A 139712-nucleotide genomic window follows, 5' to 3' on the forward strand; every position below is an offset into this window, starting at 1 on the left:
TAATCAGTGTAGACAAATTGGCATTGCAAGAAAACTACTCATCTCATCCCAGAGGAGAACAACTCTGAGTAGGTTCATCTAGTCTGTTTTAGATCTTGCTACAGAGATGAGTAGAGCAGCACCTTGTTCTCTTTGTTGATTACAAAGAGAGACTAGACAACAAACTAGGACAAAAGCCGTTGCACTGTGGAAGTCTACACGGAGCAATGAACCCCACTGCATTGTAACAGTTGTGATTGTGCTGGATGCCCAGTTCTGCTGTTCTGTCACCCTAAAGACAACCTGAGAATTGGGAACCTGTGTTAGCTCTTTCTGAACATCTCCACAATTATCCTCCATCATCTTACAAAGAAAAATCTCTTGCTATTTAGAGACACAAGAAGTACCGAGCTACAGTAGGAGTTTGTTTCTTCTACAAGTTCATACAGCATTGCATGCCTATGGATCTAACAGAAACTACAAGTCTGCCTTCCACCGTCAAGTTAAAAAAAATAATAGTAATGATCATATCCTTTCTGTGTGTGTCTTACAAAGATGAATTTCCTTCTGTGTCTGTTTGACCTATGGGTTGCACAGAAGTACAGGCTGTAGTGCTGTGGTCCTAAGCATGAAACTAGGGATAACACTTCTACATGCGGGACAATAAAATCCCTGTACAGATGTTTTTCTGTTGGCCTCATTTCTCTCATAAATATTTCCCAGAGACAACTGCTTAAAAATAAGGGCTCTTGCATGTGAAAGTGCAACTTTAAACAGAATTCTAGGTTTCAAAACCTGTCTAGACATGGTACCATGCAGGTTAAGAAGAAGCTTCTAAGAATTTCTCGAAGAAGAAATGAGATAAATTAAACGAATGTTTTTTTTGTTTGTTTTGTTTTGTTTTGTGGTTTTTTTTTTCATCAAAAATCCTATCCTAGAAAAAGCAACCAATAAAACAAACAGACCCCCCCCACTAAAGTACAATTTACATTGGGAATAAACTCACATTTTCAATAAAAAAAAAAAAAAGCATTATTTTCTGGCCCTGGTAACCTCACTTCATAAGCCTATAAGTTATGAGTGTGAGTCCCTCCATAAAGCCAGAACATGAGTTCACCAGTGTGATTAGCATAGATTTCCATAGGGTATAACAAAGTAAACACTTGATCATAACAATAAACACTTGGCTGTGTAGTTGGCAGTATTCAGAACTCCTTTAATGACATGGGTAGGGAGAGGTACCAGCAGCTCTAAAAGAGTGACAGTTCCCCTGAATCAACATTTTTCTGTACCTGATCCCTTCTGGAAAGGGGAAAAGAAAAATCAAATTCAGTACGTGGTATGAGAATTCTCTGCATCTCTAAATACAGAGATCTTTCTAATACATGACTACCAAATTAGCATTCATCTCCTCTAAGCTAACAGAGCAAAAATGTTGGCAATATGTTTAAAGGCCACTGCTCATTGCTTTTATTTTATAAGTTAACTGATACCCTCTAAAGACAAATATTAAGAAGAACTGCCTCAAAATCTACCCACTTTTAAGAACCTACAGACATGCTGCCACATTATAACTGTAATTATTATTTTACTTTTATGCCATTTTCTATAAAGAGTTTCCAGCTCTAATAATAAAGTTTCTTTTAAAGAGAAATTGCAAGACAACATTCATGCAGGAAGCCCAGTATGTTTATTGGTTACTGGTGTTTCATGCTGGCTCTTGCAAAGTTGGTTGTGAGCTGACTGTTGGAACCAGCATGCACTGCTTTGGTGAGGACAGCAGGGTCATTTTCATTTGCTTTTATCTACAGAGAAGAAAAACACAATATGATATAATCTTTCAAAAGAAAATCTCTGCTTTGCAATTTGTCACTCAGAGAGGTAATAATAGAGAAAGAGTGCTAGGAGCTAGAAAGAATGATTATTTCTCCCTCACTCTATTGCAGCTTTAGCCTTTAGTCCTCTCTATTACAAAAGCTTTCTCCCTTATGACATAGGAAAACAAATAGCACGCTGCACTCTGTTGCTGCTACTGATGCTCTAGATGAATTTCCCTGTGAGGGTGCTTTAAAATAATAATACAATGAAATGTGGAAAAGCTAATTTCACCCTCCCAGCACTGCAGATTTGTTCCTGTCCTCATTAATTAAGAACAAACCAAGAACAGACCCATTTTATGTGAGGTGTGAACTGGGGCTTTACATCCATCTATTGGGAATTTATTTCTCAAGCTAGCTGATCTCACTGTTGGTATTTATATACACACAAAAATTCAGCCTGGATTTTGTCATGCTTACTGCCTCTCATCATACCCCCAACCCATATAATCAACCCCCCTACTGTAGCAGAAAAATATTTCAGCTGCAGTTGGCATACAGCAGCATCATGCCCCAGTTGTGCTTTCTGAAGGTCATACCTAGCTCTTTTATTTTTTCCTGAAGCATTTCTGCAGCTTGTAAACAGTTAAAGAGTGAGATTAGAAAACTAACCCAGAAAAAGGAAGCTAATTGTTTTCTGTTGGGTTGTCAAGTAAATCAACTCAGAGAAGGATGTACCAAGCACCAGGGCTTACACATTTGAGGGAATGTCAATAACCAGGCTGTGCACTGTGGACACTGGTGAAGAGGGAGGGGATGATGCTAGGTGTTACTGCACTGTTAGCAGCTCTGAGCCTTATAGCAGCTCAGCCATCCATCAGATCACGGCTGGCTTTGACTGCAGCACCTCTACTGCATGAAGACAGATGTTGTCCTTGCAATACCGATCTCTCAGCTTAACCCAAACAGCTCAATTGTTGGAGATTTATTGTCTGTGAGAAAGGAACACTAGAGAATATAATTTTTTTACATCAAACTGTTTCTGGCTTTTCTGTAAAATTGCAAGCCTAAGGCTTGTACTTTTACTCCTGCTGCTTCAAAAGGGATGGCCTAACTGAGCTCAGCTTTTCTGTGGGCCTTCATACCCATTTCTCAGTTTCACAGTTAAAATTCATTTGTGCTCTCAGTGGAAATTTTTATATGGGGTTCCAATTGGAAAGAGGCTTTCCATACCCGAGCTGCCACTCATTTTTGTGAGAGGGCTCATTTCAGACAAGCGTGTCACATGTCAGAAGGCCTGCTGCACTTTTCTTGAAATTTCAGAGAAGCATTAAGTAAAGTAGTTTTCACTAATCAAAATAGACAGTTACCTGCAAGAACCAAACCTTGGGAATGCAGCTATTATTTTGGTGCGATGGGTGTAATTGAGACCAGACCTGTATATGGTGCTCTCTTAACAGGAACCGGCTGACAGACCTGCAATGAAGCATTTCAAACCTTTCAGTATTATTTTGTCTTCTTGTAATTGCTAATTCTACACAATGAGAATAGCAGTCCTGATATAACCCAGCTTTTAATGTTATGCTACCCAATGATTCCATCAAAATTTTCTTTTGAAAATGTTCCTTACACTCAAACTAAAATGTTCAGTTCTCAGCTTTCATCAGGAGGCAGGTGGTTCATCACTGTAGTCTGTTCATCACTGTAACAAAATAACACTAAAACCATTTTTCTAACAAGCAACAGACCATGTTTCACTTTATTTTGTTGATGCTTCTGCCTCCATTCATTCAAACACTTCGTGGAGTGGCAAAATCACAGAGATTATGCCACATAAATAAATTAAAAAACAAAACAAAACAAAAAACACCACTTATCTGCAGTATTTGCTTGTTTCCATGTATATGTATATATATATTCATTCAGCTACTCATTAGGATATCCCAGGGGGAGAGGTACAGAGCAAATAGACCTAAGCAGCTCTTCAGAATAGCTGACTCACTGCCCGTTCACACTGTAAGCCTGTTCTTCATTAAGGTAATCACATTTCCCAGTGATGCTCTTAGTACAGATAAGAGAGTTAAATGAACATCAATGAAACAAAGCCACTCCTGTCTTATGTGGGTATCTTCCATCCACCATCCCAGATGCTGACTACAGGAGGTTGAGTTGGTTGAAAAATCACTTCCGAAAACATTTTGCATTTGATCTTTTGGTTATGGAAAAATTCTCCCTAGCTTTGATCAGAAATAGAAATGACAACATTCACTGAAGTCTTTTAGAATTCTATGATTGCCAAATTTATCTTAAATTTTAGTTTAGTTTTGGTACTAATCTTCTTCTCGCATGGGATATGATGCCTCAGCAGACATGCCAGGGTCTGGAGTCACTACAACTTAGTTATGCTTAGGGAAGTACCTAATTATTGTTTAATAACTGCATCATGTTCTCTTACATGAAAAGGAATGTCCTAACTTTTTGCTGATGTAATGCCAGTACAAATCTGGTTTCAATAGCTAGCTTCTGTTACCATTACATGGCATTTATTTTGCATTTAAAGTTAAAGGGACCAACATTGCACAACAAAGAAAGTGCAATAATAATAAGCAGCCCTCATTAACAAAGTACCAAACATTTTCAATGTCTGGTGGATTAAACAGATTCACAGTCACATTGAACTTTGTGTATGACATATCCCACTGAAGACAGACCCAAAAGATGAGAGGAATACAGCAACAAGAATCTATCCAGATTAAAAATGCAGAATAATTCTACTGTAGATGAGGAGTTCTCACTGTTTAGCTTGTGACAATCTTATCCTGCAACTGGCCGTGGAACTGCATGGCCTTTGGAGCAATTGTTTCAATTCAACTAAATGTTCCATGGAAAGGGAAGATCTTTTCTCCAGAAAAATTCACAGTTTGGGGTACTGGTTCACTCATGCAGTAGGCCTGGAAAGTCCAGGAATATAATTTTTTCTTTCATTTCTCCCACAAACATGAACCTTCATTCACACTGAAAAGGTGTGACAGATTTAAACGAGAAATTTGGTTTCAAAATAAAAGACAAAGTATAATCAATATAGTTAGATGCTGACAAAATGCAAGTGAAAATGCCTCCAATTTATCTAACTTACACTGATTGGTACTGGTACAAAAATGTGTTCTTTTACGCTTGGAAAGCCCAAATATGCAATCATCTGCTTTCTGTTCTAAGTTCCCAGGGAAAAACTGCATGCTCATGAACGGACTTCCCTGCCTATCCACTGAAGTGTATTATGCCTATCAACTTGCAGACAGCCCCCACCAGCTCCTGGGAAAATGCTGTCTTTGGAGGAAAGCCTCAGCCATTTTGACGTGCCTTTTGTAGTCCAACAAGACAACAGAGGGATGTAATGCACAGTATAATCTTGGAAGTATTTTAAAGAGCCAGCTCTCGCATGAATGCTTGTCTAATTCAACTTTTAGATCCTGCAGTGAATTCTACTGATTCAAGTTGTGACTTTCAGATATTGTCTGGGTGCTTTTGAAAATCCTACCCATAATAAGCAACATTAAGGCCTCAAAAATATTCTTCACATGTGCTAGCATGGCAAATAGGCACTGAAAATTCAATCTGCATGTCTTTTGCAAAATTTCTCTTCAACAAAAGATTGAACAAGAGCTTGAACAGCAAACTTGGTCCAGCACTTTGCACATGTTCAGCTTTTAACACATTGTTGCTGGAATACAGTCAAATGTTCAGCATTCTACAGGGCTTAGCTCTAAATATCTGATCCATGGAAGAGTTAGGAAACTATTGATCTCTTCCTCCAGTGTAAGTTTTATCCCTGAGCATGATGCTGAGCCTCTGTGATTTGCAGTAAAATCAGTGATTAAATCTAGCAGGTAGTCAGATTACCCATGAGCAAAATATTTTGTCCAATGTAATTGCAAGTGGGACTTATTTTTAAAAGTACCCAGACTTTTTCTACAAGCTGTACCAGCTACCCTGAGAGCAGGAACTAGTCTATGATATTTCTCTGTAATATGAAGAGCAATAAAAATTGAGTCCCCTTAGTTTCATTTCCTCCCACCTTGGCAGATTTTGATTAGTAAGGGAAATTACCATTGAAACCCCAAACCTCTGTTCCCAAGAGCTAGTTATCCTCATGTTCTAGAAAGCATTACGGAGATTTATTAGTTTAATTAACCTTCTCCCGCTGCCTGACTCGTTTGTAGACATATGGAGGGAATGGTGGACGGGAGACGTATTTGCCTTCTCCTGCTGTGACATTGAAAACTCCGCCTTCATAAACCACTTTCCCTCTTGAAACTGTTGCAACACAGACTCCATGGCAGACCATTCCTTCAAATATATTGAAGTCATTGGCCTGGTGATGCGTCTTTGCAGATATTGTCCTGTGTTTACAAAACAAACAAACAAAAAACCACGGAAATTACTACAAACTTTGCATTGTACTTCATTATGAAATTTTAAGAAATTGATAGAGGAAGAAAATTTAGCAGCATTATTAAACTATGACATCGCAGAGCACATCATGGAACAGCTGTAAAAATAGAATAGAGCATTAACATTTCATTGAACAGTAATTGCATTCCAAAAGAATGAAGAGAGAGTCAAAAGGACAGAACTTTGTAGCCTTGAAATACAAAATTTTCCACTAGAAAAAGATTAGTAAAAAAAAAAAATCAGGTTATAATATTTATTTGAATAAAATGATTGTATTCTGCCTTGTCAAACAAATATCTGTGTACAATAAGGCCAGAAAAAGCTCTAACCCTTTAGCTAGAGTTACCTGCAATTTCAAGTTTGAAAAGTATGGTTGCAATGTTTCAAAGATTGTAATTCATAAATAAGACAAAGACTATTTCACTGGAAAGTCGGTAGATTGTAATGAATTTTGGTAACTTTTAAAGTGAATTGGACTGATCCAGTGACTGACAGCCCAAATATCTTTATGCTGTTTAATAATAATGACATCACACTCCTACATATTTTTCTTCCAAGCGTACTAGGGAAATTATAGTTTTAGACCTCAACAGTATTAATTTGAGCTATGGTATCATTGCTTTGTTTATGCATAGACCTCATTCTTTATGTTCACCATTTTTCTGTCAAATTTCTCCAACCCTAACTGGCTACATTAAAGGCAATTAATACTAGAGCTGACATTAGCATTTGGAAGTGCAGACTGCATATACTTCCTTTACTATCTATTTTCCCTACTGAGCTACTTACTATCTACTGTATCTAAAATGTGTCACAAGATTTTGAAATTTAATTAATTTTATTAGCTTCCTATTTCCAATCTTTCTTTTTTTTTTTTTTTTTTTTTTAATTTGTAAAGTTTATATTTCTATTACCATTTGTAATTTCTGAAAGGAAGGATGTTTTTTGGTGAGCAGTCAGAATTTTCCAGAATGGGAATATGTGCACATGGTAAAGAAACTATCACGAATGTATAACACTAACATTATTCCAATGATTACGTCTGTAGAAAAAGAATTTTCAAAATAAAAACTAATATGAAATACTAATAGATCAAAATATCAATCTATTTGGATAAGAATTATTAAAAACGTTAATTAACATATTTATTAAAATGAGAAAACCACAGCAAAATCTTTATCTTTCTAGAAGTACACCATTTTCAAATGTAATCAAGTATCAAATATTTCAAGTGATTAGTTATAATTATTGGGAAGATACATATTTTGCCTTTCATATCATTATGTTGAACTAAGGTAAATTTAAATTTAAGTTAAGTACATAACTAACTTTTCAAATGCTGTATATCTAAAAATGTTCTCTATGGCCAATCTGCCCATAGGAATAAAAACTTTTCCTTATTCAGAGCAGCTTGGACAGAAAACTTATGCCTGCCTGCTCTCCAGGATCAGCATCACCTTGTAGAGTCACAGTGGAAAGAGCAAGCAATGGAAGTCAGACCTCTTGTATTCACTAGTCCTATGAATACTGTTGAACAAGTTTATCCATGGGTGTTATAATAGCTCTGCAAAGAGCTCGTGAACATATTTCTCCAGCTTATTGCATTACACTTATGGGTCCAATTGCTAGAACAGTAAGTAAGAACAACTGTAATATAATTATCTTGAGCATTCTCTGGGTATACATCATATCTATTTGCACACAAGCACTGGGATGCAAAAAGGAAAATGGAAAAAGTACTTTGAGCAAATGAACAGAAAAATAAGCAAGATCCCTCAGCTCAACATGTGAGCTGTTTAAATGTGCTAGAGCAGGATCACTGGTGGTAAACGTGCCTCAGAGGTAAGTATGTCCTTCATAAAAAGATACAAAACTAACGGAAGTTAATGCATTTAAAAGAGACATCCATTTGTACAGGTAAACCCTGCAATATGACAAAACAGATTTCCCATAGCTTGTCTCAACAACCAACTTGTATAGAAATCATTTATAACTCTTCTGTTGAACCAAGATTTAGATCTTGCTACTCTTTCTGAAGGTGAAGTGCAGTCTCCCTGGTGGAGCTCACCAAAACTCACCTGCATTTAGGTTTTTAGCAATTTTATTTGACATTACCAATGGCAGGGAAAGTTTCAAGTAGGAAGTGAGCAATGAATTAAGACGAAGACAGTATGCTTGGATCTGGAGCTCACAACTCAACAACCTTATGCCACACACTGTTTACTGCTGTATCAGCCATTTCAGTAACAGGCAGCTTGTTGGGAAACTTAGTGAAATTCCAGTGTTTGCTCTGAAAGTTTGAATACTATTGACCCTCAACTAATGACAAGTACACTAGCAACTATTTATAATCTGAGAAAGTAAGACTGACACCATAGTGAAGTAAAACATAACAGTTGCCTCTAACATCCTAAGCAATGTCTGACATAATGGGTTACTTAACATAGAATCATAGAATATCCCGAGTTGGAAGGGACCCATAAGGATCATCAAGTCCAACTCCTGGCACCGCACAGGTCTGCCCAAAAGTTTAGACCATGTGACTAAGTGCACAGTGCAATCGCTTCTTAAATTCAGACAGGCTTGGTGCAGTGACTACCTCACTGGGGAGCCTGTTCCAGTGTGCGACCACCCTCTCAGTGAAGAACCTCTTCCTGATGTCCAGGCTAAACTTCCCCTGCCTCAGCTTCACACCGTTCCCATGGGTCCTGTCACTGGTGATAACAGAGAATAGGTCACCTGCCTCTCCACTCCCTCTCACGAGGAAGTTGTATACTGCGATGAGGTCCCCCCTCAGCCTCCTCTTCTCCAGGCTGAACAGGCCCGGTGACCTCAACTGCTCCTCATATGTCTTACCCTCTAGGCCCTTCACCATCTTCATCACCCTCCTCTGGACACTCTCCAACAGTTTAATGTCCTAATGGGAAAGCAGATTCTGACTCCAGGTTTCAAAAACCCAAATGACAATTTTTTGATATATTTCCTAGAATTCTCTAATTCTCATGATAAACTACAGAGACTCCTGTTCCAAACAACCCTTCCTCAAATGGAAACAGATCAGAATGATAACTTGAATATTTGGAAGAAAACTCTATATGAGGAGGATATTGCAGAGACATCAGGCTCTATTTTGTTCCTACTTATCTCAGTGTTTTCATTTAATTCACTTCAGCTGCTTTTGATACACCTGTCTTGCAAAGAGATTTCAGGCTATCAATAAAGAAATTGATATTCCCCTAGTACAAAAGAAGACATGCTTCTGAGATTGTCCTTTTTTTTCCTTTTTTTTTTTCAATCCAGTGCTTCTGTCCAACTATTTGCAGTCAAGAAGCAATTATTTTATAGTCAAAGATCAATTATCAAATTTTCTCTGTGTGCTTGACAATTCAGTGACTGGTAATCTTGTATTTATTTATTCTGTATGTGATAAAAGACTTTACAGCCAATCCTAGGATATTATATCTAAATAAACTACAAACTGACATTTGAAATTTAGAAGAGAGCATCATATTAGACTAATGCAGAAAGCTGTAGGGTGAAATTCAAGGCAGTACAAGTGGTCAGCTCAAAATATTGGCCCTTGGTAAGCCCTGAATCTTTGTAAAGAGTCAGGGGTATTAGATTACATTTCAAGTCAAACACAACCTAAGAGCATCACAAACATGTCTATGCCTCAGTCAGAGCCTGAAAAACTATACAGTAAGTTATAGTCAGTCAAGAGTGGCAACTGGATGAAGGGAAGCGATCTTGATATTACAAGATATCTTCTACCCCTCATAATGCATAGGAAATGAAGCTGCATCAGCCCAGTGAAGGTGGATCTGTCGGACTAGAGTGAGCTCCAGGACCTAAACTTTGACTGCTGTGAGGACTGGATCACTGTAGTTTTCAAGAGGGGCATATGAAAATGAAGAACTTAATTACTTTTATTGGGAACTGGATGCATACTTCACACAGTTTTCTTTAAAAATTCCAGGCACAGGAATATGAAGGGATTCTGTAGTCAACAGCCCTTAGGCAAGAATAGCTGCTGAACACCTCAGTAGACGGAGGACACAGATTTTATAATTACTTAAGTGAAAACATAGGAATAAAGGCAGCTAAAATGACTCGAGTCCATTGCTGAAGAGAAAACAACTGCTTTGCAGACAGTTGCTATAGAAAACCAACTTATGTAAGAGTGAGTATTTCAGATGTAAGCAACTTCTCCCAGTGCTTACAATGCAGTATCTCTAAGCTTTTCAGAGCTGGGGGCAGGTGAGAAATGCCAGTTTGCTGAGGTTAATATCAGCCTTTGCGAGCTGCCCCTTCACATTACTTTCATCTGCCTTTGCATTCTCCATATTGTTAACCTGCTTTTCTAAACTCTAGACAAAAATAAATCTCTGGTTCACCTTCCTGTGCTGTCCTGAGACACCACTCATTTATAAAGATAATTAAGTTGGACTTTGTTAAAGAGACAGAAGTATTAAAAAGAAGAGGGAAGGAGAGGAATAAAGAGAAGAAAAAGAAGAAAAAGAAAACCTTAAAATCTACGTGCAAACTGCTTGTTAAAAGCCTATGATGTGGATTAAAAAGCCCACGGCCTACTTTATAATTAATGAATTGTTATAACTGCACGTACCAACTTATGTAGGCAACTATTAGTAAAGTTGTATCCCTAACCTCTTGGAAATATGCCTAAATAAGCATTGTCTTTGAGTAGCTGTCTGAAGTGAGGGGATTTGTGGACAAAATAACAGTTACAAGCAGAGGCAGGATGTTAATGTTTAGGAGCTCCTTGTCAGAGAGACATATCTGAGGGATGGGATCTTTATTTAATGCATTCATATCTCCTAAGATACATCATGTTAAGATGGGCAGAGAATGACAACAGAATGATTTTTCTGATTATGGTAAGCAACTCATGTATCAACAATACCATCAGTTTGTTCCTATCAATCACTACAAGTTGATATGGGATGGAAGTGGAAACTGTCAAACTATATAATGGGCAGGAAGGAAAACAGTAATGAGAAATTAAGCTTGCAGGAAAGGATAGAGAGGAAAATACAAATGAGTATTCAATGACTAAAGAAGATCTGGAAGTGATCACAGGGGAGAAAAAGGTAAGCTTATATAAGGAGAAAATAAGAAAGAATCTTCTTTTCTTCTTGGTAACATTGCTAAGATTCAGTTCTCTAAAGAGAGCAGCTGACATTTTGTGAGGCAGCAAGTTACTAAGGAAACGTACATCATGCTCTCTGATAGAGACTTATTTTGTTACAGTTCACAGAACCACAGAGGCATTGAAATTGGAAAGCATCTCTGGAGATCGTCTATTCCAACCTCGTGCTCTGGCCAGGGTCTGGCACAACAGGGGTGTGCCCAGGCAGGTTCTGAATACTTCCAAGGATGGAGACTCCACCGTCTATTGGCAACTTTTTCCAGTGTCTGATCATGCTCATAGAAAAAAAAAAGTTCCTTCTTATATTTAAACGGATTTTCCTATATTTTAGTTTGTGCCTAGTGTTTCCTTCTCCATGTTCCCTTGGTCTGAGATAACAGGATTTGACAGGAACTCCATGATTTTAGTGAAATAGCATACATTCATGCATACACAGGCTTGTACTTGTGCAAAAGAAAAGCTACTGAAAATGCCAGAACTTACCTGTCCTATGCACACATATTTGTATGCAACATTATTTCATTTTCCCCAATTGAGTCTAGATGCAGTTATCCATATACTCAGTATTCAATATCATGCTCATTCATCAAAAGAGTAAGACAGTCACAGCATTATTCATTCTAATCATCTGCTAACAACTTGTGTTTTTTTTTTTTTCTCTTGCATTGTATGAAAAATTACAGGCAGTTGCTTGGCATAGAGTCTTTAAATGTTGTAACTTGTCCCCACTTAAGCTTCTGAGGCTGAAGACCTGACTGCAAATGAGACGAGGGCCCAGGAGGGCCACCCCAGAGGAGCCAAAAGAGGAAGAGGTGAGAGACTGCTACCTGCATAGGCAACTCTGCCTTGACATTCAAAGGTAGCCTAACTTTTAGGCTATATTTGGTAAATGGAAAATAAATGGTGAGTAGGGCTTCTCAGACAGCATATTGTTATAAACTGGCTTGATAATTTAACTGGACTTAGACAGTTAAATCCCATTTGAGATTATTTTTTTTTTATGCCTGTGGATGTTTTAAAATTTTGTTCTGATCCTGCCTTCAGGGCTTTATCCATAGCTTATTTGCAAGGCTCTGAACAGGCTACAGTGAGTCTATTGAGTCCTAATAACAGCCAGGAGCTGAAAGTCTCTTCTGAGATGTTTACTGCCTTCTGTCCCTACTTTACAAGGGATGTTTAGCTCTTGCCACAGTCTGAATTGGGTACCACAGCATTTAGATTCCTTGCCGAGCATTTCTGAAACAAACCCTAGAGATTTTGTATTCTTACTTGATTTCAAATAACCAAAAGTATCAGCTTTAGAGGACACTGACTTGCTGATTTTTTTTTCCAAGGAGTTCTCACAAAACAGTCCTGTGTGCACAGGCTCTACTAGGGATGCTGCGAGTGTTGAGGTCCACAAGATGATGTTTAGTAACACATGGCTGCAAAATAACAACTGGTCTCTTCAGAATTTGTGTGTTCTTAAATAAATATGCAATGACTATAAGGAAGCTGAGAAATAGACCTAACCTGTCAGAACTCACAACCCATCTTTTATAATGCAATTTCTAACGAATTTATACATTTAAAGTGCTTCTTTCCAACACTGATTGCTTTCATGTGGACATCCTAAAACCATATTTGGAAGCCCTGAAATACACTAGTAATTTTTCGTACAATTGTTCATACATTATTTTCTGCAAAAATTACCAGCAAAGCCTACAGAAATAGGCCAGTCAGTGAAGATAAGCTATATAAATAAAATCTCAGCAACAGCAGCAGAATGCTGGAAGTGGAACCTTGAATAGCAACTGCTCCCAGATTGCAGGGCTGAATTCACTAGGCTTTTGCCACATTGAAAGGGAACACCCTGAATGCCCAGACAGTAGCCATCATGTTGCTATTGTGCAATGATGTCGAAGGAGAAGGGCAACTGATTTTGCAGTGATTTACGTTTTTGCATTTTGAAGAGCTTCACTAGCTTACAGAAGGACTTTAGAATCTTCCCTATAGGCTTCCTCTGCCAGACGGTGGTAATACCAGTTCTTCACAACAATACTTCAGCAATTGCCTAATTCTTTAAGCTAATATCAGCCAGCATTTTAAGACTGCAGCAACACAGCATTAAGCCAGAACTAGAAAACTACGTTCTCCTCTCTTAGAAGATTTAGACTTACAAACAAGAAAAATAGTCATGCTCAAAACAGAAATGAGTTTGCAAGACAGAGGAACAAGCCTATCCTGATATCGAAAATTACTACCCAGATGCAATAACAGCATATGAGGTTGCACCTTGTGTAATATATTAAATGGTTGAAGTCTGTTAGCTAGATCTGTTTTTTCTGCTGGACTGTTTGTGCCCTCTTCAGGATTTATAGTGAAATGAATAGACAAGGACTAGATTTATTTATACTTACTCATATAGTTCACACAATTGTACCTGCACAGTGGCTTGTTCCCAGCAAAGCCAAAGGGATAAACAATGGGAACAGCACCAGATCAGGAGGAGGAAAAAAAGTATCAGTTCAACTTAAAATCAGCTTGCTCAGTAAGAAAATACAGTTTATTCTGAAAAAATATTTAAAGAAAAACTGCATCTTCGCAGCTGCAGTGGGCAAAAGGCCATGATAGTACTCAGGAGAGAGTGAAGGGAGGCAGAAGGAATGCCTGGGAGGGAAAAGGATAAAGAATTTTAAGAGCTGACAAAGCACCTTGAGAATAATGTCAGAACTCTGCTATCCTACTAGTTTCATTTGTCCTCAGGCAGAGCAGAAGTGAGTTCAGAAAAGAATCCTTTTTTTTTTTTTTTTTTTTTTTTTAAATCAGAGTTCGTAGCTCCACTGTCCTGAAATAGCTCATTGCTAGTACCTCAAAATATGCTTGCTCAACGTGCCAGAAGGCATAATGCACATGAACCATTCCATACCCAGCAGCAAAATCTCTCTGACCCAGCACTGGGCAGGCCTCTGTGTTGATTGGGTTTGACAATCCTGAAACTTCTTTTGCTGGTATTGCTAGCTTTTTTTTGTGGGACTTCTGCAAAGCAACCTCCATGTCCTCAAGCTTTGCCGCTTAAAACACAGAATGTTTTTTCCTGTCACTTTACATGCTTTTGCTACTCATGAGCATGCTGAAATGAGTGAAAATTTTGAAATTTTGTTATCAAAAATTCAAGATCTAGCAGATTGGTGAGGAAAATTTCATTTGTGTAAGGTAAATCTAGGATAGGGGCTTTTTATCTCCATTTGGTTTCTGAGCCTCCAATTTTCCCAGTTATGTTTCCAAACTTTCCTCTACCATCAGAGGAGTCTTCAATCCTCTTTTAAAATCAAAGGCTGAAAATCTAGTGCCATCTATGAGTTACAACAGCTCAAGTTTTAGGAACACCAAACACTGTGATACCTCGATGAAAGCTGGCTATGCTGTCATCATGCTCAGCACCCCACAAAGTGTTGAGCTTTGGGATTTGTGATTGCTTTCTTATATGGGTTTAACCCACTGTTTAGATGACACCAGTGAAGGAATTTCAACTGGCAGAGTCAGTGTGTGCCTTCAGAGCAGTCGTATGCTCATGCTGCTTGTTAGAACTAAGCCTGAGACCAAAGCAACAGCCTGGCACACCTCCTGACCTGCTGCTGGCATGTGTGGGGCTGAATGTGGTCAGTCAGAGGTAGGACACAGCTGTTTAACGCTCACAGATTTAAGGTGATCTACTTGGAGGTCAAACAGTGGAGATGTACATGCGCAGCCCATGGGCATCTCAGCTGATAAAAGCACCTCCCCCAGTGATCTGTCTCTGTGACAGCCTGCTCTCAAACCATTTCCATGCAGTTTAGACAAGACCAGGATAGCTATAAGAGCCAGAGAAATACCCAAGAGAGATTCTTGAGATATTTATAGTGGCCTGATTATGGATCTGGCTGATGGTGTGAATATACCTGAAGACAGGAATTGGCTGTAGTGCACAGTGTGCTGTATGAGTTGAGGCTCACAAAAAGACAGTGCATGTCCTTTGTAGCATAAATATACCATGGCATCAGGTCACATAGGGTGAGAGATCAGCATAACTTTTGTGCACATGTTGTTGGTGTGACAAGCTCTACTCTAGCCTGTGCACAAGTCCAGAAAACTCCTTAAACAAAAGTGTAAGCAAGTACAGTTTCAGACCTAAGCTCACTCATGGCTCACTCTACCACTATATTTGCTCAATCAGCTAGGAAGAAGCATTAGAAGGTCAGGACCCCACACTTTCACCAACCATACTGACTACCTTTGAATATGTTTGAAGTAGCTCTAAGCTCAAAACACAAGATTGTAATGGGTCACTCTTCAGGAACACAGGCTCCTCTCCCTGCTTTTTGCAGTGGAAGGAAGCTGAACATACTCAAACACTTAGCAGAGTTACTCTTAAGATCCTGAAGTGGCTATTTTTACTGTTAGGATACCAAGTACTGGTAGTATAATGTATGGATCTTGCTATTTTTGCACTTAGCAATTCAGGTGATTTATTATTTTTTTTAATTCCATCTAGAGATCAAGGATCTCTACTTACATACACTATTGTAGGAGACAAATAAATAACCTGTAAATAAGTCACATCAAATGCTGTTGAAAAACACCATAAACTCTCACCTAAAGGCTTATTGCTATACAAATGCTTTGAGATATTGTTTCCTACAGAGAGGTTGGATGGAAGGAAACAACTACGCATACATACCTGGTAGCTTTGGGATCCCAAATTACAATGTCAGCATCAGAACCCACAGCAATTCTCCCCTTCTTTGGGTAAAGGTTAAAGATTTTTGCTGCATTTGTGCTGGTAACAGCTACAAATCTGTTTTCATCCATTTTTCCGCTGTGCTGAAGAAGAGTACACAAAAGTAAACCCATTACTTTTTAAAATAAGGGATGAAAAAATGCTTTTATTGTTGAAAGGGCCGGGATGAGTGACAGCTTTCTGCCAAAATCACAACATCACATCGATTTACTGAAGAGATTAAAAGAAAAATATCTATTTGTCTCTGATGCACCTTCTGCAATGTATTTTCACTGAATACTAACTTTATAATAGTTTACCTCATAACAAAAGGGGGAAAAAAAGACAACTTTAAAGCTGTGAATATAGTTAAAAGTCAATTTGAATTGGATTTATTTAGCTGGCTTTTACTCTGTGGTCCTGTTCAGCAGTTTCCTCAGGAGACAACATTTCACAAGTATCATGGTTTTGGAAAATGGTGATACAGTATTAAAGAAATGCGGACATCAGACTGACTAATACTGTGGATGTATTACTATGTATGTAAAATGTATATTTAATACTCAGGAGGGAGAAGCAAGGCATGCTACATAACATAGAAAAGGAGATTTGCAAATCCTCTGCAGCAATAATGCAGAGGGTAGTACTCTTCAGTAAATATTTGAGATCGAGAAGTATAACAGACAGATTTGTGAGTGAGACACATCATCAAAATGGCAAACAAGAATGGATACACGTGTTTCAAGACTGGTCACTGCTACTTAACTACATTATCTGTGACTGTTTTTTGCTTAGAAAGCCAGCTACATTGGCAGTAATGGTGTGCATAGGCCAGTATAGGAATTTGAATGTCATAAAACCATGTTTGCATGGTTGTCTGTGAGCAGTCATTGGAGAAGAAAAGCATAAAGAAGCTGGTGAACACTGTTATTCTAAATAACAGTGAGTGGGAAGGGAGGGAATCTTTCCAGACAAATTCTCACAGCTGTATACTATTTTGCAAATAAGAAAATGGAGGATATTACTGACTGAAGAATCCTTTGAAAAATTACCTTACCCAACAGGACAAGCTGTTTAAAAGTAGCATTGATGTACCTATTTAAGTCTTATGTTCACACTAACCACAGATCAGATTATATTACAGTTTACACCACAAAAAAATCTCACTAGAGATATGCCAAAGGTGAAGACAGACAGATGTCATCTTCGTACACACAAATGGGAGCTGAATTCCAAATAGAGATAAATAAGAGAGATTCTAAAACACATCCTTACCAACTGTGCAAGATAGATAACTTTACTATGACAAATAAATATACTTTGTAGTGCATAACCAGAATCTTTCCCTGCTGTGAGAGAACTTAATAAAAAAACAGTTTAACAAGTCTCCAGAACTTGAGAGTATTGTATCAGCCAGAGCAATCATAACACCCAGTACATGGCAGATCCCTCTTCAGATTAGCCCACATCCTCCCCCACCAGACTACTTCATATCCAAAAATCCTGGCCACTAGCCTTCATATTTGTATTTGTTTAGAGGCTAAAGGACATTGTCCTGAGAAGCACTGAACATTCTCAAGATGGCACTGAATATCTGAAGTCAATGGGACTTGAAGGTACTCATCTCATCACACCACATGACTGAGACATAAATAAGAGAAGCATTTCATATCTCTAGCTTGTTTCCTCTGCTTGAAAACACAAAATAGAAGTTGCCAGGCAGACACCCACTGTGGAAGCTTCTCCAACCGCTGTGCCCTAACACTGAAACAACAGCAGTCCTTTGCTGATAAACAATGGAAATGATTCTCACGTGCTATTTTTTAAGCAGGGAGAATCCTTTTCCATCTCCCAGGACCACAAAGTGTGAGTTAGTGAGGACCCTGTTATGGTCTCTGATCAAGGAGTTATCCTGTAATAAATACATTTGATAAAACTAAGGAGCTGATTCTGCTGAAAGGTTATATTTTGTTGGAGATAATAATTACCTCCTTGTTCAGATATCTTGATATACTTACAACGCCTTTTTCCCATACGACTGACATCCTATCTTCCACACCATTCACTCCATTAGGGATTTTGGTGAAATCATCCTTTCCCAGAGCTTTCTGGCATATGTCGAAAGTGCAATTGTCAGTCGCTGTCACAGACAGGTCAGCACTACAGAGAAACAAAGTACATTATGAACTGGATCATGTACCAGACAGTGCCACACAAGAAAATCTGTTGGGTAGATCCAGCCATCCTTTCTGCAAGGAAAAACTGTTAATACTCTGTAAGCCAGTCTTCTGTTCCAACCTCTAAGAGTAGTTTAACAGTGACAGCCAATTTCTCTTCAGAAAGCCTGCGGAAGACACTAAGCACCAAAACCACACTTAATTTGGATGTGTCAAAGGTGTCCCACAAATGCAGGACTGTCCCACTTTGCCCAGAGCAAAAGACTCAATGTCATCCTCGCTTAGAGCAATTTTGGATTGTGTCACTCCCTGTGAAGTTAACCCAGATTTGTACTACCACCAGTCAGACTGTGTTCAGGCATACATTCAAAGACTCTTAGGTCAAATTCAGCTCTTCTGTGGAGTTAGGGTTTATTGGTAAGTGATATACCAGCAAAACACATTTCATTAACTGCAGATATCTGAAGGATACTACTGTTCATAATTCCTTCTGAAGCAGATAGTATGAAGTGGACAAGACATATCTGCCTTCAGAAGAGAGAGGGCTTAGTTTTTATGTAGCATCCAAATTTCAAGTGAAAAAACGAGTTGACAACAAAAGCCAGAACCTCTAGCTGTGACCACTTTTTACAAATTTCCCACCAACATACAGGCTTACTATCCCCCTGATTATGTTTCATTTTTTGCTGCAGAACTAGCAAAGCAAGGCTTCTTGATTAAAATCAAGTGGGGAAAGAAGGCCACAAGAGTTCAGTGAAACAAAATCTGAACAGTTTCTAACTTCTGTAACAAAAATATTTTTTATCTATGGTTTCACCTTCCATTTCTCCTTCCTGATAATATTTTGCATTCTGTACTTAGAAAATCTCCAGGGCATCAACCTGCTATTATACACTCAGAAAAAATTTGCTGAGTATTTGGGCATCAGCTGTCACTGTTTGTTCATCTGCTTACTTGGCCAGTAAGTTCATGAGGAAGTCAGGAGTAGAAGGATCTGGTCTCAGAGGAGGTCCCATGACATGTGCTGCAGCATGAGCCCAGTCTTTATTCCAGTAGTTGGTACCATCAGTGCCAAGACAAGCAGCAATAGTCTCCCCATAAACCACCTTTCCTGAAAAATGCAAAGGAATAGTATCATCATCAAGTAACATAAAAATGCATATCTTGTATTTTTCCTGTTTCAGATCTTTTTGGTTGTAATGGATTTGAATTTGAATGAATGTTTCAAATTAAACACCAACATATGGAGGGACATAATAAACTAAGCTATAACACAGCATTTCTGTTCTGAATATTCTGCTGGTGATTTCCCAATATATTTTCTCATAAGAGCATTGCTTTGGCAAGATTTTTAATTAAATTGTTGACAGATATATTATAATGGGTTTTACACATTGTTTACTAGGTGTGTGATTGAAATTTCAAAAGGAACACAGTCCTCAGTTGTATTAATTATATTCAAGATCCATATATTTCTTGGTAGCACCTGTTTGGTGTTCTGAAATTATTGATGATGTAACAATGTGAGTCAATATATACAGCAAACAGACCTTTATAACTGTCAAGCTATAATTGCAGGCATGCTAACCAGGAGAAAAATGTGGCACCAGACATAAATCTAAAGAGTGTAAAAACATTTCCAAAATAAAAAAAAAAATATAAATACTTCAATTTTAAAAGTTATTTCCCCAAACTTTAATTCCATGTGGCACAGTACTCTAGATTTGTCAGAAGAGGACCCCAGTCAAAACCAGCTGTTAGCTTTTGGATAGAGCTAATATATTTTAACTTTTTTTTTTTTTTTTCTCATAGGAAACATGGGCTTGAAACTCATCAGAACAAGACAGGAGATTAAACAAAATATTTCATTCCCTGAAGAGGTGGTCCAGCCACTTTGTTCTGTATGTGAGAGAAGATAGTGCCAACTGACCATGATGGTCTCTGAAGAACCAGAGCAAGCCAGGACCTCACACACCCACTCATAGGCTGCTTGGTGCTTAGTAAAGGCAGCCTCTGCTGGATTCTAGCAAGAGCTTTCTCCTGCCCCTGCTCTCTGCAAACAGTGTGCATCTTATGATGGATCTCAGATTTCACTCTAGTGACCACAGACAATTTTTATTAAAACTATCATTACATTACCCCAGCTGGTCATTGCTTGGTGCTACTAGACAGCATTTTTTTTTCTGTCTGAGTGTAAGTCAGGTATTCACCTGTATTGTTGGAAAACAACAAAGCAAACCGTTGCAGATTTCTTGCTGTGCATTAGGTTCTGGTATTTCTGTGAGCTGCTACACTTGCATAGGTAGCTTCTGAGGAGCTCAGTTCTTGTAAAAATATTTCCCACTGTGGTAGCATCATTTCTTAAATTTTCTGTGCTAGACTTGCAAGAAGGCCTTGTACCATTTCTGAGGACACATTAAAATCTGAAGTTCTACAGTTATTTCTCCAAGGTTTCAAGACCTGCTCTGACATTACCATACATTGCATTTACTCCAAGTACTACATAGTACAACTTCTACCACAACCTAGAGAATCCCTATTAGCATAATTAATTTGCTCTAACACTCTCAGCATGCTCTGACATGCTGAACTGATGTACCTGTCCTAATGCCTTGGCTTGGAGCATTCTAAGCTTCTAGCACCACTTATCCACCTAAATTACAGATTTACACTTGGACTGAGAGGGAGACCACAATCATTTTTTTGGACTCAAAATCATGACTTAAGCAATTATTCGCCTCTTTTTTTTTTTTTCTTTCTCTCTTTTTCTTTTCATTTTATTTTCAAAACCTAAAACACTGAATACTAGAATACAAGGCTATCCCTTTAAGTGATACGGACACTTAGTGAATAAGGAGGTTTGAGTCAGATTAGTATTTTCCTAATCCAAAGCTGCGGCAGAAGGGGGACCTTGGCCAACTCCAAATACAGTGTTTGAAGAAAGGCTGCCATAAGCCTAGTTAGATAGAGAAAAAGTTCTGCATACATACACAGTATCTCCTCTATTTTCCTGTTAGGCTTTTGACAGATTTTAATGAGCAAAGTCAGTGGAAAGGAGGGTATGTCTGTGTGTGCCGTCTTTCCTAAATGCATCCGAACAAGCTAAAGAAACTTCCATACAAGCAAACCTGAACTATATATCATTAGGGCATAGCTATAAATGTCAAAAGTTATAATGGTAGGAAGAGAATAAATGTTTAGTTTCCATAAATAATTTCTTACATCAGTTTCATGACATAAAAAATAAAAGATAGTCTTCAAACTCACAGCTGTATATGCTGAACTGATTCTAACTCAGGTTCTGCAGGTGATGACAGTATTTCTGCAGTCAGAATTTGACCTGAACAGCCCCCCTTGTTCCCATGAGTGGGAAAGAGTACAAGCCGTTTCCGCAAGTGACTTTGAGTATGAACACTGCAGCTTCAACGGACTATATCTGGACATTCTGCTGACTGTGCAATTTCTTGCATTTCATTTGGGCCATGACTAGTCAGACTGAAGGGCGCAATAATAAGGGTGTTCTTCTGTTTAGTCTTTCTGACATCTCTGAGCTTCTGGGAGATAACTGTAGATTTGGTGACTTCTTCATTACACATGAAACTGACTGGCAAGAGCTATATTCATATAAATTGTTTTATAACAAAGAAGAACACAAAATTGTAATTTATTTTACTACCTATCAGAACTCAGAAAGTGTTATAATCTTGAGAAAAAATAAATAAAATGTACAGGCTTGAAAAACTGGTCCCTGTTTGTTTATTCTAGTGAAATTTTCAGAAGGACATAGGATAAAGTCGTATGGGGCAAAGGTATTCAGTAACCAGCTAAGATCTGAAAGAAGCGGGACTGCAAGGCAGGCTTTATTGGCTCAGGCACATCATTGCATCACTTAGACTTTCTACAGTCTGGACCTGAGCTGTTCTGCATGAGCCAACTAAAAGGTCTGGATTTTCAGTTGCATTCCTGCGCTCAGAATCAGCTTGAGAGTCTGTACACCCCCCAGGCCTAATCTGTGACTGGTGGTATGAAGTATGGACTTTTAAAACTGACTACATATATATTTTTGTATATATATATATATATATATATATATATATTTAAAGGGAGAAACCTTTTACAAGAAATCACTTTTTAGTAAGATTCTGCTCTCCTGTTCTGGTCTGCCCTAGAAAGTCCTATTTCCTTAGCTGTATCAGTGTATTTAAATGGGCAAATGGACATGAATGATCCCTAGCCTTTAGCATATCTAGAATGAAAGCATATATAAGTAGAAAGCAGTATAAGTCACATATCTACATCACATTTTACTAGCCTTGCTGTCCTGTTGGCATTACTAGCAGAGGAAATGGGTGACAGGGCCACATTAGTTCTCCCTGGTAAATTCGCATCAGGCAGCCCTAACAAGGAGAGGGAACTGCACTGCCCAGCACCAGCTTGCTACAGCCTTGCCTTCTCATTGTAGGGAAGACTTTACAGTAAATAACAGAAAGAGGATCCTCTTTGTCTTCCCACACAAGAAAATAAGACTGTCATCCCACACAAGAGAATGAGACTGGCATGCACACAGAGATATTGGTCGGCCCTTCTGCAGAAACAAACAGTTCCTCTGCCTGTTTTAGCAAAATTCAAGGTCACATTCTGCAGAGGGATGAAGAAGCAGCTCACAGAAACAAGCGAGCATAGTTCTCACAGAGAGGTGCTGCCTTCGACCCTCTCAAATGGAGAGCTGGTGAACAATTGCTTTTGGCAAATAGGCTGGTAGGGCCCCAAAAAGAACAGGATGGGGGCTTGAGTTAACCTCTACCTCTCCAACACAGTCACAACATGTGGAAATCTTGGACTTTCTCCTGAATTCAGCAGCACTGTAGCTGTTGCTGATGTACCTGAAAAACATGCTGCTGCAGTCTGGAGATTTCCCTTGTTGACTGGTGCAGCTGGACATCAGAGCAGACATAGGGGACTTTGGCATGGGGGGAAGGAGAGAGAAAGAAGGCAACTCAAGGGATTCCGCTGAAGTTTCCTTAATCCTGTATAAGAACTAATATTCCTGTACAGTCTGTATGACTGGTTTTTAGCCTTTAAGGTCTGAGACAGAGCCCACTGAAGTAACAGAATTATGCTTTCTGTCTTCAGAAAACTGGAACAGACCTTCAGACTCTAACTCTAATAATCATAGGATCATAGACTGGTTTGGGTTGGAAGGGACCTTAAAGCCCAACCCCCCTGTTCCACCCGCCCTGCCATGGGCAGGGACACCTCCCACCAGACCAGGCTGCCCAAATCCCCATCCAGCCTGGCCTTGAGCACCTCCAGGGATGGGGCATCCACAGCTTCTCTGGACAATCTGCTCGACTGCCACTCTCATAAGAATTTCTTCCTAATATCTAATCTAAATCTACACTCTTTTAGTTTAATACTGTTACTCATCTTTCCTGTAGGCCCCCTTTAAGAATTGAAAGGCCACTTTAAGGTCCACTCCCAATAAAGCAGGGCTCATCATGAGTAATGGTTTCTTGGGAAGAAAAATGCCATCACTTCAAATGACATTTGCCCCCCTCCCCTCCCCCCCCCCCCCCCCCTCCATTTTCTTTACCCCAGCTTTATTTTATTTATTTATTTATTTATTTATTTATTTTTTATACAGAGCCCCAGGATGTCTGAGGCTGGCCGGGACCTCTGGAGGCCACCTGTTCCCACCCCTGCTCAAGCAGAGACATCCAGAGCAGGGTGCCCAGGACCATGTCCAGACAGCTTTTGAAGATCTTCCAGGAGGGAGTCTCTACAGCCTCTCTGGGCAACCTCTGCCAGTGCTCTGTCACCTGCACAGTAAAGAAGTGCTTCTGGTGTTCAGAGCAAGCCTCCTGTTTCTGTTTGTGCCCACAGCCTCTTGTCCTGGCACTGGACACCACTGAAAGTAGCCTGGACCTGTCCCCTTTGCACCCTCCCTTTGGATATTTATAGTCATTGATAAAATACCCCTGAGCATTCTCTTCTCCAGGCTGAACAGCCCCAGCTCTCTCAGCCTCTCCTCTTAGGAGAGGTGCTCTGGTTCTTTGATTATCTTGGTAGCCCTCCACTGGACTCTTTCCTGTATGTCTGTTTCTCTCTTATAGTGGGGGGCCCAGAACTTGACACAGTACTCCAGGTGTGCCCTCATCTGTGCTGAGTAGAAGGGAAGGATCACCTCTCTCCATCTGCTGGCAATACTTTGCCAGTTTTATTTATAGAATTTATACAGTACCTCGAGAATTTACCTTTTTTTTTTTTTTTTTTTTTTTTTTTTTTGTCTGGAACTCTTCATTTCGAAATACCACTTTTAACTGAATAATGGAAAATATTTTTTTCTGAAATTTACAACAATAGTGGACAACAAACACAGATCAGTCTCACTAAAACCTATAACTGTTTTTACCTATCTTTGTTGTACATTAACTCTCTCTTCAAATTTCTTAATCAATCCTAGACTTCTATTTCCTAAGATATATACTCCCATGAGAATAGAAATTAATTATGGTAAGATGTTATATGTTGTGATGCATAAATGCAAGCATTTGACAATTTTGACTGTATGAACCCAGGAAGCTATTAAATGCAATTTGCAGAACAATAAGCGTAAGTTGTTTCAATTTCTTTTTAAACACTGAAGAAGCATACTGATATAAAGTCATTTATCATACTGGCACTGCAGACTATTCCTATGCCTAACAATATTTTACAGTATTTACTATCAGCATAGAATTTTTTACTTGATTACTGTGTTATAAACCACCACCTCCTGTCTTAGGTATTTTATGTTCACAGCCAGTGTTTTGTCTTTAATCTGAGTATTTTAAGTGTTGTTACAGCTTCTTGTAGTTAACGTCACCACACCTATGGATGTACAAAGAACAGTAAATGTATGGATACAATCCACATTACCAGCAGCACTGTCATCTAGTGGAGAAATCTAACATAGCACAGTACCAAAAAATGTGCATCTAAACAATATGCTGGTGATTATTTTATAAACTTGAATTACAGAAAAATCTTAGTATGAAAGTCATGATCAACACATATTCCACATAAATGTATCCATCTATTTTAGCACAATAATGTCAGGCTGGTGTTGATTGCACTTTTGTCCAAGATCTCAGACTCTGCATTTTAGTATTAATAATCTATGCTGCTAGCAAAAGTATTATCTAAAGTCAAGAAATGAGGAAACTGAGATCTGTATGCATTTCATATAAGGTCAGATGAAAAGATAACAGGGACAGATAACCCGTAAGGACTCCAGCCCCCTAAATCACGGCCTCTGTCCTACTCATTCCGCTCACATAATGTCCCTTCATAGTGCTGTTGTTCCACAGGCAGCTCTGGGTGAACTTACAGATAGATGAGCATGTAGAAAAACCTGAATCCCTACAGCCTACAGACTGCTTTTAGCCTGCCCAACAGCTGGCCAAGAGGGTCAGGCTCCCCTGGCTGGCAGAACTATTTATGAACCCTGTAGCATATGACCAGAGAAACCCTTCCCTGGAGGGAATTAATACTTTTGGACATTGTCAACATCACCATGATTTCTAAGTGCCTAGTGAATAGGAGTCCTGGTTATATAATGGCACTGTCTGTAAAAACTTGGAGTGGTTGGTGGTGCAGAACTTCTCACCTAAATGGCTGGTAAAGGCTTGAAGACTATAACTCAAGGCAGAGGAATAGCAATGCATATATTGTCTTGGACTGGTCATATAATTTTTAATGCAATGCCGTCCTGTCCATCACTTCAACTGTGGAGATATAGCATGAAGGACAAAAAGGTTGTTCTGGGGAGAAGGAAAGGCTCAATCCCATTTGCTGTTCTGCCATACTGCTTAGCTCCCCTTGGGCCCCAAAACGTACACAGTTTAGACATCCCGTTCCAAGTACACCGATATTTTGAGCGTTAAGGCACCCATGCTAAGTAGGACATTAATGCCCCTTCCTCTAATGCCATGGTCAAAGTACAAACGAATTAGGACTTTTACCTTCTCTTCGTGCATTGGCTAGCACCCTTGCTGCAGATTTACTCATTACATGGACAACAAAAAGGGGACAGTTTACAGCGTTTGCTATGGTCATTGCTCTCTGCGTAGCTTCAGCTTCGACTTCCTCTGGACGTGAGAGAATATGCCCTTCAGGACCAGTTATTCCCATTGACAGTAACTTCTTAGAATTCTGGACATAAAAAACATTTAAGAGTCAGTTAAAGTGCAACCATGGTGTCATGAACATGTAGCCAGCCAAATGGATCCTAGACCAGACACTATAGTTAGTTTGAGAAAGAACAAGTCAGTTAGGATATTTTCCATTTCAGAGGAGTTATTGTTGTGTTACCTGAAATCCACTATATCCTTCAATAAACACAGATTTCAGAATGACTAAGACTTGAGAGAACATGCTCCACTAGCTTTCAAAGGTAAATCACTGCTTTTGAAAATCCTAATTCTGTATCAGTTTTTGTATCAAAAATGATCATAGCCAGTAACTGAGATGACAATACTAACCCCTCTTTAGAAAAAAATTGAAAGGTCCTTACTAAGCACAAAGATACACATCAAGAGCCTCTTGAATGAGGCTCTGAGGTTTAAAGAGGCATAAGATTTTGTTCCTATATTGTTACAGGAGTTTATGCTTGGCTGATTTGGGGATTACTTTGCAATAAATTCATTTCTGTTATGGGACATGGTCAGAGTCAAAGCACTTTTGACTAGAATAGTTGAAGAAACTCAAAGATATCAGACTGTACGTGTACTCCAAGTGCCTCTACTTATCACTGAGATACTAGCATCAAGTACGAAGTGAGGCTGTCCATGCACAAGGGGGCCTTGAACTTTTGTGCCCAGAGAAGCTTCCTCTGTACTTCTGGATTTGGTCCTGACTATGTTTGGAGAGATCAGGTATCATACACCTGACATGTAAATGCTTGTCCAAGTGTTCCCCCTTCAACCTGGCCCATGGTCAGTCTCTGATTGATGCTTTCTTCATCAGCCAAATATATATATTATATTGCAAGTATGTATGTTATTCTGCAAGTATAACTCTCATTAGAACAGGTCCATTTGCTTCCTGTCTGGTCTGAACCCAGTACTCCAGCTTACAATTTCTTGGCCCACCACAAGCATCATTTGAGATTTTGGCCAAGATGTTTGTCTTTAGTTCCCTGGAAGTTAAATAGGGGAAAAAGCCTTTCCCTATGTTACAATGATCTATTGAAGTGCTTAGATAACAGCACTAGTTATATTCCTGAATTTGATGGATAAAATGACAAATGCTTACCTGTGCAATTAGGTCGCCATTCTCTGCATGGACTTGAGCAACTGCTCCAAGTTCCCTACAGTAGGAAAAGGCTGCATATAATTCCTCATCATTGAGCATGTATACATCTTTATAGGCCATAAACATCTTGAAGGAGTTGACACCTTTGTTCTCAGCAAGACTTTTCATTTCTTCCTTCACCTGAAAGACAGTCAGCAATTCTCACAAAACAGCAATATAAAATTTTACCTGTTAACTTTCTACAAAGAAATTAAAAGTATGAAGCAACAACAAGCCTTTACAGAATCACAGAATTGTAGGGGTTGGAAGGGACCTCCAGAGATCATTGGGTCCAACCCCCTGCCAAAGCAGGTTCCCTAGAGCAGGTTGCCCAGGTAGGCGTCCAGACGGGCCTTGAATATCTCCAGAGAAGGAGACTCCAAAATCTCCCTGGGCAGCCTGTTCCAGTGCTCCGTCACCCTTACCGTGAAGAAGTTCTTTTGCATGTTGGTGCAGAACTTCCTGTGATCCATTTTGTGGCCATTGCCCCTTGTCCTGTCTCCACAAACCACTGAAAAGAGAGTTGACCATATCCCTTTGTTTCCCACACTTTAGGTATTTATAAACATTGATAAGATCCCCTCTCAGTCTTCTTTTCTCAAGGTTGAACAGACCCAGGTCTCTCAGCCTTTCCTCATAGGGAAGGTGCTCCAGGCCCCGTATCATCTTTGTGGCCCTCTGCTGGACTCTTTTCAGGAGATCCCTGTCTTTTTTGTACTGGGGAGCCCAGAACTGGACACAGTACTCCAGGTGAGGCCTGACCAGGGCAGAGTAGAGGGGGAGGATCACCTCCCTTGACCTGCTGGCCATGCTCCTTTTAATGCACGCCAGGATCCCATTGGCCTTCTTGGCCACCAGGGCACACTGCTGACTCATGGTCAACCTGATGTCCACCAGGACCCCCAGGTCCTTCCCGGAAGAGCTCCTCTCCAGCAGGTCATCCCCCAGCCTGTACTGATACATGTGGTTGTTCCTTCCCAGGTGCAGGATTCTTACACTTGCTCTTGCTAAACCTCATTTGGTTTCTTCCTGCCCAGCTCTCCAGCGTGTCCAGGTCTCACTGAATGGCAGCACAGCCTTCTGGCATGTTGGCCACTCCTCCCAGCTTTTTATTATCAGCGTACTTGCTGTGGGTGGGCACTATTCCCTCTTCAAGGTCATCGATGAAGATGTTGAACAAGACTGGACCCAGCACTGACCTCTGGGGAACACAGCTAGTCACAGGTCTCCAGATGGACTCTGCACCGCTGATCACCACCCTCTGAGCTCGGCCAGCAAGCCAGTTCTCAACCCACCTTACTGACCACTCATCTATCCCACACTTTCTCAGCTTGCTTAGAAGGATGTCGTGGGAGACAGTATCAAAAGCCGTGCTAAAGTCAAGGTAGATGACATCCACTGCTCTCCCCCCATCTACCCAGCTGGTGATGCCATCATAGAAGTCAACGAGGTTGGTCAAGCATGATTTCTCCTTGGTGAATCCATGCTGACTACTCCTCATAACCTTCTTCTCTTCCAATTGCTTGGAGATGGCATCCAGAACAAGCTGTTCCATCACCTTTCCAGGGACAGAGGTGAGACTGACTGGCCTGTAGTTTCCTGGATCCTCCTTCTTGCCCTTCTTGAAGATGACATTGGCTATCCTCCAGTCTCCAGGCACCTCTCCTTTACACACCCATCAAACATATATTCAGTCCTAACAGTCCAAGTCGCACATTTAAAGGCTGATTTATACTATTCCTCTTGCATCAAATTGCTTCTCAAAGTATACAAACCAGCCCAACTATAGTGCAGATATTGGAGGTACAAAGTGATTGGAAGGGAATGCTTTTTTAAAAAGACAGTGAAGTATAATTTTATTCCAATGAAAACCTCCTGATATTGAAAACACTCTGTCCAATATCAACAACTATTATCCAACCTATAACACAGAGCATAGAGATATGTAAAAATTTGCTTTTCAAAATTGAATCCTAACAGTCTCCTGACAAATGACAGTGACAGAAAAGTTCTTATCTTCTAGAGCTGTGTTCTAATGCTAAATGACACACACACAGCCTTTTGAAATATTTTGTCCCTAAATTAAACAGCTCCAAAACTCTATATGCAAGCCTGCTTTCTTTCTTATGTGCACTTCTTGACAAGATTCCCTGCTTCTGCTTGAGTTTGTGAAACACAATTGTATATCCCATGGAAGAAAGAACGATGTAGATTTTAGCCCAAAGGTTTCTTGGGCAGTTAGTTAGGTAGAACTATCTATTAACTAACTTTGGCTCTTCCTTCCCATCAAAATGATGGTGACAGTACCTGGTGTGCATCTATGATGCTCTTACAGTTTCCATGTGTTTCTTTTGAAAAAGTAAAACGTTGTATTTCATCTTTTCTCTAATAATATGTTTGGATCTGCCCAAGAAAGGTGAGACATTAATTAAAAAAAAAATAAAAAAATAAAAAAAATTGGGGATTCACCTGGGAGAGGGGTGGGAGCATTAGCTTTAGTGGAAATTATCAAAAAAAATACTGGACATAAGACCTTACTCTGGCATAAAGGTGGAAGCAAAAAGCATTTCTTTTTCACTTATTTTCTTAATCACAAATTACTAATACTAAAGGAAGGCATTCTAAAGAATGTATGATTATAACCAAGACTTCAAATCCTGAGGATTTGATAGCAAATGAGAAGGGTATGATATACCAAACTCCTCAACTACTTTATCCAGGTCTTTTATGGCTACAAAACATCAGAACTTTTTATTTTTTCAGTCTTGGCCTTTAAAAGCAGAAGTTAAACTTCTTAACGCAAAACAGAGCATTTCACTGATTTATACTTCCCTCGTTTGACTAGAATTTTCAGTGTAATTCCACTTTTCTCTACTAAGGCTATTTCAAATGCTTATTCTCCTCAAACTTCATTGGAGAATTTATTGCATGTCTTTGCTTTAAGCTAGAACTTGGAGTCAGTCTGTTTAGTGCACAGAATACCAAAGATGGAGAGTTTGCAGAGTGAAGGCTTTGGTTTACGTATTTTAAAAATAAAAAAATAGAGGAAGTACTCATACTTCATACTTAAAAATGGAATTTACTAAGTATATTTATGACCGATGCAAATTCTCTAAGTGGTCTTGTATAACATCGGTCAAGTACATGAAAAGTTCATTTCCTCAGTAAAGCTTTCAGGCAATCAGCAAACATTCACACGAGGGTGATTCTCCCATACTTAAGTTCCAAAAAGATTTTCTGGATAATCTCACATTTAAGAAATTCTTGCCTCTGATTCTGTTTTACTTTAAGGAAGTATTACTGCAGTCACTCAGGAATAAAATTCTTCCTTTGCAAATAAAATTAATTGCCATATTTTTCATATATACCCTTATTAATACATCATCCCTACCCCAATCCTGAGACTTAACATGAATGTAGATTATTGAATATTCAGGTAAAAAACAAAAACAAAAACAAACAAACAAACATACTCTTGTCCTTTTTGGTCTGGCTGGTCTTGACTTTGCACAACCTGCTTCCTTTTCCTTTAACCTCATGCAATATTATCCAAGGATGTAGGTTATCTGCAGACTTTTCTTTTCAAACACACATACTTTTTATAAAGTGTGGACTATTCCAAATGTAGTTTGCACATACAAAAATACACTAACTATAACACTGTAGGCAACTACATTACCACCTGAGGACTTATTCAAGGCAGACATGGTATGAATTCAGGGAACTGAAGATCAGCGTTTGTGTCTACCTTGTTGCTCCACCATGTAACTGCCACATGCAATGCATAATCACAGCAGACTTTTGGGTCTGCCCAGCTTTTCCACAAATCAAAAGCTTCAATAAGAGAGGAGCCTTTCTGAGGAATGGCAAAGTCGATGATCATAGTGGTGCCTCCTGCTACAGCAGCCTGAAAGAAAAAAGTTAATATTTAGCAATCAGCAAGAAAAATGCATAGTTCCTCCCACCCACTCTGATTCCCTGTCTAACAGTTACATACTGATACACTGAAAAGCCAAAAGTCAATGCAGTGTTCTTGAGTGAAGTCTGAACTTGCAAAATGATTGTTGACATTAATTTTGGTTCCTTTGAGAAGGATGTTCCTTTGAGAAGGAAGTTTTTGCACTTATAATCCTATCGAAGATTTGGAAATGAGTCAGCAGGATGCATCAGTGAGTATTCTTAAGCAGATGGGATCACAGAGAAAGAGCACCAAAAGACCACAAACAACCTGAGATATGCTTACTCAGAGTCTACTTAGTTGAAAAAAACAAGCCTGTGTAACAGAAAAGCATTAAGGGACAGATACACAAAGGAAAAAAAAAAGAAGTTTAAAAATCCAGTATGAGAATCCCCAAACTCCTGTCTAACACCAGAAGGATTTAAAAAGTGTTTTGAAATTATTTTTGTTACTGACAGGGTACTATTTTGGAAAACCGCACAGCAAATTTCCAAAAAGGCCAAGATATTTACAGCCTCCAAATAGATATCTGCAAGTACATAAAATCTTATTTCATATTAGTTATGAGGATTAAAATTGCTTTTTAATGAGGAACTTTCACTGTCCTTTACAGACAATTGAATACAACTTTTTATTCCTTTGAAGGAACTTTGGTAGTCACTGTCAGAAACCAGATCCTGGACTAGAGGAAATGAATACAGTAAGGCAATTTCTTCATTGCAATTGTTGCTCTCTTAAAAATTAGTCAGAGAAATTGTCTTATTGCTCTGAACAACATCCCTTTGCAAAACAGGTACAATCTATTCAGATCAAAATACACACAGTTTAAATTCATGCTACTTTATTCTATTTCTAAACCAACCAGTTTCTTCCTTCTTTCTCTAAAATATATTTGTTTGACTCTGTCTCATTAAAGCTCATAAATCCTTCTTTATAAAGTCCTAATATTTCTTTCAATTACGAAAAAATATTTGGCTTGCCCCCATGCAAGTGAAGACGTTTTTTTTTTTTGGTAACAAATGATTGTGTTCTGTACATTTCAAATAATTGTCTTGACTTAGCAATCAGAAGCAAAATTGCAAATATGTCAGTATATTTGGAAAAAAAAAAAAAGGAAGTTTGGAGAATGACGTAAACATTTGTGATTCTGTGATGAATTCAACAATACACTGCCTCCAAGAAAAGATCTTCAAACTGTCATTCTTTTTTTATTTTCAATAAAACATCTTGGCTTCTTAATTGTTAAGCAGGATTTAAACTTAAAGCGAATTTGTAAGCTTGCAGGAAAAAAAAAGTCACAGGTTCAACAATTCCTACCAAAGTCTCTTTTTTCCTATAACATTTGTGAATAGAAGTATTCTGTGCCTTTATTTATTCAACTGAATGGATAAATCTTAGCTTATCACTGAGATCATTTCTGTGATAGTTGGAACACCACTTTGTCTCTATGAGTCTCCTGCCAAGATATTTGTTAGATAACAACCTTGGGTAAACAACTCGGAACACTTTCCACACTTTGACCTGGGTCAAGAATCTAATCCAATATCTAACTTTGTGACATCTGATCACTAGATTGGATCTAGAATCTTCTGTTAGTCACCCAAGTGACTAAGGACATACTGTTTTGTGTATGCAGTCTGTGTTTTAGAGCTTCTGTGCCAAATGCCTTCAATGCAAATAATTATTCAAAAAACCCCACATGCTAATTCAAATTATTACTTTCTTTTTGCAAGTTAGCAAGGAATTCATCTCTCCTAATTTGGGATTTCATAGCATAGGCACCTAAATTTGAGTTAGTCTGAATCTTTGATTCTCTTTAATGTCAATGGAGGCACTTTAAAGAATGGTCTTCAAAGAGAAATAAAGGCTTGTTCCACAAAATGAAAAAAAAGAAGGAAAAAAAGAAAGGTATATATGTCTGTACTGTAAATCATGTAAAGTAAGTATTCCAAAAATCTAATTCTGCATTGTATTCAGCCAGGAAACTTAAATTGTGATGTCTGTAGACAAGCAGAACAAACATTGTGGACCTGGGGTTTCTTTCTATCCATTTATCACAAAAAGCAGTGTGAAGACCAAAAACTGCTTGTGGAAGCCATTTCAATAACTAAAATGTGTTGTGAGGCCCGTATAATAACAGATTCCCTCATTTCTACCAGATAGCTAAGGAAGATACTGAGTGTGGGGAAAAAAACTACAACGATCAATTTTAAAATCCTTTTCCAGCTATCAGTTCTGGAGGTGGAGATTCAGTAGTGTATTTTTCCTTTTTCTATCTCATTTTATGTCTGACTTGGAGAGACATGATATGTTTGGCAGAGAAGCCATTTACCTATGGTAGAAAAGATCTACTGTGATGGACAAAATAATTTTTGTCAAAGATTTGCTGAATAATTACACCCTATTTTAATGACCTACCATAACTTCCCTGTGCATTCAGAAGAATAATTCTAGTTCTTAAAGCTATGCAGTGTAAAATATTTCTGTTCCAAATAACAGCAGTAACAGCAGCAAATCTATCTTGAGTTGGATTAAATACTGTTATTGAAAGAAACATGACAGCAACTTAAGGACAACATACAGGTCATTTGTAGTTCTCCCTCCAGTACTCTGGGTGACACACAAAAAAAAATCAAAATCCTTGTTAGAGTATGAAAATATACAATTAAGCCACTTAGACAATCCAGCTCAAACCCTCATAACATGGTGGGGCAGGAAAGAAATAATATTTCCTGTTGAAGAATAGGGTCAGTCTAAGCAGGACTGCAAAGTTTAAAGGCTTGTAAGACTTTTGTGGTTTCCACATCACAGCATTTAATAAAATGAGTTGAATTTAACTTATTTCAACTATAAAAATTTAACTTATTTCAAGTAGGCAAATAAGTATTTTGCACAACAGAAAAAAAATCAGTGAAAACTATTTAGTTAGAAGGGACAATTTTTTTCTCATTCTTAGCAAACCTCAGTTCTGCCATGAGAGGGGAAGGTTATAATTGGCTCTCTGAGGATGCTGGCTAACAGACAAGCCATTTCACAGGGCAATGTGATCCCTTCTGTGGGCAAAGGATTTCAGCCTGTACAGCAAAGCACTTAACAAAAATAGCTTACAAATTTCAGGGAGCTCTGTATGAGTATCTTTACTGTATAGAGATGATGCACTGTTAATACTATTAGGTAATATACTGCTAATGCAGGTAATATAATGAGATCAGCTAAAAATTTGAAAAAAAAGAACTCCAAAGAACTTAAGTGGGAGAAATGAGTTACTTTTAGAAAGCATATTTGAATTGGGTGTCACTGAGACACTAAGTAGAGAAGTGAATGAGAGATGAAAAACTTACATTCCCTCAAGCTAACAGAGGAGAAAGATCAGATTACCACAGGAGTGCTCCCAACACACCGGGGGAGTTAAACTGTTGCTTTAGGTTAACCTTTGATCAGAAAAGTATGAAGCTCATATGAAGGCAAGTTGCATTTGGCATGTTGACAGCCAAGTTAAATGACTGTTCTTTACACTTGCTACCTGCAGATAGCAAGGTCTCTGAAGGAACCCAAATAACATGCTGGTGGAAGGTGGACCTCTGGGTACCCTGAGTGCTTATTACAACAGCCCAACCAAGGGACAGCAACAATTGCCTGTGCTTGATGGATACTCTTTTCTCTCTGTTAGCGTTAATATACATAATCAGCAGACACATCTCCAAGGAAGCCCAGATGCACACATAGACATGCATATGTGCACTGACATAGTTGCACACACCCACCTTTGTGCCTGTATAGAAGTCATCTTTTGACTTGCTACCCATAAAAGGGAACTGCATGTGCGTATGAGTATCGATGCCTCCAGGTATCACCAGCTTGTCAGTTGCATCCAGCACGGTGAGTCCAGTGCGGGGCTCGGGGTTTAGGTTTGGTCCCACTTGCTGCACAATCCCGTCCTCCACATACACATCAGCCTCCACAGATTGGTCATCATTCACAACTTTTCCCCCTTTGATGAGAAGTCTCTGCTTTGGCATGGGAGCCTAGAAGGCGATGATAAGACTCAGCTCAGAAAATTGCTCTTGCTGGAGAGTATCTCACTGCCCACCCTTCTCGCAGAGCCGTGTGCTATCTGAAAGTGGCCCTAAGCACACAACACACAGGGTTATTTAAACAGAAATCAGAGGAATTGCCCTCTTGGCCTTTGGCAGCTCCACCTACCTACTGCCTTTGGGGAGGCACCAGTGATCAAGGGTGTGCAGTGAGCTGAAGCAGACAGCCTGCTTCTGGCCATTTCTGCTGTAGTTCTCTTTACCTAGGAAAGGGGAAGGCAGGCTTTCAGGAGAGTCCAGCTGGATTCTCATGGCACTTGCTTGCAGCCCTGCCCTGTGCACATGTTTGAAACATGATGGGCCATTTGGGAAATCTGGCTGTTCACGGACTTGTGATGCCCAAAGGTGACCGCAGCTCTATGCAGTGGTGTTTGAGCACCCAAGGCTGACCTGAGCTCTCTGGCTGGGGAGCCCAAGGGTGACTTGAGCTCTCCATGGAGGTGGCTGAGGAGTCTGTGGGACCAAGCAGAGGGGCCTTGAGAGCCCAGGGCAGCAGGGACCAAGCTTCACTTTAGTCACCACAGCCCAATGTGCTGGGGGCCACCTGAGTCCCCTCCAGAGGGCATAGGCCATCAGCAGCTGTTACCAAGTCATGTTTTAGAAGATACTTTAGGGGACAGGCCCGCAACCCTGGGGACCCAAGCACAGCTATCCACCCCCAAATGCCAGTACTCAGAGAAACACAATGGCCATTGGCAGGGGGAAGATGGCAGCCCCTGGGGGGGTTCTGGGCACCACTGAGGCCTCTCCTCACCTTGTCCTCAATCGCCGGGGGCACATGGCCACCATCAAAGGACCACATGAAAACCATCTTCCGGTAGCTGTTGCCTTGCGCCATCGTCCCTGCTTCCCCCGTTGCCCCTGCTGTCCCCACCGGCTGTGCTCAGGGAGGCTGCTCCTTGCTCTCCGCCCACCCTCCCCGCATTGTTGCCCGCACAACCACCGGCAGGCCCCGCCCAGCCATGGCCCATGGCCCCATCCTGCTGGGCCCTGTAACTGGACCTCGGCTGGGGCACAGGGGTGGTGGTGGCCTCTTGGGCCAGGAGGGCCACGGGAGGAGGGAAAGGGAGGCTTTGGCAGAGGGCTTTTGGGAAAGGGGCTGTCATGAGCCCAGCTGGAAAGGGCAGCTTACGCCTTGGCCCAGAGGGAGAGGCGGGAAAGTAAAAGTAAAGTGGGGAGAAAATGATCTGAAAACTTGGACAAAGAAAAGGAAAGAACCACACTGTACCTATTTAAAAATACTCTTACTGCCTTACAATCGGTTTGCATCTCACGTTTTTGTTTTTAATTTCCTTTTCCCCATGGACACAACACTGCCTCCTCCGTACCGCTCTGGATGCAGTGCCCTACCCGCAACTTAGCTTTCTCTGCCCCTCGTTTTCAGCTTGCATCCTTCCTTCTGCCCTCAGCACAGGATAAATATGAATGTACACCATGGGAGAGGCACAGTCCTGGAGACAGCCTCCCTTTGGAAGAGGGCAGGAGCTTGTCTCTAGCATAGTCTGTCTTGCACCATCCCAGGGACACCTGCTGTATGGGCCTTCCCACTTCTCCAGTAACACAGGGTGGCTTACTTAGCAGCGACACTGTTTCACTATGTCCCTGAGCTTGCTGAACACGAGCATCTTCATCCCCTCAACCTCCTTCAGGCCAATGATGATGCCTTCAAAAGACAGAATATTGTCTATGAGGGCCATGCACATATATGCTACCAAAAAGACGTTTAGACAAATGAAACTCGACGTGGCACACTATAAAGCGGCTGAGGGAGCTGGGATTGTTCAGCCTGGAGGAGGCTCAGGGGTGACCTTATCGCTCTCTGTAGGCACATTAAAGGAGGCTGTAGCGAGGTGGGGATTGGTCTATTCTCCCACGTGCCTGGTGACAGGATGAGGGGGAATGGGCTAAAGTTGCACCAGGGGAGGTTTAGGTTGGATATTAGGAAAAACTTCTTTACCGAAAGGGTTGTTAGGCATTGGAACGGGCTGCACAGAGAAGTGGTTGAGTCACCATCCCTGGAGGTCTTTAAAAGACGTTTAGATGTTGAGCTTAGTGATATGGTTTAGTGAAGGACTTGTTAGTGTTAGGTTCAGAGGTTGGACTCTGTGATCTTGGAAGTCTCTTCCAACCTAGACGATTCTGTGATTCTGTGAAAGTGCTCACCTTCCCATCAGCATGCCTCCTTCCTTCTCCCAAGTGGGTAGGAGAGCAGTACCAGAAGTTTGCTTTTGTATCTGTTTGTCCCAAAATGTCTCCTCTTGTGCCTCACCTTTGTGCTTTCAGGACAGAGACCCATGGGGGTTCACTGCATCACACAGCAATAGTAAAGGCTAAAACTCATTCGGAAAAGAAGAGCAGAGAATAAGAACAACAGAAAGTGAAATTCCCCAAGACTCCTGGGGCTACCCGCAGAACACTGAATGGGCAGGAAAGGGTAACCTGCACCAACCACGCCATCTGTATTTAAAGCTTGTAAAATGGCAGTGATGAGAATTCAGACAGCAACACTGGCTCAATAATTATAATGATATCGATGAGCCAGGAACATTTGAGTTTCTGCTATATGATTAGTCAGATGAAGACCAAGGGAAGAAAGGCCCAGGAAGAAGTCAAGTTATGGTCCTCTAAGGCAGGAGCTGTGACTACTAGAGAGTAAGGAAAGAAAATATGTCCAGGTGGGCACTGAAGTGGGATAACGGGTATAATTTGAATCTCTGCTACTGCTGAGACAGCAAACCCATTTCTCCCACTGTGCAGATGGGCACCTGAATAATTGGGCTGCAGGGGATCTGAGATGGATGCCTCTCAGATACAAAAGTTTCACTGTATGTAAATGCAGTGACATTTGTTAACCAAGGACAGAGGTTCATTCCTTGGGTGCCCATGGGGTGCAGCAGTCAAGCTCACATGCCTGCCCCACTGAATAGTTAATGATTTTGAGTTGAACAGTGTCAACAAGTTAAGCATTTATTGGCATAGACTTCATGCAGAATGTCCCCACTCAGTGCCCAAACAATCAATTGAAAATGGTCAATTTTCTTAGTATTTCTCCCTGGCCAATGGATATTTAGTTATTTCTACAAACTGAATTTCTACATGACAGATCCGGTTCATCACCCCCAAGTCTGCTTGTGGGGTAGTGGTGAGCTGTTCCTGCTTGAATCCTTCTTCCAGACAGAGCAGAGGGAAATTTGAAGACAGGCCCACCACATCACAGCACGTTGTGGTAAGCTTTCAGGATATTCGACTCCCTTTTTTTTGTGTGTTGTGCAGGAAAGAGCTGAGGACACCTAAAGGCATGAAGAATAGCATGGCTCAAAATCCTACTCATCTCTAGAGGTTCTGAAAGGCATTGGGCTTGAGCTCCACTTCCTCTCCTGAGTTTTCCTCCTAGCTAATTTCAGTTTTGTGGATCCTGCTCTTAAGTGTATAAACCTTCCTACCTGTAACTCCCAAGACCAGCTCAGAGCTGCTGATCCCACAAACTGGCAAGGAAATTGAGAGTCAAGACCCTATACTGTTGTGCATAAGAAAACTGAATCTATCCCATAGGTGGTTTTGAACACATTAAATAGATAATGACATTCTGTCTAAGCAGTCCTTTTATTTTGTCCATTTGGACAAACAAGATAATCTTGCTTCATCTGCATTTATGTAAATTTGGTAAATATTTTATATTTCAGAGCTCATCTGTCCCTGGACAGAACGGCATGAAATATCACTTGTGGGACAGAAATAATTCCTGTAATACTGTGAGAAGACAACTAGCTGTGTATTCTTAGTTATCATTGAGTACTTGCTGCTGCAACAGGGACTTTGGCCCCTGATTGGCATTGCAACCTTCACTCACCCACAAAACATTTTACTCTTTCTGCCCTTCACTTTGCACAGTTCAATACAAATCTCTGTTTTGTAGTCAGTGCCTAACTCTGCACTACGCAGAGGAGTTTCCTGTTAAGTAATGTTTACTCATCCTAAAATATCACATAGTAGTTCAGTCATTTGAGAAACATTGCAGAAAGCCATCCATTGCAACCTTGAACTTGCATCTTAGGCTAATGTTTTTGTGGTCTGCAGCAAAGCAAATAATCCTGTAGATCTCTACAGGGGGATGTCTTGATTAGAGTGGCTATTGTAGAAGTATGATCAAAGAGACTTCTAAGTAACCTAATAATTTAATTGATTTAAGATAAAGAACCTTGAAGAAAATCCAGTCCTTGTCTATTATTTACCAAATAATTCAGCAAATTAAAGAATAGGTTTGCAAGAAACAGACAACTGAGGTTGGGAACTTCCAGAAGACTTACAGGACGTCACCTACAAGTCATTATAATAAAGACACAATCTATTCTAAATCTTCTGAGACATACACTCACCCTTCTTCCCATGGAGACTTTAATTTCTACCTCCCACCATTACTTATTCATTTCTATCTTCTGGTGTAATTATCCCATCTTACTTTTATCCTCTCTCTGTTTCTGTTTTCACATCCTTCCTATGATACCCTATGTCTGAGAAGCTCTCTTATCCTCATGCACTCTTTATCTCTTTCTTAACCCAAAAGTTTTTACTGGCATTGAGCTTCAAATAAAAGATGGCAAAGCAGAGATGTATCTCAAAATACATGAGATACAAATAGAATTTGGGACAAACAGTGAAGGTGCTTTGTTAAGGGAACTAGAGATTGATGTTGAGCACTGGAGAAGCACCGCTAATGAAGATGTATTGTTAACTGTATTTTCCATTTTTGGCAACTTCCCTCCATTGAGAGCAGACTGCATCATGAACCAGATTTTCAGTGCAAGAAAATTAACAGAAGGGATACCACTTTCAGCAAACTTTACCAGCTGTTCTTACTGAATCTTCTACACCTTAAGAAACACCAAAAAATTATTTCTGCATTTATGTTGACAGACTTTCAGAAACACAACTATTTTGTCACAAAAGCATGAATTCTGTTAATTGTTCTGCCATACCTCTGTAACATCACAAGTCAACAATGCTGTGACAAAATCTGAGATTGCTCCTCTGAACTCAGACACCCGTCCCTGCTGGGTAACATCTACAAACATATCCTTATTTTGTGGATCTTTTTCTTACTCTTTTAAACTAGCTTCTTCATTTATCCTTTACATTTCGCATAAGAAAACATTATTTGCTAGGAGGGCCCCTCTGAACCAGAACACTTATTCTGCTTTATTTTGGGCTGGTCTGTGTCTCTTCTACCATTGCTCATCTCCAAATACAAACACATTGCATAATGTTACAGATTATAATTATTCCTTTAGACCTTCCGGTCATTCAAAATCAAAATACAGTGACTTACCTCTTTATATTTATTTTTTGCCTCCTGTCTTCCACCCCTTTACCGTTTACTTATAGAAGTAGCATATAAGATAACTATAATGTACAATAATCTTTCAAACAAGGCAAGTGAAGAAAAGTTCTTTCAGACTGTATTTTTCCTGTTGACTTCAACAATTTCATGCAATGTGGTCACAAGGAGGACCTAATGCTGAGAGCTAAGTTCTTCTGCAAGATTTCACAGGGGAAGATATTAGAAACTGAATAATCTGTGCCAGGGTATTCACAAAGTTTAGCTATGTTCTGTAAATGTCGGTTTTCCCCAAATGCCCTTTCTTGAAGTGAGATCAGGAATCACTAACTTAAATTGCTTCTATGATACTGCTTGTCATTAACCCCGTCAGTTGTGGAGGAAGTCTTGTGTATCTGCCTTGTTATATACAACTTCGATTTAGTTAATACTACGTTCTCTTCCCCAGGCTACTATTCATCACATACACAACAGTGTGGTACTGGATGTGAATGGAAGCCTAAACTGGATGAATATATTGACAAGAATGTTGTGCTATAAAATGTCTCTGTATGAAGTTTCAATATGCAGACAAGCCTTATATTTAAAATGTTAGAACTCAGTTTACTTGGATAAGGGATAGGTAACAACAGTAGTTATACAAATATCAAAACAGGAAAAGGGAAAAAAAAGAAAAGAAGAACAGTTTTAAGAACTGATCTGCTTACCTACTCAAACTTTTAGTGACTTAGCAAGGGGACAGACTTAATTCTCATGCTTTCAGAACATACCCCACTTTGGGCAATTAAATTGTAGGCGATATCATGGTGAAATTTAGTTACCAACTACTTAGTTTCAGAAACTTACATGAGAGGAAGAGAGAGACAGCCAAAACAAAACAAATAACAGCCACCCCCCCCACTCATCACAGCTGCAGAAAGATTAAAGCTGTTGACTTAAAACAAGTTTTATGGAAAACGTGCAGTACTTCCAGAAGATGACTGCAGCAGTTGAAAAGTACCAGGGGAATCAAACAGGACAGTAAACATCCACATTTCACAAATGAAGCAAAAATTCATCTTAACAGGAAAACCTGTTATTAACTTTGACCTACAGCAAGAATGTAACATGAAGACTCACTGAAAAAGTCTGTGTTCCAAATCTGAACTGGGATTTACCTAGGCTGAAACCAAACTCTGCCACAAGTTCCTGCTTTGGCATTTGGACAGGAATCAGAACAACGGATAATATAACTAATCCCAGTGTTATCTCCTGGGAATCATTTTGAAAGAAGATTTATCAGCAATACTTGCTGAACTGTACTGAAAATGGACTTGATTTTGGAAACAAAACAAGCTCTTGTAGCATCAGAGGCTCAGTCAGCCCCCTTAATACTTCAGTGCAAATCAAATGACCAAAAGAAGTGTGATAAGTGAAAAGGAACAATGACAAACTCCTTCAGTATCTAGAAAGCTTTACATGAGGAGAAAAAACTACCTCACAATAACCTACATTCTTTACAGCTTTCAGATGAAAGTGATTTATTACAGAAAATAATTCCACAGTGAATCATCAACTTTTCTTCAAAATGTTACTAGCTCTGATGCAGAGCCAAACCAAGAATCATTTAAACAAAATGTTAGTTAAGCAGCTCCAAAATAAAATGAAAGGAAGTAATAGGACTTAAACAACTCTGTTAAAAAAAAAAAAAAAGGTAAAACCAATCAGTACTGTATTAATCAGAGGAGATTTGATCACTCCCTTTAAAATCACTACGAAAAAAATCACTGCGACAAATAAGCCTCATACAAATATGGATTTTATTTACAATTTTTGAAATTCTCAATCAAATCCAACTTCTCAGTTTAATGTGTAGCATTTATCCTTTAAAACAAATCAAACATTGTATTCTTTTTACATCTGCAATATGGAGTCCATAGGTACATGCTATTTGGGGTATCTAATGGAACCACTTTAGATCACTTTACATACGTATGTAAGGTATTCTGTGAAGACTTCTTCTTCAAAATGCATCTGCCTCAGTGACAAACATTTCCATAACCACTTTCTAATGATAATTCGTTAGGAAGATTTAAAAACCCAGTATTTTATACCAGGACATACTGTTCACATGTATTTCAGGGTGTGTTACCATGTTCATACTGCAAAATCGCCTGCTCCATAAGCAATGCCACTGAAATCAGACTAAAGATTACCCACAGATTTAGATATTATTCAATGTGAATAAAAATGGCCATTGATGACTTTTACTTGGGTATGTGGAATTATGGGCCAATCTGTACCTGAACTGGTACCAGCGTGATGTGATCTGTTCTGAAAATTGAAACCGCATGGGTTATTAATAAAATCTTTTACAACTGTATTGCACATAAGCTCCTCAAAAGCACAAATCTACATAACTGTGTCCTGAACTCAAATTTTACCTACTAACTCTTGTGAATTAAATCAACCAGATGGTAAAATTACTTATTTTTCTCATCCCAGTGTCTGTGAATGAAGAGAAGAGGGAGAAGATATATACACTTTGGAATCCATTCGGTTATTTGTTTTTTTTCCGCATGTGATTTGTACTTCAGAGATGAGGATTTTTAAAAAGTAAAATAAAAAGCCAGACAGACCTTGGATTTATCTTTAAAAGTACCTCAAAAACATAACAAAAATTCAATTTAATTTTGATACGTATTAAAACATTTTAGTCAGTTGTGCCTGACAGCATAACACGACAGAAATGCACAAGACTTTAAACATGCTTTAAAATGACATTCAACAAAGTATTTAAAATTTAATAAATAGCATACAATCACACACAAATACATTTCATACTGGATCTTTAAGCCTACTAAAAACAGACTGGCAAAGAATAAATAAAACAGTAGTTGACATTTTTGTTTTTAAAAGGTGTAGATTCTTGTTGTCAAGCCAGTAGCCACGTATTAACCTGCTTATCACAAAATTGGAAGTTATGAGCTTTTTCCATTGATCTGTTTTGCTCCAACATGTAGTATCATAAAAAAATACATTGAAAGGGATTCTTTTTTAGAAAAACAACCAGTCTGCAACCAAGTAAACCAGTTTTTAAATACAATGAATAAATAGGGAATTAGTAAAGCAAATTCGATTGCAACAAAAATGCAACACCCCAAGAAAAGAGCCATGGGAAATATATAGCCATTGCAATATTAGACAATAATAGTACTTAAAGTGATAGTGCTTGTGCACTAAGCTCATTTAGAGACCTTAATATGATTTTAGTGCAAATCCCTTGAGTCCAAACAAGCTTTATACCCTACAGTATTAGGGAAAGATCTATTACCAGTTGGAACTTACTCTGTAGTGTATTTGTACATATCGGATATTTAAGGAACTAACACATATTGTAATATCTTCGGCCCTTTTTTACTTCAAATTGGAAAGACTAACAACTGGGGATTTTACATACTAATTGGCTGTACCATATTAGATTGCAGTTTAGGGAAGTCAGTGCTATAAAAGCTTTTGCCATCAGTTTATCTATTGTATCTAAGTTTCACAAATCATTGCATTTTGTACTTCTGAAAAAAAAATGCTCCTGGAGAAAGTTTCTCCTCCCTTTAAATAAGTTCACATTATAATGAAATTCAAGAATATTTAGACAAAATGTATAAACTCAAAGAAAAGTACATATTTTACATCAACAATCCTTACCAGCATTTAGTATATTAAGTTACAAGTATGTTGGCAATAATACAACAGAGTCAATTCCTAAAGGAAAATAATTCTGTACAAATTCACCTGTTAATACGGGGTTAAACAGGCAGCCAAATAAGTCTTGAGCGGCCATGTTTCTGTTTTGAACTACAGTACCAGGATAAACTAAATTTGAAACTAACTGGGATAACTTCAGTTTAAAGAGTAATCAGATTATACTGGATACACATACCGCGTATTCAGAGCCATTAAATGTTCACTCTAATAGTTCCATAAAGTCATCCAGTATAAGAAATGTTTAATCAACCACACAGTTGCTAAAATAGTTTTAACATAACGTTGTCCTGGATTTTTTTAAACTAAAAACTAGTTTTAACTGTGAAGTACAAAACAATGACAGATATTGCTCCAACTTGTACACAATCTTTCCTAAACAATCCGTACCTAGCAGAGTAATAATGCCTCATCGTCACTAGTTTCATTTTTCACTGTTGCTTCTAAGCAAGTGTCAGGTATCTGGGCAGTGTGTACGATGCCACAGCTCTCACAGGGGCCATCTCGACTGCATGACCTTACACCGTGATGTGTTGCACTGTAAGGCTGTCTAAGCCCTGGTCCTTGATCTGAGCTGAGATCAAGTAGAGGTCTTGAACAGTCATTCATGTCAAAGTCTGATGCTACATCAGAGACTGGAATTAACATTTCAACATCATCATCCTCTTCTCTTCCACTTACCCCATTATCAAGCTGTCTCAAAGGACTTTGGTTCTGATTCACTGAGCTCGATCTCCCTAACGTAAAGCGTACCCAGCGTAAGCCTTGAGTCATACGACTTAGCGCGCTAGTGAGCTGGTGACGTGCAGGACTTGTGCTTGGGGGCTCTACGCTTGCCGCTTCTCTTCCACTATCCGTGTTACCACTACTGCCACTCTGAGCAGAGGAGCTCCCACATGCTCCTACTGTTGCTTCTATTGCTGTTGCAGGCGGGACTTTCTGAGGCAAGGTGGCAGCAACACCACCGACTGCTCCTGCTGTGTCTCTTCTTTCATTTTCTGTATCTGTATCATCAGATTCAACTGAAAACAGGCTTCTGTGAGTATTATTTCTTTCAGTTTCTCTACTAGTACTTTGACTGGCAACATCATCTCCATCTGCTGAGACCAGTGCCAGTGATCCAGAATGACGTGACCTTGCAAAATTAAAAATTCGATTCCAAATGTTACTTGATCTGCCAGCAATAGGAAGTCTGATGGAGGTAAATCCAAGTTGAGATCGCACTGCCAGTCTCAGGTTTTCCAGAACCGAAGCCTAAATGAGAAGACAAACAACAATGAAATGTTGACAATATGCTGGCACTGTTCACACAGAAGAAGAATGACAACTATTGTGCCCAACGGCATATAATCACAAAGCTTAAATGTAGAGTCTTAAATATTAAAAAAACAGTCTTTAATATTAAAGATCTGGTATATGTAGCAATAGGTTATTTGAAACATAAAGCAGGTTTGACAGAAGCCTGGATTCTCTTGAGAAGAAAACATTATGACCAGGGAAATGAAGAGGAAATATGTGTAGAAGAAAAAGGGGAATAAAAAAGCAATGAAGTATATAAGGTACATTTTTGTCCAAATCAATGACCTCTAAAGAAAGGCAAAGTGAAAAAAGATGCACTATAACCTGGATATGGAACACTGATTACAGAACAGTAGAGCCACAAATCCAGTGCAGAAAGTATGGTACAGCAGGTATGCAAAATCTTTTACATACAGTCTTATCAAGAAGATAAAGTAGTCTCTGTGGACTTCAGAGAACGGTACATATTAACATGCCTCAAAACGTTTGGGATTTAAAGAAGAAATCCTCCAGAAACTCCTCAAGATATAACAGATGTGTCCATTTGTTGCCAACTACCATGGGGCTGCTTAGAGTAGAGATTAAATTAAATATCCTCTCCAGCAGAGATGCTTGTAGTTTTTTTCCCCCATTCTTGCATAATCATTTAATTCCAGTTTCAAGATGCTTTCATGCTTCTGTTTAATTAAAATTATATGTTCTAAATCATACGTTTCTCAACTTTGGTATAAATTTTCTAGTCAGTTACGGAACAATACGTGCCTGAATTTTTCTGCTTAAAATCTTGTGCAACTTCTAAGTTGTAAGGTAACATGATCATACTAACACCTTTGGCTTGGGGTTCCCTTATTCAAAATTAGAGAAAATAATGCCTCAGCCAAGTAGCTCAGTTCTCAGAAACATTAGGGTAGAAAATCTGCCAGATGTCCACGACTCTGGAAGTATTCATTGCTGCACTGAATTACAGGATAAAATCCATATTCACATCCTTTTGTGTAAATTGTTTATTGTAAAACTTTTTTACAAAATATTGTGAATTATTGTAAAAACAAAATAGAATATTCTTTGGAACAGCCTTTTTTTTTAAAAAAAGATTAACGTAACATATATGTATACATTTCACTTTGTTTACAATGAACTTCAGTGATCTGACATCATCTTCAACTCCCTTCCATAGTCCTTCAGATGCCACAGGGCATACAACAGTATCCAAATAACACTTTCATGTACTTTCACCTACCTCTTCCCTTCCAGTAATTCATCGAATTACATTTGAATTCAAGTATATAAATACATATGTTCAGTAGCCTTACTTTCAAAAGGTACTGGAGTGACTGCTCCCTACCCTCAAAAATCCAGTACTGAAGGCACACATCAGTTTTATACACAAAGCATTATATACAAATCAAAACAACCAAGGAACTTTAATTGTTCAAAACTATTGTACATGCATCAATATTTGCATCAGTATTTTTAAGGAGTATGAAATCACAGTTACATTGAAAGACTAAGAAGCATCTACATGTTATGTGTTACTATGGAAGATGGCCACGAATTCCATTATATTCGAATTAAAATAAAACAAACCAAAACTATACCCAAAACAATGACAACTAGCTAATTCAATTTAACTCGACTGATAAATGAATTTCTGTAATTGCATAGCTTTTTAAAAGCTTCAGTAACAACCCCTGACTTATAGCCACTCCATACCTGTATTTTTCAGACAATTGTCCTTGCTATCAAGAGATTTGATTTTTAGTAAAAACCAAGATCTTTAGGCAATCGTTGTGGGGTTTCATGATGAAAAACAGGACTGAGCAAACTAAGTTCACCTGAAAGTCTTGATTATTCCTAAATATGTTCACATGCACCAAATCTGAAAAACCTATACAGGGTAGGCATGTGTAGGAAACATTGTTTTGTTCCAAGTTGCCTGTACCAGAGGAATTACGTATCTGGGCGTAGCAATTGCACCCTCTTAACAGACTTCCTTGACCTAGCCCTACTTTAGGAGACTTGTGAGAATAGCTGCATCACAGACTGGTGAAGTTTAATTTCTTTTGAAAAAAATTCTTTGGAAAGTTGCTCTCCATTTTTTATTTTTAAAGTCACCTTTAAGTACTGAAAGGCCGCAAGAAGTCTGCCTAGAGCCTTCTCTTCTCCAGGCTGAACATGCCCAACTCTCTCAGCCTTCTCCATAGGAGAGGTTCTCCAGCCCTCTGAGGATCTTCCTCACCTTCCTCTGGACCCACTCTAACATCCACAACTTTCATGTGCTGGGGGCCCCAGACCTGGATGCAGTTCTCCAGGTGGGGCCTCACAAGGGCAGAGCAGAGGAGGACAATCACCTCCCTCAACCTGCTGGCCATGCCTCTGGTGATGCAGCCCAGGATGCAGTTGGCCTTCTGGGCTGCAAGCGCACACTGCTGGCTTGCGTCAAGTTTTCCATCCACCAACACCGCCAAATCCTTCTCTGCAGGGCTGCCCTCAATGAGTTCTTCTCCCAGTCTGTACTGATGTCTGGGACCGCCCTGACCCAGGTGCAGCACCTTGCACTTGGCCCTGTTGAACCTCATTAGGTTCACATTGGCCCACTTCTCAAGCTTGCCCAGGTCCCTTTGGATGGCATCCCTTCCTTCTGGTGTGCCAAATGCATCATTCAGCTTCGTGTCATCTGCAAACTTGCTGAGCGTGCACTTGATCCCACTGTCTATGACATTGATAAAGATATAAAACAGCACTGGTCCCAAAACAGACAGCTGAGGGACACCCTTAATTTCAGAAAAAGAATACAGCAAGCCAAACCCATAGGGGTACAGAATTGTTTTCAAGCTTAAACATGATAACCCATCCAGTAAGAATCAGTGATTCTATAGCATGCATTATTAGCATTCTTTACGAAGCTCATGTGCTTACAAAAATATTTGTTAGCCCTAGAAAGAAGAGCTTGTTTTCCATTCAAATGACCTTTCTATTGCCAATTTATCTACTAATAAATTTCACAATGTATAGTTTTGGGTCTGCTTTCGAAGTCTGTCATACCAACTGCAATTTTTTTCTTCCTTTACTGTATAAAATCATTTGTGATGGATCACAATCCCCAGTTTGTACCATTTACCTAAGCAGCAGAGTAATAGCAAATGTGCTATAGGGTAATGCAATCTACTTTTGAAGAAATTTTTAATTAAAACGTTAAGATCATATAGATGGAGTAGGAAGAGAATGTAGGCATGAAATGAAGATAACAGTAGAAGAGATAAAAGAATAGCATGTATCTTCATCAGTGGGGAATCAGTACAATCACTTACAGCTTCTCTAGACACCTACTTCATAAAAAGAACAGACTACAACAATAACCGCAACACAAGACAAAGAAGTCAGTCAGTCAAGTGAGAAAAAACAGAGGTGGGACAGAGTAAGGAAGCAAAAGACTACGGTCACCCACATAACAAAGCTGACAGAAGGCACACAGAACAGCACATGGTCACCGATCAGAAAGAACACAGGACATGTGATGAGGACACAGTTAACTGGTGTTAGCTCTGTATCATCATAAGTAATCCTTGCAAGACTACTTGGTTTCAAACATCCTGCTTCTTGTGAACATGCATGCATGAAATAATAAGTGAAATCTATGGCAGAGTAAGTGTAATGAAATCAGTTCCACTTAAAATAGAGAAACTCTCCCCTTATGGTGTTGTAATGATTTTTCTTACCTGCCCACCAACACTAGCTAACAGTAAACTTTGCTGTATTAAATGCAACACATAACACAGCTTAATACCAATACTAGCACAGCACTACAGCAAGATTCCTAGACTTTTCTTCTATTTCACACAATAGAATATTTAACCAAATGCCAATTTATTTTTAATGGAAAAGGCTGTTTTGATAGATATTTTCCTTAGCCAAATAAAATTGTGCTAATGCTACATATGAGTATCAGATGGCCAGATGAGATTAACTCCTATATACTCACTTTCACTCTGTTACTTTGCCATTAATTTATATTATAGCCTTGCCTTTACCATCATTTTTTCCAATGCATAGTAGGCTGGATCATACCTAAACACATACGCACAGTGGATGTGTGTATAATGGTTTTGCATACTCTAATCTTTCCCAAATTTTCAAGTGCTAGCTTGCAATCTTAACTTCCACAACGTAATACAGAACATACAGTTGGGTCTATCACTCTACACTAACTTTTTCCGGCAAGAATGATTCTATACTGTGCATTACTGGCCTTCAACAATAAAAAAATTCTGCAAATTAAACTGTGTGGTGCTACCATTATTATGATTTGTCCAACAGCTAATCTTTAGTATAATACTAATCGGCATGAAAGGAAGAAAAGGAAATGCTATAAAACAAACAAAAAAGGACAAGGAATGCAAAATAGATTTTAGTATCTTTAAATTTTGACTAGTCTGCCTGATTTTTGGAGTCTTACCTGGTTTGGTGAACAAACAGGAAAATCTTCAACTGGTGGAATTAAACCCTGGGCAATTAACTGTCCATAAGACGGAGGAGCTTCTCTTCTTAACAGTTCAGCCCTCAACCCTTGACAAGTGAGTTTCAAATGATCTTTCAAAGAGAAAAAAAATCATAATACATAAAACTATGATAAAGATTTAAATCTGAGAGTAAACTGTACCAGACTATTCTAAAATAACAGCTTTCAGCGGATTAAATTTTATTATTTTAATTGAATTTAATTGTCAAAATGTCAATTTAATTTATTCAAAATACAGTAAGTCCTTGAAAACACCACCCCTGCAACAATAAATTCCTAAGAAAATGCATTGGCTAAATATAAAAGACACCACTATAGATGCTAAAAATATTTTTAAAAAGTGAAGAGTGAGTATCATGGCATGACAGAGTCTACAATAGAAGAAAAATTGTTAGACAGAATTGAAATATTAACTGCAAAAATGAAGCATTTCTACGTTTTCTTTTGGGTAATAACGTAAAAACAGTTAAATGATCAGAATACTTCTATCCCCTTTCAACTAACCTCTTACTGTCAAAGAGAAACAAACCTTTAGAAAACACATGAAAAATAATTGTATGCGAATAAGTGTTTCAAGTGATGTTTCAACAAAAGATATGAAAGCATTTTAAAAATTAAGTAACCGAGTCCATCTGTTCTACTTACCTTCGCTCAAACATCCTGAGTGAGTACAATTTAACAAGTACATCCCAGTGCAATGACAGCAGCAGGTCCGCAAATAAGACTCCCAATGACAGCTGCAGTTATTACTCTAGTGGGCACAATGACCGGGCAATTCTCTTCATCACTGCCATCACCACAGTCATCTTGAGAATCACAAACCCAGCTCTCAAACACACAGCGGTTATTTTTACAATGGAAATTTCCTGGCTGACAGAAGAGAAACAATTTTTTCATCTGAACCATTAGGGCAAATGATTCTGGTAGTTGCAGCGATCTGAACGGGGGTAGCAAACACCATTTCGAGACCAGGGAAAACTCATCTCTTTGGCACATGGTGCAGTTGGTTTCATCCCTTCCATTTGGACAGTGCCAGTAGCCATCACAGCGTTGCTGCTCCGTGTAGCAACCCCAGTTTCCACCACATGGAATTTCCCAGGGCAAACAGAAGCCATCCACTTGATAGGTGGCATTGAATCCTCTTGCAGCATTCACTTTGTCAGCACAAAAATGCACTCTTATCTGTCCTGAGGATGAAACAACTGTGAGGGGAGCATGAGAGTCAAACGCTGTTAGCACACGCAACAGCCCTCCGTGGATTCTCTTCTAATCCATCATATATTTTGACATAGTCTCCATAGCCTGTACCATCAAGTTTAAAATCCGTGAATCGCAAAATTACTTTGCGATGATCACCAGTGTCTATCAGCCAGGTGCAGTTGCTTCCAGGTGGATAGAAGTCAGGATAGTTGGGAGAACTGAAAGTACCATAAAAGTATTTTAACCACTGTCCACATGTTGGCACATCACAGTCTATTTCATCTCCTAGGTCAAGACAATCGATGTTACCATCACATTTTAAAGATTCTGGAAGGCAAGTGTAAAGCTTGGTGAAGCGAGGAAAGACACTGGAACTGATTGTTAGCACAAGGTTGAAAGGAAGAAACTGTTGGAGGATTAGCTTTGGCACAGATTTCTGTCGTCAGAGTTGTCTCCACACTCATCCATATTATTACACTTCCAAGCTTCTGGAATACACTTCCCATTAGCACAATGAAACTGGTCACAATCACAATTTGGTTCATCAGACTTTCCTGGGGAAGAAGGGAAAAAGAGTTATAAACCACTAAATTCTAAAGAAAGAGAATGATTTATGGTTTGTGTTGCATATTTATTTGCTGCACCAAGTAGATCACAATGGCAAAACAACTATTTAAAATCTCTGTAAATCATCACAGCTTTCAACGTTTCAAGATAAAGCAGCTTTTGAAGTCTACGTTCTGTGAGCACATCAGCATGAGCGTCATTCTTAGCTATGTTCAGTTAAATAACTTTAACCTATGCAAGAAAACAATGCTCTGTCATGGTGATCGAAAAACCCAGCTTCTAAGGTGCAAAAAATACGTCAGGAAAAGACTGTTTCTCTTCTCGTACATGCTAACTATAGAAACATTTTGTCCTGTAGTCACCTCCTCAAATTCCTTCTCCTAAAAGCAGTTTGTCCTCTCTTCCATTTTCACAGGTTCCTACCTTATACCTTGTACATAGGGATCTATAGCAGGAGAGAAGCTGACAGTTGAAGGTCACTTATACCCCCCAACCTAAGACAGAAATTTCTCTCCTTATCTCTTCCCACTGTCTCCTCTTGGCTGTCCTCCAGCAATCAAGACAGAAGATTGCACTGAAAAGCACAAACATACACTTGGCTAAGCATACAATTATGCCTTAAACATTAAGGATGCAAGTATTGGTCCAGAAAGTACAGATTTTTTTTTTTTTTAATCCTGAAAAAAAGTTAAGACACACCTTTATTTATAAAAATGTGGTCTGGTGGCTACTACCACACTTGTAACCAACATTTTTTTTTTTTTTTTTGCCAGGATTCATTTATTAAGGTTCCATCCATGTTGAACAATGAAGAATGCCTCAGAAACAATTTATTAATCTCTGTTAACAACTTAGCTGAGTCAAATACCCCGTATCATTCAAAATCACTAAACTTCTGAAGATGATGGTACAGACTGTAAAACGGGCTATAAGACAAACTGCCACGGTCAATCCTCAAAAAAAAACATTAAAAAAAAATCTGCAATGCAAATGGTCCTACACAGCAGTAATTCAAGAAATAATTTAGACAGATACATACTAAATCTAAATAACACTGTACTTATGGTTTTTAAAAAAGAAACAGGACAGGGGCAACGATGATGAACTTACTGAAATGCAGACTTTCCCAAGAGAAGCGGGGGTTCTATCTTGCTTTACAACATAAAAATCAGATTGGAAGGGATCTCTGGACATCACCTAATCAAATAATCTGCTCATAACAAGACTAAGTGAAGTTTGGTTGGGTTGTCCAGGGCCTTATCCAATCAAGTATTTTCAAGGTTCCAGTGCTGAACCCTCAAACTGATAAGGACTCCTCATACCTAAGTCTGCTTCCATTGCTGCAAACTGATCTGCTGTGATAGGTCAAGTCACATCACATCTGTGTTTTTTTTTTCCACTATTTCAGTACTGCTTGGAAAGCATTAAAAAGAAATATGCTACCTTAAAAGAATCAACTTTAAAAAAAAAAGATGCAATAACAATATCAGCATTTGAAACATCTCACAAATGCTAAGGCTTTTAAAAAATGAGTACAGGAAAATGTGGAACCAACAAGGGTGATAATGTTAAGATCAATGCTCAAGAGTATTTAAGTCAACAAATTCACTGGTGATTAAGTTTTAGAAAATTCTTATTTCATAAAAAACAACAAAACCACACAAGAACAGATCTAGTATAAATGATATGATCTGCTTGTTCTGATACACACACAGCATACGTAATATTAGCATGGCAAATACTTAGGATGATCCTGGACTTTGAATGTGAAACTTGTACACATGAACTCACTCCTAGACTGATCATGACAGTCCTATCACTGTGGGCCATAGGTAGAGGGCAATACAGTATCATATGCATAAGAGTTGGTGAACTTGTTCAAGTACTGATTATAGTCTAGCTCACCGTTTCTACTTTGCAGAACTTTGAAAAATGTTGAGTAGAAAAATATAACACAGAGCTGTAAACATTCATGGCAATATTGTAGTAATGAAACAAGATACAATTTCAACTTAAACACTTCTTCTGTAGGCTTTTAAACTTCCCAGAAAAGAGCAGCCTACTTGACCCTGAGTTAGCATTTTTAATCAATGATCCTTGAGTCATTACATCAGGAAATCTTATAAATCAAACATTAAGTGATAAAATAATTAGGAATATGCACAAAATAAAACTATCCTTGCAAGTTATACCTCAAAAGACATTGGGATAGGACAAGATAATCAGCAAAAACTCAAGTGCAGTTGTAGCGAAAGGACTAATGCAATTCTTCCATGTATAAGGGAACGTAAACTTCTTTACCTTTATTAACGCTATTTTTCACTAAACATCAATGACTATTAGTAATCTCTGACCCATTAGGATACACATAACGGAGACAGAGGGAAGACAAAGTGATCACAAAATTTTACCTTATGGTCAAGTATGTTTCCTACATGGAATTTTTTGTTGTTTTTGTTTAAAATGAAATATGGATATTTTCCTTAAAGACATTATCTACTTCCACATCAGATTTTAAATGCAGGGCTCCCTAATGGTCCTTTTTAGAACTGTGATCTCTATTGCTTCTATCATTTCAGTACAAGTAAACCTAAATAGCATCTGTGCACAAGTAATACTTTTTTACCCCCTTTTTCTTCAATCAAATGCCACCTTTAAGAAGTGCCTTAGAAACATTGAAATAGATAGTCTGGTGAGATGCTAAACTGAGCACTACTGCATAACAATAGCGAGGAGAAATCAAAAACCACAATGGCACAACCGAACGTATAGCAAAAACATAGCTGGTATTTCAGGAGTCTCCTTTTCACACTGCAAAGCAGAGGCAATTAAAAGATTACTCAAGCAGATTTTTCAACTGTTGTCTCACACACAGGACACTTCACCATTTCAGAGGACCACCCTGATCTCTGAAACACAATACTACCATCTCAAATATAAATACTTACCAAGTATCATATCTAGTATACGGACCAATATCAAGCCAACTTCAGTAGGATCATTTTTAAAAATATACATTTAAACTATTAAAAATACATTCAGAAACAGAGGATTAAATTATCTGTTGAGGTGTTAAGCTGAGTACTATTGCATGATGCTAGCAAGAAGAAATCAAGTAACATAAGAAAAAAATGCTTGTTGAAATGTTATAGCTTCTTCCAAAAGGGGGTTACATAGTGAAATTGTTTCAAGATTAGAGGAAAAGACTGAAAAGGATTTTCAAAAAACTCTATACGCCTGTGGCTTGCCCCCCCGCCAATCCACACCCCTATCCAAAATGTTCTTCTTGCTCATAACCCCCCAGGCAGGAACTCTACCTTTCCTCTGAGCCACTGAGATAAGTGGGGCAGAAGCCAATGCCCAGCACAGGGTGTCTGTGGGCAGTTAGCAGAAACAGTAGTGAAGGATTACTGATTAGGCAGTAACTTTTTCTTCCGGTCATGGTTTTTGATGAGACATTAAGCAAAAAATCCTGGTGGAATATTGACCTGAAAGCTGAGTCTGCATCAAAAGCATGGCTGCATTACTTCGCTCCAGCCTTGCTAAACTGCAAGGAGATGAAGCATAGAGGGAACTTTTTCATAGGCTTCAAAATGTGTGATAGAGGGGTAAGCCCTCCTGGGAACTTTAGGTTTGAAAAAAGAGCTCTGACAGGGTGAAGGAAGCCATTAGAAAGAGTGCAGAATACAGAACGGGCAAACCTGGGTCAGAGTACAAAAGATTGGTACTTTTACCAAGGCTTGGTGAAGTAGTTTTGTACATGGGTGGCTGTGGATAGGTGTAAGAGAATATGAGTTGTTTCACATAGGAGAGGAATTGAATGCAGGTGTGCAGAGATCTGGAGCATGTCAGAGTATGGAGTATGAGCAAGAAAATACAAATATTAATACAAAAACATTACAAAAGCAAAGAAGAATCTAATCCAGTATTTCTTATGACGAAGACTCAGAACACCACGATCATGCTGTTATATAAAATCCTACAACCTCATAATGCCAGAAAACAGTTTTGAACTAGCCCTTATTAATGACTGGCTTCCTCCTCTCTCTCTGGGCAACAGCTACTAGAGCAAAAATTGCACACAAAACAGTCTCAAAGTATTACTGTTGGTAACTAGCTTATATTGCATGCTTGAATTATTCAAGAAAAAGTCACTTGTACAAAACCATGTCTGTACTTGGCTAAAGTACATTATCATAAGTGTATGATTTATTGTTATATTTAAAGAGATTATATATACCAGAAATAGGAAAAAAAGATACGACTTCTGTGAGAAGTGTAAATAAACAAACCAAACAAAAAAAATACATAACCAACCACACTATCTCTTCCTTCTCTTGCCATACTTACGCAACTCAGAAGTCTACCCAACTATTTAACAAACTGATTTTATTCTGATGGAAAAAAAATCAAATCTTAGGCTATGTGGAAAAAAACAAAGAACATATTCCATTTACCTAGTATTAACTGATTTTTTTTCCCCCAAATCATTCAGTTTATTAATTCTGAGTATTATTGTAAATGTTATAATTCCAGCTTTGAACACTCCAATTGTGATGGGATTAAAATACTTCACATGACGTGTATTTTCCCTGATTTCAATAAGGCCTGAACTGACTACCGGAAATGCATATACTGCACCCTACTACAAAGAAATAGATCTTAAACCAGAAAAGAAAACCCATGAAACTGTAAAGTTGTACTAGGTATAACTTGAAACATACCAGCAAAGTAGGCTAATCTGAAGCCTTTTCTGGAGATGCTGTCATCTGAATGAAATCTGATCCAAACATGATCCTGTGAAGAGATGTATGGTGAAGGAATGGAGGAGCCACATGCTCTATAGCCTTCAATATTCTTGTAGCTTCCAATTGTCAACCAATCTGAGCTGCATCGGCGTGATCCCTGAACATCAAAATCTTGAAAGCTGAAAGAGAAGAGAGGTCAAAATTGCTACTGACCTGGCTATTAACCCAACCAAGCTGATGAAGTACTATACATAAAAATGGAAATTAGCTGAAAGTACTCTTCTGGTCTGAAATAAAAATAATGGCTTTTCTATGCAGGTAAGAATACAATTCAACCTTGTGGTGTTAATACTCTTATGTTATAAGGGCTGCAAGAATCCATTCTGTCAACCACAATATTGCATTTACTACTTTAAAAGCTCAGTTTTGCTTAAATAAATAAATAAATAATCTTTCACTTTAATGAAAAATTTTAAATAATTCTATGCATGAAATTGCATTTTGAACCTCATTTAATGATTTTCATATGCTACTAAGTGATTTTATTTAAACTAAATTTCAGCAGAACTTTAGCTAATGCTACACTTTGCCAATGACATGACTTGACATTGCAAGTCCAGCTAAATTGTTCAAAACTACTATTTAAGATAAGAGTTGCCCTCAATTGCACTGCTCAGTTACCCAATGGATATGTCATGGAAGATATTACCCAAACTTTGACTACAGCTATATAAAGGCATGCTGCCATGGTAATGAAGTGCAAAGGGGAGATAGTCTTGGCAAAGCAGGTCAGCACAGACAACAGAGCTGTAAACCTGAAATGAAACGTGAAATGTATGCTAGGAAGATGAGTGAAAGAAAACAATGTGAGAGAAAAAAGAAGTTTTATTAAAAATAAATTGTATGACGGATTTTAGAAAGCATTCTAATAGATGTGCACTTCTACCTACTCTACATTGTGTTAATGACAGTTTAACATTTAGTAGAAAGATTGTTTAAATTCAAAAAAAATTAAAGGAGTAACTGATGTCAAAGCAGATACTTCCTAATGAAGAGTTTCTTCTTACTCAGCAGGTCTGTATTAGAAAGGGTTTCATAATCAGTAGTGTGAGCTGCCTATGAAACAGTACCAATTTGTATCCTGATGCTAGAACAAACCTAGATTTCCGGTGTGGCATTCATAGAGAATGAACTGATGAGAACTTGTGCAACTTTTTATATTACTTCTTTCCAAATGTTACAAGGTATCTGAAACTGTGGAGTCAGCACTTCCAAAACCACAATTTTATCTACTGATTTACTATTTATTCCCTGTTACTTTTAAGCACACCACGAGATTTTGTAGTAATGAAGCATTAGAGAATTGCCCATACACATTTTTGAATAAAAGATTCTTATATTTCAGAGAAATTAAAGAGTTCAAATAAATGAGCATACAGAACATACTTATTCTGGTTTTCAACTCTGCAGTTTTGAAAATATACTTGGGATGGGGAGGAATGGGCATGACAACACCCAGCTTAGCAAGAAAATGATCAACTTTAGCTTTATAACATACCTTTTAATACTGACAGTTACAATATGTCACAATAATTATAAAATATATATGAGCATTTAGATTATAGTCTTTTAAAATTAAGAAAAAAAAGCTAGTCACTCTCTCATTAACTTATGTAAATTTAGAACCATATTTATAGAAGCACTCATATTTGTCCCAGCTTTACCATTCTTCAGAAAGAGTTAGCTCTTGCTTCCATACTACTGGATGGAAATGGATGCTATTTCAATCATCTAATAGCTCTAACTTCTTTCAACAGAAGTTGTGAGTTGTCATAATTTGAAAAAAAAATAATATTTATCCCTATACATAGGAGCATAGAAGGTTCAGAAAACAAATGCTACATGGCTGTGTTAAGAGTAACTCAAAGGTTAAAAAAAAGGGACAAAATGGAAATCCTACATTTACAAGGAGGATAGAGGAAATTATTGCATACAACAAACCAGTTAAAAATACTTAGTCAGTACTTCTTCAGTCCATGCAGTTAATACAGGAACCACCATTACCTGATAGTAATGATCTCCCCTGGGTTTGCATGGATGTACCAGCTACAGTTGATTCGGGCAGGATACTCAGACGGCCACCCTGGACTTGTGATTGTCCCACTTGGTGATCGAATTTGTTCTGGAATATCTCCACAAGCTAAAAATATGCATATAGAAAGCACACAAAAAGCAATTTGATTAATTTTTAAACGGCAGTAGGACAAAATCAATCATCAGCACTTACCAGGGAAAATATCACACCGAGTTAGATGAGGTAGCAGTAAAAACAAATGTCTAAAGTAGCTGCTAATGGACAAAGGCCATAATAAGTCAGTTGGAAGATGTCTTCCAACTTTTCCAGTGCAGAAGCTTGTACTATTATCAGTTAGCATACCACAGATTATTACATTTAAAAAATATAATATACACTGACTTTGACATCTTTATTCAGTGAAATATTTAGTATTTCTTAACCTTTTTTTAGCCCTCACAAAAATTTGATTCAATGTAACTATGCATTTACACCTTATACTGACAAATGCCTTGGAAAGTGAGAAATAAATTAAAGCAAAATAATCCAGTAGCTGAAATTTCCTGTCTTACAAAGACACAGTGCCCAGCCATAATTTAAATATGGCCTTCCAGACCTTGGCATGGCAGTGATCTTCTCCCACAAGATTCCCAGCTCTTGGATGGCAAACAGCACTTACTGCAACATACTTTGTTTACAAATATTAAGTTAGGTTTACAAGAATTTATTTTGAAGAGGGACTTGCATAACTACATTTCTGGTAATGGACTGGGAAGCTTTATTTATAGGACCAATTCTATGCAACCAGAGTAACTGAACCATTTGTATTTGTACTTTATTATAGGAGTATCTTTCTGCAATGGCCTTAACTCAGCTGCTTCTTCTTTCACTGGAGTGTTCTTAGTGTTGCTAATTTTATTTGAAGTAATGTTCTTATTAATTTTTTTTTCCTCCTTAATAGCCTTATATCCAACAGTTGTATAAAATATTCACAACATTCACATAGATAGGAAGGCCAGAATGCTCTCACTACAGTGCTTGAAATTAGGACCCTGTTAAGTTTCAGAGGCCAGAAAACATATTCAAAATAATTGCCCACCTTTCTTTTATTTTAAACTTTCATCACTGCTCATCCAAAACTTGTGGACTCTGTAAGTTTACTGGTAAAGCTAACAGTTATGCAAAGAAGTAGTTTAAAGAAAAGAACTGTGACAAATTGGAAGGCATTTTCATCATTGTCTGTTGAACAAGAACTTTAGAATGTTTAAAATTTTCAATATATGTTTGATTAAAATGACAAATCAGAACTGGCACAGTGAATAATATGTGTAAGAATAAACTGCACTTGTAAAAATATAATTACTAAAATTACGTTGCAATAATGTAAACAGGTTATTCCTTTTGTTTTCATATCTTTAATCCACAATCAAGTTTTTAGATAATTTTTCAAGAGTACAGAGATCTGAAATTATTGAACAACTCTAATACAATGTAATACAAAGTTACATTCCTATACGATTATTATTACTTACAAATATTTTAATGTAGTATAACTGATGTATTTCTAAAATAGGTTTAAAAGGATTAAAAGACAAAAATGCTGTCATATGCCAACATTTGCTGCATTAGCTTGAATACATGAAGTTAGAAACACAAATAAAACTTGGTAAATTTACTGTTTTCAACTGGTGTTTTAGAACAACATTGCTTTAAGAAGTTTTTCAAATGTTTCTTGTTAGAACATAATTCATGCTGCACAGTGAAGTACCTTGGAAAAAAAAGTCTCGAAATACAGAAAGATAGAATTTTATTTGAATAGTTAATTAACTATTCACTCTAAGCTTTCTTGTTTTAATTTCCAGAAGGCCCTATAGGTGGTGCTCGAACACCACGGTATTTTGGAACACTACCCTTGCATGAGCAACCTGGATACATTTTGCATCTGTTCAGACAATAAATGGAAGGACTGGAAAGAAAAACTTCACAATTGAATGTTGCAATAAAAAATAATTTTTGACTGGTATGAAACTAAAACACATGCAAAAAAAAAGTTAAAGCATGTGTAAAATGTTTGTACCAAGCTTACAGATGTTGGCAAGCAATTCCACACACTATTTGGTTGATACTGATATAGAGCTCAGCTTAAAAGAAACCGCCTTCAGGTGAAATTTATATTATTAGAGCATTCATCTGGTTTTGGATGTTTACGCACTAACATGTTAGATTTTGCTATCAAAAACCTCTCAGGAAGCTTTTAAATTTGCCTGACAACACGAGAGACGATAACCTCATCCTAGAGCATCAAAATAATCCACTCAACATATGTTCATTCAATTTTACAAAGTTCACCTCTGAAGACTTCAGCACGCTATAAATATACGTATAGCATGTGTTTGCTGAATAGAAACCTCCAAACACAGCTATCAACTGTAAATTACTATGCAATTAGTTTTGCAACTTGCTATGCTGGCACAGCGCTGACAGCTACCATTTCTCAGTCCAGTCCCTACAGTAGTACAAGCAGAAACTTTTACTTGTTACACAAGCTTGGAAGAAATTCCACAGAGAAAGCCTGTATAACCAAGCTGGTGTTTTCAAAGCACCCTGAAAAGTTCTAGTTTTACTAATATTCAAGCTTCTTTGTCCCCCTGTACCCACCTTTTTTTTTTTTTTTCCTTCAGTACCAGCTGCCTCCCTACACTTTCTGTATTTTCACTTCAGATGGCTTCCCCTCTCTTTCCATCGAAGCTACCACTAAAGAGCTGAGGGCAAAACGTGACCATTTTCAGCCTTGTCTAATATAGGAAGAGAAGCAGAACAAGGATGGCATGAGGAAGCAAGGATGAACACAGGCACTAAAACACAGGGTGAAATGAACAATATGCTGAGATAGAAAAGTCGAACTGAAGAGTGTGCCTACGACAAAGTGGGGGTTCAAGAAATAAAAGAAAATGGACTTGAAAAGGGAATTGCAACTACCTGAACTGAAGGTTCAGGTAAGCTCAATGTACCTCCATACCTGATATACATTCATGCACTAAAATCTCTTTCCTACAACTAAGGAGACAACAGAAATCTCTTACGTGCTTGAAAACTTTATAGAAGTCATATATATGTGTGTCTGTGTGTGTGTGTGCATATATATATGTTAAGGTAGAAGCTGCACTTCAGAAGTGCTGTCATCTTGAGAGTAATTTCTCAGGAAGATTTTTAAAATCAAGTACAACCTTCTGAAATAAAACAGTTGTAAAGGGCATCTACTTTATAAAGATAATATCAAACCTTTTAAATCAACTCCTAAGCCTTTTAAATCAATTCCTAAGCCTCTGCTTAACTAGGATGTTTCTTCTAAAGCTTTCGACAAAAATATAATTTAACATATATTTTATTAATCTGTTTGTAGCCACGAATAATGTGAGCAACATTGAGAAGGCCAGGGACTCAAAAAACAATTCAGGTGATAGCGCATAAAGCTAAACATTTTCCCCTGAACTGGAGATTTTGCATTTTTAATTTCCATTGCTAGCAGCCTTGAGTATTTAAAAATTACTGAAAAACAGACCAGCTTTTAAAGCATTTAAAATACGTAAGAAAACAACAATATGAACACATATATGTATGATAGTATATAACACTATATATATACGAGTTATACATATAACAATATGAGTCAGGAAAAAGATGAAATTCTAACCAAGACAGAAGCACAAAACAAACAGAGAAGGCTCAGAGGATGTACAGCAATTTAAGCCCAGGATATTTTCAAATCTCCCCATGCTGGTGGCTACAAGGCTTTGGGTGAGACTGACTCCCTTCTGTACAACACGTTTCTACATGGGTGTTGTCTCTGCCTACGTTCGTCTCAATTCCCCCGACACCACTGCATTCTTTGGTATAACTCTGCTACTCCAGCTCCTACCTGTTTTAAGTTCTTTCCTTTGCCAGCCTTTATTTTATTAACAAAATATTTGTGATTTTGTTTGTCCTACCTCTGTTCAGTAGATTGCAATAATTTACTTCGGACTGAAGACGCTTCACAAACTAGAGTGCAAAATAATGGTCAAGAACACTGCTGAGAGGATAAGCTCTACACATGGTTTTCTGGTGTATGTGGATTTTCTTGTAGACTTTTTTAAAAACGTGTTTTACAAAAGGTTTCCTTATTCCTTTCTTCCTGAAACGTGTTCACCACCCCAGCTTACAGAACATACCTATAAACCACCTACGGGATGTTGACTGGTAAATAAAAGAGAGCCAATGAAAACTTTACGCTACAGAACTCAAATTTCAAGTTATAACAAGAAAATAATTAAGAAAGTTATCCAAAAATTCTGTAGCAAGAGAGGTAAAGTACCTGTAGCAACAGTGAACAACATGTCAAAGAAAAAAGTCACTTCAGAAAAGCAGGGAGAGGGAGATTAGGGATTTATCTTCACAGTAATGCCAGGAGATTAGTTGAAAAGATAAAAGAATTAGCTTTCAATGTGAACCACAAGTGATAAGGCATGCATTATATTGGACATGGTAAGGACATGAATGCAGCTGGATAAATGATCTGAAGGTGTTTAAAACAGCTTAGAGTAAAAAGAGAATAATGTTATGATAAAGTCTAAACCATGAATAGGGAGGATAATTATTGCATTTGTAACTCTCAGGAGCCACTGAAAGTCTTATTTGGAGAACTACAGGGGAAGCAGGCATAGGAATCCTTGCCTCCAGGTCACACTGAAAAACCTCTAATTTAAAATGCCCTTTGCTCCACAATACAGGGACACAATAGATAAAAAGGAATCATTATGAATTTATTTTATTACTGTCGTGAACAAATTTTTTCTCCAGTACAGAAAGTCTTTCAAACGGAGGTGGGGGAATATAATTTTGCACTTGTGAAAATTATGGTGCCACATACCACAAAGACAGACCTGAAAATATTTCTCAAATTTTCAGATTTTAAAGGCATTAACACTTGTTCAGTAGTGACAGCTTATACACAAGAGACAACACATTACTGCTGTTGGTAGAAAAAAGTGTGCTCATATATTAGAGGTTTACCTGCAACTTGGCAGATATATATACAGCAGAAGCATAAATACCAAAGACCACAGAAGTCTCTGCTATTAAAACATAATTTAGTGAGGTAGGTCACGTAGCTTTACAGCAGCAGCACAACAGGAAATCTACCACCAAGACGATCATTTCATTTAAAATTCCTTCCCAGCAGCAACTGTCCAAGAAAATCTCCTGCCTGGTTTCAAAACCAAGTTATAGTTGGAATTAGAAAGATCAAAGGCCAGCTGTCTTTGGTTCTATTTTACAGAAACTCTTTGTTTAAAATTGTTTTGCTAAATGTAAAGCTGCCCAGGTATGCTTGATGAAAATAAAATCTCCAAGTCCAAACACATTTGGGAAACCCAAACTGTTTCAAAGGAACCCAACAATCATGCAAGTACAGCCTCACCTTTTATACCTGGACTAAGCACTTACATTTTAAGATGTATATACTTGTGACCTTAAGGGAAATGCCACTGTGTCTGCCTGCATGCTTTCTTCATACGTTCACTAACAGAATTCCCCAGCTATCTCAAAATTCTCCAGTGAAATTTTTTCACTTTACTCTTAAAATTTCTATCTTAACATATATATATATATATCCCTAGCCACAAAGCTGTTTTTTAAAAACACAGTACTGTTCAAACTATTTTTTTTTTTAATATATGTTTATTTTAAATGGAAGCCCTCGCTGGATCTTTCTTCCAAGGATCTAAAGGTCTCTCTAGCAGCTGTTGTTATCTTGCATAGAAAGTACGTTGTGTTCTCTCTTCTTGGCACAGCCTGTTTGTGCCTGCTGGCCAAAGGACTGAAAGCAGAGTCAAAAATTCCATTCACCTCTTGCCCAGCAGATGCTTTTCTGCCTGTATTGTGACTAGTGACAGGTCTGTTGCAGTAAATCAAAGTGTGAAACGTTAAAACCTATGCAGCTTTCAGTATATCTCATACAATCAATTTCAGCAACAATTGTTCCAAGAGCAGCAAGTACCCCTGCTGTTATTTGTGTGCCATAAACATGCTATATGTGATTCTTGGTGCATTATTAGTGTTGAAAAACAACAACATCCTTGATGATGCAGCACAAGAATGGATAGCAAAGATCCTCTATAATTAGCCTCTTAGTGTTTGTGTAGCAAGCAATGGAAGGGGAAAGAAGGTTGTACGCTCTAACAGAGACCATCCACTGAGTTACATTAATCTAAAAATTTAACCGTGTACACAAAAACCAACAGCAAGATATGCAACGTGTTGTCATAAAATGAGTTTGCATTCTGACTTATTTTAGGAGAAGGGTGTCAAAATCACTTTGATTTACAAAGATTAGTGGCAGCTTCCCTATGCAAAGAATCAGGCTTATACTCTTCTACCCATTGAAGGAAGGTGGTCATCTCCTTAGTTGCACATATTCTGAATATCTGCATCACTTAAGTGTAAAACACGACCAACTGGTCAGCTGACACCGGGGAACAAAGAATATACACTGGTATCATCTAATGCTTTAACTGACATACAGTCACATCACTAATACAGGTCCCAGTTGTAGCTGCTGCCCAGAAGAGGCCCCAAACTGACTTACAGGAAAAGAATGAAGCACCCTTTGAGCAACGTTTGCTGCTATTATGCCCTGTACTCTCCTGGTATCTCATCAGTTTCTCAGTTTCATGAGTTCTAAATTTTTTTTCTTCTATTAAAGAAAATGTGCAGTCAAGTGTACAGCAGTTTCAGTTATTGCTTCAATCTAATCAGGTGAAACGCATAACTCCTGGATTTATATTTGATAGTAGCAGTGTCCAAAATTACATTTCAATAAATTTCATTTCACAAAAACTTTACTGTGGAAAGAAAATATCAATTCAACTTAAACCAACTTTTCTCTTAGTTCAATGTTTGTATGGAAAATAATTAAGCAGTCCACTTAGAAAGGCATAATCTGTTCATGAGCATGCAGGTATCAATTTTATCTTATGAGAATTTTTCCATGTTCCAGTTGCTTCATTCCTTATTACATGCTGCAAAAGGCAGTAATAATTTTTATAGCCAAATATCTCTTCATAAGATACCAGGTGGCTTTCAATATTTACTATTTAAGTCATGCATGAAATTTAAACATTACAAAAAATGACTTACCCGTTGACACTCCTGAAATATGCACATTTTCAGAATGTTCTGCAAGAGCACCATTTCCTAAAATTAAACATGAATAAGCTAATTTCCAAGATAAAATTTGTAAAAATTCTTCAGATACCCTTTTACAGAACAGAAAGAACAAAACTGAAGTTATTTTAATTAATATTAAACATTACAGGGCCTAGGTTCATTTTATGGTAAAAGTTAAGAGGAAAAAATGGAGGAAAGTTATTATACAACAAAAATAAAAACAAGCATCATTAACGTATTAGGAACAATTACACATATTAGAAAGTTACGAAAGGAAAGAAATTATAGGAGCAGAGTTTTGAGAAACTTCAGACATTTTAAATGGCAGATTATGTGCTATTTTTCCACCATTTTCAAGAAAGGTTTATTCCAATGCACCTTCCCCACCTCTTCCTGGAGAGAAGTAAATGCTATGCAAATAAAGACAGCCGTAGGAAGACATGCATCCAATTCATACTGCCTGCGGCCCATACCCTTTCACAGAAAGATGTTTCAGATACAGCCAAGAACTAAGTACGTCAGTGTTCCTTAAAACTAAGTGTACTTGCAAAGGTGACCAACAGCAAAACCCATGTGCTCATCAGGAGTTAAAGACAACATTTGTTCCTCCAAATCCCATGCTACTTCACCCTTCTGCAAAGAATCTGCTAAAGCACATACTTTTGCTGACAGGTGGTAGCCAGATTACACGATATGACAGATCAAGTTGTATTTGTGCATCTTTTTTTCCCTCTCAACAGCTCTCATTCTCCTCTTTTATTCTGCATCTTTTCTTTTAACCTTTATTTTTTTTTTTAATCTTCCAGGTATTTCAGGAGAAGAGCAGCTTTCATACATAGGCTGTTTTGAACACAGCCTGTGAATCTAAAATTTTAAATACATCAACGAAGCAACTTTTAACACCATGCCACAGTCTCAAAGTTTTGTTCTATTGTAGATGTTTTATGTCTATTGTAGATGTTTTATGTCATACTTGTTTTCAAACATGTGAAATCAGCTGTTCTACCAGCAATGAAATGTATGTGTGGTAACTTGGGGGTAAACAAGAACCATAAACACACGAAGAAAACTCAAAGCCCTCTTACACCAAGCTTAAAGACTGTTACAGTTGACTTCGAACATACGGATCTATGTAAGCATCTCAAAGCTCCTCACCTGCAGTTGTTACAAATAAAATGCTCCTGAAATTACTCCTGGGGTTGACAGCAAACGCACAAAGACACAATTTTTCACTTCCCAAAGACACAACACATTAGAAGACTGATGATCAAACTTTGTAGAAAAATACCAAGTCTCCTTTTTTTCTTTTACAACCTAAAATCCTTGTGCTCTTCAAAGTGATTTTTTTCCTTTTCCCTGTATTTTTACATACTAATTTCACTACAGATATTTACATACCAAGTTTTTTTTTCTGTCTCAATTAAAAAAAGTCAACATTGTAAAATTCCCCTCTAAGTTCCAAAGGAAGAAGTACTTTAGAACAAAAAAACCCTTTAAATACTGTATTAGCGAGCAACTATTTTCCAATAAAATTTTTTTCAAAACTAAAATATACCTATAAGTTTTAGAAAGCTATTCTCCAAATACTTTCTCCCTTTTGTATATAAATTAACGTGCCAAGAAATGTTTCTCACTCTGACTTCATGTCTTCAGTAACACTTAGCTCTAAACTTACAAAATAAACATCATCTTTGGTATAAAGTAATTTTACTTGTAACTGATTCCACGGAAGCATACTTCTGATCATTTTTTTCCTATTATTTCAATTAACATAAGAGAAATATTGCCCTTATCTCAAGACGTTTAGTTTTAAGTTAAAAACCTCTTATATTTCAAATTACAGCAATTATTTACCAGTTCTGTATTTTCAAAAAGGACTTACTAATACATACAAAATGGATATACAAAGGATCCTGAGAAAAACAAACTATACATCAGTAATAACCAGAAGCATATTACAATGGGAACTCATACCCAAATCCCGTACACAATCACTTAGAATTCGAAGAATAAGAAAAGCAACTTATGTCAATATGCAAAATGGAGTACTTCGGTATTTTCCTTCAAAATATACTTTATGATAAAAGAGTAACTTGACAGTGATGTCACATTTATTTTCAAGCTAGCTTCAGTGAGTAGTCAGAAGCAATAATGTGTGATGATAAATTCAACTCCGACCCAAGCACTGTAATAGTAAAAGTTCTTCTTTCATTCCCAATAACCTTTCATTAAATGAAAGGTGAACCTTAGAAACTTCCCGAAGTATTACTTCCTTTCTTTTATGGAAACTGTCACTGACGTACTGTGTGGAGATGCCCTTACTAACTGCTGGCACCTCTGTAACATTTTTAGGCAACGACCCTTCTAAGACCTCAACAATTATGTCCCAGTTCCATATAGACTGAGGGCACTAGAATATCGATATATCAGATAATAGAGCAGTAATTTTCATTAAGATACGGTAACATAATTATCTTTGAAAATCCTTTTAGTCTATTTAACACATCAGAGTTTGAGTATATAAAAGTCTTCTTAGGTCACCAATAAACTTCCATGTTTCTTGATGTTTTAAAGAAATATTCAGTCCCTCTTCATTCCCATTTGAACCTGAAGATTGAAATTGAAGCAGCTGCCATTAACGAAACTTGATAAAAGTTTGTCCACACCAGCTACAAGAGCTGGTAGAAGATGTGCAACAGGCTCAGTGCTGGAAGAAAGACACAAAGAAGCTCAGGCACTAATTCAGCCTGCCTGCAAGAAATCAAGTTGCTTTCCAAAATCTGACATTTTCATCACTTTTTTGGCTGTTGTTGATTCCTTAAAAAAAAAAAATCACTTGTGTAATCAGGACTATATAGTGTTTTTTTGTTTTTTTTTTTTAATACATATGACAAATGGACAAGAGCTTTTTAATGTCATTGCAGTGCTGTTAAACAAATGCAAGAGAAATTTAGTCCTGCACATTAAGATATGGGCAGCAACCACATTTAAGTTAAAAAAATCAAATTAACAAGGCTCAAGATTAAACAGAAGCACCCCGTATGGTTTTTTATTTTCCTTTGTGTGCTTGTTTTTAAATCAAAATAGAATCTTTGTAGGGTATAAGATGTGCTAAACGACAAGTAAGAGGCTGAACAAACGCGCAGAAAGTACTTCCAAAGGCTTTTTAGACAAGTGCACACGTGCCTGTTGTTATCACTCCTGATGATAGCTCTAAAGATCCCTTGACTGCAATTAAAAATCAGCCAGCTAGTTATTAAATGAGTTAGACTGTTTACAGGGTATGTTTACAGAACAGAAAAGCTTCCTATTCCAGAGGTACCTTTCTGTCTCAACTAACTTTGAAAATCCCTTATGTGTCCAACGTATGGTTATGGCCTAAGTATGGACCAACTACTGATTCTCATGGACTCCTCCTGAAAATCCTATTTCATTTTCAAAGCACAAAACCCCATCCCTGTGCCCTCAGTTTCTCTCTATCCCACTCAAATGCTCTGAGCTGAGATGCTGCCCTGTCTTCCCAGCAGGCAGAAACAGACAACAAGTAGCTCCAACAACATGTGAATTAATTCCTTCTGATTTCTCTCACACTTCACTGGCCACAGCAGCAGGCAAGACAACACTAGGTTTACCTGCACGTTTTTCAGCACTTGGAGCATCTCTCCCCTATTGGTCTATATGAAACCATGCTACATGCATCCTCTCCACCACCCACACCCCCAAAAAATCAACCCAATACCCTTACAACGTCACTTCCTAAAAAACTGGTCAAAGAACCACAACCCCTTTACTGATATGGAGGTCTGGAGAGGAAAGCAAAACTAGATGGAAGATAACAGCCAGCCTTGGAAGGTATTTGATTCATTAATATCATGTGAATTTCATCAGAGGCAGGAAAGTAAATATAGGCTGGAGGGTGGGGCTGGGAACTTATCCGACCAAACTGCAGAGGACAACAAAGGGGAAAAACTTTGAAAAAAGCAGTGCTTTAACACCTGAAAAGCATGCTATGGTTGGAAAAAAAAAATAGCTACAGGGTTCCATCTATTTGATAGCCACAGTAGATGCGATGCTCAGATTACAGGGAGCCTATCCATAATGCAGCAGCCTTCATTTTGCAAGGTCAGACCCCTACGAGCCTCCTGCCTGATGGCATGCTTGCTACATCTCTCTCAAAACGGAAATATCAGGCTCAAATGGTTGACTGCAGATAATTTCACAGCATAAAACGAAGCCTGCAGTACTGAAATGAACTTCCCAAAGTTTTACTCAAACGCCTGCAGTTTTCAAGGAGAGACAAACAGCCCCAGCCCCCAGTAACAACGTCCCTCTTAGTCAAAACTTTCAGATTAAACAAGACAAGCTTCTGCATTTTAGATATATGAACTCAGAGGCTTCAGACAAAGAGTATCGAGTTTATTTTTTATTTTTTTACCAAGTTACTGCCCTATTTGAGATAGAAAATAATCACTCTTAATTTAAAACCTTGTCTTAATTTGACTAAAACTACTAATAGGAATGCACACTTAACTGATGAGTGTTGTAGAAGTGCACCCTAAAAATCTGCTGCGTGTGAATTTGTCCACCGTGGTTGTAAAATTTAATTCTAAAAACTCAGTTTGGAACAGGAACATGTACCTTGGGACTGAATTAAATCCCAACTGCGTTCTAGAGAAAAATTAACTTCACTGTTGAAATGAAAAATGGAAAAAAAATCCAGTGGAAACAACCACACTGGAGTTACCTTTGCTGTTTCTGTTAAACCAAGTAGTTGTCCACAAAAAAGTCATGCAATCATACCTGCCTTGACACTAAATTCTACTATGTCAAGATTAAGCCACTTCCATTTGCTTTTACAGCCCACTTACAACCCCTATAACTAGAATTGTATAAAATGAGGAACTGCTGTAACCACATGGTTATGAAAAGAGAGCTTTTTCTAAACCACCTGAAGTTAAAGCACCACGTGGTGCATAATGAGTCCTACACAAGCAGGCTGGACCAAGTTATTTCTCTTGCAGTACAATTATCAGGGACAACAACATATCATATCCACTTCCTGCAGGTCAGGTGCTTCCAAATACCTTTCATTATGGTACGTGTTCAACTTAGACAATACACGATCGAACTTCCTTTCTTCATCCTACTTCCAAAATTGCTGTCCCGTCCTGTATCTTAAAAAGCATACACTCGGCTTGTTTATGCTGACTCTCCAGATTAAGTTACCTTGCACCAACCTTCACCAAATTTTACATCTAACTGGCAAAGCATGGACAATGCCAACAAAATATGAAACTTACAATACACTTCCATAAACAAATTGTTGGTGCCTTACATACCACCCCACTAAAAAGCCCTGTAGCAAGGGTCCCGTAACTCCCTGGTCCAAAAATGGCGATATCCTTCCAGATCTAGTTATGGGAGCTGGAAACAGCCACGATAGCTCTGTAGTATTCCAGCATGCTTCTTCAGTGTGAGCACTTTCTGCAAGCACCCTGTGTGTAATCACAGGCAGCTGCCATCCCACTTCCGTACCTAAGCAGGTTTTGCAGAACTGAGCTCCGGCAGAAAATGCTGACAGCGGGCTGAACAAGAGCAGTACTGCTCTCTGAGCCTGCAGGAGAGCGGTGCAAAGGCTACCTGCCCGGCCTCACACAACCACGACCACAGCTATGGTTAAGGGGGATGAAGTGAAGATGTTGTGTCTCACAGCAGAGCCTGGGAGACCAGCAGAAAAGCCAGTACTACCTCCCTCCTTCAGATAAAACATTTGTTCAGTACGTCACCAAACCCACTACATTCATTTTTATATATCCATATATGTCACATGCAGTTAATAAACAGAAGAAATTAGGCAGGATCCTCCTCAGCCTTTTGGCTCACCTTTTACAATCCCTTACCTAGTGAGCACTCTGCGCTTATTATTTCTTAAACTACTGTACATTTAGAATTAATGCACGAGGTGCAGAGATTTAATCCCGTAACAACAGCAAAGAGCTCCATATCCACAGGTATATGGCCGTACTGCTGTCAAACTCTCCTATGATTCTGGAGGAGTAGCACACACTGAACTGAGATTATGCAATTGAGAAAACATTTTCTGTAATCTAAAATGAATGTGAGGATATAAAAGGGATTCAAGATGTTATTTCACCCTTTAAAATCTATAATTGTCTCAGAATATTCTGATATCTCGTTCTTTTTCTTCTGTCTGTGCAAAACATGTTCTCTTACCACTGTAAAACTGTGTGAGAGCAATTCAGAATTTGTCGGCCGAAGACGACAGGAGCAGAGCTACATTTGAAACTTCAGCATCATAAGGAACTGAAAGCTGAGCAAATAGAGAGAGGAAAAAAGTACAGTCTAAGCACTCGAAACTTACCCTCCCAGAACACTTCATGAAATAAACAGTATTATTGCTACAGGGAATGCTTCAAATTAAGGTGCGGCTGAGCTCAGAGTACACAGTCCACTGAGGCCCGGCAGCATTCGTTATGTCCCTACGTTCATAACAAGACGAAGCAGCAGTGTCATTCCCACATTCCTACAAAAACCAGTCACCGCCTGTACAGGTGACACCACTGCACTATTTCCTGCCTTCTGATGACCGTGTTTGCAACCACAGCATCCTTCTCATTAGAGGTGGAATGAAGATGCTGGTGCACCGATATGTATTTGGATTAACTACTCAAGGTCAGATTAGTGATCCCCAGTCACTTCCTATCCCCGTGTCTTTGTTACTGCTCTTTACATAGTGCTTTGCATCTTTGAAGTTTTTGTCATGTGCCCAGCTGCAGCTTACTTCCTTGAAAAAAGGGCATTTCTGCACAAGTTTATATATTTAATGACAAAAGCAACTAAAAAAGCATCATGAGAAATGACAAGACCTACTTTTAGGCATTAACTGATTAATAATCTCCAGTTTATCTGAATAATTTTTGCAAGAGTTATTTATTATTTTTTTAATGAACAGTTTGGTGTTAATTAGTCATGTGCAGTTCTTTAACATACTTCCTTAGGGTTAAGTACTGGATTCATAGGAATTCCAGCTGGTCGTTTGTAAAATACCATTAAACGGTGCAGTAAGATGTTAATTAGCCTTCCAGGTAAGGGAAGGATTAAATAACCTTTTGTTTTAATATGAATTACACGTAATGTGACAGAAGCATTAAGACAAAGCCTTAGTGCTGCACAGACATCAGCTGAAATCTTCTACTAAAAGCAAGCTGAGCAGGGTGACAAGATTTATTCCGTATGCCTGTAACAGAAGAACATCTGCTACAAAGAAGATACAGTAAATATATCTAAAATTTCAAACAGTGCAAGTGAATGTTCTTCTGAAATGAGAAAGTGTTGTATACTCCGATACTCCAATAGCATAATTAATTTCTTTAATTAAGGAAAGAATAAAAACGACTAGCAGATGAAACTATATTGAAATAGTGGCTTATTTAAATGTATTTATGACACAAAAGCACAAAATAAGCACATAAAAATTTCACTGTAAAAACAAAAGATAAAGCACAGCAATTGTTTACAATAATGCTGCTATTTTATGATGTACCATTTTTATTTTAGACTACGATCCTGCTTATTTAGAAAACTAAGACAAGAACTGGATAATCAATTCTGCAATGGAGCTGTTGTATGTAGGATTTCGATTTTATGTTTTACTTTTTACAGCATCTAGTATCTGTATTCCTTTTAGAGAACACTAACCTGGAAGACACACTGCTACTGGTTATGGGTCCCTGGGCCACACTTTCCAAAGAAAGCCCTACAGAAATGTGTACGATGTGTACATCAAATCTTCAGTATAGCTTGCTTTGCTCCACAAATCTGGTCCTGTGAGGCCATAGGACTTGTGAATGCAGTCACCCTTCAAAGTACCCAGCTTCAGCTCTGTCAGTGAGGCTCCATCTCAAAGCCACGCACCATCTTCAGATTGTCCATGGTCTTTCAGTATGAACAACACAAGTTCTTTTTTGGACTCATTAAACAAGCATACGCTCTTGACGAATATTACACCAACTGTAAATGCTGTCGCAAGTCACAAAAAGTATTTACAGAATTCCATATAAACCATAATGAGATGTAGAGACCTGTAATCCTTTACCACTATTGCCCTTTTACACCAGTTGTTGCCAGCCAGATGATGCTGGAGCATCCAAATACAGCCCCCAGCACCACCGGGCTACAACAAGGAAACATTTGGAAGATGCTGCAGTCTACAAAGAGAGCTCACGCACTCCTACTCTAAAGGTAAGGCCTCTCTGCCACTTTCTGCTCTTCTTTCTTTCTTCCATTGGAAGCCACAGCTCTCTGCTGCTGCCAGTCAAAGATACAAAGCAAGCAGCAGTTCTGCACTTGGCTGTTTTAATGCAGCACAAGCCTAATCTCTGGGTGTACCAGCAAGAGAGACTTGCACAAGAGGCAGAACAGGAAACACTTTTGAAAGAGATCTTTGCACACCAAATTACCAAGATAACCTGAGGTTCCTTTATACTAGGCCCCAAAAGAGAAGCTAGAGTAGTAACTATAGCAACTCCAATTTAATGCTGCAGGTGGAAAAAAATTTGGTACTTTTTACATAATATTATGTACAAAAGCACCTGTGAATTCCACAATACATTTTTTTAATTGAGCACACACAATTAAAAACACACCACTTTAAGTCAAGTTGTTTTAGTTATTAACTTAGGAGGACATTTGTATTAAAGTTTCAGCAAAAAAAACCCACAAAACTCATCAGCTCTAGTTAGAAAAGGTAGGGACAGAAGAGAGGCTGATTTTTTATTTTTATTTAATTCTCATTCAAAAATGCCACAAACTATTTATAGTGGGTTCTAATATACTTGGCAGCAAGTAGTGGAAATTGGAAATCTAGCAGAGACACTGGCTCAGCTTCAGCAAGATTCCTGATTTTAAGCACATAAGTAGTTCTATTCACGTCAAACCCCATGCTTCTGCTCAGCCAGGTACGAAGTCAGATACTTGACTGACACCACAGCGTGCGAGTTTTACTTGCCCTCGGGTGGTAATCTAGGGCAGCAGTTTGGATTAGCCAAATGGGGAGTTGGAAAAAAAACGGAATTCTAAAAACAATTAAACACTTCAAACAGTGAATTTACAGCTAAATCTGAAGTAATTAAAAAAAAAAGGTAAGGAAATCAGAAGAGAAGGGAGTAAAACAGAAACTAGGGGGAAAAAAAGAGACCATACTGCCTACCCATCCTTAACTAAATTATCTCCTTGATAAGGTTTTAGAACAGGCTTCAGCACCTACTCTTAACTGATTAGGCCCTATTATGAATGCAAATTAGCAATTTACCCTCTTATTCAAAAACATGCCACTGTCTTATTACTTACAAACCTTGAAAAAGCCAGAGTCTCTCTGCTATTTTAAAAAGCTATGCTTAAAAATAATAAAGCTCAATTATTTTAACAAAGGGCTGTTCAGAGCCTTTGTACATGTTCAATTGCAGCAACTATTCTTTCCTTCTGAAATCCCATTTCAGAAACTAAAAGTATTTCTCATTTGAGAAGTGCTAGACTAGGGGAAAAATTTGATGTGTGGGCTGCATAGTGCTTATACAGTAGGGGGAAAAAGCATTTCAGATTTGATTCATACTCTCCACATGCTTCATACTTTTATCTACTACAGTTTCTTTATATTGTTGCAGCAGTAAAATACCTGGTTTTGCTTTTGCTCCATGCAGGTTTAGATTGATTTCGCTTCTTAATTCCTTGCAACAATAGGAACTCATGGTAGTAGGCAACTGTCTATACATACAGCTGGCATATTATATATAAAAATAAATCTAAAAACCATCTACAGTCAACCAGAAGATTTCAGAGCTCTGTCAGACATTAGATGTTAAAAGCAGAGCTTCGGGTCATATATTCTTAAGATATAATACAGCTGGATACCCTGTCCTCTTTCAATGTCTTGATTCTGTTCTGTCTTGAAAAAGTACTAACAGAAGAAATGAAATCATTATTCATAAACTAATACAGCAACCATCATAAATCTAATGTAAGCTTGCAGAAATGAAAACATTATCTGCCATTACCCCAAGAATCCCTACCAGGAACCCTCAAAACATCTAAGCTTCTGGTTACAGATGACAGCATGACTCAGATTTACAACTGATTTTTTCCAAAAAAGACTTAAGTAGTGTAGGAGTACTTTCTACTGGGGGAAGGAGGGGGGCGAAGAGAATCACGAGGATTATTAGAGAAAAGGAAAACACTACTTCACTGCTTTTTCTTTATTAGGGGCCTACATCACATGTGACCAATAGCTCAAAACAAAAGAGAAAAAGGAAAATACTGGAAACTAGTCATGTTCACTAAAAACAAACAAAAAAAAAACAATTAATGGCCTCAAAATCCAGAAAGCATTAAACTTGTTGGTTTCATACAATAAAGCCAATTGAAATAATTATTTTTAAGCCTTTACACAACAGATGGGCTAAGATATTACAATTCAGGCAGAAATCAAGGAGGAAATTTCATACATTTGGCAGGCACAAAAGCAGAGGATTGATAAACCTAACTTCTGAATTAGCTGGGTTCCTAGTGAACAAACTTCAGCCTGAGCAAACATGGGAATGCCAGAGTTAGAGTAGATTTCCACTCAGATTCAACTCTGCCTTCAGGAAGGTAACAACACTAAATACAAATTAGAAAAACAACCCACCTGCATTCACCATAGTGACATAACTGAACTGAATGCAAGCTCTTTATTGGAAAGGACAGTGAAACAACATTGTATTCACATGCACAAACATCCAATATAAAAATCATAGAAGTACAGCAGTTCATTGTGTCTACGAAAAACACTCATTTGAAAGATAAAACTGTTTTTTTCCCTTCCTGCTACTTATTACTAGAAATAAACCTTTGACTTGGACAACCCTTTGTACTCCTTCATGTGTTTGATTTTCTTTCTGATAGAATTAAAAAGCACTGCAAAGTTCCCAAGATTGTTTTCTTTAATTTACAAAAAAAGTTCACAGAAACCACAGACCTTGCAAATACTTGTGCAGACTTGTTTATGTAAAGTCTGCCAGTCTTTAGACCCCTAGCACCTATTCAGACTGAAACTGAGCTTGCACAAAATGTCACGCAGTCTGCCCAGCTATCTTCCAATACACAGTACAGAACCTCTGTCCCTTATTAATGCTTCACTGAAGCTATTGGAGTGTAGAAGTAACCCTGCATAGCTGTTCACATGAACTGCAAGAACTTGGTAAAAAGCACAGGCAAAGCAGGGAAAAACCCCGCAGAGAACACACTTCTTGCCTGTGCCTCCAACCCCTGTAGAACAAGGCTTTTTGTTAATTTTGTGCAAACACCCACATGCAAAATTCATGCCATTATATATTATGAATAATTTGATCTGCTCTAGTTATAGCAGATAGAAATGGAGATGTCACTGAGTTTCGAGGGAACTACAACACGTAGACATTTCTATTCTCACTAATAAAAAGACATTCAATCCATGTAGTTGCTTCTCTACAGTTGTCAGCCTCAAAATCTCAATCACTATGACAGAAAAGGCTATTATTTAGTTACAATAACTTTCTAGACTTGCCTAAACTATGCTGTTTATTAAATATCCTCAGGAGTTAGGAAGAGCCGAATTTGCTGCAGGTTGCCAGTCATAACACGCTGCATTCCTCAAAACGCACCGTGATTTGCTTCTATTCAAAAAGAAGACAGACATTAGTTAGATTGTTTAGTTAGACAGATTGCCTACAATACGTGAAATTCATTTTCTTATCATCTTTAATAGCCAAGGCACATTCCTGGTACAAACACATGCGCACACACTTGCATGAGTATGTGCAACACCCATAGAAGAAATCTGTATGTGGCAGCCTTGCTACTTTTTCATTCTTTTTGTTGAAAGCACATTAGTTTCATAAAAACAAATAATAGGGGAAATATCCAGTAAAATTTATAATCCAGCAAAACTTATTTTCTCTCCAATGTTTTAAGCAAGACCCACGTATACTTCTACTAAAAATCTGTTACAGCACAAGTCATTGATCCTAAAATAGTAAATTTGAGGAGCTCAATGAATATTTTCAAAAGACTAGAATTAGCCTACATGTATTTATCTACTTAAAGAATAATAGAGAACAGGTATAAAACTTCAAGACTCAAACCTGTATTTATTTCCCTCTCTTTGGAATGGGGATTTCTTTTCCTTTCCTTCCATGTTATCTGCTGTTAAAATTGTGATTCTTGTCCTGCAAGAAAGATGCTCGTGTTGTACTTTGCATGTTACGAGACAAACTTTTAACACTTCTGACTTCAGACACTGTGTGTCTGAAATGACACCTGCAAAAATGAATTTGCAAAAAGTTTAGATTCTCCCCTACTTAGCTCATAGTATCTGTAAAACACAATGATATACTATTTTTTTTTCCTAAAAGCACAAGTAAGCATTTATCATCATTATAGCTTTATTGTGTCAGGAGCAAGACACACACAAAAAGCAACTATTGCTCCATAGAGCTCACTGCTTTGTGAGAACGGTGTATGTTACACATTACCAGCTAAAGGAACAGACAGTAAGAGAGAACAATATATAAAGCGATTGGAAATCCCAGCCCACGAGGTGCCAAAATATAATCAGACAGCAGTGCTTTATAGGAACCACAGGAGTGGCCAGAAGGTTTGAGGAAAGCAAATACGACAGCTTTGTTCACCCCATGTAGACATCTACCCAGGTGGTGGGAAGCACAAAAGGAAAAATGGACAAACCTGAGCAGTGTTAATAAGCGAGAAAGCTATCAGTAAAGACCAACAGGACAGTAAAACCAAGTGAAGCAGAACTTTAAGAGCTACTCGGTGCTTAGATTCCTCATTCTCCCTCGCCTTCCCTCTTTCTCCCAAATAACCCCAGTCAAAGTTCAAACTTCTGCACACCATATGTAAAGGTCTGCCCCTTGGAAACTTTGGGAAGCATTTAGGAAAGCCTGAACTATTTTGTGTTGGAGGTAGCTATAGAGACAGGAGGGGGTGTTATGTGAAAACAGTTGTAAAATAGTAGTTGCAATATAAAGAGATGGTTAACACTGCCACCTCTATATGCTATGAAAAGAAATGCATGCGACAGCCAGAGTATTTCTTTTCTCATCGGAAAGAACTGCAGGGTCCTGGAGCCCCTCACCACGGGGATTCACAGTAATTAAAAAAGATAATCTTCTAATATCAGGACCTAGAAACAAGAGACTGTTGGATAGCACTATGGCTCCACAATTGCAAAACAAAGCAAAGAAATCCTTTCTGTAGGTTTGAATAAGCACTTGACTTGACAGCCAGTGTAGGCAGCTGCAATTCAGAGTACAGCAAGATTTCAAGACAGCCACAGAATACGTAGCTTCACCAAAAAGGGCAGACCTAAGTTTGTTTCTAAACACTCATGTAAAATTCCCCTGCTGTGAAACTGCATTCCCAAGACACAGAAATCACCACTGGAAAACTTTTTTTTTTTTTTTTTTTTGAAAGACTATTACTTCTTACAGAAATTAAGTGATCACAATGACTTGTAGATGCCAAAGTATACAATGAAGGTTGTTTGTAAGCCCCTAAATTCACTTTCTGTGCTTATTCTCAATAGAGGCAGTAAGAAAAGCCTTACATCGTATGGGTCACAAAATCCCATGTTTTATTATAGTACATTAACTCTAAGCATGCAAAAGAAGTCCCTCCCACATCCTTCAGCTTTACATTGCTATGTCCGTAATGCAGAATTCAAACGACATCCTTCTTTCCTTCTCGTCATTCAAACACGTACAGATGCACCTCTGCCAAGCATGTAAGTGTACCTCAGTGCAGCACAATCATGATTTGAATCTGAGCATTTTGCAAGAAATTGGAAATGCCTAGAAAATTTATGACGTGTTTATTTGTTTATCTCTGTCAAATAAAGCCAATTTTGGTGTCTCACGGCACACTGAACCTTCATGTCTTAAATGTAAGTTCACGGTGATTCGAAAGAGCAAACAGATTTGAGGAAGTTAGGGACGACCTTGAAATAGACAGGCACATTTACAGAGCTGTGAACTGGACCATTCACTTCCACCTAACGTTACCGTCTTAACGAAAAAGCTCTATGGAGATGGATGGCCAAGAAGTAAGCCGCCTCCTTTAACTGAAGCAGATCTCATAATCGTGGCCACACCTGAGGCTACACCATCCCTCTCAGCTCCAGCACTGCGTGAGGCTGCTGAATTGCCATGTTCCTGTTCTCAGGCTGATGCGCAGAAGGGCAGAAGTATAAATGAGGGCTCACGCACTCACGGTGCTCCCCGTCCCCTCCAGACCCTGAGATGTTCACGAAGACAGCACAGCAAGCCTCACACCACAGTACACTGGAGAACCTTACCAAAGGCCCAGCTCCCCTGGAGAAGTAAAGGCAGAGCAACAGGAGCGAACATACCCCAACACACACACTCTAGGAGAGACTTCCTATGACAAAAGCCCAAGTAGGCTTGAATATAATCAGAGGAATGAATGCCTCCGAGAGGAGAATGTGCTCTAACAGGTATTTCCAAAATCCTTATCACCATTTACTCTGACATTCATACTCATAATTACTTTCCAGCACGTTATCCCTACACCTAGTAGGTCATATCTCCATTTTTGCCTCAACACAAGCTCTTTCAGCTCTTATTTCTCCTGTCTTGACCAAAAAATGTTCTCACACATTTACGTAAGACATTAACTTCCTTTCTGCTAAGAGCTTTAACAACTTACTTTTTTTTTTCTGTAGTCCATTTACAACATCTTTAAAAAAATCATAGAATCAGAGAATATCCGAGTTGGGAGGGACCCAAAAAGATCATCAAGTCCAACTCTTGGGTCCCCAATGCACCACCACCAAAAAAAATCTTATTAAAGATATGGGATACTATATCAAAATGTTTCTACGCTACCTCTGAGAAAATTCCTGCCAGAACCATTCAGAGGAACACTAGATGGCTGAAGGTCAAGTAATGTAATTACTGCCCAACCCGCCATCCACCCAGTTCACAACCCGATACTCCCAAAGCCACCTGAGTTGTTCAGTTTGCTCATCCTCACTCTTATCTGGCTGTGTATCAACTTGAGACTAGTTTCCAAGGGATCACGTAGTATAAGAGCAACTGTGTGCATCTGTATACTCATTTCTCAATATTTTGGACTATTTCTACCACATTTGGCAGAAGGGTAACAGTCCCCAAAATCAGGTTTTAGTTTCATTAAAATGTATATTCCTCCTTGTGTTCCAACACAAATGCTTCACTGCAAAACTACCTGCTACTAAATGGGTAACACACAAGAAACTCCACGCAGAATACTGTAATTCTTGAGAAGAAACGTTTTTACTTTCCTGCTTCCAGTAAAATGGCTCGTCTGAAGGAGGTCTCTAACCAGCAGCAGATCATCACTAAACTGCATCCGTCCACTTAACAAAGAGTAGCTTAAATATACAGTGGGCTGTAGCAGAAGAGGACTGGCATTTTGGGGATGAGAGGAATCAGTTGGTACTTACAGTTTTAAAAACAGACAGGGATAGGAGATGGAGTTTTAAATACAGCGGTAAAAGACACACCGCTCTCAAAGCGGCCTCCTTCCAGTTCCACAAAAAATCAGCAACTGCATCCTTCCCAAAAGGGTGCCATTTACATTTAAATGCTTTAGGACCACTCTTCACCCTTTATCTTCCCTCCTCTGAGTGGGCAATTTTCCAGGTGCGAAGCCAACCTCCAAGATACATGCACTTAGCACACTTCAGAACTTGCACGCTACTGAGCTTCAGGCATTTAAGTAATCAGACTTGTCTGCCTACATTGAGAAGTGAGAAGAAGAGACTTCTCTGAAGACAGGTTCAGATCAGTAAGTCACATTCCTGTTGCCTCTCATCCCTTTAATAAGCTTGCCTTTTCCCACACTGACTCAGCCTTAAGCTAAGCCAAACCGATGCTCCCCACTGTACGCACAAAATCAGAACTGACAAGAAATGGGAAGTAGCAGACTATTCACAAACAATTATGGAGCAGCTTTTTATATTCTGTGCTTCAGCTTCTACCCTGTAAACAAGAATACTTCACAGGAACACTATTAGTGTGAGGGGTTATTAGTCCATCTTAATGCTTAATCCGTAGATAATAAAGAACTTTTAGGCAACTGCACAAGAAATATTCTAAAATAAAAATATTCTTTGAAGATTTCTTTCCAAGCAGTTCACATCAGTAAAGCACAGTAAATTTAAGTGTCAGTTAGGTTGATAGTATCCTTCCAGTGTAAGCCTATTTTTAAGGAAGCTTAGCACCAGGAAGTCACTGCTTGATACACAAGTGCTCTCTTACAAAGAGATGCTACATATGAAGTAACAGTCAACTAGGGAAAAAACCTCAAACAGCAGCTATTTGTTGGGACACTCAAATTCAACCAGTGTCCGAGTGAAACAAACCGACTTGTGAAGGATGTGATGAAGAACGCTTTGGAAAACAGCCATGTACAAAGACATTAGTATTTTATGTTAATACCATTAACCAAATTTGAGAGGCAGTTGTCTTCTTTCAGATGTAGCTTCTTTTCAATTTGCATGAAAAGCATTGTTACACTTGTGCATTGATGAAAGCAGATTACATCCCTTACAATTCCTACTGGCAACTCTGCCCAATGAATAATAATAAGCCACAATTTAAGGACATCGGTTTCGCTGTGTGTTCACTATTCATGGAAAAAAAAAAAAAAAAAGGAAGAGGGCATCACCACACGAGGTACGGTTCTGGAGAAAAAGTATAAAGGAAGCATGGAATATTTCATGGTATGAGTTTGCCATTCTTCATCTTGTATTTGTAGTACATACACACATTACTTTCTAAAATTAGGAAGTACTTTGAAGTTGAAGAGTACGACTTATTTGTGGTAAGTGCCTACTGTGAAGACAGAATACTTGCAAATTCTTGCTCTGTTTATACTCCACCACTGATTGTTATCCACTTGACTACTTACTTGATTTTTCCTTTCAGGATCACCTACAGACATACACAGAGGCTAAACACTGACTTTTACATGGTTTCTGTTATTACCAGTGCTGGTACACACTAAGACAATGTGGTTTCTCAAGAGGTCTGTATATTCTCTCTTAGAAGTATTTTATCCAGATCAGTACCCAGAAAGACAACTGTTAGGTTTGCTGCAGCTAAAAGTGAATGTACAAGTCATTCATGTTAGCCTTCATCCTCTCAAAGCAAAAACAAACAAACAAACAAAAAAAACCTGTATAGCTTTCTAAAGTGGATCACCTAAACCAGAGAGGAATAGCCTACAATAACCCTGGTGGGGTAAAATTTACAAATGCAGCTTTTTATAAAGATAATTTTGAATTAATAAACATGCCAGTGAAAATTCCTAAGGTCTAAAGTCAATTTCCTTGCTTATAGTTATGAAACTGCAGCTAACAATTTTACTTCATTTTTAAAAGCAGTTCAATTTGATTTGACTTAGGTCTTACTGATGCCAGCAGTAAAATTTACACTGATCACAACAAAGCACAGCAAAGTCAAGGCTGAGCTTGGATTAAAAGTCCGCACCCTTCCCCCTCCAATAGGTATATACATAATCAAAACAGCCAGAAAACTTATTAGCACTTAAACGAAGTTATATGCACATCAGAAAACCAGAGGTTTACCTCGATTTTGTCAACTTCCATTAGCAGAATTACAGATGAAGTCAATAACTAACTTCACTAAGAAAAGGCTAAGGCAGTGGTTCACTATTTGGTAATACTAATAAATAAATAAATCATGACCATGCTTCACTCTGTATTTCCACAGAGCAGTTCTAAGGCTTGGATTTCCTTTCTGAGGAATATAGCTTGAAAAGGAAAATGGGTATATTAGGCTTCAAAGCACTAATTCTGCTGTAAAATAAACGGTTAAAAATTACATATACAGGCAGACATTTCACTCTATTAAAAGCCAATCTGCTAACAAAATTCAGCACTTGCTCCTACACCCTTTTGAAAGAAAAGCACAGAATTTTAAAATAGCAAGAAATATGACACAGCATGGTGACAAGTAGAAGATCGATGTCAGACATAATGCCTACATGTTCAAATTTCTATTTATCCACTTTTATGTAATAACAAAGCATATATCTCAGTTAAGTACACATCCCTTCTCTTCAATAGCAGATTTCCAGATATAGGGAGAAGAGTAGGCCCAGAACAATGGAACCTCATGAACTGCCAAACACAAACCCCAATTACATGTCTAAGTAAAATAAAATATCTTCAGACACTTCAAAAATATATCAAAGTATACAGCATTTCAGTGCAGGCATGAAGGAGTTGCTTGATAAGGATCTGATGCCATAATCCTTACACGTATAGCAATAATTTATAAATTGTGTGCAACAACTCTCAACTTTAAAGCTATTTCAGCTCTCCTTCCCATCAGAATATGTCATCCTCCCTTGGAAAAAAAGCTACTGTTTGATGTGATCGTTTTACTTAAGTAACATGCATGCATGAGAAAGTGCGGATGTTTATTTCAAATTAAGTGCTTTGAGCAATTTATTGGCTCCCAAATGTACACTACGGTCAGCAAGCAGGGTCTCAGATTAAAAATTTAAATTCAGATTTACTTTGGTTATTAATAATTTCTAAAAGCTACTGCATTTTATGGCTATCTCCTTCATGTGCAAAGCCCGAAACAGCTACCCAGAGTTCAGGTCCACCTCCTCTGCAAAACCAGAAACTAGGGTGAGTTCTAGAAAACTGGTAAGAGCGATTCAAACATACTCACTTGGTCCCCGCGTACATATTCCTGGCCTCTGTGCTTTTAATGGACATTTCAAGACAGATGTACTGCTGAATCTTTCATGATACTGATTCTAGAAAAGTCAGTATTGAGCACTACTCAACTTTTTGTTAGTTGGGAGTGCAGAGGGGGGTCTCACTCCCCATCCATGGCCCTAACCTGACACTCCGGGCAGCCTGACTTCAAAGGGGCTCATCCCTGGAGACACCATTACAGCATACAGTTCGCAGCACTGCTGCTCCTTCTAACCTGCACCTCTGGAATACCGGATCTCCTGTTCCAGGAAAACTCCTCATGGACCCAAAGGCACCACAGACAAGCTGTGTGGCTCCAACAGACGGCAGGGAAAGCTGACTGTGCTCCTCACTACAGCAAGAAGACAAAGGTATACTTCTTTTGCCAAGTCTTATACATTTACAGCATTAAGGCGAAAGGGCTCTACAGGCCCCAGGTATTGTTCACAGATTTCCACTGCTGAAGAAGAGGAAGAGAAACAGAAATTTAGTATCGTGGACTTCACAAGAGAGTGGTAACATTATCACTCAGCCTTGGTATGCTGGGTTACTCTTTACTTTAGAACTGTGGTAGCACTGAAGCTTTGCTGCAGCATGCTCAGACAACACACACAAGAGGCGACTTCACATCAGGGATGGGAGTGAGACAGCCAGACAACATCAGGCACTGCAAAGCACTGCAGCTGGATCAGCAGCGACAGGGAGGTCAGCAGTAACTACACTCGAGGAGCATGCGGCGCCGAGACGCAGCCAGCAGTGAAGCACAAAGCCCAAACGCCCTGTCAGCAAGAAGAGGAACACACGCCAGGGTCACAAAAAAGAATGTTTCAAAATGCTGACAAAAGCCATATGCTGTGCTACAAAAATCCTCTAGTATCTCTGCTCGTTCACTTATCTCTTCTAAAGCACAGGTAAGAAGCAGGAATCTCAAGTTTCTGTGACATCCCGCTGCCTGAGCATACCCCTGAGACTTGAGAGATGGACCACGTGGAGAGATGGACTCACATGCAAGACCAGCTGGACTCCAATCCTTTTTCTCGACTGCTGATAATTCCTAAGAGTAACAACTTAGCCTGATTAGATGCTCACACAGTCACCGTAACACCCCTTAAAAGACCGTTCCCCTTACTGCCATTTTCACAGCCTCTTAAGTAACAGCTGTTCTCCCTGAGAGCTTGCACTTTCCCTTCCGTATTAAAGAATGGTTCTGCCACTGTTAGCCACGAATGTGTCTTCTCAGGACTTTCCAGTCTTTCCTTCTTTGCTGTCCCAACTTTCCACTCCTCATGAGTATCTCTAGCCACGGAACTGGTCATTCTATTCGAACCTTAGGGTAGGAAACATATAAGCAACAGAAAGGCACACAAATGGGAGCTCAATTTCTGCTAGTTACCCAACTACCCAAATCACACCCGAGCAGTACATCCGGCTGCACGTCAGTATGATCAAGACATTGGTGTCTGACAATTTTACCGTTTATCTTCCTGACTTGCCAACAGAGATCTCCTTGGGAATATTTAAACTGGTGTTTGCATCATGGAAAGGAGAAATGTTGCATCTCCGTACTTTTTATAATTATAAATTGGAAAAAAAAAAAAATAGGAACTCTCCCAAGTCCAGTTACAAATATTTCCATATGGTTTAGACATGCATTTGGAGTTAAATCCCTGTGCACTGTCTCTGAGCACTTCTTTAGAAGAGAGCAAATGGAAAAGTGTAATTGCTTAGCAGTATGAAGAACAGACTGCAGTAAATACATGAATGCAACGAATAAGACAGCATGTTAATTAGGGCTCTAGAATCATTCTCTTTGAAAAGGGCTTCCTTAAGCAGGAAAACAAGGGGGGTGCTAAGGCTTCCACTTAAAGCTATGCATTTTTATATATAAGGATTTGTTTACTGCATGAGGTGACCCTATTCATTAGCATTCTCAGTCCGAGTTACTACAATATCCCTAACTGAGGCTTTTACTTTCTTCTATTTGAAATACTCAAAATGCAATTCCATGCAAGTAAAATACCCTATGAGGGTATACTAACTCATTCTTGGATTCTAGTATGCTTTGTAAGGGATAGAAAAATGTGCTAACAAAACTCTAATGACAATTCAAATACAGGTAAAACCTAGGAGCCAGAACACATGAACACAAGCACATGCTTTCCCCTCTCCGAGACGCATCAACGAGACTTCCAATTTCTGTTCTCAATTTGCTCACTTCTGAAAACTTTCAGAATGACGAAGTTATTCTGAAAGGAACAATTCCTTAAATGAATAAGCTCATCAAATTTTTAAGAGGCGTTGAATAGAACAAACTTATTACTAGTAAGATAGTATAGATCTATAGATTAGAGGAAAAGTAATCTTTTACAGGAGAGACCTGTTCCCACAACCTGTAGTTTCAGAAGGACCTGTCTCCCAGTGGGTTCATACAAAGCTGGAATAATAAAACCAAGTTACAGGAACCTCTACCAGAGTGGTTTTTTCCTAAATTTTAAACACCACAGTCTTCCACCACATACGAGAGTGTGCTCACACTCCTTGTTAGAGGATCACTTTCTTGTTTTCTGTCTGCAACTGACTTAAACACTGCCCTGAACTGCTACACAAAGTCAGTCCTGGGGACTTCCACTTGGCAGAAGAAACATCTCGGTTAAGGGAAGGGTGGTCACGAATTACAGACACACAATCGGGTGCGTGCAAACATGCAAATCACAGCCTAAAAACATAGCTCAAGCTTACTTTCACCTTACGCAGAAATGCAAATAGTGCACTTTCGTTGCTTTGCAGAAAGTTTGTAATTCTCAGTAAGTTATGTTCATATTTCTTGCATGTCAGGCAAATTTCCCCACAACCTAGTAAAAAGTACCTATAAATCACAAGATGCTTACGTGGAGAGAACATCTTATGACAACAGCAGCTACTAAGCCAAATGTTTCTGCATGACCATCCCCCCCCCCAGAAAAAAAATATGCACTCCACTTAAAGGCTTTTTTTATTTTTATCATTGCTTTCTAATTTTTGATCCAGTAACAAGTTAGGGCAAAAAGAGATTTTTAACACTTTTTCCTGACTACTTCCAGAAAGTTGTTCCTCAAGAAACTGCTGAGCAACTTATCACCAATGCCCTCATTCAGACTGTCAGATTAGAGGGGGAAAAAATCAAATGGATCACTACTAAATGTATTTGCCTGGCTAAAAAGCCTTTCTTTCATCAACAGGTTAACAGTGTAGGAAAGTTGTAGTGTATCCAAGTTTAAAGCATCTGGTCAGAGCACCAAGTCAGAACCGAAGTCCAGAAGAGTGCTTTTGGAAGTATTTGCGCTGACCTGTCTGTCACATTCATTGCAGTAGTTTAAGCCTAAATATTCATGAGAATCAATACTATGTATTTCAATGCAATTGTAAACTTTAATGTAATGAGATATTATTAAAGGAACAACTATGTCGAAAAGTCAAGGGTAGAAAATGCCACCAAATGTAGTCAGGAGAACACGACTTTTCAGAGCACAGTATCACAGAGCCTGCTATATAAACCACTGGGAGCACTGCTTGCTACTGACAGGATAAACACAGGAACTTGGATCTACAGCCACCTCCCATGCTATTAAACACATTGCTACCCAATGTTTTCTTAAAGCCACGTCAACTAAGCAGGCTGAATCTTACTGACCACCTGACACCTCAGTATAACTGGCACAACAAAATGTTAGAGCTAGCAATTCTGCACTGAATACAAGCGCGATTATGTGAACTGTGAGACAGCAAAAATAAAAATAAAAAATCCAAACTTGTTAACAAATCACACTCTCAATTAGTGCCTTGCTAGATATCTTAGCTGTTCCAGTGCTCAGCATCACTATTAACTATCTGCGACAATATAAATGGAACACTACCCCTGGAAAATGCAGAGCCATCTCAAAAAACAAAAACAGACTATGTATGCAGTACAAGCAGTACTCATGAATAAAAAAAATAAGGGAATGAATCTCATACTTAACAAGTATGAGAAAACTGCCTTCCGCAGCTTGGAAGGCTAGGGCACAAAAAAGCTATGGTAAAAGGTAAGTGTGTGCAGGGGTACTTATGTAACTACCGTATCAAAATATTAACTTTAAGAATTTGCGATCTGTTAATGAACCATAAGACTGATCATAATTGCAAGCCTTAGTCAGGAGAAATATAAAAACAATATACATTGTACTCAGTTGAAAATAACACAGATGTGGTACTCATCTATTTGGTATTGAAATAGGATCCGGCAAAACAAAGGAGTCAAACAGATTCACCCGTAGGGCCCTTCCAACCCAGCAGTGCTCTTCTTCTCCTAGCAATGTCAGAAAAAAGCTGGAAAAGCCAAGCTAATTATACATTTTGCTCTGATGACAGTAATGGAGTCAGGTGGCTCCTGTCCTGATTCCAGCTACAAGTACCTCTCTGCTCACCCTCTGGCTGAAGGTGTTCTCATTTAGTGCGTATTTACAATCACCCCAATTACCTTAGATTAAATTTTCAAACTCTTTTTTGCTATGAGGTTGTCTAGGATGTGCTTTTTTCTTCTCCTCTCAGACAAACACTCTAAGTATTATCCACGTGACCTCACAGGTACTTTGACTACTGTGGCTCTGAACAGCCAGTTGAGTATGTACTTACATAACTTGACAGATGATAAACTTCTTAGACAATAGAAATTGCGATGCCATTAAAATTAGGCCATTTTCTCTTTAAGGACTACAAAACCTTTCTAATATGTTAAACACAGCAGTTTTGCCAATAATATGATTTACTTCCTAGCAAAATATATTTGTTCAATGTATCCCAGAAGTATCACTAAAAAGTGACATTTAAGAGTTTAAGGTACAATGGTCTATTAAGCCAAGCCATTCCTTTATGACAGTGTGTTCTGGCTTTATAGCACAACTTCTTTAGAAAATGGAATAAATTGGCTGGCAGACTTTACTTGCTTACAGGATTCAAGCTATTCTTTCAAACAAAATGAATGAAGAAAAATTTACTTTCCCTCATGCCATTGTCAGTAAACTGACACAAAACTGAAATTTGGGTCCAGACCAGTGAACTTTTGTAACAATTTGACCTGCCTGATCTTAAAACCATGAAAAAAACAAATAAACGACAGATTATATGTGCGATCTCATTGTAATCTCAATCAACATTTGTACCACAGAAACCCGGGATGGTACTAATACAGAACTAAGCGTTTTAAAGCCTGTATGTCTCTTCTTTTCATGGGCCAGAATAACGTCAATAGCATTGCAGTCTCAGAGGTAACATGCAACATTGCTTCAATTATGATTTCTGGGAATAACCATTTTCTGACCTCTTCTAATGATTCTCATTCATCAGCACTTAAGTAAAGCCCCGACTCCATCCTGTAGATACGGAGAAGTAAGACTGATCTCTATCATGCCACCAACTTCTTCCCTCGAGCTGTTCCGGTCACACAGTCCTACTTCTGTAAATGCTTTTCTTTTATACTCATTACATCTGGTGAAGGCAGAAGTAGGGTAATTTGCCAACTGTACCTCGGCATTGATCACTACCAACTCTACAACACGCAATAAGATCTGCTGTAGTTTTCTGTTGAGTGGGACAGAAATTCTTACTATACAGCGGGATGACAGGTACAGTTAAGATAATAAAAAGTTGGACTCTGCAGCTATCTGAAGAAGGTGAGTATCCACACCTCCACACCACATCCCAAACAAAAGCATGCCTTAGTTTTTGCACTGTGCCACTCCAGAGACTTTTCTTAAACTTAAACTCTGCTCACCAATCTCTCCCTACCTGGTCCTGAAAACCCTGCATTACAGCACCTGTAAGATACAAACCATCATCATGCCAAGGGTTAAATAAAAATCTTACGTAACAGGAATTCAGTTCTCAAATCCAAGCTGATGTTTTAACAAGAAAACAAAATTCATTTGATTTCCAGCTAATCAATCATCAAACTCTGTTTTGAAAAATCCTGCCCTCAAGGGAATACGACCAATTTCTCAAATGATGTTTTTCCCCTACAGAAATCACTTAATGCAACACACAGCTTTGTTTTGAAAACAGGCAACTGTTAGGACCTTTGAGATATGCGGAAATGTCTTCATGCTTATCCTGGTAAAAGCCATGCCAGAATTGTATAGAGAGATGTATAATAAAGTATATCTTGGATAGAAAATTTCCAAGTCAACAGGAAGGCCAGTTATATTAAAAAGTGAATACTGCTGCCCAATATCCTACCAAGCTAAAATTCTTGTTAGTTGGTGCTATTCCAATATTTCACACATCAGTATTCCTCCTTCTCAAATTTTTATAATTACAGTCATCATCAGAAGGAAGGTTTGAAAAAAATCACTAACTACAGGGAAACAGAGAAACATTCTCTGGAGAGCTCAAGGCCCACATATCAACCTCCATGAATTTAGTATTTTAATTAGTGGAAAATTCTAGATATAGCTGTGCAACTGCATAATGGAAGTCAACCAAAGCAATGCACTACTGCTTTTCCAAGTATGTGTTTACCCTGAGCACTGCCTACTGTATTCAAAGCCATAACATGCAGTACCATAATGATATCTGCAACACTCCGCTCAGAATCAACACTGCTGTCAGCAATGCCTTGATCAAAGTTCATAGTGACATTATTTTAGTTTGGAAGAACTAAAAGCAGTTGTACAGGAAGATAATATGCTTTAATGGGGAATATTCCTCACTCCCACTTCCCTCTCCCCAGAGAAATGAACAAGACAAACCAAAATGAGTACTAGAGATAGGGCTTTGCTACATAGCAAATGATTGCTCTCTTCTTGGATGCTCTAGCGTGGGAAGAACAAAGTTCCTTTCCTTTGAGCTGTGAAACTGATCAGAACTTCAGACATCTATAACAATAAGTTGTAGGGAGAAATTAATCCTTCACGAGGATGAGGCAGCCCACTGACTGGAAGCGGACGCTGCTTTCCCCTTTACATCAATGGTGATGATGAATAGCAATGGGTTTCAGCAAGGCAAAAAGAAAAAAAAAAAGTTATGGAGCCTTCCTCGTACTTGGTTAAACTTTGGAAAACCTAGCGTAAAGGTCCCTAAAAAATGTTATTTGGCACATATTTTACTTGGTTGTTAAAACAAACAACCAAAAAACACGCCTACACTCTCTCTACAGAAGATTGTGCTTGTTAAAGTTTTACAGTGGAAATGCTGACAACAGTGCCAAAGCTATAGCATCACAGTCTGAAACTATCTACTGAAGTTAGGCTGGTGAGGTTTGTCACAACAATTAGCAATTTCACTTTTATTTCAATTGTGGAGATTATAAGAGAAGAACACAGAGTTTGTTTAAAAAAAAAAAACTCTGCACAGAAGTTACATTTCTCAAATGCATTAAGCACATAAACATAAGGATAGCTTAACATCTCCAGAACTGAGATTTTCCCCACCATTTCCTGCTCTACCACAAGCCAACTCCTTTCCAGTTGTGCTTTCACTTCAGCTTTTGACATATGATTTTTTAACAGCCTACATAAAGACTCTTCTTTGGCTTTGTGTGCATTTAAAAAGTTGGTCAGCACCTTGCCTCGCTCATCCAAGGGGGCTCACTCAAAAATTAAACTACGCTAGCGTAACTATTCACTTACAGATACTGGTGTAACCGTAGTTCTACGTGAAGAAGCCTATCTTATTTTTACTCACTTATATATATATATTAATCAATGAAATAGGAAGCGTTCTTAAAGATTTATGCAGCATATCTACAGACAAGAGTTTGCACTGCTATTCACAGCACAGGCACACACTGGAAAAAGCCCTTTGCACAGACAAAACCTGAGCTATCAACCCTCTGGCCTCAAGTTTGTTTTACTGAACAGTAAAACAGATTCTAACTTAATACGCTCAACCCCACGTTCAAAGCAAAGGCACCAACTTCAGAATTGGCTAAACCAGGGCCACTGCTGACGTCCCCCTGAGAGCGAGGCTCATGCCCAGCTCCACGCCAGCCGGCTGCTTCTCACGTCGGGGCCCAGCGGCAGAGCCTGCGCTCAAGTTTGTACAACAAACACAACTCCGGGAGGGAAAGCGAGACAACACTCACCGCAAAGCATCTGGGGTTTGCCCTATTGCATGTCACCGGGCTACCTACACACCATAAAGCAGCAGCGTAAACACAGCCACTCACGCAATCAGTAAGTATTTTTCGTTAGCAGCTTTGTTTAAAGACGGGTTCATAACCAGGCATGAAATGCCGTTTTGGCACGGGCTGCGGGCGCGCTGAACAAAAGCGGAGGTCCCTGGACCCAGCGAGGCCTGCGCTGGCCGTGCCACAAACTCCTCGCCCGACACCAGCGCCTCGACACCCCCTCGGCACCCCGAGGGAGAGCACATCCTGCACGGCCTCCGTCCCAACCCGGCCGGTGTGGAACATCTCCCAGGCATCCTCTCGCCACCCAGAGCCAACGCTTACTCGTGACTCAGAGGATTTGGGGTTTGTTTGTTTGTGCAGTCGCGCACCAACTCCGGAGTTCCCAGCCGCGCATACATCTGCGGGTGATAAAGACGAGGGCAGCTGGGCCAAATCCCAGCCTCCGTCTGCAGGACTTCCCTGAGGAGATTTCCACCCACGCCCCCCCAAGCAGGGTTGGGGGAAAATAAAAAAGAAATTACAAAGAGCGAGTCGTGGAGCGGCCGGGCTCGGCGGCTGGGGGAAGGCAAGGGGAAGCCCGGGGCCGGCCGACAGGACGGGGGCGGTCCAGGGGGGTGTCCCCGGGCCCTGCCCCGGGCCGAGGGACCCCGGGGCCGGCCGGGCCCGCCGCCGAAAGGCCGCTTTGTTCGCGCCAACCCCCCGCCCCGCGGCCAGGCGGCGTCGCTGCCACGGTACCTACCGCAGCAGGAGACGACGAGGAGCAGGAGCTGCGCTGACCTCCATGCCGGGGAGCCTCCTGCGCTCCCCCAAGGGGCCATAACCCCGGCCCGCGGCGAGGCGACGAGCAGCCGGACCTGCCACCGCCGCGCCCCCGACACGCAGCCGGAGCCGCCGCAAGCGAGAGGTGGGGGGGGGGGAGCCGGCCTCGCCTCGCCCCCCCGCCGGAGCTGCGGCCTCGGGGAGCGCTAGCGGCCCGCACTCGCCCGCCTCATCCGCCCGCCCGCGGAGCCATGAGCAGCCGCCTCCGCCGGCCTCGGCCTCCTTCCCTCCGCCCCGCAAACGCTTCCTCCTCCCGGCTGGGCTCCGCCGCGGCTGCGCACTGCCCGACCGAGCGCATGGAGGCGCCGCCGGCAGCCGCGGGGCGGGGCGGAGCGGAGCGGGGCGGCGGGGGAGGGCCCGACCTCGGCCCGGCGCCTCCCGCCCCGGCCGGGCCCGCCCCGCCGCTGGGAGGCCGCGACCCCTGAAGGGAAGGGCCTGAAGTGGGCACCAAGGGGCTGGCAGGTTGAAACGTCTCCCGGTAGTATCGCAGCCGGGCTGCTCGGCCCGACCCGCTGCCCTGAAAACGTGTGTGTGAAATGCAGCCCGCTCTGTGAAGCACCGAGACGCCCCAGCCGAGGCGTTTCTGGCCTCCAAATCCGCGTTTCACAAATAAGACCTAAAAAGCAGTGTGTAAACAAAAAGTGAAACTCTGCTGTAGATGCGTTGCATCCAGATTTACGGACTAGCTTTGACACTGTACGTTTCTGTTGACACTGTACATTTTTGTTAACGTACGATTAACCATCCTCCACCTTTTAATGACCTTATTTTTCTCTTCCACACTTACCTATTGCTCTCCATTGTTTAACCGAGTATCAAAAGCAAGTAGGATTCACAGTGCAATCTCTATCTTGAATTTTGCAGCGTCAGTTGCAGACTTGGAGAAGTGTTTATTGCCTGAAAGCTACTCAGTTCTACTAGATGAGCTGATTTATTAGGAAAATAAATTATTACCATTCCTTAAAAGAACAAAAATCACACAGGTAGGGCTTCATTGCTACATCATGAGAACAGATGTTTTGGATCTGACCAGAGCTCTGGCTCCATGAAAGTTGATGGCTGTGGCGAGTGCTCTATTTCTCCTTATTCCTTTCTTTTTTCACTGCTCTTCTCTGATTCCTCCCCCGTTTATTTCCCACCCACCATTTTATTTCAGAAGGAAGAGAAGTATATTGGGGGATATGTCTTTTTTGGAGGTGTGGAGGGGAAATAGGTTGTTATATGGATGAGCATCTTGAAGTAGATGAAGTATCAGTGATAGTCACTAAAGAAGGAAGACAAACCAGACAAGCCTGAATGTTCCCTTACTCTCCGGGAAGTTGTGGCTCAGGAACACCCTGAATTATAGATGATATCATCGAGTTTAATAACTCTCAATGGATTAGTCTTTGGTAAATTTATCCAGTCACAGTTTGAACCTATGAGAGATGTGACTTTACCTCTCAGAAGCCGTAACCATGCATACAAAAAATAGCACTTTAAAGGAGAAAGAAACACAACCTCTATTTACAGGTTTATACAAATAGATATTCACAGTGTCTTAGCCAGTAAACATTTTCTTTCTTTTTCTACTTGCAGGTTTGAGCAACTTCAGTGAAACCTCAGATGCCGTGTATTTCCACCCAGTGTATCCCATTCCTCTTTTTGTTGTTAATTATTAACGGGGGCAGTGGAAGGATGCTTAGGAAGTCTGATCTGTAGCTGCTGAGAAAGATACTGCTGCCTGTACGAACAGATGCAGCACAGAACATGTGCCCACACAGAGACTTCTAACCCTCCCACAGTAATTGCAGCTGTACTTTCTGGGTGCAAGTCCTTACTGGAACTCATTAAACTCTCTGCTGTAGAGATAGGTCAACATTAAACAAACAAATCAGCACATGATCCATAACCTTTCTCTGCTCCTCCCAAAGTTATTTTTGTCTGTCTAGTTCAACCCAATTTCTACCACCCAGTTGCATGTTATTGAGAGATGTGATATGATTCTCTTTCCAGAGACTTCAGCTGCACAACAAAGAAAACATTATCTTTTCAGATTAAATGCTATTCCAAACATCCCTATTGGCAAAACTGCTTTCAGTCACTCACACAAACAAGTGGTTACCCTTTATCGTGTACCCAGGTTGATCATTCAAGGCAGTGGAGAGCAAAGCATCAACCCCTGGCATCATGTGCTTAATTTTAACACTGTTCTCAAAGATGCAAAGCAAAGGATGGTATGTAAAAGACTCCTGCCTCGGCACTAAATGATCTTGGCAAGCAAAAGGTGAGATAGTGATGTAATGACCTAAGGAACAACCTCTGCAGCTGCGGTTTGCCTACTTATGATGAACTGGATTTTTTAAGTCTAGGGAGGAGAATGTGTTAGGTCCAGACAAGATGCTCATGATATCAGGTAACATCTTCCCAGTAGTCCTCTTAGCAAGCTCACCAAATTTATGAACTTTGACATACTTCAAAAGACTTCTTTCCTGGCAAAGTTATATGAGAAAAAATCTTACGCCTATTTTGCTGCTCCTTCTGTTGGCCTCTGCCAAGAGCTCTCTGTCTTCATCTCTTTGATATTTTGGGGAAAAGTATCATTTTCCTTATGTCTGAAAAGTGCCTAGTAAATCATAAATGTATATACATAAAATTCTAATCATGACTGCATGGATTTTTTTACTCTTATCTGAAGATGACAAATAAAATTTTATCAGTAGAAGTAATTTTTAAGCAGCACGGAAGTTGACATTGTATTTCTTTTGGATTTTAAGGCAGGTAAAGATAAATTATCCTGAAATTGCACACATGATTGACCTTGAACCAAACCAAGAGTTTCATAACAGTCAATTTTTCTGCTTGAAGTTCAACGTTGTCATGTGAATCTACTGAAGCAGCTTCAGTAAGAATTATCAGGAACCCACTGATGATATCAACTTACTACTTTATTACTCTGCAGTTTTACTTTCCACATTGTTTTCTTTTCATTGATTGTCTTTTTACAGTCACTTCAGCTTTACTTCGTTGCCTGTCACGTGTTTCCTTCTCTCCATCTTTGCTCTTCTTTTTTTCTCTTCCTACACCTTCCTCACCAGTTCTCCCTTTCTTCTTTGCCCCTTCAGACTATGCTGTTAGCAAATGCCACCCACAGATGTAACAGCACTTTTACAAGCCATTGTAAAAGTTCTCCCCAGTTCATTCCTTTCTCTGTACTTTTCCTCTGACTGTAAAATTGTAGGGGGCAATCTTACATCATGTCTCCCTAATACCAACTTCTGGTTGGGACATTTCGACACCATTTTAATACATAATAAGAAAGGGAACAATTCAAGATGTTGACTAGATCTCAGCTTACTGAAATAAAAAATAGCTTTCCTTTACCAGTTTCATTACTTTCTGTCTCATAAACTCCCTTCAGGTGAGGGCATAAGAAATGTTGATATATTCAGTATCAGATTTTAATTTGGGGTGAGATCTCTACTACGTCTGAATTTACTGCATCTTCTTTTTGCAGAAGAATTCAAGGATTTTATCATAAAAGGGACATCAGTGGAATTCTAAATATGTTTATTTTATGGTATTATTTTTTCCAAATCAATTATTTATAAACTTAAAGTAGAAAAAAGTAGGCAGCAGAGGAAGTGAATGTCTCTCCCAGATTTTCATTTGTTCTGCAGCACAGTGTATGAACATAGAGTGGGACAAAAATGATTTGTTCCATTTTTTCATTTCCATTTTTTTAAATAATATTTAGTTTTTAGCAAACAAACAGATGTTTGCCCAGCAATCGCCTAAAGGGTGCTAATAGACTTGATTTTTTATTCAACATTAATTTTAATACTAGACCACAGCTACCTCAAGTCTAGAGTACCCTACATAACTTTGCTGCAAAGTGATGAAAGACAATAGAAGATGGTGCCAGAAATGTCTGGATCAAGTCCATTGTGTTAAAAATATATCGCATACATCAGAATCTGCTTGCATTGTGCGGGAGTACATATTAATATTGCTGTTGCATGCTGGAGAAAATGCATCAAAGGTGTTATGTGATCATTTACTTCCCTGATATTTATAATTAGTATCGCTATTGTCTAGAGGCCAATCAAGGGTAGGGTCCCATTATGCTTAGGACTGTACAAATATAGGACATGCTGTACAATGTGCAGTGGAATACAGTCCAAATAGCTTGGCTAACTGCAAATGAAGTATGTCTGGAGCCAGTGACAGTGTAGCTGCATCATCATGACGTTGCACTCAAACTGATTCTGTAGGGCATATTCGTTTAAGCACCGTGCCCCACTAAGTGATTCTGGGATCCACTTTAGTTTTTTCAAACTACCACAAAGCACTTGAAATAAGGCAGGGCTCATTTTCCGTGTTTTATCATCTGGGAACTGTAGGTTTGCAGGCAGTTCGTGAGCTCTTTTGCCTAAAGTCTAAACGGAGCAACTGGATCCCCAGCAGGGAAAAGGTATTTGTATACAAGCAAGTTTTAAAAACTACCTGCAAAATTTTTTAGCTTGTTTAAAAGCAATTAATGTCCCTAATGTAATAGTAATTTTTGTCCTTTTTTTTTCTTTTTTTTTTTTTTTTTTTCCCCATGTATTAGATATTATGCTTTAAATATTACAGGCATGTTATGTTCAACTAACTGTTCAGATTAAGTCATGAGTTGTTATCACAGGCTCTGTAGTTTCCCTGACAATGATAGCACCTCTGTCATATGCTGCATGAATGGCTATTGACTAATTATTTAGTTTTAGACGGTTCTGGAAAAGCTGCCCAAGCTTGTTCATTTATTAAAGTATGTTGCTGCTGCAAAGACAATCCAACGGAAGTAGCTTCAGTTTGGAATAAACCTTGTGACAAAGCGTGGCCTAATTCAGTCTGCAATTACAATGAGTAACATAAGGCTTAGATGAGTACTTACAACATGTTAACAACAATGGTGTTAAAACTGCTTTTGTTATTTCCTTATTGTCAACTAAAGCAGTTTAAGTCTTATTGTAGCAATGTGGACTTAGGTGGCAGGCAAATATCAACAAGCTTGGTGATACTTTCATTCCTCTGTCTGTATCCTTAATACCAGACCCAGAAAAGGCGTAAGAACCACTGTATTAGTATAATTTTACTACAGAATTACCAATGTACTAGATAAGCAACTGTGGTTATCTAAACTGGCTGAACAGCATCAAAAGATAGCAGAGAATCTGTGTGTAGTCACATCACATCTCAGAAGAAAATCTTGTCTTTTGCTCCAGTCTTTAGAGACCTAAGGCTGCACTTGGCAGATGGCACTTAGCAGCCGTTCCCTTACCTTTGGACTTAGCTTCTCGGGAGTAAGGAACGGAATCTGCTTGCTGAAACCTGAAAGAAACTTCTGTCACTAAAATCTCTCACAAAAACCTTTGTGGTTTTTATTTTGTTGTTGTTTGCCTTTTTTTTTTTTTTTTTTTTTTACATCTGTACACACTGCTTTAGAAAACATTGTCATGAAGCCATAAAAAAAGCCTGAGTTTAAGGTCTAGATAAAGCAGTGAATTTATAGGCAAAGACATTTGTATAAAACAGTCAAATAATTTTGAATAATTAGCCAGTCACAGAAAGAGTGGACAGAATGAAGAACTAAACTATTAATGCTATTTCAATTTTAGAGCAGACAAGCTTAAAGACCAAGGGGAAAAGGAAAGAAAGAAACGAAACAAAACAACATCAACAACCAAACACCTGAATATTCCAAAAGAGAGAAAAAGCCAAAACACAAGACTTCATGATTCAAAAGAACATCAAAAATCTCCTTAATACAAACAGAACATTTCATAAGCAGTTTTCAAAACCTAAGAGGCTAATTACCTCCTGTAAAAGGAGCTATTAAAAAACATACTTTTTTTTTTGGCTACATTTTTGATTCCTAAATTAAATTTATTTTTTCTTACACCCAATTTTTGAAGCAATTATCTTTTCAAGCTGCATACTGACACTAGTAATATTCTTGATTTTCTAATTACGTTAAATTAGAACCTTCTGCATCTGGCCTGCACTTACACATCATGTCCCCACTGGTCATTAAGACAGAGCCAGCATGAAGTCTGAAGTAGTGAACTACTTCTAAAATATAGCCCAAGTTAAAAGAAGTGGGGTAAACTCTAGTTTTATAGTCGTAGCTATGTTCTGCATGTAGACAGGTCTGGAAGAAAATGCAACCAACATCAAGTGTTAATATTTTGCTCAAATAACTTCTTTTATCTTTTCACAAGTACAGTTAATCTTTAGCTATGGATCCAGATCACGTGTTTGTCTTGTAGACCTGTGACATCCAAGTGGAGGACTTTGAGTCAGAGGACAGCCAGAGGAGCTCTGCATCCCCTTATCTCTCTCAGAAGCTTACTCAGCCTCCTCAGTATTGCTAAATCTGATTTCTACAGTTCTCCAAAGCCAGGACTGAAGTATGTTGTTTGTCTTTCACAACAGCAGTTGGGTTGTCTTTTAAAATTCTTAACAGATTTTGCTTGGCATAGCCATACCTGATGCCATTTCATAGATGTGAGTTGCAATTTGGGGAATGCCACATGGTGTAAACTTGTAGAGGAGGGCATGTTTGTGACCGCTCCGCAGGATAGCTCCTAGCTTTGGAGGGAGGAACCCTACAAGAACCAGACAGTTGGAGAAGGATTACATTACTTCATTGTTACCCTGCCTTTCCACTGTCCCATCCAGTAGAAACCAACGTGCAGAGTCATAATTTGGCTCATAACATGAGTGAAACTGATTTTGCAACAGAAAGTCTATTCTTAAATCCAAAAATTATGATACCTCTTAGGTGAAGGTTAGTGAGAACCGAGTCATCTAACTAACTGCAGACCTCAACATTTAATTCGTAGGTTAGTCAAAGTTAGAGAAGGGGTTTCTAAGATACACTCTTGGCTGCTAAAACCAGCAATAATTGACAACTGCTTGTTTAAGCAAAAGCCTTCCAAGGATTATTACAGGTTTCCACTTAAACTTCTGAACATGACAGTTACTCTGTCAAAGGTCCAAAATGTGTACAAATGTGCATATGTATCATAATCATAATCATATAAATAATAAATATTAATATGAATAATACAAATAATAAATTCTTATCTAGGCACCTTAATTTTAGTAGTGCCAATTCCAAGCAGTCTAGGAGTCATTTTAGGTCTTGTCTTCCCTTTCCCCAGATCACATGCTTACTTAAAAATCGTAAGACTCAGAATAAGACTTTGCATATGACTTGACTCATAAAACTTGGCAGTACCATCATATGCTCACCCATTTAAGCTAAGTCAAACACCATGTGGCACTATGTTAAGAGTGCCAGGGATTTGCAAAGCTCTGCAAGTCCCAAAGATGAACATGAACTTTTTAGTTGTAAAGTGTGTGCAAAATACACGTGCAAATTAGAACTTAAGGCAGTTTTTTTTTTTTACATGTACAAAGGTATTTTATAGAGCATTCTAGTCTACTCTGACAAAACTACCTTTATTTGAAATCTACTGTATAAACTTAACTTTATTTGTAAATTCAAACCTGTATGAAACTGCACAGAAGATAGAGTAAGTGCATTTCAGGACTTTTTAAAATACACAAAAATATGAAAGGAAGATGACATTCACATTTTGTCACCTACACTTCAGAGAATATACCAACAGTACATTTTATGTCCAGTCATTAGAGCTACAGGAGTAAACTAAGGCCTGCGTATCCTAAACCCATTTACATCTCAGTGCATCTGCTGTAAGTGAGAGTGGAAGATCCATGGCTGAAGAGACCTCCTTGTATTCCCCATTCCTCTGTAGTCACGGAGATCAGGGTATTAGAATTAGTGTGGTAATTCAGAGAAGCCTTTCAATATACTACAAAATGTCTTTAGGACTAGATTCAGTTGATTTACATGTTAGTTTTCCACTGTGCCAGACAGTTTTGCACTTCATTTTTCCCTTTCAAGCTTTAGTCCTACTATGTTACATTGCTTATTTATTGTAAATGATGTTTTCAATATATTCCTGTCAGGCTTGTAGAAGTCTTTGACACACTCCAACTGAGCAGTAGCACAGTAACACTGACATATTTTTGTGGCAGTATTGGGAGATTTTAGACCTAGAGGCTGTATCATGAACTGCAGGAATTAGCACTGTTCCCTGAAATAAATGAAACTACACTAATATCAAGGTTTCCTGAAACCGCTCTTGGATCAAGCTCCAGATTTTCCATTTGTAAAAAGTTCAACCATTTGTCGGAGTTTTGCTTGTCTGCAAACAGGCAGCTGGCTTTTTCTACCCACTGGGAAAAAAAATATAAAAAAATTAACAGCTAATAGACAAAAGGTTTTGTTTGTTTGTTACAAAACAGCTGCTTCTAATCTACCTTTGACTTGCACTAGTATTGCAGTATCAAGGAGGATGTGAGCAAACAAACAAGAGGACAATGAGATCCTGAAGGGCAGATTTCCTACACCAGAAAAACCACTGGTGGTAGATTCAGATGTAATCTGATGCAATAGCAGTGTAGTTTCCTGCAGTCATTTATTATATTGTACTTTAGCTCCAAATGTGCAGAATATTTTTCTACTGAGCCTGCATAATTGTATTGCAGGAGATATCTGGGACTCCTGGAAATTCTGGCAGCTGGGATCATTGTCTTCTGAACTAGCATGTGAGGCTCTTAAAATTCAGAAAAGCATTTTTTTATTTTTTACAGTGTTCAAATTTTACTTGTTTATTCATGACTGTCCAGGGCAAAAGGATAAAGACAAAGCCTCTGTCAATAATAAACCCTTCATCATTATCTGCAATCCTGTCCCTGATGACTGGTCCATGTCACAGAAACCCAGCTAGCTGACAATGCTACACCCGTCTCTTATTTCATTCCCCAGTGCCACCCTCCCTCCCCATTCATCACAGATCTAGAGCAGGAAGGATAAAAACTGAAGGGAAGCCAATATTTCCTCACACTTAATCTGTGTGTCCAGAGACAGTATACACTCGGGCCATGCTGTTAATCTCTAAATCCCATAAACAGATAAAGCTTTCTAGAGAAGCTGCTGTAGACACTGAGGAGATGATAAAACTCACTTGGTTGCTTCCTGGGAAGACTTCAACTTCCTAGCCTGAATGCGAACATAAAATGCAGGAACAAATCCCTGTCTTGGTCTAGTGATTTCCTCCTGTAGGAGGAGATAAACCTGCTGAATTTAGGGGCAGAACTATGAAACTTCATTCCAACAATCTAGTACAGCAAGAAACCTATTAAAACAACCTCCAGCTTGGCTGCTGCTTGTGGTGACCCTGCTGGCTTCCCCTGGATGGCTTGGTACAGGCACAATGCTTCTTGCTCTAAGGAGTAAAGTGTTCCTGACAAAACAAAGGCTGTTAAAATCTCCACATACTGCTACAACTTTCCTGTGGACTCTAGAGCTCTGCTCATTAGTTACTTATTTTCTGCTCTTCCAACCAGCAGCACAGAGAAGTGAAACATATCTCATATATTTTGATTTGCTGCCTACTTCAACTACCCATTAAACAAACCCAGACAAAATTCTTACTCTCAGTACAGACAGTACTGCACGGGATGGTCCAACCTGCCTGTAAGACCTATTTTTCTCTGTGACATTTAGGCTTTGCCAGAAGGGAAAAAAAAAAAAAAGAAGGTCAAGAATAATTCGAGATTGGAGTGCTGCTGACAGGAGGACTTCCAGAGGAGGTGGCACAAACTGATCTTGTTCAGACTGTTATCAAGAGATAGCATTTTGACTCTTTCACAGTTATGCTCAGTGACCATGAGAAAAACAAAACAAAACAAAACAAAAAATAACAAACTCTTTCTGAGTCTAGTTTCCAACGTAAAGAATGATAATGCTCATTTGCCCATCTTTTCAAATTAAACAGAAGATTTGGATGGTGGATGTCTCAAAGCATGAACTCATGGCGCCAATAGTTCAAGGATTCTGATTTCAAGCATACTGTAATATGTATAGTAAACTCAATTAAAGAACTACCTCTATAAAACAAGTACAATCATGAAATGGATGTCAGGAAATTCAGCAGGCTGTTATTGTAACTCATTAATAGAAAGCTTATTCATCTGTTTTCTTTTCAAAAAACTGAGGACAGTGCAAAAGCAAAAGACACATCCATGAAGATTCACAAAGAGTAGGGATGCAAATACCCTGCATCAAGATAAGGCTTCTGATTCATTTTAATGCAGCCATCAAGCTTCATTTCCTCAGAAATGTTCCCCATGTATAGGCGTACACCAAGCACCTGGAAATCTCTTGAGTAAAATTTATAGCTGCTGGTGCAAATTGCTTGCAAATTAGGCTTCACTGGAATTTCAGGCTCCCCCTCCTCCCCCCTTCTCTCCAAGAAAACCCCCAACCCACATAAGGAACATACAAACATTTTTGATATACATATATGTATGCATGCATAATCTATATGTGAAGGGAAAAAAGTACTTTGAATTGCAGTGCTTTCAAAAGTGAATAAATTTAAGCAGTGGATGCACTTACAGTCTTCATTCTGTCATTATGCTCGTTCATTACATAGTATTCTCCAAATAATAAATGAGTATTTATTCTGCTACTGTTGTTCTCAGATGGCCAGCAGATAATATTCCCAGTGTCAAATGGTTTGTTTTTCAAACTTGTTGCTAATCTGTTCAAAAGACTTTGTTCAGAAGCTATAAGTCTGGGGTAGAAACCCCTTGACTAATAATTATAATTAAGTAATGAAGATTATGTCACTATATCTGGTGATCTGGCAGGTAAGGGAATACATGATGAAACAGAATATATAAAGATGAGCAAGTCTAGAAGATATGCACCCTATATTCTTCAGGGTATTAACTAATAAAATTACTGAATGAGTTGTAATTATATTTTGTAAGCTAAGGGAGAGCCAGAAACATATCTGAGGAACTGGAAATGAAAAGATGGACTGATGAAAATTATTGTAATATATAAAGAAATAGTAGTAAATACAATTTGCTAAACATATCTTGAACTATAGTAAATGTAATTAAGGTAATAAATAAGAAAATCTGTATGTACCTACATTATTTTACCTCTCTATTAGTGAGGACTAATAACAACAAGCCAGAGAATGCAGATGGAAATACATGTGGCACCTTACTACCTTAGTTCAGATTTTGATCAGATAACTCTTAGATACAAGTGTAAAATCTCATAGGGCTTTAGGAGTCTTGGGGAGATGACCATTTTCATGGTCAGTAGTGATGTGAGTTTGGGGTCCCTCTCTAGTCAGACACTGCGATGATAAAAAGTAAAATCCAAACTTGCCTTGTTAAATAAGGAGAAAGCCTTCATTTAAAAAAAAAATAATCCAATTTTGATTAAAATGTTCAAGAAAACTTTCCAATTACCTTGAAATAGCATGGGTAGAATCCAAGATGAATTTGAAGTCAACAACAAAATACCTATGAACTTCTGTGGGGGCTGACAGTATATCATACTATTTCATTCAGCATACATTTTAATACCGCATTTATTACCGTGGTCTCTGAGTATCTTGTAGGGGATTAGGGATCACAACTACCATCAACTACCACATGTGGGTTCTCAGCTGCTCCCCTGGGACAGAAGTGCATGTGGGCTGGGTAGCATGCTTTGTTCTGGAAGTGAAATGGGAACATCTTGCCAGGTAACTCAATTGCTTCTTTACAAAAACAAACAAACAAACAAACAAACAAAGCAACAACAACAAAAAACAACACCTGCAATGCATGTGAATGCAGGAGATGAAGTATATCTGGAATCAGGCACATATGCCATCCAGGTTTGGCCACTGTAGGGAACTATACGATTATGCCAATGTACAGAGGCTGCCAAGCAAAAGGTCTGAGCCCGTACCTGTACCTCTTCTCACCAGCTTGACTGTACATGCACTTATATCCTGGTCTGGACAATGCTAGCAACTAGCAGCTGCAAGAAAAAGGAAATTTATGATCACATTTCACTTTCATAGCATTACACTGTCAGTCGAAAGGCTGCCAGGTTATCTGACCTATAATTCATCCTCTCCAAAGTAACTTAACTTGTGAGAATCTCCCTCTGTATATTTTTAATTCAGAAGAGTAGTTGGTACTGTTTATACTACAGGACCTCTAAGTTTTACCACAGGTAGAACGACTACCTGCATTTGTTTAGCTTGCTCAGCAAACAGTCCTTTAAAATAAATTACTAACAAATTTAAGAAGTCAAGTTAGTTGTTACACTAATACAAAGGAATCATATAATGTCTTAATCCGAAAAAAACACACTGTTTTAAACAAGACATCATCAAAGAACGGTAAATTGAAAATGTAAAGCAGCTGTTAGATAAACAATTTACCATTTTGTCTACTGTCATAATTCTTAAAACCCAAAGTACTGCTGTTGCTGCTCACTGATGTAATACAGAAGATACAATGTCAGCAGAGATAACGTAAAATGATATATAATAAATGAAATACAAATAAAGAAATAACATAAAATATATATAAATATCAAGGAAATAAATAAAAGAAAATGCCAATATCTTAATTTCAATAGACTCTAAAGATATCCGAATGAAAATCTCTCAATGTCTTTCTTGTAATTATTCAGTTTAAATTGTGTACTTAGAGATTATCTCTCTAGCTCTGCAGAGCACTGAAATAACAGATCAGTCATCTTATGTTTTACAAATCTGAAGAGTACTGATAATAGATCTGATGTAGCATTTCCTCCAATGCTGTTTTTCATTGATCTAAATACAAAGAAGGCAGGCATAATTTCTTCCAGTGTAGCAGGCAACATTTTACAAAAGAATTAACAGACTAAACAGTCAACAAAGTCTCATTACAAATGCAAGAATATTAAACACCATCATATTTAGTTGTTACAATTACTAAAACATTTGGCTTGTGTGTCTTGAACTCCCTGCAGGAAAAAACAAGTTCAGGATCATGTAAACAACAGCAGTATTCTTAGCAGTGGAAAAACTCTAGGGAAAGTCACACCATGAAATTTTTCAGTGTAAAAGAACTAGCAAGGTTGTCTTCTTCACTCCACTAATATATTGTGTTTTAAAACTCAATATTTTCCATACTAGTAGCTACAGTGAAATCATAGTTACTATATTAAAATAATAGATAACTGCAGTATCACAGATATAACTCAGTCTGTTAACTACTATGGATAACTCTTCCAGTTGCAAAAATTTCTGTGTTATAAATACATGATGGCAACAGTCCCAGAATTAAAATATTCTCAGAACAACACTATAGCTAGAATTTTAATTTAAATTCTGTCGCAGACTATAATCACTTCCTTCTAGACACAGTAATAGGTTAAATGCTACCAGCTTAAAAATAATAATAATGAATGAATGAATAATAAAAAATGTTTGTAAGTATAGTACATCAGTATTATTGACAAGTAAGCTATTTTCTTTGCTTCTCGTTTTGCTGTTTTCCTATATTCTGTTCAACAGAGGTCTCTTTCCTTCTCTAAGCAATCTTCACACTTATATATTCTTTAAACTTGACAGTATTTTTTCTAAAGTGATCCAATTGTACTTTTAAAAATCAGGATCTAAAAGTCTTTTGCATAAAATCAAATAGGCCAAGCTCCCGTGTTTTGTATCTTGGATAATTCAGATCTGTGAAAAGTAGTGGTTCATGCCAAAGCTTTGGCTTTGACTTAGGACAGCCACATTTCTTCACAAACCTGGTGTACGTATTCCTTTCTTAATACATATGTGAAAAAGGATTCCCCTTTTCATTTTGAGGGGATGCATTGTGTAATGTAGATATGAATATATATTAACAAATTCAGCAAACACATCAATTGGAGTATCATCCTTTTCATATCCTTTCTGCAGATAAAAGGCATAGGATAACACATGCAAAAAGAAACAATGCTTCCCATGTTGAAGTTATGAAATTTTAGGAGGAAGATATTTGTGCTGCTGTGCTAGAAGAAGCTTGTGTTTGTCTTTAGCACCTGGACTGTGTCAACCAGCAGGCAAATGTCCTTTGTCCCTGCTAAAGGAAGGAGCAATTAAATCTGAAGCTAAAGGCCAGGAGCAGCATGGCAAACTGAGGCACAGCTAAACCCCATGGAGCCAGAGGCTGGCTGACAGCAGATCTGTGCATATGCTGATCAAAGGCACTAGGGAACAAGAATAGGGGGGTGAAGCAGCTGCGGTTGCGATTGTCGGGGAAGAAGCACACTGAGCTCCCAAGGTGAAACTCACTGAGAAGGACAGCTTAGAAAATGTGAGGAAGTGAACTGCCTGCTGCCATGTGGTCCTAGTGTGGTCACACATGCAGGATGCTGTGCAGATTTCTCTGTAAATAAACTGAATTTCACTAAAGAAAAACCTTATTGTAAAGACCAATTTTCCCTACTAGCAGAGTAATTGGGCACAGCTCTGAATAGTGGCTAAGCACTTGAGTCAAAAATCAACAAGATAAAGCTTTGAGCCTGGTAGAAAAGTTACTAAAAGAATCTTTTCAAGCCTATTCTGGAACATTACAAAACTAATTTCTCCTCCAGCCTTAGCCCCAACATTCACTGCCACCGCTTCTCAGAGGTTCCTTTCTTACTGCAAGTAGCTGAAAAGCATAAAGTCTTGAGATAGCCTGCCTTCTTATAGGAACTGTCTTTCATGCCTGTCAAGTTTCAAAGCAAAGTCCAACAGCAGATGATGTGGGAAAATGAACCCTAACAGGAAATGGATTGCGAAGAAATGGGAGGAGGCATCAGAGGAAAGGTTCTCTTAACAAGGTTTATTTATATTTGCATCAGTGTGGAAATCATCTATGGGTCCTGATTTTTTTTTTTTTAAAGAAGAGATGTTCTAAGAAGATGTTCTCTTCTTAGAAGAGAAGAGTGAAAAAACAGGGCAGATCACAGGTAAGCAACTACGAGACTTGTTACCAGCTTGCTTCCTCCAGCTCTCAACCCACCCAAAATTGTCCCTCCACACCTTCTGACAGTATGCAAAAGCATAAAGCATAGCACTTATCTTCTGTAAAACCCCAGCACACAATTAGCCTGGGGAACTTGGATGCTGTGTTTTTGCTTTTTGATAAAGCCATAACCTCAGAATATATTACTAAAGGAATATTAATATTCAATACACCTGTGTTTCTTTGTGCTTATTCTAAGATTAAGCAGACTATCATGGAACAGTCAAAAGAGTACATTATCACCTGAATACATGAGGATTTAATAGGAGAAAAGATCTCACTCACACAGATGTGAACACAGAGTAACTTTGCCAATTGTAGTGAGATTACTTGCTGTTTCTTAGGGCAGTTTGTGTTCTCACGTGTTTAAATCTATGGAGGTATCTTCAGGATTGAGACAAGTGGTCAATAATATAAAACTTTCTTTGTACTGTATGTTGTTCAATTGTTACATGAAAGTATATTTCATTATTGAAGGGGTTCTTTTTCTTTAGCAACACATTAAGTTTGGAGCACTAGGTATATAATACATAGTATATATGCAAACCAAATAAAAGTAACATTTGCACTGTGAATTATTTTCTTTTCTCTCTTGCTGGAAACATTACCTCTATCCCTGCTAGTAACCATAAATCTTTTTTTTCTGTAATGCTCTGCTAGCTTTAATAAGTACAGCACAGTAGCCAGTGCTGGTTTTCACTTACTGTAGCTGAATGTTAAGCAGCATTGCAAAATGTTAAGTTGTGAGATAACTGACTAGTTTTCTTAAGACTCTTTAGGGAGATTGGGAATTAACAATGCTTCTTACCTCCCTCTTCACACTCCAATAGAAAAATGCTAATTTACTATTAACCTAGTCACAGCTGTCTCCCATTCCATTTTCTCTGTTTCACAATTCAGACAGGAACATATGTGCTGGCACTGTGCATCTTTTGATAGAAAAACAGTTGGAATTCCTTTCAGCAAAGATTCTGCTCACAATACTTCATGCAAGAGAGACAGAAAACTTACAATATTCAGGGTATAAAAATATACATTGGAATTACAATGCTTTCTCATACGATCCTCTTGATAACGTCCTGGTTCTTTATGGCTAGGTTCCTCACTACAGCTATCTACCACGTGAATCCTGAAAAATGAAAAAATGAATTTAGTTCTCTTAATACTGACTGTGGCAATATGTACCGAGTGGGCATGTTTGTGCTGTTGGACTGAATTTCTTGTAGGAGCCGTAGCCTGCCAGTCACATGTACTGCCTAGATGTTGATATGTCTGCAAGAAGTTTGGAGGCAGGCAGGTAGTTTCACCACATCCACAGACAGTCACAACATGCCACTGGATTCCAGTGTGCCTGCTGACTGCCGTGAAGTATCCTGTATCCCCTCCCCATGCCTCTGCCGGTGCTGTGACATGTGCTGATGGTACAGTGTGGCTCTCCCCTCCTCACGTCTGCTCTAACAGCAGCAGAGGTGGTGAGGATGAGCACTGGTTCTCTACTTTTCTGTGATTCTCTTCATAGAATCATACAATATCCCGAGTTGGAAGGGACCCATACAGATCATCGAGTCCAACTCGTGACTTCACACATGACCACCCAAAAATCAGACCACATATCAGAGAGCATTGTCCAAACACTTCTTGAACTCTGGCAGGCTTGGTGCTGTGACCACTGCCCTGGGGAGCCTGTCCCAGTGCCTGAACACCCTCTCGGTGTAGAACCTTTTTCTAACATCCAATCTGAATGTTCGATTGCAGTGGACCTGTCCAAGGCTCATAAGAACAGATCAAAAAACAGTTTCACTTCAAAATGGGACGAAAAGAAGGACAAGGGGGAATGGTCTAGGACAAGGGGGAACGGTCTAGGACAAGGGGGAACGGTCTTAGTATAAGGGGGAATGGTCTTAAACTAAAAGAGGATAGATTTAGACTAGACATGGGAGGAAATTCTAAATTCTTCGCTGTAAAGGTGGTGAGGAACTGGAACAGGTTGTCCAGAAAAACTGTGGATGCCCCATCCCTGGAGGTGTTCAAGGCCTGGCTGGGTGGGGCCTTGGCCAATCTGATCTATTGGGTGGTATCCCTGGCTATGGCAGAGGGGTTGGAATTGGATGATCTTTAAGGTCCCTTCCAACCCGAGCCATTCTGTGATTCTATAAAATAAAACTTCTATGTGAAACATGCTCATTCCCCTGACAAAGATCATCAGTCTGATCTGGAGCAGCTCAGCAGATTTACCCTTACTATATAAAGCTGGACAAGATCCTTTACGAGGAGGCTATCACCAAGCCAGACGATCCATCCTGTGGAAACTAGTTTAGAAGACACAAGGTGCACACTCTTCTTTCTCAAGCCCTGGCCATGGCCACTGCAGGGACAACCTCTCTCCCCGCCAAGGCAAGTCAAAGCTAAGAAGTCTGACGCAGCTGAAGGCTGAAGGGAAGACAATGCTATGCGTAGGGAAGGGACGTGCTCTGCACATCCCTCTTTATGGATGGCAGGCACTAGCAGCTAGGCAGTAGGCAGACCTGAGTGCCTGGACCACTGAGTGTGTAGTAATTATAACACTCCAGACTAGACCACTTTTTGTCCACTGTGAGCCAAAGTGGCACGGAGCAGGTATACTGCACCACTGCTCTATTAATCTCAAATACCCGTTTAACTTTTTAGAAGAGCATGTGAGGAAGCCGCAGGTTCTCCAGCCGCATACATGCAGGTCAGGAAGCTAAGACCAACAGCAGGCTAGTACCATTAGCATGGTGTTATGAAGGACACAGCTATCTGGCACCAGTACATGCTGGGGGCCACCCAGCTGGAAAACAGCTCTGCATAAAAGAACCTAGGAGTCCTGGTATACACCAAGTTGAACATGAGTCAGCAATGTGCCTTTGCTGCTAAGAAGGGTAACGGTATTCTGGGCTGCATTAGGCAAAGTAACACCAGCAGGTCAACAGAGGTGGTCCTTCCCCTCTGCTCAGCACTGATAAGGCCACACCTGGAGTATTGTGTTCAGTTCTGGACACCCCATTAGAAGAGAGGCACAGACGTACTCGAAAGAGTCCAGCAGAGGGCCACCTAGATGATCAAGGGCCTGGAGTATCTCTTCTATGAGGAGAAGCTGAGAGCTGGGACTGTTCAGCCTGGATAAGAGGAGGCTCAGGGGGGATCTTATTCATGTAGTATATACCACCCCTGAAGGCAGGGTGCAAAGAGGACAGAGCCAGGCTCTTTTCAGTGGTACCCAAGTGCCAGGTCAAGAGGCAACAGACACAAACTGGAACACAAAAGGCTCTGTCTGAACATCAGGAAGCACATCTTCTTTACTGTGCAGGTGATGGAGCACTGGCACAGGTTGCCAAGAAATTGTGGAGTCTCCTCCTTGGAGATCTTCAGAAGCCGCCTGGGCATGGTCCAGGGCACCCTGCTCTGGGTGTCCCTGCTTAAGTAGGAGGGTTGGACCAGATGGCTTCCAGAGGTCCCTTTCAACCTTAACTATTCTGTGGTTCTGCGATCTCTGCCAGTCTCCCAGTATTGCCACCTGGGGTCAGAGATCTCCAGGCAAATCTCCTGGGACAAGGTCTGCAAAGAAATGAGCCCAGCCTCAGCAAAGCAATGTGAGTAGTGGTCTGTCAGAAGCCTGAATTTTTACCAAGAGTCTGCCCTCTCCTCTTTTTCCAGCATATTGAGATACAGAGGAAAGTGAAAATTTGCTCCTGGGAGACTTATTTGAAGCTCCAAGTACAGGCTCAACCTGGCATGAAATATGGGACATGAGAAATATTAACATCAATGCCAGGTTTCTGTCCCTGATCCTGTTAAACTGTCCGTAATCAGAAAAGATGCATTACAGCATGTTCATGGCTTCTGTAGCCCCCAGCCATCATGTCCATGTGGCAGCCTTCATGAAGCAGAGTACTCACACCCAGAGGATGGGGAGGAACAGAGCACTTGGGCCTTTTCAGGATCTGAATGAATAACAGGCCATACTCAGCATATGGTCTGAAAATCACGGACCTGATTTCCACAGGGAATATTTTAAAAGATTTCCAGGCCAAGAAGGAAAGAGGAGGATAATGAGATTTTTGCCTTTTAGGTATAGGTACCTCAAAAAGAACAGTTAAAAAGCACATGTCCCTGTGGATATCACTATTGTCCTAAGAGGGACAGATACATCTATGTGACGTAAAAGACAGAAGTTTTTCTTCTGCTACTAATTACACAGTTGCCCTGTTTTGCTGAACAGGAACTGAAGACTGATCTTATATCAGGCAGGCTTTTTCTGATACCATTTTAGCTCAGTGCTTGAGATCATGGCCTGTCTCAATCTCCCCTTCTCCAAGGGTGCCACGGATACCCTGTTTGGTATGGGAATAGAGGCCTGAAAGCATCTGCTGTTTGGTTTTCTATGGGAGTTGGCTGCTGGCAGAAAGAAGAGAGGACTCTTTCCTCTTCTTGAGGTTTTGTGGACACCATGGGCTGTGTCAGATGTGGCAGGACAAATGGTCTTACCAGTGCATTTTGGTTTCCTTACTCATTAACTGCCATAAGCAAATGGGACAATGGCCCATCCTTGACTGGAGACTTTGGCCAAATACATTACAAACTGTAAGTGCTTGGGACTGTTCCAAAGTCAATATAAGGTGCAAAAATGGGTCAAAGTCTGTACGTGCTTGTCCATTTGTTGCATGAGCTAAGTGACAAATAAAGCTGTAGCAATAGCAAAACAAAACAAAACAAAACAAAAAAAGATATAGGTGCTGACATTTATATGCAGAGGGAAAAGAATTCTGTAATGGTACATGTTCAGTTCTGCTATCCGTGTAGTCACAAGCCAAAAAATAAATGATGCTAATAAATAATGGTGGCTGTGCTTTATGCAGAGGAGCGTGTGTGGTTTAGTACACAGTCCCAGCAGTACCAGGTCGTGTCTCATGACCCAGTGGCACTTCTGCCCAGGGATGGCTTTCCAGAGCTGCAGCCATGACTTCATAGGGTGCGCAGAAGAAGGCTGGCAGGCGCCACAACCACTATTAATTCCCTTTGATACCGGGAGAAAGGTAAATCTAGATGAGTTGGGAGCAGCCATTGTATGGCCTTCCAGTCCCAGGTCTCACATGACTTGCTATCAGCGATGGGAGCACTAGGCAGCATGGTCTGCAGGCTCTGAACAGTCTGGTGAAGGGCCAGATGATGTGATTTGTGGTGACTGTGGCCTGTGGGTAAGGCTGGGATACAGGTAAAATTCAGAAAGTATGTAATAGGCAGCCTGTAAGCTTTAAAGGTCTGTGGGACACACAAGAGCACCGCAGTGTGTCCCAGGTGATACAAGCACAGAAGGCTGAGGTACCAGAAATGAGTGCCCACAGCAAAGATTAAAGGTGGGCCTAGAAAACTGCTGTTACCGTTTGAGACAGCAGAGACATAGCCTACACTGTACTTACGTTTCAAGCTGTACATATACCAATCCCAACATCTCCAAAAGTTAAAGAATGGGTAATTTGATTAATGCCTGACTACAAACTGAGCAAGGCTTCTAGGCTGTGGGCAAATATTAAATAGCATAACCCTGTACCCCCGTGCACACACAATTGCTTCCTCTGACACATAAAATAAACACAGGCTGGGGATCTTAACAGGCTTTAACAGCTCGGTTTGTAACATCACATTTCCTCAGATACAATAGGTAATTTCACTCAGATTCAGACTTTCCTGGTGCAAAGGAAATATTTAATTGCTGACATGTATTTTAATGGTTCTGTTTTTAACTGTCAAATCTATTCATGTCAGAATACTATAAAGACAAACAAAATGATTTTACAAGAAATCGTTAGTCATTAAAATGCCCGAAGACAATTCTCTAAAGCACAAATAGAAGTTTTCAATTTCCCAAAAATCCTGAACACTCCCAGTTTACAGGACTGCAGACACAGTTTTAGTGAGCTTGAAAATAACATTAATTATGTTACAAACTCTAATACTTGATTTGCTGACACACACATACATCTTGTCAATGCCTCTATTTTTCCTGTATTAAAGGCTGAAATCATATCTTAATTGTATTTACAATATTATCATTTAATCTTATTATTATATTTAAAATGCCTACTTTAAATATTTTGGACTGTTAGATGACTAAAGCCAAATAATAACTGTTAAGCAAACAACAAAATCATTTTAAGAATGCAATGAGAATCAAATGAAGTTACAGCAGGGTTCCTGCTATGGCTGTAATTCAATTTCTCACTGAGCATGATCAGCTCTTCCTCTCTTGGCAAGGAGTGTGGCAGACAGGACTTGTCTTGTTTGCTCCGTTACCAGATGTAGGGCTGGTGGGGCAAATCGGTTCTGGTGATGACTGCTTTGGCTCACCAAAGATATAGGGACTCAGTAATTGGTTGGTTACAGAAACAGTGAATGTTTCAGAAAGCACTGGTGGTCCTTTCTCCATCATTAAAGAGGGTATACCAGTAAAACCACCAATTGTTAATTCCCTGAATTATACAGCCATGTGGATGAAGGCAGCAAAGCCTTCATCTCTCAACCTCAAGTTGTGAGATAATTAAATATACAACAAAGTAAATCCTTCCCTGCTGGAGGGACAGGTAAGGGCAGTGGAATGGCCAGAGGTGGGCAGGAGGTGCACAAGAGGTGGGCAGTCAAGCTGTTTTTTCTCAGTGTCAAACATCACTCAGTTGTAAAACAAACACCTTTGTATTTCTTTTCTATTTCCTTTTGTAGAGATTCAGAGAACCCAGTAGCTTAAAGCAAAAACTTGGAGAGCAAGACAGCAAGTTAAGGCTTGTTTATCAGGGTCACTTCTCATGAAGACTTTCAGCACTTTCTGAAAGAGTTTTGTTCTACCCCTGTGGTAGTTATTTTCCATCCACAGGAGAAAATGTCGAACTTGTCCCAAAAAGCAGAAAATGCACAAACAGCACTTGAAAGGATGAAGCTTACAATAGGCTACATCTTCGTGACTGAGTTTGACAGGAAAAATTTCTTCTGCTAAAGTGTAGCTTCTACTCCATAAAACACACTTTAATGATACCAGTTTCAGTCTTTGTGGCTTCAGTGCAGAAAGGAGTATTCAGAAGAGATTCAAGGAGTAGAGGGCAATGCAATATAAGATGTGAGTGCAGTATCTTTGAAGAGGGGGACACACTGTAGATGGAATCTGCCTTGTAAACACAGTTGATAGGATGATGCAAAATGAGGTAAGGTAAACAGAATTTGTTAGGAAGTTTCACGAAGGGAAAAGGGAAAAAAAACATAGAACGATACAATGAAAAGGGAGACTGGCTTCAGATGGATGCGGAGGTGGCTGCTTTTAGTCTGTGCCAGAGGGAAGACATAGAAAGCTCAAGAAGCTCAAGCTGTAGGAAAGCTACCATAGTCAGGATGGGCGATTATGTGCACCTATACCTACATAATGATCTAAGAACTGCCTAATTGGATGTGAAGGGTGAAGTGAGAGCTTGATTCCAATTCAGTTGGAAAACTTCCGGATTGCAGTAATAACTCAGAAATCCACTTTAGAACTGAAGTGCAAATGGAGCAATACATTATTCATTTCCCTCTTTTCTGTATTTCTTTTCTTTTCGTCCACTGTGCTGCCAGTGTTTGTTAGTTCACTTTTGATGCACCCTTCTTGTCCAACAATGATTCTTCTGTTTCTATCTTCTTTCTTTCTCTCTAATTCTCCCAGGCTCTTTCCTTCCTCCTGCCTTTTCTAGCTTCCTGCCATTAATTTTTTATCTACTTTCCCCTATTCCCCTGCTTAGTCCCATGCCTCTTTCCACCAGTTCAGTACTAGTGACTGTTTGAGTTAAAAAACATATGCTGAATTCATCACTGACTACTCTTGTTTTAAAATGCAACTCTTCTGATTTCAGCAGCCAGCAGCATTTCATTGGCGTGATGCTAGAACAGCAACACAGGCAGGGAAGGGAATTGGATTCCCACATTTACAATGGCTAGAATCACAGATTCAGTAAAGCTCAGAAGGAGCTGAAATAAACCCTGCTTCATGCCCTTACACACGTGGAGGTGTCTTCCCTCTCAGCCATACCTCTGGCATATGGGGCCAAGATGCAGGAGGAAAGCTGCTGCTCACAGCTGGGAGGACATGTATGGCACTATAAGACAGAAAGAGTGACTGACTTTACTTACTGGGTGTGCCAAATCTTTCTCAGAACACATCTCAAGCTGCAGCACTACACTACAATCAGGGAATAAATCAGGACACCCTTGACTGTGAGCAAGGCTACCAAATGTCTGGGTTTTGCCCAGACTTGTCTTCTTTCCAGCCCTGAAGATCTTTCTGGGTGAATTTCTGGCATATAGAAACCCTTTGATGATAAAATTGTTGGTCCTACTGTACTTTGTTGTCACAAAGTGACATTGGACTGATGCTTCTTTTGGTGGCTGATACACAGCAAAAAGGTCATATTCTCTGTGTTTGGCAACACAGATCCTAATCCTAATCCTAATCCTAATCTTAACAACTGTTTATCAATTTTCTTCATTGGACAAAAGACCAAGCATTGAATGCAATAGTTAACAAAGAGGAAAATGACAGTGGTCCGGCTGTAAATTGGGGATGGGTGTACAGCTGGTCCAAGGGTGACCCCAGACTGCTATATGGATTATCCAACAGCTCTGGGAAGTGCCACAACCCTGCTTCTGGCTGTATTATGTCATTGTGGTACAGGAGCCTCCCCTGAACTACTCTTAAGCTAAATGCTGATCAATAGTCAAAGATTAGTCAACCTGATCTAACATTTTTGTAGATGGTCCCAATGTTGAAAGCATTAAAACCACTGTGTATGCCCTGCACACTCACAGCACATCTGAACATTAAGGTAAAATGAGAGAGCAACTGCCCCAAACACAGGGTCTGCCTACGACACATTGATGAGCTCTATCTGGCACTAAGGGGCATACAGTGACAAGGGACTGCTACATAGCTGGGGAACATGCCATGTATCCATATAGAGGAGGAAACCCTTGAAAAACCTTATATACAGCCAGCAAAATAAACAGAGTTATTATAAGGTTTTAAACTATCAACATTTTTTTTTCTGGTTGCACTGCAAGCATGTTTCTTGAAATTATTAGTACCAGGACGGTAAGGCAGAACGTGTCAATATACCTGTTCTTGCATAGTAAGGACTGCTAATAAATATAATTTCTACATAAACAAATCTTATGGAAAAAGGGGTAATTTTGTCCTCTCCCTTGGTTATGATAATTTGCACCAACAGCTACAGCATTTAAAAAAAAAGTCTTCCTTTTATTATTATGTTGTGCTAGACATGACACTGTCAAAAATGTGGTTTAAATTAGGCATCCCATTTTCAAGCCCAGCTACTTAAACTTCATTGTACAAATAAGACTGAGGTCAGCAAAACTTCTCACTGGCCCCAGTCAATTAGCATCAGTGATGATGAGAAATATCAGTTCTCCAGAAAATTATGGCTCCATCAAAATCATCCAGATTTGTCACTAATTAAAAATGGCAATGTTTTTTTTAATGCTTTGATTTCTGAATGTTAAAAGCAATATAAATGAGATATTTGCAGAACTATTACTCAGTACTTAATGAGCACTAGGCTGCTGTCCATCAGTTTACTATTTTATTAATAATTACCACATGCATAATTAGAGTTAAAAATTTATCTCTACATTTGCAGCTTTGTCTTGGGTCTGATAAACTGATTTAACAAAAGGCCCATAGCATATCATCAGTGTAAAAGCCTCCTATGCCCTAAGCTCAGTGAGATTATTTTTAAACCCCTGAGAGCTTTTGTTGGTTAGCTGTGAGAGAGTGTGGGAGGACAGGACCAAGTGTACAATTTTGGAGAATACAGCTGCCATTAGTTAAGCACTGAGCATGAATTAAAGTGTCTGCACTGCTGAAAATGTTCAGAGCCTTTAAAAAAAGCCTCCATTTTATATCAGTCAATTTAAATACATTAGTTTTGAGATTTTTTTTTTGCAATTTTTCATCACAGGAAGTCAAGATATTTTATGCTCTTTCATATAGAAAAAACATTGGAATATGCTAAATATGTTATATATATATATATATATATTCTATATAAAAGCTATCTTCAGAATACATAGGCTGCAAAAACAGCCAAAGTTAAATGTGTCTGCACAACCTCTTGCATATTCATTACATGCAGGCTTTTTGAACGTTTACTTTCATGTGACTGCCTATGGAATATTTTAAACCTGTTTTCACTAGAAAAGCCTCCCTGTTATATAGGAACAACCACCCTAAAATAAGCTTTATCCATTTTTGCAAATCAGCCCTGCAGGTTGAATGTGCTGTCATTTTCCCAGCTGTTTGTTGCCTGATCTTTGCTGGGAGCCGTCGCCATCCCCATTCTGAAGGTAGGAAAACCAGGGGAATCCTCTCCTTCTCTGCTTGCTTCCAGCATGGGCAGTGGATTCAGACCCCCAGGGCTCCATTTCAGCACATTGAGCTGGAGCAGAACTGGAGGCATGGTTCCTGTTACCTGCAAGGCTGTGGAAGGGGACAGACAAATGATGAGCAGCTTGGGGACAATAATATCTGCAGTAAGTACATCCCAGCTTGGACAAGGATGGCTGTCCACAGCCTCGCTTACACCAGCAAAATAGTATTTTTGCTGACGTGGTCGCTACCAATTACCAGAATAGAATTACGGAGTGCAAAACTTGTTCATCTGCTTTCTTTCCTTCTTTCTTTTTTTTTTTTCTTTTCTTTTCTTTTTTTTTTTTTTTTTTTAACCTCATCTATCCTTGGAGTCTTTGCCTGTATGAAACAAAAAATGACAGGGAAATACCAAGAGATTTAAGATCTAGACCTTTTAGACCTTTAAGATTAGACCTTTTGCCTTGAAGAGCATTCAGAATTTTGAAAGGGATTACCATATGGATCACAGGTCTGCATTTAATAATCAATCCTTCTCAGAAGCAGTGATAAAGATGTGGATCACAGGCCTGCACTTAATAGTAAATCCTGTTAAAAACAAAAAACAAACAAACAAACAAACAAAAAAAAACAAAGAGAAAAAAAGAAATCCAGTCATGAGGCAAAGCTAACAATTTACTTCTTGTACTTTGACGTGATGGGTATTCATTTTCCTCCCATACAGAGTCCTGGGAGTGCACATGCTTCCTTTGATTACCACTTTAAAGATACGGTCTGCAGAGGTGTGTGGTGTAAGCAGCATCCCAGAAAAATTGCAGTTCCCATATCTGAAATTCTCTTAGTAAAATTCTTGGACCCTGTTTAATATTAGAGTCAAGAGCTAGAAATCACACACTTGGTATCATTTTTTACCCCAGTGACTTGAGTGATTAGCTTTCATAGTAGGTAGGCATACCACAAATCTTTTCATATTTCTAATATTAATGTTCTTTACACTCAATAAGTTCACCTTCCACAATTCTGAGTCATTATATTCACCTCTTTGTAAAGAATGACTCAAATTAGATAGTATGGTTCTGTAGTTTGATACCTACATTAAGAAGGTAGACAACCCTCGTTCTTCCATCATAACAATTTTTTATTTGAGACATACTTGAACAACTTTGAATAAATCTTTATCTCCTGACCTTGATTATAGGACAAAAAATATATGTATATATATATATAACCAGCTACTCCTGTGTGACCCATTATAATCATTTTCAGCTTGGCTAATGTTGGTTGCTCACCTTGAATGTACATTTCCACTGCTCCAATAGACACTGTATCCTCTGGGAATTAAAACTTCTCTTTAGGTAAGAAGAAAAATCCTCATTCAGGTTTTCTACAAATTCCTCACTGCCTTGACAGCTGCAAGAAGAAATGCTTTTGGAAAGTAAAATATGAGAGTCCCAGCATGCCTGCTCCATCCTTCCAACCTTTCAGTCATTTCCGTGAGAGACAGAGGAATTTGATCTCCACAATCTATCCATATTTTGTCCCTTCTTTGGAGCTGGCCAGCAAACTGGGTAAATTAACATAAATATCAAGAGAGGCTGGACATCTGGGGAATGACACTAAATTCATTTTACGTAAACTCCAAGTAACCAGATGGCAAATGATTCAAAGGCCTATCTTCAAGAACCAGCTGTATAGTCCAGTTACCAGACTGGTGTTACAAGTCAGCTTTTGCAGCAAGAAATTACACCTACATCATTGACAATGACCTTGCTTTAAAAATAAGTTAAAATAAGGATTGCCATACTACAGGAAATTTATAAGGAGCTTATCTGTTAATTAGGTATAGGCTATCAACAGTTAATTGTATAAAGATAGTACTTAACAAGAAACTGGTTACTACAGTGTACATATCTTACTCACCTGTGCAGTCTGTATATTCAAAACAGATTAATGTTAATTAAATGGTCCATCAAACTGGAGTGTGCAAAATCAATGAGCACTGACAGCAGTATAATAGAGATAAATCTAAAACAGTGCCAGCTATGGAAGGAGAAGTTTAGACATTACATAGAAACCATGGCACCCAAATTTTGATTCGGACCTCCTCACAGATTTAGCGCTTACTTTGTTCACTGTAGATGATGAAGACCAACTTTCAATGTTGGTGGCTTCCAGACTTAGATAATAACACACCATCTCTACTGCTCTCACACAAATTTAGGCTGATCCACCTCTCCCCCTCCCACAAAATTAGATGAAGTGTGGCTCTTATAAAGGGATATAAACCTCATGCAAAAGATTTCTGCTGAACATCTACACTAAAGTCAAAGTGACATTTGACTAAGCAACCCCCATTGCTTAGTAAATTGTTATTTCAGCTTTCTTTGCAGAATCTACAAATTTAATTAATCCTGTTTTTATGGCATAACATTGTTCTGTTCCTAAAGAAGGAATGTTGGTCCTTCTGGAACTTCCCCTCCCCATTCTTTGTATTAATAAATGCATTAAAACATCTTGAAACAAAGTAATGTTTTAAATGAAAACATCATGGAGTATTAACTCCTACTTTATGAGATGTCAGTATTTTACTTGTGTCTATTTAATACTGGTCTAACCCAGAAATCCTATCTAACAGTCTTATTTCTTTTTCCTCAGAAATTCTTGACAACAGGATGTCAAAACAGAGAGAGGACAAAGTAGCATTCATAAGCCAGGTCCTATCCAATATCAGCTCTTTTCTTTCTGTAGCAAATCTGCTCCAAACATACTACTGTGGCTTAAGCAAAGACGAGAGCATCCCTTGATCGTGTATTGAGATAGCTACATGACAGGGTGAAGAGAAGTAGATTAGTTATAGTTGATGTGGATTTTTAATTACTTTTCTTCCATTGAAACTTTCCAACAAGGACTGCTGTAAGGTCCTGCTGTAAGGTAAGCTGGAAACTTTGGCAAACAGCAAGAACCCAAACTTTTCACAGAGACATTTCTCTGTCAGGTCCTTAATCCAGGTTCAGAACTTGCCCCTGTGAATGAATGACTACCATCAGGCAGAGGGGAAGAGAAAACTCTTAAAACTTTACAGGTAATGAAATGAATGATGTTTGGTTTGTAAATCAACTCGTTTACTTATTTAGAAAGGTGCAAGCTCATCTGAAGCTTCTATGTACAGGTCATTTTGTTTCATCCCTCTGCTGTTGATTACCCAATGTCTAAAAGGGAATGAGCTCACCTGATATCTTTTCCTGAGGGCTCATATGGTATCTCTTTCCTCTGTCCAATCACCTATGGTCACAACGTAATTACCTCTGAGGGCTGATTTCCACAAGGACAATGAGCTCAAAAGTGATTAAGAAGGGAATCCACATCTGTATATGCTTGCACAAAAGCAATATGATTTCATTTCTATGATAAGCCAAAAAGTGAAGCACTTCTTAGATATCGGTTCATCAATGCAATTTCCTACAGTCAAAATCTGAGGGAAACATTAGCCAGCTAATTTCAATTGACTGCTCTGATCACCAAAATGAAATAAATAAATAAATATATTTTTTCTTAAGAAATACAATTCAATAAGGTGTTAGAGGAAGATTTATGGAAGTACATCTACATTGTGGAAACAAGTAGCACATCCTAGACAAAAGGATGAGAAAAGATGATTTTAGTCACTCAGTCTCATCAAAGACACTATACATGACAAGCAGTTCTCTGTCATTCACATAAAGCCTGATATAGCTTGTGTACCCAACATTTCAAGGTGCCATTGCTGTCATTTGGGATTTTCTCTTTCTTTCTTTGTCTTCCTGAGCATCTTTTCTTTCTTTCAGGATGCACAGAGACTCCCATGACTATTCATTCAAAGGTTTTCTCAGCCCCAATATTTTTGTTAGTTTTGTTGACTAAATACCAAAATATTTTGAGAAATTGTTTGAAATGTTTTGGAAAATCAAAAAAGGTCTTTTTTACCCTCAGACCAGAATGAAATATTTAAGCATTTTCATATAGACACATTTCATTTTCTTTCATTAAACTGAACTGAAAATAGTTTATTGAAGGCCACATGATGTTGCAGATGATGTGATGCTGAAGTGCCTCTTGGGACCTGTCATTCTAGAGCCCACCCTCTTGCCTCAGGCTTAGGCAGCCTTTCCTGCAGCATAGGATTGCTGTGACAGTGTGCCATAATACATCATGAGAGAGATGCAGAAGAAGCTCAGACCACAGAGGAGAGGAGTGCCACAAAACATTTGCACAAATCCATGAAACCATTCACAACACTTGGAGGTTGAACTGGCTTCAGTGAAAAAGTTTTAGTGCAGTTCAGAAGATTTTAATTTAGAGCAGATGTATTCAAGACAAGGTCATTTTTAGGTTTCTTAAAAAACTGAAATAGTGGCGTTTGAAAAGTGATGGTTTTGAGGAGAAATACCACTGTGGCTATTCCTCTACTATGCACAGAAATACGATCCTGGGGACAGGACTTGCTGACAGGCAGTCCATACATTCACATGGCTGGAAGGAAGATTTTTGTAACAGGTTTGCCTGTAAATACTGCTCTGCTTTGGCTGCACATGGCAGCAAGCCCTTTTGGGACTGAATCAAACAAAAACATTTCTATTCGTCTTTAAAGCTCACAAAAGCCTGCACTGCACCTGAATAGAGGTGTCAAGATACTTTGCATGTGAAGCTTATTTTGACTCAACTGTTCTGAGGTTCACACAAAAAAGTACAACACAGATCGGTCCTTAGTTCCCAAGTTTGGCAGCTTGTGGTGCTTCAAAAGGCCAACGTCAATTGTGACTGTGTTTAACTGAGCCAGTAAAGGGCAACAATGGAAATTTTTACTTAGGGTCATCCTGGGTAAAGTTGCAAGTTCTTGCCTCCAGTCCAGCAACATTTTTTCTGCCTGCATCACATGAAGTAATGAATGCCACCTCTGACCATTTCCATTAATTGGGGATGTGCTTACAGCATGTATCTACCAGCCGTGACTTCTAACACACCTTCAGTTGTCAGTGGACCAGAAAGGCCAGCACAGAATTTAGCCACTTGTCACCTTCAATGACTTATCTCCAAGACAGACCACAGCTATACCACTGGGAGGCAGGAAGGGAAGGGGAGTGCTGCTGCAGAGGGGTGCTGATGTACACCCGGCTGGCAGGAGGGCCCCGGGACACCAGGAGAGCAGAGGGGGATGAGAAGGGACAGCGCCGGGAGATGGGGCAGCGAGGGGCAGTACAGGGGGCTGGGAGGACTGGCTCAGGGAGTCTGCAAAGGGAGCAAGATTATTGCGTCTCCTTTTTTACTCTCTGTCACATCTGGAAAATAAATCACATGAGCGAATAAAGGCTGAATTTAACTGACAGTGCTGTGCTAGAACTGCCGAAATTGCTAAGAAACAGAGGACTGTAAATCCCAATCAATCAGGCTCCCCATGCAACCAGACAGCTCACATCGGAGGTCCAGGATGCTGTTTGCCTGAACTAATGTGCCAGCTTGCCCTCCTTCCTGCAGCACTGGAAGGAAGCTGAGTCTGAGTTATTCACACTCACAAAATGCGGAATTAAAGATCCTTTTCAATTACTAGGAATAACAGCAAGATATAATCCGCAGGATATGAAGCTGAAACATGATCATCTATGCAATAGACAAATTCCTGGACGAGTGTAATCTTGCCTTCTGAAGAAAACGATCTTTTACTGAACTTCTTGAACCCACAAATTGTCACATACAGGCTTGTAAATGATTCATGTTTCATTGTGCTGCCAAACTACAGTACTGATGGGAATCCAAAGGTTAATCTCAGCACTTGAAAAGAATAACTCTGTTTTATTGATGGCATAGTGTTTCGGGAAGTAGATATTTACCTATTAGTATGCATATTAAATTACTGACAAGTTTGCATATTATTATGAGAATTATCAACACATATTGCACATTATTTTAATTATCAAAATATTTATGATGACAGATACTTTACTAAAAAAAAACAAATATTAAAACTTGCATTGTTTTATTGTGCCCGAGAGGCGAAAAGGACACAGTGGAATTCAGGCTTCCCTTTGGCCTGATTCATTTCTTTATTGGACTCAGAAGTAGGAAGCAAGCTGTCTGAAAAATCAGGCCATGGAGAGTATTTTATAGCAATGTGAAGTTTCATTTTCTTTATGAAACTCTTTTCTTTGTTGGCATTTTAACTGTATTTGACATTTCCGTAACACTTTCCACCTTCAAGTCTCAGACTAATCAAGAGAGTTTGTTATTATGAGAATTACATTTTCTTTTAAACAAAAACAAAACAAAACATTACCTTACTGAAACCTTAACTTTTATGCAGCTATACTAGTTTGGACAAAATGATTTAAAAAAAAAAAACAACCCCCCCCCCCCACACACACACATTTTAAAATAGGTCAAAATGGCTTACATTAAGAGTTTATAAATTTTTGTTTGTTTGTTTCAAAATCTGTGTGGAAAATTGCTTATTAATGAAATGGAATTCAGTTATTAATGAAATGGAAAAAAAAATAAAAGAAACATCTTAGGAAAAACACCACTCTATTAAGTTTCTAACATTTCTTGGAACAAGAGCCCTGCATTTTGACCTATTCTTATTTTGTCCATATGCAGATGACTGAAAAGTGATGATATTTTGACTAAAGTTCAAAGATGGGCTCACCAAAGTTTGGAATTGTCTTTTCCTTGCACATTTTAACAACTAAAGCTTCCACAAATTTAAATAAAACCCTAAAAATTCCCCCAAATCAATACATCTTAAAAACAACAACAACAAAAAAATCAACAACAAAAAACAGTTTGAATATACTAAACTAAGCTTAAGGAAGAGTTCTAGACTAAAGGTAGAATCATAAAAAATAAATTGAACCACTTCAGCACTTCATTCCAATGTGTTACTGAAGATTGCTTTACCACTTTGATCAGAAAACTGTTCTTATTTATTGGAACCTTCTATGAGCCAACATATTTAGTAAACAAGAAACTTGTACTCAACAAAGAAAAAGGTAGACGTATCGCTGCTTTGCCAGCATGACATCAAGAGTTTAGCTGAAGTCTGGAGTGAACAGCAGCAGTTTGTCCATCTTTGATAATAGCACTGCTGTGCTTTGGAAAAAAAAAATTTCACTGTTTGCCCCATAAAAAGTAAAGTAAATTTATATTCAGTTAGCTCTAATTGCCAGCAGAAATGTCGGCAACTTAAACCCATTCTGAGGTGACTTACAAAGACACTCAGCCCACACAAACTCAGATTTTTTTGGAAGTAGGCTTTGTTCTCTGAAATGTTGACTCTCCCCTAGCAGGGTATAACTTTCTAATCTCTTTCTGAACCAGTTTAAATGTGTTCGTAATGCCCCATAATTTTAAGAAATATTTCTTTGTCCTACAAAGATGAGAAGATTCAGGCGTCTGCCTCTAGGGACCCATGAAAACATATTATTATATTCAGGAAAAATATCCATAATCTTACACACAGAGAAAAAGCCTTAGAAGGGATTAGGAAATACCAGTGTTCTTTGCCAGTAAGTACATAATTCATTCAATTTAGTTACTGCTAATCTTTTTTCTTTACTTTTTTATAACTGACCTGATGTGTCAAATTTACATACATTTCAATAGAAGTGCAATTTCTAGTCATACAGAAATAGATTAGTTATTTGGTATGGTCCTTAAGAGTTGCAAACTGCTTTTAAATCCTACAAAGCAACAGTTTATGCTAAGTGTTCTTTTTAGATAGTTGCCAATAAGAACATTAGCACTCTTCCTACACTAACAGTATCAATTAATCTTTTATATTAAAGATAACTTGAAGTTAATGTATCATTACATCAGCAGTGCTAATTCTAGAAAAAAAAAAAAGTATTTATTTTTTTAAAAAGAGACTAAAATAATTTTTGTTTTATAACAATGTCCTTATGCATATGGTTATGATTATTAACTTTCTTTAAATCGCCCTTTTGCCAGACATTCTCATCAGGGGAATGATAGTAAACCAATCCATCACTTTCAAGGAAGTGTTACCTTTTAGGGTCTCTGCACAACCACAGCAGGAAATATCTGCTTAAAAAAAAATTAAAAAGGAAATACTAAAGAAAATGCTTTCTGTCAAGCAAAGAACAACCAAAGCTGGATTGCCATGTGATTAAGGACTAGGGTTTACAATTAGAAATCCCAGACTCAATTCTTGTATTTTCCAATTCACTTCATGTTTCTGTGCCATAATTCAGCATTTGTCAGATGAAAGGAAAACACCTTGCTACTTCAGCAGCTAATATGTTGGAAGGGACTGTTTCTCCCTGTGCTCCTGCACTGTTGCTACACAACAGTATCCTGGTGTGAATGGAGATTAGGCACTGTGGTAGCACACAGTAAAGCCCCCACAGAAAGATTTATACAGGCTTTAAGATTTCAAGAAGGAATTGTTAATTGACAGGTAGGCTATGCCACAGCAAAATGTAAATGAACCAGCTACACAAGCATGCGAGACTAAATTTAAGGTCATGGAGTGAGGTACAAACAAGTTTTGGAACCAGAGCAGAGGTACCATAAGGGTTTTAAAGCCACCAGAGCAAAGGTTAACTTGACTATAGGTCGTCATTTTGGACTGAGATTTGCACCTCCTAGTAATAAAAAAGGAAAGGATTGGCTGGGTAGAAGATTGTTCAAGAACTTGAAATTACTTCAAATCTTACAAGGCAGCACTGAATATTTTCTGGCTTTCTTTCTTTCTTTCTTTCTTTTTCTTTCCTTCTTTCTTTTTCTTTCTTTCTTTCTTTCTTTCTTTCTTTCTTTCTTTCTTTCTTTCTTTCTTTCTTTCTTTCTTTCTTTCTTTCTCTTTCTCTTTCTCTTTCTCTTTCTCTTTCTCTTTCTCTTTCTTTCTTTTTCTTTTTCTTTTTCTTTTTCTTTTTCTTTTTCTTTTTCTTTTTCTTTTTCTTTTTCTTTTTCTTTTTCTTTTTCTTTTTCTTTTTCTTTTTCTTTTTCTTTTTCTTTTTCTTTCCTCTGCTTTGTTTCCTTGGGTGGATTTCAGAAGGGAGGGAGGATGAAACACCCCATGGCTACTGACCTCATGAGAATGGGTAATGCATGCTATTTTCCATTTCTGTGGGAATTCATCAACCCCCTTCTCTACCAGTTGAAAATCATTATGCACATCCTATTTTTAGTTCACATGGTATTTGTTTGTCTTTTTTTCTGTATGTCCTCCTTCCCACCAGACTAGGAGCGTTACTGTGGGAAATTATACTCTTGTTTGATACATATTAATTCTGCATTTGAGTGTTAAGTAGTGACAAAACCTTCCAGATTAAAGGACTCGAACCACTGTAACAATCCTTTTTTATTTTTATTTTTATTTTATTTTTTTTATCCTTTCCTATGGACAAGACTATAGAATACTCTTGAATAAATGGCCACTTAAAAACTTGTAGATCTATTAAAATGGTTTAGATTTATTAAAAAAAAAAAAATCTTAAATGTGGTAGAGAACCACAATATCCCAGGATGGCTGAGGCTGGCGGGGACCTCTGGAGGCCACCCGGTGCCACCCGTGCTCAAGCAGGGACACCCAGAGCAGGGTGCCCAGCACCACGTCCAGGCGGCTTCTGAAGGGCTCCAAGGAGGAGACCCCACAGCCTCTGGGCAGCCTGTGCCAGGGCTCCGTCACCCGCACAGCACAGAAGTGCTCCTGGTGCTCAGGGGGAGCCTCCTGGGGGCCTGTTTGTGCCTAGGGCCTCCTGTCCTGGCACTGGGCACCACTGCACACAGCCTGGCTCTGTCCTCCCTGCACCCTCCTTTCAGGTATTTAGACACATTGAAAAGATCCCCCCTGAGTCTCCTCTTCTCCAGGCTGAGCAGTCCCAGCTCTCACAGCTCTTCTCATGGTAGGGGTGCTCCAGTCCTTTGATCATCTTAGTGGCCCTCCACTGAACTCTTTTCAGGGTCCACAACATTTGTTTGTTTTCCCTCACTGTTGAAGCAACAACAAAGAAATGATAAAGCAAACTACGCATCTGAATTTTGTCGAGCATGAGCTACAGGCTACCAGTCACATCTGCATCTGTCACACTGAAAACCGCTCATTTGTCAATTTCTAATCATAGTCCAGAAACAAGTCAGCCCTTAGTTGTTTCTCTGTCATGCTAAAATGAAGGACATCCAGAAATCTCACAGTGAACGACTGATTAAAGTTTTAGAGTTTTCCAGGCTCTTCTCTAAACCTTCATTTAGCAGGGGGAAGAACACAGCCCTGAAACATGTGCATGGCATTCCAGCTATGTCCTGTGTGTCTGGTCCTCCCAGCTCCCATCTGCCTTCCTCAGCCCTCCAAACAAAACAGACCAAATCTGCCAAGGTCTCATCAGCTGCATGCTGAGGCTCTGCAGCCGCTCTCCCAAATTTCTCATTGCTGCTCTCATCCTCCTGCTCCTTCAGGGAGAGCCACTAGGCTGTGCCACATTCTGTGATCGAGGTCCCCCCAGGGGAATGGGTGCCATTTCGTGTGTTAGCTTCCCTCAGGACTACCACAGCTCGTCACTTCCAGAGCTTAATTGCTTCCATGTTGTAGGATACAGGTACGATGTGCTGAACTACAGTATACAGAAAAATAGAAGAAGTTGTGTGGCCAAAAGTTTTTAGCTGTGTGATCACACCACTCAGGACTTGTATCGTGTTATTTATAGCTTCTCGTATCCTCTCACTCTCCCCCTTTCGCAGTTAACAAATCCCAGATATGTTTGGATAAGTCCTTTAAAACTGTAAATTTAAAGAGAAGTTACAGTAGAGAGCAAATATTTACAATTGCCATGGAAAATAACTATACTCTATGCCATGCTCTGTCATTCTAAATTTTTTTAGGCCTGACTGGCTGAGCAACAAAAGGTAATTGCATTCAAAATACACCTAACAGAAGACAAGTAACTATTTCTTCTTAGGCTGCAAAACCATGAAGAAGATGAGATGCAGCACTGATTGTAGTAAATTGAAGGATCCCAAGGCACTGGGCTGTCCTTTCCACACCCTGGCTGGGTGACACAGTGCTGCCAGCAGCAGCCGTATAGCGAGTGCTGAGTGAAACCTTGCTTCCGTAAGATCAGGAGGAATTTGTCATTACCTTCTAAATAGAGACAGCAAAATTCTTTCCATGGAAGTCTGAAAAGGATGAAGGAGAGTCATGGTAAAGCCAGATTTCTACTTCAGTCACACTCCGAACCTTGCAAAAAAACATATTACATTAATTCAAATGTTTAAGCCCTCCATTAATTATGGAAAGTTGTTTGCATACACTTTTACAGGACCATCTGAAGCATCTATGTAGCTTTTAATCATTCAGTTGTGCAAATGTTTTCCAAAACCACATGTAAAATGTTATCACATTAGTATTCTATGGCCCTTTTTCTTTTTTTTTTTTTTTTGGTCACTGATAAAAAGGTCATTTATCTACTTTAAGAGGAGAATTTGAAAGTTTAAAAACTTATTGTGAATTGTTGCATATGTTCTCTAGAGCATAAAGTGTTGAAGATGAGTACATTTACTTTGTGCAGTTGGTCTTTGAGACAGAATTAGAAAGCAGTTTAATCCCTGAGTTTGCTCTCAGCAAGGAGGGAGCTTTGAGGGAGTCTCTCTCTGTCTCCAGATCTAGAATTTGGATTTTATCTTCTATTAATAACAGGCCAGAATCATGCAGTCATTAATAAGGTAGATGTTAATTGCCTTTCTTTTCCACTAGCCTTAACAGGTAAGAGAAAAGTTGATTGCATATAGAATCATAGAATCAAGGTTCTATATGCTTGGGTTAGAAGGGACCTTCAAGATCATCTAGTTCCACGCCCGCTGCTACAGGCAGGGATGCCACCCACTGGATCAGGTTGCCCAGGGCCTTATCCAACCTGGCCTCGAACACCTCCAGGGATGGGGCATCCACAGCTTCCCTGGGCAACCCGTTTCAGTGCCTCACCACCCTCTGAGTGAAGAATTTCCACCTACCATCTGATCTAACTCTCCCCTCTTTTAGTTTAAAACTATTTCACCTTGTCCTATCACTTTCTGCCTGAGTAAAAAGTCACTCTCCATCTTTTTTTTTTTTTATAAGCCCCCTTTAAATACTGAAAGGCTGCAATGAGATCTGCCTGGACCCTTCTCTTCACCAGGCTGAACATCCCCAGCTCTCTCGGTCTTTCTTCATAGGAGAGATGCTCCAGCCCTCTGAGCATCTTCCTGGCCTTCTCTGGACTTGCCTTAACAGATCCACATCCTTCCTGTGCTGGAGACCTCAGACCTGGATGCAGTTCTCCAGGTGGGGACTCACAAGGGCAGAGCAGAGGAGGACAATCACCTCCCTCAACCTGCTGGCCATGCCTCTGGTGATGCAGCCCAGGATGCAGTTGGCCTTCTGGGCTGCAAGCGCACACTGCTGGCTTGCGTCAAGTTTTCCATCCACCAACACCGCCAAATCCTTCTCTGCAGGGCTGCCCTCAATGAGTTCTTCTCCCAGTCTGTACTGATGTCTGGGACTGCCCTGACCCAGGTGCAGCACCTTGCACTTGGCCCTGTTGAACCTCATTAGGTTCACATTGGCCCACTTCTCAAGCTTGCCCAGGTCCCTTTGGATGGCATCCCTTCCTTCTGGTGTGCCAAATGCATCATTCAGCTTCGTGTCATCTGCAAACTTGCTGAGCGTGCACTTGATCCCACTGTCTATGACATTGATAAAGATATAAAACAGCACTGGTCCCAACACGGACCCCTGAGGGACACCACTCGTCACCAGCCTATGACATATACAATCCAACAATCTTGATAAAAGGGTAAACTGAACAAACATGTCAAATGAGCCAACATAATTATCATGATCTAATCTGCTGTAGGTTAATTCTTATTTTCAGATCAAATCCAGTGTTAGCTTTTATACTTGTTACTTTATACAGTTCAAGGGGTCATCCACCGAGTTGCTAATACTCATCAAAAGCCAAATTTTTAAAATTAAAAAACACTGTTTTTCATCCTTAAAGATCATAATCTTTAGGATTTTTTTAGTATTTCTAATGCTGGATAAAATCTGGACATGTTGCAGTTCTGAAATCCCTAAAATGCTTCTTTCCAGGCAAATGAAGCCACACAGGAAACCTTGTGAGGTCATCAGCAATGATTGCTCTGTGTTGGAGGAAGTGAAGGAGGAGAAAAGAGATTTTAGTAATGAAGTGTGTAGTTGTACTTTACAGAGAAAACTTAAGGATTCTCAGATGCATTAGTAACATTGAATTTTGCTACTCCATCGATGGAAAGCCAAGGCTTTCACCGTGGGAAAGGGCAGAACCGTCATGGAAAGCCAGTGAAGGTACAAGGTTTGCTGTTTTTGCTGCTGTCAGAGAGGAGGAGTGGGCATTCCTGCTGTGCAGGGCTGCCTACATGCACCCTCATCCTCACGCAGCAGCTCCACTGCCAAGCTGCCTTTCCCAGTTTTGCAGCCTAAGCAGGAGGAGCACAGCCTTCTCACAGACCTCAGGAGTCTGTTCTCATGAGCAAACACCAGCTCTGCCTGTGCCAATGGTGTTCAGTTATCAAGATGTCCCTGTGGCAGACAAATTCCTACTCCTAGAATTGGTGCCTGGTATCACCTTTTGAATGCATAAAGCAATATTCTTGTAATCACTGCATGCATGAGCACAATAGAAAAATACAAACACGCATACTCAGTATAGAAGGATCCTCAATTTGCTTCCTAACAAAAGACTTGTTTCCAGTATTAAGGGCAGATACTCAGTTGCTATAAATTGCTACATGGTGCAGACACTCAGAACTCATTTGAAATTCACAGGTCTATGACAATTTTCATTTTCAAGCAAATCACACATAGTAGAGCAGTGTAGCTGTAATTATTTGTATTGTGGTGTACATAGATGGCTGGAGCAAGTAGAAGCTGTGTTGTGCAAGACAACAGGCAGGCACTCGGCCAGTTGTAATCACAAGGCAAATGGACAGTGTGTACCCAGTGGATGGGACTGATAGAAATCACTGCAGGATGACGACAGGACAGGCTGGATGATGAAGAAATGTAACATCAAGAACATGGTTTAGTATCGACTACTCAGGTGTACTTTTTATAAAAAAAAATGAAGGTATTGGTAGCAGCAAGTGCAGTATGAGTGTTACAGCCAGGAAAATAAACACATTTAAGATGATTTTTAAGGTCTTTTTAACTACTACATCAATTATCACCTTCAGTTTCTCTAAATTTGCTCACTCATAACTATATTTACTTTCTAAAATCTCTGCACAAGGAAGTCAAATTGTTTGTAGAACCACACATGACTGGTGGTGAAATGGAGATGCACAAAGTTTGGTAACTGAGATATTTGGGCAGCCTAACTTTGAAAATATATTTGGGTTCATCTTGCTTACTCAGCTACCTTTACTGTCACTCAGACTCCCTTTCCCTTATTAAATTTCACCTTACCAGGGACCAGAAGCGATCCCATTTGGCAGAACTTGAAAAATCCCATATTACCAACACTGAGGAACAAATGGTCAAAGTAGGGGAAGAAGCCTTATGCGATGTCCTTGGGGTGACATACATGCTGTGTGTCCTCAAACAAACATACCTAAGTCTTAAATACACTCTGTGAATAGTTTGCAAACAAAAACAAATGCAAACTGAGAAGGTTATACATTATCAATGTAATGACGGGATATATTCACCGTAGAAGCTGGAAAGTGTTTATTATTTCTACCATTTTAAATAAAAAATAGTATTTACATCTTGAAGTAGAATGAAAGGAATCCAGGTATATAACCTGGTCTTCTACTCATGTTGACTTGAGACATCTCAACCTTTTCAACAGAAGTAGTTATTAATTAAGAACACTAATTTCCTGGACTTGTTCAGACTACACTGTTGATTAAACATCCTCAGGACCCAGAAAGAATAAAAAATGAACGCGTTATGACTTGTCAATTATACAAACATGGCTTTTAGCTAACAGGAAAGTCTTTGAGCTACAGAAGTACATGCTGCATTCCTGCAAAACACAAACCACATGGTGAATCGCCTCCACTTACAAAAAAAGGCAGCAGAATTGGATATAACTAGTCATTTGTTTTTTCACTGCTTAAATCATAAGTTCTTAATAGCCAAGAGGAAAAGCAGAGATATTACAAACTGGTCAACACACATTTGTGCATAAACCTTTGTGCCCACACATTTATGCAAATATGACCAGCACTTGTTTTTCCATGAGTGTCACTTCTTCCCCACATTGTTCTAGTTAATTCCTGCATTCGTTTCAAAGATATATAAGTGGGAGGAAAGGAAACAAATAATAGAGGAGACAAAGACAGTCTGATTAAATAACGTATTACCTCCTCCCCGCTACTCCATTACATCACACTCTCGGAAAAGATTTTCTGAAAATCCATTTGTTCCAGATATCTTCTGCTCTCCAGCTAATACACACATAGCTTATTCTGCTCTCAAAACACTTCAGTCTTAATATTTTAACCAGTTCATGTCTGTACCTTTGTCTGGATCCATTTGTGTAGGTTAGAAACAGCAAAGATCCAAGCAAAAATCTTTGCAGTGCTCTGAAGAGTATTCTTGCTGTGATAAGGATCTTTTCTTTCTTTATGCTGGCCATTTCTTAACCTAAGCCTATGCTTTCTTTTTCTTGGATGCTGGTCCTGCACTGTGTACGTTAAGACAAAGAAGCCTATAAGAGATCATTTATACTACCTGCAAACTCAGATGCACTAGACCACAAAATGTTCATCTGAGTCATTTCCTTTGTACTACCCTTAGAAATAAAGCTTAATCTCCTTCCTTTCTGGTTTGATCTCTTCACTACCAAAAGAAGGTACAATAATTTGTTGGTCTATAATGCAGCACATGTCAAGGATCAGGACTCCATTGCGTTAGAAACTACACAAACAAGGAAGAAAAGAAAACCCTTGTTCCAGAAAGCTTGCTGTTCTGAGAATTATGTAAACTAGGTTGCAAAACACTAATGGAATAGATTGGTAAGGCATGTGATATGTCTTCCCTTGCTTTGGTCCTTACATAGAACAAGGGCCAGTCTCAGTTCACTAGCAATCAAGCTGTAAGCAGGCAGAGGTAAATCTTGAGGTAGATTTGAAGAAGGCTCTGTGAATGTCTATGGAGAACACAGAAAAAGCAGAACTGTATTTGCTGGAATTGCATGCAATTACCATAAATGCACTATAAGAAAGGTATTACCCTTCAAGTGACAAAGGCTGACAAAGCTTAAAGACCAAATGATGGACATGCACAAAGATTTAAGAGCTGTTCAAACCTAGAGGCCCCATAAGCACACACCATTAAGTAACAGATATGGAAGGAAAGAGGTAGCTGCCAGTTTACGCAGATGTTTGTGACTCCACAGCCCAAGGAACCAGGTCTGCATTTATGCTTGGATCAGTTGGGAGTGCGGTGGAAAGCTCCAGCTGCTCTGTATAGAGCTGTAACAAAATACATCAGGTTCCTTGCCCCCGCAGGCTGGCAGGGTCAATGACACAATAAAACTCAGTGGCAGCTTTTTTAGCTCATCTCCCCTTCTCTCGCTCCATCAAGCCATTCGCCTTCCAGAAAACGTTCGGGCAGCAACGCTTGCTCCTTGCTGTCCTGTGCATTTGCTACTGCAAATATAAATAAAAGGCAACTCTTGCACTCTGATCTCATGTGCCAGGGCTTTCCCAGCCCAGCCAGGACACCAGGTGTCCTCCAGGACACAACACCCAGCTGGTGGTGAGGTTGTGTCCTTCCATCCTGCCTGGTCATCTGCTCTCCCCCTGCCCTGGCTCCCCCTTTCTATTGCCACCACATGCAGAAAGCTGTAAGGACTCAGCTGGTGTTTCCTTGGAGCAGCAGCTATTTTCTTGGAGGGGTTTCTTTTACATATTACGGGGTGAGCCACAAAGCATGACTAAATGGAGGGCATCACTGATGAACGTGTTGAGGCAACAGGAGCATTCGCAGGAGAAAAGAATTAGGATGGATGCACTACTTTTTGCTGAATGCCTCAGTAACATCTTCCCAGGGGTGATAAGGGCCTACCTGACGGACAGCCAGAGGCAAGATGTAATTCTGTATCTCTCAACTAAAAAAGCTTGGAAGATTTTATTAAAGAAAGCAAACCTCAGACTTTGTTAAAGGCAAGGACTGCCTGATCGAGCTGGTGCCTCTGCAGTAACTTCACCCCCTGCTTGCAGACTGCAAATACAGCACAGATGCTTGGTCCCGGCCCTGCTGGCAGCACGGCCCTGCTGGACTTGCTCAGGACTGAGAGACACACAGCCCACAGGCCGGAATGCCCGAAGAATTATTCTGATCAGGGCGCTGCCAAAAGAAGAGAAATTAAAAATCCAACCTGGGAAAAGTTTTCAGGCAGGGGGAGAATGTGCTTGACGTAATTAAAATGTACACTAGCTGTGGTCTAGAAGAAGATGGCCTGTACAGAGCACCGAGGATCTCTCAGCCCATAGGGAAAGGAGAGCACAAATCCCTCTAGCTTCTAGTCCCGCCTGCGTTTCCTGGTCCCACAAGTCTCTCCCACCCCCCACTTCTCCCAGTGATTCACTCACCGCTGCCCTCATTTCTCTTCTTCCCCACATCTGTGTTTCTTTGCCCTCCTGATCTACGTATGCTCTGCCCCTGCTTCCTGAGGCTCTTCTGTCCCCGCCCCGTGGTCATCCCTGCGCACCATTTCTTTTCTTTCTGGAAACGGAGTGTTTTCTGAACTTTCCACTGCACATAAGCTACATCTCTTTTTCAGGCCCCTCCTCCTTCCCTCCCCAAATCACTTTTCCTGCAGAACATAACCAGCTTTATTTTTTTTCCCTTTTCTTTTCTTTCTTTTTTTTTTTTTTTTTTTTTTTTTTTTTCTTTCTGCACAGATTACAGCTCCAGCAGCCACTGCCTTGGGGTGAGTTTCAGGGTCATTTCCACTTTCCTGTGGAAAAAGCTACCCGTCTCACAGAAAAACTGCCAGGCGAATGTATTTTGGCACCACTGCCTCACATTATAGTTTTGGTTTGCAAATAAGGTTAACACTTCCCTGCTTAGATCACGTCCCCCTTTCCTTGTTTCCTTTGCATGTGTTTTTCCTTTCTTTCTTTTTTTTTTCTTTTTTTTTCTTTTTTTTTTTCATTACTGTTTTTCATGTTCTCCCTGTAGGTCAGTGAGTGACAAGCTTTAGCTGAGTAAGCTTCAGCCATATAAGCTTCGACCATGAGGAAGCACAATCAAAACATGTATTTATTTCTCCATGTTTCTGGAAAACTGCGGTAGAATGTGTCAAACCTTAACCAAAGCAATGTTCAGCAGGGGGCTTTATCGCAGAAACCCTGTACTGAAATTGTACCCAGAGCTCCTTGCGGCCCTGGGCACTCCTTCTCCCTTGGGCATGAAGAGCCACCAGCCATTCCCAGAGCTCCGACCTTTCCACAGAAGTCCACCAGAGCTGGGGTTTTGCCCCAAGATGAGTTGATAAAGGTAAAGAGAAAAAGCTTGTGTCCATGTGTGGAAGGCATAGTTGAATTTCTGCTGACTGGTAATCACTGGGAAGGTGTTAGTTGCAGGAAAATACCATCCTATAACTTCCTTTCTGAAGACATGGGTATAAAGAAAACAGAGCAAAAGGATGCCAGCCAAAGCATGCCATGAATCTGGCTGGTGAGTTTCAGCTCGATAATGCCTGGAAATAATTTTTTTTTTTTTTTTTTTTGTGTGTGTGTGCCTAATTTCTTTTTGGATCAGACCTTGCTCTGTCTTTTGCAGAAGATACCTGTTAGAATTGCTCAGGCTGCTGTCTCAGGATTACATTGCAATTTGGCGTACTCAAGGTCAGCGGTCAGGCTGTGCAGGAGCCCACAGGCTCCCTACTAAAAAGAGAGAGCAGCAGTGCACTGCGGGACTGGTTAACAAGGTCAGTATGTTCAAGTAAAGGTCTCCTTTTCAGAAAGATTACTTGTAACACAAGCAATCCCAAATGTTTTCTGCAAACTGAATTTATCATAAAAGTTCATGTCTGCACGTAAATTTGTTTCCGGTAGTTTAGATGCAATAAATACTAGGATGTTATCACAATAAAAGAAAAATTTCTTTAGTCTTTTACCAGCAGAGACATTTAACTGGAAGCCCAAAGGAGGAGAAGAGCTCACTTAACTTCAAATAAAGCCAAATGCCAGCTGAGAAGATTTGCATTGAGTAAAGAGAAATACAATACACATATGAAAAGCAGGACTCTATTTCCTATTTGAAAATTTTATATAATAGTTCTGTAAAAGGACTGAGCTTAAAATTAGATATCTGTTTAGACAGATTACTTAGCACTTTGGCACAGATGTTCTGTATTTTTTATTATAGCACTTTAATTAAAGAACATCCATCAGCATTCACTCAGCGCGGCGAAGTGCCACTTTCAGCAGAGCTGCACCCGGAATGCATTTGGCCGTTTGCAACAGCAGCTCTAAATCTGATGGTGACAGCGAACGATTGCCACAAAGCCAGTTACAACCTTTTTTTTCCACTACTGAGCAGAGAAGGAGGTGGAGAGGGGACTCTGGTCTGCCTCGCTGCCTCATCCCACTGCTTTGTGCTCTGGTCCCACCAGCTCCTGAGCAACAAGGGTGAGCTACCAGTAAATGGCTTTTAAAGTAAAAGTGGAGGAGAAGAGGGTAAAAGTGACATACAATTTATCTTAGCGAAAGGAGAAATTTAGGATTATATATCCCAAGAAAAATATAAAAAGATATCCAGGGAGGGCGTAGAATAGTCCTCCAAAACTATGTGCCAGGTCCAAAACATAAATTCTTAAACACTGGATAGGATAGCAAGGAACCAAGGATAAAAGTTGACAAGTTTAATTACACATCCCTGCAAAGTATTTCTGGCAATTCAGTGTGTTCATCTCACAGACTTCTCACGGAAGCCTCTTTCAAGTGCATCAGGCCTTCTATCCTGGGCTCTGCCTGGCAGAAAGTGACTACTACTTGCCACAGAAATGAGCTGGGTGGTTTTGACTTGTAGAGAGCCTATCATTTGCCTTCTATCTCTTTCTAAACCTGTTACATCCAGACCAATGGAAGCTGTCAGCTGAAGTGATT

The 139712-nt window shown here is 39.3% G+C and overlaps 2 protein-coding genes across 2 annotated transcripts; both read right to left on the reverse strand.

Annotated features, from left to right (window-relative positions):
- Window positions 1-1650: 1650 nt before the first annotated feature.
- DPYS (dihydropyrimidinase) lies at window positions 1651-36653 on the reverse strand. The gene is made up of 11 exons (XM_040546677.1): window positions 36470-36653; window positions 35386-35646; window positions 31412-31570; window positions 27625-27804; window positions 26334-26523; window positions 19285-19441; window positions 18172-18313; window positions 16115-16257; window positions 5989-6196; window positions 3167-3272; window positions 1651-1784 (listed from the first exon to the last, which is right to left on the reverse strand). The coding sequence occupies exons 1-10, from the start codon at window positions 36551-36553 to the stop codon at window positions 3198-3200; spliced, it is 1599 nt and encodes a 532-aa protein (XP_040402611.1). The 5' UTR covers window positions 36554-36653; the 3' UTR covers window positions 1651-1784; window positions 3167-3197.
- Window positions 36654-42830: 6177 nt separating this feature from the next.
- LRP12 (LDL receptor related protein 12) lies at window positions 42831-94515 on the reverse strand. Its single transcript, XM_040546680.1, is given in 14 exon segments — window positions 42831-46045; window positions 50547-50648; window positions 50650-50680; window positions 51255-51286; window positions 51288-51488; window positions 51491-51586; window positions 51588-51857; window positions 51859-52167; window positions 52169-52246; window positions 52248-52363; window positions 57101-57303; window positions 59189-59324; window positions 66375-66431; window positions 94134-94515. Coding segments are annotated over 14 exon segments (2574 nt in total). The 5' UTR covers window positions 94213-94515; the 3' UTR covers window positions 42831-45181.
- Window positions 94516-139712: the final 45197 nt, after the last annotated feature.

This window comes from Cygnus olor, chromosome 2 (assembly GCF_009769625.2).
Source record: "Cygnus olor isolate bCygOlo1 chromosome 2, bCygOlo1.pri.v2, whole genome shotgun sequence".
Taxonomy (NCBI): domain Eukaryota; kingdom Metazoa; phylum Chordata; class Aves; order Anseriformes; family Anatidae; genus Cygnus; species Cygnus olor.

Coding starts and splice junctions, on each gene's coding strand:
- DPYS (XM_040546677.1), bottom strand. CDS start 36,553: ATGGCGCAAGGCAACAGCTACCGGAAGATGGTTTTCATGTGGTCCTTT. Junction 26,524..27,624: donor ATGGCGACCTAATTGCACAG/GTAAGCATTTGT, acceptor TTTTATGTCCAG/AATTCTAAGAAGTTACTGTC. Junction 19,442..26,333: donor AGCCAATGCACGAAGAGAAG/GTAAAAGTCCTA, acceptor TGCATTTTTCAG/GAAAGGTGGTTTATGGGGAG.